This window comes from Stegodyphus dumicola, chromosome 11 (assembly GCF_044657685.1).
Source record: "Stegodyphus dumicola isolate Sdum_Otavi_A_Nest chromosome 11, ASM4465768v1".
NCBI lineage: Eukaryota > Metazoa > Arthropoda > Arachnida > Araneae > Eresidae > Stegodyphus > Stegodyphus dumicola.
The window spans coordinates 168,057,877-168,174,604 of NC_140778.1; the positions used below are offsets into that span (position 1 = coordinate 168,057,877).

The 116,728-nt window shown below is 48.2% G+C and overlaps 1 protein-coding gene, 4 non-coding genes and 20 pseudogenes across 5 annotated transcripts; all 25 read left to right on the forward strand.

The window, feature by feature from the left end:
* Positions 1 to 11,230: 11,230 nt before the first annotated feature.
* Positions 11,231 to 11,411, forward strand: LOC146994812 (U2 spliceosomal RNA; annotated as a pseudogene).
* Positions 11,412 to 13,323: 1,912 nt separating this feature from the next.
* On the forward strand, positions 13,324 to 13,516 carry LOC146994813 (U2 spliceosomal RNA). The gene has a single exon (XR_015044234.1). It is a non-coding gene; the product is annotated as a U2 spliceosomal RNA (small nuclear RNA).
* Positions 13,517 to 15,424: 1,908 nt separating this feature from the next.
* On the forward strand, positions 15,425 to 15,574 carry LOC146994814 (U2 spliceosomal RNA; annotated as a pseudogene).
* Positions 15,575 to 21,369: 5,795 nt separating this feature from the next.
* On the forward strand, positions 21,370 to 21,571 carry LOC146994815 (U2 spliceosomal RNA; annotated as a pseudogene).
* Positions 21,572 to 23,477: 1,906 nt separating this feature from the next.
* LOC146994816 (U2 spliceosomal RNA) lies at positions 23,478 to 23,601 on the forward strand (annotated as a pseudogene).
* LOC146994817 (uncharacterized) lies at positions 23,484 to 29,084 on the forward strand. Its single transcript, XM_085826214.1, has one exon. It carries the CDS (start codon positions 24,182 to 24,184, stop codon positions 28,802 to 28,804), a length of 4,623 nt encoding a protein of 1,540 aa, XP_085682340.1. The 5' UTR covers positions 23,484 to 24,181; the 3' UTR covers positions 28,805 to 29,084.
* Positions 29,008 to 29,203, forward strand: LOC118204358 (U2 spliceosomal RNA). Its single transcript, XR_004760778.2, has one exon. It is a non-coding gene; the product is annotated as a U2 spliceosomal RNA (small nuclear RNA).
* A 1,906-nt stretch (positions 29,204 to 31,109) lies between these two features.
* On the forward strand, positions 31,110 to 31,259 carry LOC146994818 (U2 spliceosomal RNA; annotated as a pseudogene).
* A 5,823-nt stretch (positions 31,260 to 37,082) lies between these two features.
* Positions 37,083 to 37,256, forward strand: LOC146994819 (U2 spliceosomal RNA; annotated as a pseudogene).
* Positions 37,257 to 39,162: 1,906 nt separating this feature from the next.
* LOC146994820 (U2 spliceosomal RNA) lies at positions 39,163 to 39,355 on the forward strand. Its single transcript, XR_015044224.1, has one exon. It is a non-coding gene; the product is annotated as a U2 spliceosomal RNA (small nuclear RNA).
* Positions 39,356 to 41,252: 1,897 nt separating this feature from the next.
* LOC146994821 (U2 spliceosomal RNA) lies at positions 41,253 to 41,402 on the forward strand (annotated as a pseudogene).
* Positions 41,403 to 47,225: 5,823 nt separating this feature from the next.
* Positions 47,226 to 47,399, forward strand: LOC146994822 (U2 spliceosomal RNA; annotated as a pseudogene).
* Positions 47,400 to 49,299: 1,900 nt separating this feature from the next.
* Positions 49,300 to 49,449, forward strand: LOC146994823 (U2 spliceosomal RNA; annotated as a pseudogene).
* Positions 49,450 to 55,244: 5,795 nt separating this feature from the next.
* On the forward strand, positions 55,245 to 55,446 carry LOC146994824 (U2 spliceosomal RNA; annotated as a pseudogene).
* A 1,906-nt stretch (positions 55,447 to 57,352) lies between these two features.
* Positions 57,353 to 57,545, forward strand: LOC146994825 (U2 spliceosomal RNA). The gene has a single exon (XR_015044231.1). It is a non-coding gene; the product is annotated as a U2 spliceosomal RNA (small nuclear RNA).
* A 3,550-nt stretch (positions 57,546 to 61,095) lies between these two features.
* On the forward strand, positions 61,096 to 61,297 carry LOC146994826 (U2 spliceosomal RNA; annotated as a pseudogene).
* A 3,550-nt stretch (positions 61,298 to 64,847) lies between these two features.
* On the forward strand, positions 64,848 to 65,049 carry LOC146994827 (U2 spliceosomal RNA; annotated as a pseudogene).
* A 3,550-nt stretch (positions 65,050 to 68,599) lies between these two features.
* Positions 68,600 to 68,801, forward strand: LOC146994828 (U2 spliceosomal RNA; annotated as a pseudogene).
* Positions 68,802 to 72,351: 3,550 nt separating this feature from the next.
* Positions 72,352 to 72,553, forward strand: LOC146994829 (U2 spliceosomal RNA; annotated as a pseudogene).
* Positions 72,554 to 79,282: 6,729 nt separating this feature from the next.
* On the forward strand, positions 79,283 to 79,456 carry LOC146994830 (U2 spliceosomal RNA; annotated as a pseudogene).
* A 9,238-nt stretch (positions 79,457 to 88,694) lies between these two features.
* LOC118203633 (U2 spliceosomal RNA) lies at positions 88,695 to 88,875 on the forward strand (annotated as a pseudogene).
* A 1,912-nt stretch (positions 88,876 to 90,787) lies between these two features.
* LOC146994831 (U2 spliceosomal RNA) lies at positions 90,788 to 90,882 on the forward strand (annotated as a pseudogene).
* A 5,572-nt stretch (positions 90,883 to 96,454) lies between these two features.
* On the forward strand, positions 96,455 to 96,635 carry LOC118201924 (U2 spliceosomal RNA; annotated as a pseudogene).
* A 13,331-nt stretch (positions 96,636 to 109,966) lies between these two features.
* On the forward strand, positions 109,967 to 110,147 carry LOC146994832 (U2 spliceosomal RNA; annotated as a pseudogene).
* A 5,928-nt stretch (positions 110,148 to 116,075) lies between these two features.
* Positions 116,076 to 116,249, forward strand: LOC146994833 (U2 spliceosomal RNA; annotated as a pseudogene).
* The last annotated feature ends 479 nt before the right edge of the window (positions 116,250 to 116,728 follow it).

Genomic DNA, 116,728 nt, shown 5'->3' on the forward strand with positions numbered 1-116,728 from the left:
TCCCGCTGGAGCTATCCCTGGATCCAATGGAGTCGTCCCTGTTGCTCCGGGATCAGCCGCTGATGCTTCCCAAGCCATCCCTGGATCTATTGGAGCCTCTCCTGGTGCGCCTGATGCAGAAGCTGAGGCCCCCGGATTGTCTGAGGCCATTCCTGCCTACCCTGGAGCTTCTGAAGACATCCCTGTGACGGCCGGAGCCTTCCCGGTTGCATCTGTCCCTGGATTGATCCAATCCGTTCCGGCTACTTCCCAAGTCGCCGCTGCAGACCATGGATCCTCCGATGGAAACTCTTGTGTCGTCGCTGGATCTGCCGGAGCTATTCCTGCCCTTGGAGCGAGTGCCTCTCCCGAAATTGCCACTGGAGGTTCCAGAGCTGTTCCTGCATCTTCTAGTGCCACTGCTCATCCTGGAGTCGCCGCTGTGGTCCCTAGTGCCACGCCTTGCCTGCCCGGAGCCGGCTCGTCTGCCAGGAGTGTGCCCACCTACTACTACGGGAGTATCGCCACTAGTGAAGCCACGCCCACCGGGTCGTCCTCCTTGCCCAGACACGTGCCAGCTTTCGTTACACCCTCTGGACCGCCCCTTTCCAAAGGTGGACACTTACGCCAACTGTTGGATAGAATTCAAGCCAAGACTTCTGGCTGCACACCGCTCCTACCTGTGGTCACTTGTCAACCTAGTGAACGAAGGACACCAGAGGGTTCATCACTCGCCAAGTCTGCTCACACGTCCTCCTCTGCCAAGGACACGCCCACCACACCCCAGTCTACATTCGCATGCTACGTCTGCGGATTGGAGTGTACGAGCAGAAGGGGCCTCAGAAGGCATACAAGGACGCACGTGCAGGAGAAAGACAGTCAGCTCCACCCACCTCCTGACAGAAGGGTAGCTGCGAGCATTCCTGGGTCATTGATCTCGCCCGTATGTCATCATACACGGGCTCGGACGGCGGCTGGTCATGCCTGCTCATCGAACACACTCACGATCTCACCCCCACGCACTTACGCTGAAGCTCTTTCTTCGCCATCCATGAGAGAGAGTTCTGCTCATCCTGCTTCAACCGGTCCTCTCTGCGCAGTGATCACCTCCACCGCGGGGACGGAGTCTCTGACGTCCAACGTACCTGCTAAATCCAAGGTGTTTCCTGCGGAGAACACAAGGAACTTGCTGCCACCTTCGGAGACGTCAATCCCGTCGACACCATACTTCACCCTCCCGGCCAGGAATTCTACTCCCACCGTCATACCTGGACCAAAGACTAATGCTTCCACACCTCAACTGGCGTCTGCCGTCACCTGCCCGGATTGTGGTCGCTCCTGCCTGAATAAGAAACAGCTGCGGTCCCATCGTCACCTCCGTCACAGACAGGCTCCGCCTCCCACCTCTCCTGGAGACGATGACTTTACCTCCTCAACTCCTGAGACACTGACTGACGCCGCTTCTTCACCGCCCGCTGCTCCTGCACCAGGCCCCGTCCACACGGACTGCACTGCCTCTGGCTCAACAGACGCTGCTCCTCAACCTGCTTTAACTGCCACTGTCCCGGTGACCACTTCGCCTAGTAAAGACCTACCTGGTGAATCCGATGTCGCACCTCAAGTACCCTGCCAGACACGCTTGGATACTACCTCCAGCGCTGGAGACACGACTGATGCGGACGTCCTCATCCTATGCCTCACTCCCTCAGAAAGGACTGATCTGCTCTCTACTGAATTGCCCGCACCAGACAGCAATGTAATACGCTCACATGCTGCTACGACTTCTACTGAGCAAATTGCACCTGGCCCACGTCCTAGCAGGCCATTGCAGAACCTGTCAGTGAGGGAGCCTTTGCCTATGCCCACTCATGTGGAGAATCATGAGTCCTGCCCAGAGACATCCTGCCGACGTGACTCTATTGTCCATCTACTCTTCCCGATGCAAGACACACTCCACTGCACCGAAAGGGACTGCCATAGGACATTCCATTCGAAACGCTGGACCCAACTCCGCCACTCGCTCTGCAGACACCTCTTGTACACACATGGCATAGATGTTGCTAGCACTCGGAACTGGTGTGCACACTGCCTATTGCCCATCGCCGTTAAGGTCTCGACCCATCAATGCTTTAGAGACCGGCCCGTAGTCGTCGAATCGGGCATTCAACATCGTTGGAGATGTACCCAGTGCGACTTCTCATGCCAAACACGGGGTGGATTCCTTAACCACCAAGCACGCCACCGACGTGAACGGCAGCGCTTACTCCAGCCACCTCTAGTGACGCCTCTCCTTCCCTCCACCTCGGCAAGACGACAGGCACGGACTGCACGATTCCGTACATCTCGCCAAGATGATGCTAGAACTGATGGACCTTCCACTGCCTACCAATCGACAAGTGCAACAGACCCTAATACCTTGCCCTATCAAGAGGATGCCGCACCTCCAGGAACAGACATGAGGACTACCCCACAGGTTGATGCGCCTTTGACTGACAATCTGGGAACCAACCCTTCCTTTGAAGAACACTCCCCGGAGCCGTCCTTCCCGGATTCGCCTTCACCTACCGGTCCTACAGTTACACCCGACTCACCGGTTCCAGAAGCCGTATCGGATGATGCCGAGAGATCTCCACTGGGTGGTGTAGAAATACAAGTCACGTCCCCCCTTGAACACTTCGTAGAACGACTGGAAGAGTTTTCCGACCCGATGACCACTGAGCAGTGGGATGCCTTTTCCACGTTACTTGACGAGATCTTGATGGCCGCCGCGAGTGCAGTTCGTCTTCCTCCCGCTAGCGAGGATGTAACTGGAAACAACAACAATTCCGCCAAGATACGTGATGACCCAAAGTTGCTCCAGAAACTCTACCGTCGTAACCGACGCAGAGCGGTCCGACTGATTTGCGGGGATGATTCACAGATGCCCAATTGGAAGACAGGATATACAAGATCACTTTGCTGCTGCCCTATGCAACAACCGAGTTGACACCTCAGTGTACACCTCACCATCCCCTCTCCCCAGAGAACTTGACCTCTCTCCATTTTCTCCTGCAGAGATCGCAAGGAAACTCTATTCAGCTGAAAACTCGGCACCCGGACACGATCGACTCTCATACAACCATTGGAAGGCCGTTGATCCGGACTGTACAGTACTCGCAGCCATCTTCAACATCTGCTTGAAAGCTAGGAAAGTCCCTGCAGCTTGGAAAGACTCTCGTACTATCCTGTTACCCAAAGGGGGTGACCCGTATAACATCAAAAACTGGCGTCCTATCTCGCTGAGTGTTACGATTGCCAAGCTGTTCTGTGGTTGCCTGGCACGACGGTTCACTTCTTGGCTCATCGACAACTGCATCCTCTCCCCGTCACAGAAGGGATTTCTACCCTTCGACGGGGTGTTTGAAAATAACTTCGTTGTTCAGCAGAGAATCCAGCTAGCACGGACCAGCCAATCTGACACCTGCCTGGCGTCATTGGACCTATCCAATGCCTTCGGATCCGTGCCCCACGATGCAATTTTTGCTGCGCTTCGAGCCTCTGGAGTTGGGAATCATTTCACCGAGCTGATACAGGAGCTGTACACGGATGCGTCCACACGCGTCTTCACAGAGGAAGGCCCCACGGATCCAATTCCAATTGACATCGGAGTACGTCAGGGTTGCCCCCTAAGTGGGCTGTTGTTCAACTTGACCATCAACCCGATACTTGTCGCAGTCCAAGGGCAAAGTCCTCTACACCGCATACTGGCGTATGCCGACGACCTACTGCTACTCGCGCCCTCCCCTGCGGAGCTGCAAACTCAACTCAATCTGACGCACAACCTGGTTGGAAAGCTTGGCCTCTACATCAACCCCAGAAAATGCTTCTCCCTACATATCTCCGGAGCTCGCCCAACGGGTGTCCGCCACTCTCAGTTCTCGATCGACGGCACTGCCATCAGGTGTCTTCGTGAGGGTGAAGGTGAGGAATTTTTGGGGAAACCAATTGGATTCAACCAACCACCGGACATCGAGGCACTCAATACTTACCTACAGAAATGCGAGATGATCCTGAATTCGCCACTTGCTCCCTGGCAGCGCATTGACGCGCTCAAATCCTTTGTGTTTCCATCAATGGATTTTGATATGAGGACGGCCCGGTTGAAGAAAACCGACTGGGCAAAGATTGACTCACATGTGCGCCCGCTACTAAAGAGGACTCTCAACCTACCTCCCGAGGCGGCAAATGAATATCTTTACGGCGCGAAGGAATCTGCATGCTTTGGTATCCCGCTGGCTGCCGAAAGCTCAGATATAGCAAGGATTGACAGCGCTTTCAAGTTGCTCACTTCATTGGACCCTGGGATACAACAGCTCGCTTGGGAGGACCTTACGCGACTTGTAAGTGGACGACTGAAAAGGGTTCCTTCCTTCTCTGAGATTGCAGCTTTCCTTTCGGGATGTGACGAAGACTTTCCCAGGAGCACCTCCAACCCAATTTCATCAGTTTGGTCCGCGGCCAGAAGCGCAGCCCGTCGCCTAAAAGTCACGTGGACAATTTCTGACGACCACACTGTGGAGATCTCTCATGACGGTACCACCATAACAGCCGGCAAGCGACGCCTTGTATTCCGCACCCTGCGGAATGCCATCAAGAAATCCCGCGCAGAGAAACTCATCACTTATCCCAACCAGGGCAAGGCGATGGAATGCGCAGCGGCTGCCAAAGCAAGCTCTCACTTTTTCCGGAACGGGGCATTTACACGATTCGCCGACTGGCGATTTATACATCGTGCAAGGCTAAACCTCGTCCCCCTGAACGGTGTTCGTCGCAATGTGAATGGCTCCCGTGGCTGCAGAAGATGCAAATTTGAGCTCGAGACCCTCCCGCATGTCCTCTGCCACTGCATGAGATACAGCCGTCTCTACCAAGCGAGGCACAATGCAGTGGTAGAGAGGATTAAAAAGGCAGCCAGTGGAAGGTGGCAGCTCCTCTCCGAGAACCGGCCAGTCAGAGGACTCCCGCTACGCCCGGACATCATCCTAACAAGAGACAACGCATGCCTCATCCTAGACATAACAGTTGCTTTTGACAACCGTCGGTCTTCATTTGATGCTGCTCGCCGAGAGAAGATGAACAAGTACCGTCCGCTAATCGAAGCACTGAAATCTACATACAACGATGTGCGCGTAGAAGCAATTGTAATCGGAGCACTAGGATCATGGGATCCAAACAACGATAAAGTTCTCAGCAGGATCTGCAGCAGGAAGTACGCATCACTTATGCGAAAGCTCATCGTAAGTGAAACAATAAGTAAATCAAGGGATATCTATGTGGAGCATCTCACGGACGTCAGACAGGAGAACTGGTAAATTTAACATGGACTCACTGAACTATCCGATTAAGTGTTCACAAAGTACAAACCCCCGAAATATGTAAGTAGAAAGAAAAACCTAGTATGTTGTACATAAGTGCTTGGTTCTGAAAATAGTTGTTGTACATATCTGCTTCGCTCTGTAAATAATTGTAAATAGAAAATTAATGTATAATAGAATTGTAAAATGATATTTCTGCCACGCAAATATCATTCTTCTGTAAAGTGGCAAAAAATATTGTTCAATAAAAAACATCTGTTCTTATCAGCTTAATTTGCCGGTTTGATTTATTTTTATAGGTTCACCGGTGGATATGCTGATAGAGTAGTTGCCTTGTCCGGAGGGCGGAGCCAAGGTGGATCTTTGGTAAGTTTTGCTTTATTTTGTCTCTTTTTCTCCTACTGATGCTTGATGGGTTGGTGACCTTTACTTGCGTCAGTAGGAACCTTTCCTTTCCCTGTGAGCGTGCAGGTGTCTTTTCCCGCTATCACCGAACTAGCCGTTTTCGGTTAATCCATGTGATGGGTGGGGTCTAACTTTTTCTACCTCTTTCCTGTCTATTCTTGCTCTTCTTTAGTATTTTTTCGCTATTTAGTGTTAAAATGCTTTCGTTGAGCCCTTATTTTTTCCTTTGCACAAACTCACTATTATGGTGGGCGTGGTCTTTCCTTTATTTCATCCCTATCTCTTTGCTCCTTCCGCTATCGTTTGTTTCGTTTTATTTATTTTTCCCATGTCCAGGTTAGTTTCGATCTAACTGGTTGGTTTTTATGCTTACTCGGATTAGTGTCCCGGAGTAGCCGTGAGCCCTTAGCCTGTGTTCTGCCACAGGTCAGGGATCGAGTAAGCTTCCGATTACCCATCCATGTGAAAAGGACACCCGGCTGGGTACGGCCTTTAGTGGGGCGTAATCTTCCAAGTCCTGGTCATCGTCTTTGCTCTCCTGTCAATGGTTTTTCCTTTCGAGTATTTAGTCTCGATAGGTGCCTCGACCCCCAGTTCGTCGTGGGTCCAGGGACTTACCTCCATTGGTGTCTTAGCAGACAGGCCACTCGGCTGAGTGAATCCTTAGCTCGACACCAATTTCCATCCAAATCGGCTAGTTGCACGCGCTAGTTTCTCCGCCTACCCTGGTTATGTTTTTTTTTTTTTTTTTTTTTCCTACCAGATCCACCCAAAGCTTCGACAGTTGCTCTTGCCCTCTGACTGTTTTATGTTTGATCTTGCCAAAAGTGCTTTGTTCTTGCTTTTTGTGCTGCTGTGTTTCTCTCCATTTTTTTTCAGCTATGCCTGGACCACCGAATGATGCCGGCTCCTCGAGTGACTACATTCCAGTTCCGGTTCGTCCGCCCAGAATCCCGTCGCCAACAACTCCTGGCCTACCTCGGATGTTGCCTACGGCTTCTACGATACCTGCTGTGGATATGCGCTCCTCTCTTGCTGTGTCGTCACCTCAGCCCTGCTCTGTCACCTGTCTGCCTGTTGAAAACCATGCTTCTGCTATGCGTTCCAGCTCAAGACCTCCTGTCCGACATGTTGCTGCGGCTGCCACGCCTTCCGGTCCTCCACTGCTACGAGGTGGTAATCTCAGGCAACTCCTAGCAAAGATCTACGAAAGGTCGCCTGACTCAGTTTACCGTCGCTCTTGTGGCTCACCTCCTGGACCCCGCTCTTCACAGTCTCCCACCTTGGATCTTCATCCCACTGGATCTTCGTCTGACTCGCCTGCCTCTTCTCTCTTTGATGTTTCCTCTGACTCGCCAGTGTGCCACCACACTCGTTCGCGTGCTGCTGTCAAACATACCTGCTCTGGACCGCCTCCTCCTGGATCTCCTTCCACGATGTCTCCTGATTGCACAGTTGTCCCTGCACCTAGCGGCGACATCTTGCCTCCTGTCTGCCCTGTGACGTCTGCCCCAGGTTCCTCATCTTGCGCCAGTGATCCGACTGCCGTGTCCTCCTGTCTGCCGGATGCCAGCACCTCCGTTTCCCCTTCTCCTCCTCCGCCTGCCTTGATCATCTGTGGTGACTGTGGAATGTCCTGTATCAACAAGAAACAGCTGCGCTTCCACTGGTACCGACGTCACAGATCCTCTCCCAGCTCTGACTCTCCTCGTGATTTCCGGCTTCCTGCTTCTGATTCTCCGACTGCCGCCCCCAGAACTTCGCCTCCTCCCAGTTCTCCTGGCCTTGACACCACCTACATCGGCCCTCAGGGTCCTGATTCCACTTGTCGGGTCGACTCTACGCTGCATCTCGTCTTTCCTGTCAACGACGTCTTCTCCTGCACGGAAGTAAACTGCAGCCTTCTATTTAGGTCCAACTCCTGGTCAAGGATGAAGAAGTCTCTCACACGCCACCTTCTCCAGGAGCATCAGCTTCCCATCTCTTCCTGCATGAAATGGTGCAGTCACTGTTGCATGCTCTTGGTGAACAAGGTGTCTTCCCATTCCTGCTTCCGTTCTTCTCCTACTGTCCTCTCGTCTGGTGCTTCGTTCCGGTGGAAATGTTCAGTGTGTCCCTTCTCCTGTCCTTCCAGAAAGGTCTCTTCAACCACTCTGCCTTCCATCAGCGAGCTGAACGTAATGCTACCTCTGATAATATTGCTCTCCCTCTTCCTGTCCCTCAAAGACAGAGAAGACCACGCCAACAACCTACCCAGGTTTCTCCTGCTGCTGCTTCCACGGTGCCTGCTCCTCCGCCTGCTGTACCCGCCGTTCCTATGAATGATGCTCTTGCCTCGACTGCCGCACCCTCGCCTCCTGTTCCTTCTGCTGCAGTCTCTCCAGAGCGTCCTCACTCATCTCCTACTTCTTCACCTGGTACTCCTGCTTCTCCTGCCAGAAGATCATCTCCTTCTGCTTCTCCAGTCTCTCCTGCACTTTCCTCGCCGGCTCTCTCGCTCTCTGCTCCAGCGGACGACTTTCTCAATTCAAGCTTCCTTGATGATGGATTCTCCGTTCCTTCCGGTAGCCTTCGTGACTCCGCGACTGTTCCCTCCATTGACACCCTGCTTCCGGATGATTCCCCACTGCTGCAGTTCAGCGAGACCCTCCAGCGCCTCTCCTCTGCTCCAGATGACAATAACACCTGGTCCGAATTCGAGACCTGCCTTGATGCCATCATCTCCTCTGCCTCTGATACTGTCAAGCTCCCTCCACCTGTGCCTCCTGAAGAGTCTGGGTTTCGCCGCACACCGGACGCCTCCAATCCCCGTGTCATACAGAGGATCTACCGGATGAATCGTCGGAGAGCCCTCCGACTCATCACCCAACGTGACTCCTCTTTCTGTGCGATTCCTGCGGAAGATCTTGCTGCCCACTTCTCTGAAAAGTACTCTCCACGGGATGCAGACACTTCCATCTTCTGCCAGCATGCTTCTGATCGTCCTCCTGTTGACATGTCGCCGTTCTCCCCTTCTGAAGTGCGTTCCAAGCTGATGGCTTGTGAAAATTCCGCGCCTGGCCCTGATCGGCTTTCTTACAGACACTGGAGAGATGTCGACCCCGAATGCAAGGCACTTTGTGCTATTTTTAACATCTGCTTGAAGCTGCGACGCATTCCGGCCTCTTGGAAGTCCTCTCGCACGTTTCTTATCTTCAAGGATGGGGACCCCTCCGTTATTGACAACTGGCGACCCATCGCCCTTAGCTCGTGCATATCAAGGCTCTTTGCTGGTTGCATGGCACGTCGTTTCTCCAGCTGGCTTTCTACACACGACGTTCTCAGCCCCTGCCAGAAAGGTTTCCTTGCTCATGATGGTGTCTTTGAACACAATTTCATCCTCCACAGTCAACTCCAATTAGCTCGTCGATCCAGGTCTGAATTGTGCTTAGCATCCTTAGACATTTCTAATGCCTTTGGATCCGTGCCACACTCAGCCATCTATGCTGCTCTCTCTGACTCCGGTGTTGGTGACGACTTCTCTTCCCTCATCAGGTCCTTCTACAGTGGCTCTACCACCTCCTTCTTGTCAAGTGATGGCACGTCCTGTCCTGTCGACATCCACGCTGGGGTTCGCCAAGGCTGCCCACTTAGCGGACTCCTATTCAACCTTGTCATCGACCCCGTCCTTCGCTGTGTTGAATCGATGTCTCCGGTTCCAAAGATTCTGGCCTATGCTGATGACCTCCTCCTGTTGGCGCCTTCTCCTGAAGCACTCCAGCATGACCTCCTCCGGGTCCAAGATGCATGTTCCAGGCTCAATCTCTTGCTGAACCCCAAGAAGTGCCGCTCCTTCCACTTCTCTGCTGTTCGCTCCTCCCGTGTTCTTCCGACTGCCTTCTACATCTCTGAAGTTCCAATTCCTGCACTTAAAGAGGGTGAATTCTTCAAGTTTCTTGGTAAGCCCATTGGCTTCAACCTCCCGCCTGCACGTGCCCAACTCCGCGACTTCTTGTCACTGGCCAAGTGTATTTCTGAATCTAAGCTGGCACCCTGGCAACGGATTGATGCTCTTAAGACCTTCTTCTTCCCGTCGCTCCTGTTTCACATGAGGACGTCTCAGTTCTCCAAAACTGACTGGAAAAAGATCGACGATCTCCTCAAGCCTGCCATTAAAAGGACCCTGAACCTCCCCCCAGAAGCCTCCAATAACTATCTCTACGGCCTCTCCGGGAAAGGTTCCTTCGGTGTCCCTCTTGCCGCCGAAGACTCCGACATTGCTGCTGTGGACGGTGCGTTTAAGCTCCTAACATCTAGGGACCCACTCGTTCGCAAGCTTGCTTGGGATGATCTTTGTGGATACATTCGCGCTCGGATCCAGCTGTCTCCATCTCCTTCTATCGTCAGCCAGTTCCTTTCTGCATCGGATGAGGGACCATTCGCCGCCACCAGCAACCCCACCTCTTCACTATGGTCTGCTGCCCGCGCTGCCTCTCGCCGCCTTAACATCTCCTGGAGCTTTGACAACGACGGCTGCCCTTCCATCTCCTGTGGGAATTCTACCATCTTTCCTAGCAACAGGAACTCTATTTTCAAATCCTTTCGTCACCTTAGAAGATCTTGCAGGCTCCAAGATTTGGTGAATCTCCCAAGTCAAGGAAAATCCATGGAATGCGTTTCGGCTGCACGTGCAAGCTCACACTTCTTCCATGAGGGATCGTTCATTCGCTTTGCCGACTGGCGCTTTATCCACCGCGCCCGCCTCAACCTCGTGCCACTGAACGCCTCCAAACCATGGGATCGCACTCGCCGTGCATGTCGTCGCTGCCCCTTTCCAGAGGAGACTCTGCCTCATGTAATCTGTCATTGCATGAAGTATTCGCGGCTCTACCAGAACAGGCACAATTCCATCGTCAAGAGGTTAAAGGATGCTGCTTCTGGTCGCTGGAACGTCCTTTCTGAGAATCTGGCTATTGAAGGATCTTCCCTGAGACCCGATCTTGTCCTTTCCAAAGACGACTCTTGCCTCATTATTGATGTGACCGTCGCCTTTGAGAATCGACTCGCCTCTTTTCAACATGCAAGAACTGAGAAGGAGACCAAATATCGTCCTGTTGCCGACCTTCTAAGAAGAAAGTTTAGAAATGTTCGTACCGAGGCCATTGTTGTTGGTGCTCTAGGATCATGGGATCCGGCAAATGACAGAGTTGTGAGACGTCTCTGCACAAATAAGTATGCAAACTTAATGCGCAAACTTATTGTTAGCGAAACCATCCGGGCATCGAGAGACATTTATATCGAACATTTAACAGGCACACGCCAAAACAATCAAAACAACCAGTGATGTACATAATGCTAAATATTTTATTGTAAATAACGTTAAAGAAATTATATTGTTACGTCTTCATTGTTTTATCTTTTTGTCGAAATTCTTTATATTATTTATTAATAACGAAAATCGCACTGCGTGCGTCATTGTCTGACACGCCATGATCAGATCAATGCTGTGTAAAATGGCATGGAATATTTTAAATAAAGAATCTGTTCTTATCAGCTTAATATCTGATACGACGTCGACATGACGTCAAGATATTAAACTAATTTTTGCAGATAGGCTTGTGGTTAGGAATTTATTCCGCCCTCGCCACGGGTTGGCCTGCTATGGCACTACTTGCAGGATACGGCCCACAATATATCCAAAAAGCAGAAACTTCACTCACCCACTGCATCCTCAGGAAAACGTCCTTTTAAAATGGCCCCTTCAAATTTCAGAAAACCGAAGGTCTGACAACATCATACCTTTGTACGAGTGTGCGGCGACCTGCCTTTTTTTTAACTTGCTATTGCTCGGGCCCCTCGTTCTTTTCCTCGGAATGGGAACATTCTGGAGCCTCGGGTTTAACCCTCGTTCTTTTCAGTGTCAAGTTCTGGTTTCTGTAAATACGAAGTTTTATTCGTATTTACAGAAATCCCATAAAATCCACATTTTTTTCCCCGTACTGTTAACAACTTACTCATTCTGTCTGACTGATTGAAGGAAGATCGGCCTCGAAATATCACTCAAATTTCATTTGCAGTAACATTTTTGTCTCATTTCATGTAAGTTTGAGAGAATTCCTATTCACATTTGCCAGATCTTTCCCACTACAGCGCGCGTATACACATTGCTTCTTTCAACACACGAGCCTTTTTATTGTAAATAACTCTCAAAAGGATGTAAAATGTTTGTAGGCACACTGCAGCAACAAAGATTTTTCTGTCTGTTTCCTAATGTTTTGTTTGTCTCTGTATGATTTCTAAACGCCAGCTAATTGTAATGGTCTACAATTATTGTTAAGGATTGTTGTATTTATGTTTTTATTCATTCATTCATTTATTTTGTTGGCACATTAATATTAACAAACGGGAAAATGCCAATAGATGGCTGCACTATGCAGGAAGCAGTTTATTCTGAGTTTTGAGATGGCTTGCCCGCCACTAGTGTGGAAGTGTAGAATACAAAGTAATCATTAATTGTAAATTAAAAAGTACTGTTTTATTGTACATATTACAAATGAATTTGTAAAGTGTTTTTTGTAATTTTTCTGTTTGTTTAATTGTTTTAAGTTTCTAATATTTCACTCTGTGTTTTCAAGTGCAACGTTTGAACTGAAGAGAGAGAGAGAGAGAGTATCTCTGAGTTGGAAACCATGTGCTGGACTGTGCATGTCGAGTTTGTGTCAATCAAACTCTGGCATTATGTAATGCAGTTTTGGCTGATAAATTTTACTGTCTCAATATTTGTTTAATCACAAAAAATAATTTCTTCCCAAGCATGGGCATTCGATAACTCCAGGAATATTTATTTATTTATTTTTGGTTTTGCTATTTTTATTGCCTTTGTAATTACATTTGTTTTATATTCACCTGCAGTGAAGAATGAGATTTTTCGGAGGAGGAAGCTACTCCAGAGAAATGAACACTTTCATGAATATTTCATTGTCCTCTTTTCCCATCTGAAAAAAAATTGAGAAAATACGAGAATATTATGTTGCATGGTGCATAAGCTTATAAAAGCTGGAGGAAAACACCGGAATTCAGTTGTTTACTTACTGCTGTTATTGACTGTAGCGATTTCGCGTTGAGATCGGATTAACTTTTTCTACTTTGAATTTTGTTCCGGCCAACGTTTCCGTAAAACGTCCAATATAACTACTGTAAGTTATTGCGATATTGTAGAAATATCTGTGAGGATATTTCAGCATTGTGGTTCATTTGCTGTAGTAAGAATAAAATTTGCAATTGAATCTTGAATGAAATGAACTTTTGACGTCCTTGGCTTTTTAAAACTAGCCCCGCCCAAGGAGGAGGGGACTGACGCCTCCAGAATGGGAACATTAGAAAGGACCGCAAAATGATCCACTTGACTAGACAGAAATTGGTCATCCTTGTACACCTCTTTTTTTGTAACACAGGAGGAGGATGAAATAACGACATATCATAAAAAACCCCCAAGCAGCACTCGCTAACCTGAGTCTTCTGCACCCCCTTCTCCCCCTGCACGAATGCTCAGGACTTTTGAAATATGAAAAATTGAAAGTGAATTCATCACGCCAGAGAATTCTGCATCGCTTCTCGGCCTCTTGGCTAAGATTAAAGTGTAGTATCTGTTCTTATCAGCTTAATATCTGGTACGACGTCGACATGACGTCAAGATATTAAACTAATTTTTGCAGATAGGCTTGTGGTTAGGAATTTATTCCGCCCTCGCCACGGGTTGGCCTGCTATGGCACTACTTGCAGGATACGGCCCACAATATATCCAAAAAGCAGAAACTTCACTCACCCACTGCATCCTCAGGAAAACGTCCTTTTAAAATGGCCCCTTCAAATTTCAGAAAACCGAAGGTCTGACAACATCATACCTTTGTACGAGTGTGCGGCGACCTGCCTTTTTTTTAACTCGGGCCCCTCGTTCTTTTCCTCGGAATGGGAACATTCTGGAGCCTCGGGTTTAACCCTCGTTCTTTTCAGTGTCAAGTTCTGGTTTCTGTAAATACGAAGTTTTATTCGTATTTACAGAAATCCCATAAAATCCACATTTCTTTCCCCGTACTGTTAACAACTTACTCATTCTGTCTGACTGATTGAAGGAAGATCGGCCTCGAAATATCACTCAAATTTCATTTGCAGTAACATTTTTGTCTCATTTCATGTAAGTTTGAGAGAATTCCTATTCACATTTGCCAGATCTTTCCCACTACAGCGCGCGTATACACATTGCTTCTTTCAACACACGAGCCTTTTTATTGTAAATAACTCTCAAAAGGGTGTAAAATGTTTGTAGGCACACTGCAGCAACAAAGATTTTTCTGTCTGTTTCCTAATGTTTTGTTTGTCTCTGTATGATTTCTAAACGCCAGCTAATTGTAATGGTCTACAATTATTGTTAAGGATTGTTGTATTTATGTTTTTATTCATTCATTCATTTATTTTGTTGGCACATTAATATTAACAAACGGGAAAATGCCAATAGATGGCTGCACTATGCAGGAAGCAGTTTATTCTGAGTTTTGAGATGGCTTGCCCGCCACTAGTGTGGAAGTGTAGAATACAAAGTAATCATTAATTGTAAATTAAAAAGTACTGTTTTATTGTACATATTACAAATGAATTTGTAAAGTGTTTTTTGTAATTTTTCTGTTTGTTTAATTGTTTTAAGTTCCTAATATTTCACTCTGTGTTTTCAAGTGCAACGTTTGAACTGAAGAGAGAGAGAGAGAGAGAGTATCTCTGAGTTGGAAACCATGTGCTGGACTGTGCATGTCGAGTTTGTGTCAATCAAACTCTGGCATTATGTAATGCAGTTTTGGCTGATAAATTTTACTGTCTCAATATTTGTTTAATCACAAAAAATAATTTCTTCCCAAGCATGGGCATTCGATAACTCCAGGAATATTTATTTATTTATTTTTGGTTTTGCTATTTTTATTGCCTTTGTAATTACATTTGTTTTATATTCACCTGCAGTGAAGAATGAGATTTTTCGGAGGAGGAAGCTACTCCAGAGAAATGAACACTTTCATGAATATTTATTTCATTGTCCTCTTTTCCCATCTGAAAAAAAATTGAGAAAATACGAGAATATTATGTTGCATGGTGCATAAGCTTATAAAAGCTGGAGGAAAACACCGGAATTCAGTTGTTTACTTACTGCTGTTATTGACTGTAGCGATTTCGCGTTGAGATCGGATTAACTTTTTCTACTTTGAATTTTGTTCCGGCCAACGTTTCCGTAAAACGTCCAATATAACTACTGTAAGTTATTGCGATATTGTAGAAATATCTGTGAGGATATTTCAGCATTGTGGTTCATTTGCTGTAGTAAGAATAAAATTTGCAATTGAATCTTGAATGAAATGAACTTTTGACGTCCTTGGCTTTTTAAAACTAGCCCCGCCCAAGGAGGAGGGGACTGACGCCTCCAGAATGGGAACATTAGAAAGGACCGCAAAATGATCCACTTGACTAGACAGAAATTGGTCATCCTTGTACACCTCTTTTTTTGTAACACAGGAGGAGGATGAAATAACGACATATCATAAAAAACCCCCAAGCAGCACTCGCTAACCTGAGTCTTCTGCACCCCCTTCTCCCCCTGCACGAATGCTCAGGACTTTTGAAATATGAAAAATTGAAAGTGAATTCATCACGCCAGAGAATTCTGCATCGCTTCTCGGCCTTTTGGCTAAGATCAAAGTGTAGTAAATCGGTCGAGTTGCCGATACTTTTTCATCTTTTTTGGTCACTTCTTACTGTTTTTACAGGTAGACTGGTGGCTAAAGATGTTTCCTGTTTCTAGGCCTCGCCCACCGCCGAGGCCCCGCCCACCGCCTGGAGTTCGGAGCCCTGGAAGACGCTCACCGCCTCCTGAAGCCAGTTTTGGAGTCCTGGATGCCGGAGCAGGTTCCCATACGGTGCATGGAGTCCCTGGAGACGTTCCTGTTGTAGCTGTTGACCGTGGAGTGCCTGCCGTTCCCGCTGGAGGTCCTGTTGCTGGATCCATTGGAACCTGTTCCCGTGCTGTTCATGGAGTCCCTGGAGCAGCTGTTGACCATGGAGTGCCCGCCGTTCCCGCTGGAGCTATCCCTGGATCCAATGGAGTCGTCCCTCTTGCTCCGGGATCAGCCGCTGATGCTTCCCAAGCCATCCCTGGATCTATTGGAGCCTCTCCTGGTGCGCCTGATGCAGAAGCTGAGGCCCCCGGATTGTCTGAGGCCATTCCTTCCTACCCTGGAGCTTCTGAAGACATCCCTGTGACGGCCGGAGCCTTCCCGGTTGCATCTGTCCCTGGATTGATCCAATCCGTTCCGGCTACTTCCCAAGTCGCCGCTGCAGACCATGGATCCTCCGATGGAAACTCTTGTGTCGTCGCTGGATCTGCCGGAGCTATTCTTGCCCTTGGAGCGAGTGCCTCTCCCGAAATTGCCACTGGAGGTTCCAGAGCTGTTCCTGCATCTTCTAGTGCCACTGCTCATCCTGGAGTCGCCGCTGTGGTCCCTAGTGCCACGCCTTGCCTGCCCGGAGCCGGCTCGTCTGCCAGGAGTGTGCCCACCTACTACTACGGGAGTATCGCCACTAGTGAAGCCACGCCCACCGGGTCGTCCTCCTTGCCCAGACACGTGCCAGCTTTCGTTACACCCTCTGGACCGCCCCTTTCCAAAGGTGGACACTTACGCCAACTGTTGGATAGAATTCAAGCCAAGACTTCTGGCTGCACACCGCTCCTACCTGTGGTCACTTGTCAACCTAGTGAACGAAGGACACCAGAGGGTTCATCACTCGCCAAGTCTGCTCACACGTCCTCCTCTGCCAAGGACACGCCCACCACACCCCAGTCTACATTCGCATGCTACGTCTGCGGATTGGAGTGTACGAGCAGAAGGGGCCTCAGAAGGCATACAAGGACGCACGTGCAGGAGAAAGACAGTCAGCTCCACCCACCTCCTGACAGAAGGGTAGCTGCGAGCATTCCTGGGTCATTGATCTCGCCCGTATGTCATCATACACGGGCTCGGACGGCGGCTGGTCATGCCTGCTCATCGAACACACTCACGAGCTCACCCCCACGCACTTACGCTGAAGCTCTTTCTTCGCCATCCATGAGAGAGAGTTCTGCTCATCCTGCTTCAACCGGTCCTCTCTGCGCAGTGATCACCTCCACCGCGGGGACGGAGTCTCTGACGTCCAACGTACCTGCTAAATCCAAGGTGTTTCCTGCGGAGAACACAAGGAACTTGCTGCCACCTTCGGAGACGTCAATCCCGTCGATACCATACTTCACCCTCCCGGCCAGGAATTCTACTCCCACCGTCATACCTGGACCAAAGACTAATGCTTCCACACCTCAACTGGCGTCTGCCGTCACCTGCCCGGATTGTGGTCGCTCCTGCCTGAATAAGAAACAGCTGCGGTCCCATTGTCACCTCCGTCACAGACAGGCTCCGCCTCCCACCTCTCCTGGAGACGATGACTTTACCTCCTCAACTCCTGAGACACTGACTGACGCCGCTTCTTCACCGCCCGCTGCTCCTGCACCAGGCCCCGTCCACACGGACTGCACTGCCTCTGGCTCAACAGACGCTGCTCCTCAACCTGCTTTAACTGCCACTGTCCCGGTGACCACTTCGCCTAGTAAAGACCTACCTGGTGAATCCGATGTCGCACCTCAAGTACCCTGCCAGACACGCTTGGATACTACCTCCAGCGCTGGAGACACGACTGATGCGGACGTCCTCATCCTATGCCTCACTCCCTCAGAAAGGACTGATCTGCTCTCTACTGAATTGCCCGCACCAGACAGCAATGTAATACGCTCACATGCTGCTACGACTTCTACTGAGCAAATTGCACCTGGCCCACGTCCTAGCAGGCCATTGCAGAACCTGTCAGTGAGGGAGCCTTTGCCTATGCCCACTCATGTGGAGAATCATGAGTCCTGCCCAGAGACATCCTGCCGACGTGACTCTATTGTCCATCTACTCTTCCCGATGCAAGACACACTCCACTGCACCGAAAGGGACTGCCATAGGACATTCCATTCGAAACGCTGGACCCAACTCCGCCACTCGCTCTGCAGACACCTCTTGTACACACATGGCATAGATGTTGCTAGCACTCGGAACTGGTGTGCACACTGCCTATTGCCCATCGCCGTTAAGGTCTCGACCCATCAATGCTTTAGAGACCGGCCCGTAGTCGTCGAATCGGGCATTCAACATCGTTGGAGATGTACCCAGTGCGACTTCTCATGCCAAACACGGGGTGGATTCCTTAACCACCAAGCACGCCACCGACGTGAACGGCAGCGCTTACTCCAGCCACCTCTAGTGACGCCTCTCCTTCCCTCCACCTCGGCAAGACGACAGGCACGGACTGCACGATTCCGTACATCTCGCCAAGATGATGCTAGAACTGATGGACCTTCCACTGCCTACCAATCGACAAGTGCAACAGACCCTAATACCTTGCCCTATCAAGAGGATGCCGCACCTCCAGGAACAGACACGAGGACTACCCCACAGGTTGATGCGCCTTTGACTGACAATCTGGGAACCAACCCTTCCTTTGAAGAACACTCCCCGGAGCCGTCCTTCCCGGATTCGCCTTCACCTACCGGTCCTACAGTTACACCCGACTCACCGGTTCCAGAAGCCGTATCGGATGATGCCGAGAGATCTCCACTGGGTGGTGTAGAAATACAAGTCACGTCCCCCCTTGAACACTTCGTAGAACGACTGGAAGAGTTTTCCGACCCGATGACCACTGAGCAGTGGGATGCCTTTTCCACGTTACTTGACGAGATCTTGATGGCCGCCGCGAGTGCAGTTCGTCTTCCTCCCGCTAGCGAGGATGTAAGTGGAAACAACAACAATTCCGCCAAGATACGTGATGACCCAAAGTTGCTCCAGAAACTCTACCGTCGTAACCGACGCAGAGCGGTCCGACTGATTTGCGGGGATGATTCACAGAGATGCCCAATTGGAAGACAGGATATACAAGATCACTTTGCTGCTGCCCTATGCAACAACCGAGTTGACACCTCAGTGTACACCTCACCATCCCCTCTCCCCAGAGAACTTGACCTCTCTCCATTTTCTCCTGCAGAGATCGCAAGGAAACTCTATTCAGCTGAAAACTCGGCACCCGGACACGATCGACTCTCATACAACCATTGGAAGGCCGTTGATCCGGACTGTACAGTACTCGCAGCCATCTTCAACATCTGCTTGAAAGCTAGGAAAGTCCCTGCAGCTTGAAAAGACTCTCGTACTATCCTGTTACCCAAAGGGGGTGACCCGCATAACATCAAAAACTGGCGTCCTATCTCGCTGAGTGTTACGATTGCCAAGCTGTTCTGTGGTTGCCTGGCACGACGGTTCACTTCTTGGCTCATCGACAACTGCATCCTTTCCCCGTCACAGAAGGGATTTCTGCCCTTCGACGGGGTGTTTGAAAATAACTTCGTTGTTCAGCAGAGAATCCAGCTAGCACGGACCAGCCAATCTGACACCTGCCTGGCGTCATTGGACCTATCCAATGCCTTCGGATCCGTGCCCCACGATGCAATTTTTGCTGCGCTTCGAGCCTCTGGAGTTGGGAATCATTTCACCGAGCTGATACAGGAGCTGTACACGGATGCGTCCACACGCGTCTTCACAGAGGAAGGCCCCACGGATCCAATTCCAATTGACATCGGAGTACGTCAGGGTTGTCCCCTAAGTGGGCTGTTGTTCAACTTGACCATCAACCCGATACTTGTCGCAGTCCAAGGGCAAAGTCCTCTACACCGCATACTGGCGTATGCCGACGACCTACTGCTACTCGCGCCCTCCCCTGCGGAGCTGCAAACTCAACTCAATCTGACGCACAACCTGGTTGGAAAGCTTGGCCTCTACATCAACCCCAGAAAATGCTTCTCCCTACATATCTCCGAAGCTCGCCCAACGGGTGTCCGCCACTCTCAGTTCTCGATCGACGGCACTGCCATCAGGTGTCTTCGTGAGGGTGAAGATGAGGAATTTTTGGGGAAACCAATTGGATTCAACCAACCACCGGACATCGAGGCACTCAATACTTACCTACAGAAATGCGAGATGATCCTGAATTCGCCACTTGCTCCCTGGCAGCGCATTGACGCGCTCAAATCCTTTGTGTTTCCATCAATGGATTTTGATATGAGGACGGCCCGGTTGAAGAAAACCGACTGGGCAAAGATTGACTCACATGTGCGCCCGCTACTAAAGAGGACTCTCAACCTACCTCCCGAGGCGGCAAATGAATATCTTTACGGCGCGAAGGAATCTGCATGCTTTGGTATCCCGCTGGCTGCCGAAAGCTCAGATATAGCAAGGATTGACAGCGCTTTCAAGTTGCTCACTTCATTGGACCCTGGGATACAACAGCTCGCTTGGGAGGACCTTACGCGACTTGTAAGTGGACGACTGAAAAGGGTTCCTTCCTTCTCTGAGATTGCAGCTTTCCTTTCGGGATGTGACGAAGACTTTCCCAGGAGCACCTCCAACCCAATTTCATCAGTTTGGTCCGCGGCCAGAAGCGCAGCCCGTCGCCTAAAAGTCACGTGGACAATTTCTGACGACCACACTGTGGAAATCTCTCATGACGGTACCACCATAACAGCCGGCAAGCGACGCCTTGTATTCCGCACCCTGCGGAATGCCATCAAGAAATCCCGCGCAGAGAAACTCATCACTTATCCCAACCAGGGCAAGGCGATGGAATGCGCAGCGGCTGCCAAAGCAAGCTCTCACTTTTTCCGGAACGGGGCATTTACACGATTCGCCGACTGGCGATTTATACATCGTGCAAGGCTAAACCTCGTCCCCCTGAACGGTGTTCGTCGCAATGTGAATGGCTCCCGTGGCTGCAGAAGATGCAACTTTGAGCTCGAGACCCTCCCGCATGTCCTCTGCCACTGCATGAGATACAGCCGTCTCTACCAAGCGAGGCACAATGCAGTGGTAGAGAGGATTAAAAAGGCAGCCAGTGGAAGGTGGCAGCTCCTCTCCGAGAACCGGCCAGTCAGAGGACTCCCGCTACGCCCGGACATCATCCTAACAAGAGACAACGCATGCCTCATCCTAGACATAACAGTTGCTTTTGACAACCGTCGGTCTTCATTTGATGCTGCTCGCCGAGAGAAGATGAACAAGTACCGTCCGCTAATCGAAGCACTGAAATCTACATACAACGATGTGCGCGTAGAAGCAATTGTAATCGGAGCACTAGGATCATGGGATCCAAACAACGATAAAGTTCTCAGCAGGATCTGCAGCAGGAAGTACGCATCACTTATGCGAAAGCTCATCGTAAGTGAAACAATAAGTAAATCAAGGGATATCTATGTGGAGCATCTCACGGACGTCAGACAGGAGAACTGGTAAATTTAACATGGACTCACTGAACTATCCGATTAAGTGTTCACAAAGTACAAACCCCCGAAATATGTAAGTAGAAAGAAAAACCTAGTATGTTGTACATAAGTGCTTGGTTCTGAAAATAGTTGTTGTACATATCTGCTTCGCTCTGTAAATAATTGTAAATAGAAAATTAATGTATAATAGAATTGTAAAATGATATTTCTGCCACGCAAATATCATTCTTCTGTAAAGTGGCCAAAAGTATTGTTCAATAAAAAACATCTGTTCTTATCAGCTTAATATCTGATACGACGTCGACATGACGTCAAGATATTAAACTAATTTTTGCAGATAGGCTTGTGGTTAGGAATTTATTCCGCCCTCGCCACGGGTTGGCCTGCTATGGCACTACTTGCAGGATACGGCCCACAATATATCCAAAAAGCAGAAACTTCACTCACCCACTGCATCCTCAGGAAAACGTCCTTTTAAAATGGCCCCTTCAAATTTCAGAAAACCGAAGGTCTGACAACATCATACCTTTGTACGAGTGTGCGGCGACCTGCCTTTTTTTTAACTCGGGCCCCTCGTTCTTTTCCTCGGAATGGGAACATTCTGGAGCCTCGGGTTTAACCCTCGTTCTTTTCAGTGTCAAGTTCTGGTTTCTGTAAATACGAAGTTTTATTCGTATTTACAGAAATCCCATAAAATCCACATTTCTTTCCCCGTACTGTTAACAACTTACTCATTCTGTCTGACTGATTGAAGGAAGATCGGCCTCGAAATATCACTCAAATTTCATTTGCAGTAACATTTTTGTCTCATTTCATGTAAGTTTGAGAGAATTCCTATTCACATTTGCCAGATCTTTCCCACTACAGCGCGCGTATACACATTGCTTCTTTCAACACACGAGCCTTTTTATTGTAAATAACTCTCAAAAGGGTGTAAAATGTTTGTAGGCACACTGCAGCAACAAAGATTTTTCTGTCTGTTTCCTAATGTTTTGTTTGTCTCTGTATGATTTCTAAACGCCAGCTAATTGTAATGGTCTACAATTATTGTTAAGGATTGTTGTATTTATGTTTTTATTCATTCATTCATTTATTTTGTTGGCACATTAATATTAACAAACGGGAAAATGCCAATAGATGGCTGCACTATGCAGGAAGCAGTTTATTCTGAGTTTTGAGATGGCTTGCCCGCCACTAGTGTGGAAGTGTAGAATACAAAGTAATCATTAATTGTAAATTAAAAAGTACTGTTTTATTGTACATATTACAAATGAATTTGTAAAGTGTTTTTTGTAATTTTTCTGTTTGTTTAATTGTTTTAAGTTCCTAATATTTCACTCTGTGTTTTCAAGTGCAACGTTTGAACTGAAGAGAGAGAGAGAGAGAGTATCTCTGAGTTGGAAACCATGTGCTGGACTGTGCATGTCGAGTTTGTGTCAATCAAACTCTGGCATTATGTAATGCAGTTTTGGCTGATAAATTTTACTGTCTCAATATTTGTTTAATCACAAAAAATAATTTCTTCCCAAGCATGGGCATTCGATAACTCCAGGAATATTTATTTATTTATTTTTGGTTTTGCTATTTTTATTGCCTTTGTAATTACATTTGTTTTATATTCACCTGCAGTGAAGAATGAGATTTTTCGGAGGAGGAAGCTACTCCAGAGAAATGAACACTTTCATGAATATTTATTTCATTGTCCTCTTTTCCCATCTGAAAAAAAATTGAGAAAATACGAGAATATTATGTTGCATGGTGCATAAGCTTATAAAAGCTGGAGGAAAACACCGGAATTCAGTTGTTTACTTACTGCTGTTATTGACTGTAGCGATTTCGCGTTGAGATCGGATTAACTTTTTCTACTTTGAATTTTGTTCCGGCCAACGTTTCCGTAAAACGTCCAATATAACTACTGTAAGTTATTGCGATATTGTAGAAATATCTGTGAGGATATTTCAGCATTGTGGTTCATTTGCTGTAGTAAGAATAAAATTTGCAATTGAATCTTGAATGAAATGAACTTTTGACGTCCTTGGCTTTTTAAAACTAGCCCCGCCCAAGGAGGAGGGGACTGACGCCTCCAGAATGGGAACATTAGAAAGGACCGCAAAATGATCCACTTGACTAGACAGAAATTGGTCATCCTTGTACACCTCTTTTTTTGTAACACAGGAGGAGGATGAAATAACGACATATCATAAAAAACCCCCAAGCAGCACTCGCTAACCTGAGTCTTCTGCACCCCCTTCTCCCCCTGCACGAATGCTCAGGACTTTTGAAATATGAAAAATTGAAAGTGAATTCATCACGCCAGAGAATTCTGCATCGCTTCTCGGCCTTTTGGCTAAGATCAAAGTGTAGTATCTGTTCTTATCAGCTTAATTTGTGCACTTATTTTATTTTTACTTTTACAGTGGTGACTATGCTGATGGACTAACTTCACTCTTCTGGAGGGCGGAGCTAAGGCGGAGCCAACGCGGTCTGTAAGTATGTTTTTTGCTTTATTTCCCTCTTTTCCCATTGACGCTTGATGGTTCGAATACGTTCTTTACTTGCGTTCAATGGGGCCCTTTCCTGTCCCGTGCGAGCGAGCAGGTTGCCTGTGAGTGAGCGGTTCTTTCCCGTCTCCACTGAATAAGCTGCGTGCAGCTTACTTTGGTGTTTGTACGGGTCTCTCCTTTCCCTCCCCTTTTCTTTCTGTCTCGGCTGTTTTACAGTTCTTTCAGTAAGGAAGTGGTCTCTTTTCTATTACTTCTCGCTTTTCAAGCACTGCTTGCAGTGTCTTTCTCGTTGTGATTAGCTCTTTTCTTCCTCTCCGCTACCCTACCCTTTGTGGTGGGCGTGGATACTCCTTCGTTTCTTCCTCTTCGCTCTGTCTTCTTATCCTCCTCGACCCGTCTCTCTCTTCTCCCTTCCTATTTTTTTTTAAGGTCGACCCTTGGTTCCGTCGAACGCTCTTGCTCTCTGGTGCCGCTTTGATCTTGCCAGTTCTACTTGTCTGTGCCCTGTCTGTGACTCCCATGCAGATATGTCTTCACAAGACCTTCCAGTGCCTGAGAGGCCTCCTCGGATTCGCTCTCCGACTGCTCCTGGATTACCGCCGATGCCTACGACGCCACTTCTGGTGCCGGTTGATGACTATGCTTCGTGGAAGTCCCCTGCGCGACCTTCATCTTCCAGTGTTGTTCACACGCCTGCAACTGATGCCACGCCCCCTGCTGGTACTTCATGCTCTGTGCCTAGTCGACATGTGGCTGCTTCCGTCACACCGTCTGGACCACCCCTGCTGCGAAGTGGTCACCTGCGCCAGCTGCTTGCGAGAATCACTGCTAAGACTCCCTCACCGGTCCTTTCCCACGCTGAAACCTTGCTACCGGGCCCTTCATCCAGTGCTGTGACTGACACATCGCCTCGCTTGGCTTCCTCACATGCTTGCCTGGATGATGACCGTGTTCCTGTCGGGACTCCTGACTGCCATTCGGAGTTTTCTTGCTACGTTTGCGGTATGATCTTCTCGAATGCGAAACGCCTGCAGACTCACATGCTGACGCATGACTCCGCCCACTCTGGGACTGTTCAGACGACTGTTGACACTGTTTCTGACCTGCCTGCTCACTCTCCTGTTTGCCATCATACGCGTGCTCGTGCAGCCGCCGGCCATGCATGCTCCTCCCTCACTTCGCCGCCTGCCATGGTTCTTTCCGCTGCTGCCTCGTCGTCCACAGATACGCCCTGCTTGCATCAGGAATCTGCGCCTGCCGGTCAGCCTACTTCTGGGACTCCTGCTTCCATGACTCTGCCTCACCTGGTTTCCTGCACCCCTGAAGATGCTTCGGTTCCTACATCTCCGACTTTTCCGTGTCCTGAATGTGGTAGACCCTGCCTGAACAAGAAGCAGTTACGTTTCCACAGATATCGTCGTCATGGACTGACCAGGCTCTCTGCCTCTCCGGGAGAGAATGACTTTACCGATGTTGGTACTTCTTCGCTACCTGCTTCTAATGCACTTCGCGTCACCAGCACATCACCGTCCACCTCGTTGGAGCCTCCTCCTATTGGACCGCAGGGCCCGCCGTCTACATGCCGTATCGACTCCTTTCTTCATCTGGTCTTCCCCGTCAAAGATGTCTTCGATTGCCCGGAGGTGAACTGCCGTCTTCAGTTCAAGTGTGCTTCTTGGTCCCGGATGAAGAAGTCTCTTGTACGTCACCTTCTTCAAGAGCATCAGCTTCCCATTCTGACGACCATGAAATGGTGTGGTCTCTGCTCATCGTTGCTCGTTAACAAGGTTTCCACGCACTCCTGTTTTAGAGACTCTCCCACTGTGATCCCGTCCGGTGCCTCCTTTAGCTGGAAATGTTCGGAATGCTCGTTTTCCTGCCCATCCAAGAAGGGACTCTTCAATCACGTCTCGTTTCATCAACGGGCTTCCCGAAATGCTGAGTCGAATGCCATTCCCCTTCCTCGGCCTGTGTCTCAAAGATCAAGGACTACGCGTCGGCCTCCACTGACCACCTCCATGTCACGCGCTCCTGCCGCTACCACGCCTGTCGTCAGTGACTCCAGCACGACTCCTCCGCCTGTCGTTGATGTTCCCCCTGCTCTTTCTTCAGCTTCTGTGCCGTTTCCGACTTGTTCTGGCCCCATCCCGCCTCCATGCCCGTCTGGAGTGTCCGACCTGTTTGCTGTGCCTGCCCACACTTCGCCAGCCCAGACGCTCACTACTGGCTCCACCTCTCCTCCTGCTCAGGACTTCGTCGCTCCTGCCCGGATCATTGGGACTCCCTCTCTGCAGACCTCGCCTTCAGGCTCTTCGCCTGCTCTCTCTCTTTCCGCTCCCATGGATGACACTTTGTTGGATTTCCAGCCTGATTCTGACTCTGTCCCGCCTCCTGGGACTGCAGAAGATTCACCTCCGATCTCGTCCACTGATGTCTTGCTGCCACCCGAGTCGCCGCTTCTACAATTTAATGACACTCTCACCCGCCTTCTGACTTCGCCTGTGAATGATGAGTCTTGGTCTGAGTTCGTGGTCTGCCTCGACTACATCATCTCTTCTTCTGCAGAGTTTGTGAAGCTCCCGCCTCCTGTGCCTTTCTCGGGCTCTGTTGCCAGACGCCCTCCTGATGCTTCCAATCCTCGAGTTATCCAGCGGATTTATCGTACTAACAGAAGAAGAGCTCTTCGATTGATCACTTCTAACTCTTCCTCCTTCTGCTCCATCCCTGCTGAAGTACTTGCTTCCTACTTCACTGACAAGTACTCCCATCGTGATGCCGATGTTACAATCTTCACTCAGTGCCCTGCGGATCGCCCTCCTCTGGACTGGTCACCGTTTTCTCCAATGGAAGTTCGTTCTAAACTCCTTGCCTGTGAGAATTCTGCGCCCGGCCCTGACCGGCTCTCTTTTCTGCATTGGAAGGAAGTTGATCCTGATTGTAAAGCTCTATGTGCCATCTTCAACATCTGCATGAAGTTCAAGAAGATTCTTCCTGCCTGGAAGTTATCTCGCACCTTCATGATCCACAAGCATGGTGACGCAGATAATATTGACAACTGGAGACCCATCGCCCTGAGTTCTTCTATATCCAGACTCTTTGCCGGCTGCTTGGCTCGTCGCCTGTCGAACTGGTTGTCATCCAATGATGTGCTTAGTCCGTGCCAGAAGGGCTTTATGGCTCATGATGGAGTATTCGAGCACAACTTCATTGTCAGCAGTCAGCTACAGCTTACCCGACGTTCCAGATCCAGTCTCTGCCTCGCTTCCTTAGATATTTCGAATGCCTTCGGTTCCGTCTCTCACTTGGCCATCTTCTCTGCTCTCGCCTCCTCTGGAGTTGGTGAGGACTTTGTCTCTCTGATCAAGTCTTTTTACAGTGGATCGAGCACTACCTTTCTCTCCAGTGATGGTACGTCTGGCCCTGTGGACATCAATGCCGGTGTACGCCAAGGATGCCCCCTTAGTGGTCTCTTGTTCAATCTTGTTATTGACCCTGTCCTGCGCAGTATTGACACTTCGTCATCTGTTCCGCCCATCCTGGCATACGCTGACGATATCCTTCTGCTGGCCCCATCTCCTGACATCTTGCAAGAAAATCTCCACAGAGTTCATGCTGCCTGCACAAGACTTGGTCTCGCCCTTAACCCCAGGAAGTGTTGCTCCTTACACTTCTCTGCTGTCCGCAGATCAAGGGTTCTTCCGACCACCTTTTGCATTGACAGTACTCCCATCCCTGTCCTTAAGGAATGCGACTTCTTCAGGTTTCTGGGAAAGCCAATTGGGTTCCATCTCCCCCCCGCTCGTGCTCAGCTCCGGGACTTCCTCTCTCTGGCCCAAGACATTGTGAATTCCAAGCTTGCTCCGTGGCAACGGATCAACGCCCTAAAGACCTTCTTCTTTCCTTCGCTCCTCTTTCACATGAGAACATCTCAGCTCTCGAAGGGGGACTGGAAGAAGATAGATGACTTCCTGAAGCCTGCCATCAAGCGTACCCTTAATCTTCCTCCGGAAGCCTCCAACAATTATCTTTATGGTCTTTCCGGACAGGGTGCTTTTGGGATTCCAATCGCTGCCGAGGATGCTGACATTGCCGCTGTGGATGGAGCTTTCAAGTTACTCTGCTCCAAGGACCCCCTGGTTTGCCAACTTGCCTGGGACGATCTGCGAAACTACATCAAGGCACGGATTCATCTTGAGCCCTCCCCAGCACTTGTCAGTCAGTTCCTTTCCGCCTCGGACGAAGCTCCGTTCACGGCCACCAGCAACCCCATCTCTTCTCTTTGGTCCGCCGCACGTGCTGCCTCGCGCCATCTTCACGTTTCCTGGACACTGGATGCTGATGGCTCTCCTTCCATCTCCTGTGGGACGTCCACCATCTTCCCCAGTGGCAGAAATACCATCTTCAGCTCCTTTCGGCACCTCAGAAGGTCATCCAGGCTCCAGGATCTTATTCAGCTTCCAAATCAAGGAAAGGCCATGGAGTGTGTCTCCGCTGCGCGGGCTAGTTCACACTTTTTCCAAGATGGTTCCTTTCTGCGCTTCGCCGACTGGAGGTTTGTTCATCGTGCCAGGCTTAACCTGGTACCTTTGAATGCTGCCAAGCCCTGGGATCGTTCACGCAGGGGATGTCGCCGCTGCCGTTGCCCCGATGAGACCCTTCCACATGTTCTTGGGCATTGCATGAGGAACTCCAGAATCTACCAGCAACGTCATAACGCTATCGTCAAAAGGATAAAAGACGCCGCTTCCGGAAGATGGCACGTACTACATGAAAACCAGACCGTTGCCGGGACTTCCCTCAAGCCTGACCTTGTGTTGTCCAAGGATGACTGCTGCATTATTATTGACGTCACAGTCCCCTTTGAAAACCGGAGGCAAGCTTTTCGGGACGCTAGGAAGGCCAAGGAGGACAAATATCTTCCCCTCGTCGACCTCTTTCGCCGTTCCTACCGAAGTGTTCGCGTCGAAGCTATCATTGTTGGTATGCTCGGATCATGGGACCCAGAAAACGACAAGATCATCAGGAGACTATGCTCAAATAAATATGCAAACCTGATGAGAAAACTCATCGTCAGCGAGACGATAAGACATTCCAGGGATATATACATCGAACATCTTACCGGAATTCGCCAGACCCAGCAGACAAATTAAAGATGGACACTCCTGAAAAAGTTATACTACATGTATATACTGTGTGGAACTGTACACATCACATCTGTAAATATTCTTTGTTTAATGTAAATATCTAATCTAAATTTTGACAATTTTTTTATAATTTCTCTTTATCTTACTCATGCTATTATTATCAAAATCGCACTGCGTGCGTTATTGTCTGATGTGCCATGATCAGAACAATAGCTTTGTAAAATGGCATGAAATATTGAAAATATAAAAAATCTGTTCTTATCAGCTTAATATCTGATACGACGTCGACATGACGTCAAGATATTAAACTAATTTTTGCAGATAGGCTTGTGGTTAGGAATTTATTCCGCCCTCGCCACGGGTTGGCCTGCTATGGCACTACTTGCAGGATACGGCCCACAATATATCCAAAAAGCAGAAACTTCACTCACCCACTGCATCCTCAGGAAAACGTCCTTTTAAAATGGCCCCTTCAAATTTCAGAAAACCGAAGGTCTGACAACATCATACCTTTGTACGAGTGTGCGGCGACCTGCCTTTTTTTTAACTCGGGCCCCTCGTTCTTTTCCTCGGAATGGGAACATTCTGGAGCCTCGGGTTTAACCCTCGTTCTTTTCAGTGTCAAGTTCTGGTTTCTGTAAATACGAAGTTTTATTCGTATTTACAGAAATCCCATAAAATCCACATTTCTTTCCCCGTACTGTTAACAACTTACTCATTCTGTCTGACTGATTGAAGGAAGATCGGCCTCGAAATATCACTCAAATTTCATTTGCAGTAACATTTTTGTCTCATTTCATGTAAGTTTGAGAGAATTCCTATTCACATTTGCCAGATCTTTCCCACTACAGCGCGCGTATACACATTGCTTCTTTCAACACACGAGCCTTTTTATTGTAAATAACTCTCAAAAGGGTGTAAAATGTTTGTAGGCACACTGCAGCAACAAAGATTTTTCTGTCTGTTTCCTAATGTTTTGTTTGTCTCTGTATGATTTCTAAACGCCAGCTAATTGTAATGGTCTACAATTATTGTTAAGGATTGTTGTATTTATGTTTTTATTCATTCATTCATTTATTTTGTTGGCACATTAATATTAACAAACGGGAAAATGCCAATAGATGGCTGCACTATGCAGGAAGCAGTTTATTCTGAGTTTTGAGATGGCTTGCCCGCCACTAGTGTGGAAGTGTAGAATACAAAGTAATCATTAATTGTAAATTAAAAAGTACTGTTTTATTGTACATATTACAAATGAATTTGTAAAGTGTTTTTTGTAATTTTTCTGTTTGTTTAATTGTTTTAAGTTCCTAATATTTCACTCTGTGTTTTCAAGTGCAACGTTTGAACTGAAGAGAGAGAGAGAGAGAGTATCTCTGAGTTGGAAACCATGTGCTGGACTGTGCATGTCGAGTTTGTGTCAATCAAACTCTGGCATTATGTAATGCAGTTTTGGCTGATAAATTTTACTGTCTCAATATTTGTTTAATCACAAAAAATAATTTCTTCCCAAGCATGGGCATTCGATAACTCCAGGAATATTTATTTATTTATTTTTGGTTTTGCTATTTTTATTGCCTTTGTAATTACATTTGTTTTATATTCACCTGCAGTGAAGAATGAGATTTTTCGGTGGAGGAAGCTACTCCAGAGAAATGAACACTTTCATGAATATTTATTTCATTGTCCTCTTTTCCCATCTGAAAAAAAATTGAGAAAATACGAGAATATTATGTTGCATGGTGCATAAGCTTATAAAAGCTGGAGGAAAACACCGGAATTCAGTTGTTTACTTACTGCTGTTATTGACTGTAGCGATTTCGCGTTGAGATCGGATTAACTTTTTCTACTTTGAATTTTGTTCCGGCCAACGTTTCCGTAAAACGTCCAATATAACTACTGTAAGTTATTGCGATATTGTAGAAATATCTGTGAGGATATTTCAGCATTGTGGTTCATTTGCTGTAGTAAGAATAAAATTTGCAATTGAATCTTGAATGAAATGAACTTTTGACGTCCTTGGCTTTTTAAAACTAGCCCCGCCCAAGGAGGAGGGGACTGACGCCTCCAGAATGGGAACATTAGAAAGGACCGCAAAATGATCCACTTGACTAGACAGAAATTGGTCATCCTTGTACACCTCTTTTTTTGTAACACAGGAGGAGGATGAAATAACGACATATCATAAAAAACCCCCAAGCAGCACTCGCTAACCTGAGTCTTCTGCACCCCCTTCTCCCCCTGCACGAATGCTCAGGACTTTTGAAATATGAAAAATTGAAAGTGAATTCATCACGCCAGAGAATTCTGCATCGCTTCTCGGCCTTTTGGCTAAGATCAAAGTGTAGTAAATCGGTCGAGTTGCCGATACTTTTTCATCTTTTTTGGTCACTTCTTACTGTTTTTACAGGTAGACTGGTGGCTAAAGATGTTTCCTGTTTCTAGGCCTCGCCCACCGCCGAGGCCCCGCCCACCGCCTGGAGTTAGGAGCCCTGGAAGACGCTCACCGCCTCCTGAAGCCAGTTTTGGAGTCCTGGATGCCGGAGCAGGTTCCCATACGGTGCATGGAGTCCCTGGAGACGTTCCTGTTGTAGCTGTTGACCGTGGAGTGCCTGCCGTTCCCGCTGGAGGTCCTGTTGCTGGATCCATTGGAACCTGTTCCCGTGCTGTTCATGGAGTCCCTGGAGCAGCTGTTGACCATGGAGTGCCCGCCGTTCCCGCTGGAGCTATCCCTGGATCCAATGGAGTCGTCCCTCTTGCTCCGGGATCAGCCGCTGATGCTTCCCAAGCCATCCCTGGATCTATTGGAGCCTCTCCTGGTGCGCCTGATGCAGAAGCTGAGGCCCCCGGATTGTCTGAGGCCATTCCTGCCTACCCTGGAGCTTCTGAAGACATCCCTGTGACGGCCGGAGCCTTCCCGGTTGCATCTGTCCCTGGATTGACCCAATCCGTTCCGGCTACTTCCCAAGTCGCCGCTGCAGACCATGGATCCTCCGATGGAAACTCTTGTGTCGTCGCTGGATCTGCCGGAGCTATTCTTGCCCTTGGAGCGAGTGCCTCTCCCGAAATTGCCACTGGAGGTTCCAGAGCTGTTCCTGCATCTTCTAGTGCCACTGCTCATCCTGGAGTCGCCGCTGTGGTCCCTAGTGCCACGCCTTGCCTGCCCGGAGCCGGCTCGTCTGCCAGGAGTGTGCCCACCTACTACTACGGGAGTATCGCCACTATTGAAGCCACGCCCACCGGGTCGTCCTCCTTGCCCAGACACGTGCCAGCTTTCGTTACACCCTCTGGACCGCCCCTTTCCAAAGGTGGACACTTACGCCAACTGTTGGATAGAATTCAAGCCAAGACTTCTGGCTGCACACCGCTCCTACCTGTGGTCACTTGTCAACCTAGTGAACGAAGGACACCAGAGGGTTCATCACTCGCCAAGTCTGCTCACACGTCCTCCTCTGCCAAGGACACGCCCACCACACCCCAGTCTACATTCGCATGCTACGTCTGCGGATTGGAGTGTACGAGCAGAAGGGGCCTCAGAAGGCATACAAGGACGCACGTGCAGGAGAAAGACAGTCCGCTCCACCCACCTCCTGACAGAAGGGTAGCTGCGAGCATTCCTGGGTCATTGATCTCGCCCGTATGTCATCATACACGGGCTCGGACGGCGGCTGGTCATGCCTGCTCATCGAACACACTCACGAGCTCACCCCCACGCACTTACGCTGAAGCTCTTTCTTCGCCATCCATGAGAGAGAGTTCTGCTCATCCTGCTTCAACCGGTCCTCTCTGCGCAGTGATCACCTCCACCGCGGGGACGGAGTCTCTGACGTCCAACGTACCTGCTAAATCCAAGGTGTTTCCTGCGGAGAACACAAGGAACTTGCTGCCACCTTCGGAGACGTCAATCCCGTCGACACCATACTTCACCCTCCCGGCCAGGAATTCTACTCCCACCGTCATACCTGGACCAAAGACTAATGCTTCCACACCTCAACTGGCGTCTGCCGTCACCTGCCCGGATTGTGGTCGCTCCTGCCTGAATAAGAAACAGCTGCGGTCCCATCGTCACCTCCGTCACAGACAGGCTCCGCCTCCCACCTCTCCTGGAGACGATGACTTTACCTCCTCAACTCCTGAGACACTGACTGACGCCGCTTCTTCACCGCCCGCTGCTCCTGCACCAGGCCCCGTCCACACGGACTGCACTGCCTCTGGCTCAACAGACGCTGCTCCTCAACCTGCTTTAACTGCCACTGTCCCGGTGACCACTTCGCCTAGTAAAGACCTACCTGGTGAATCCGATGTCGCACCTCAAGTACCCTGCCAGACACGCTTGGATACTACCTCCAGCGCTGGAGACACGACTGATGCGGACGTCCTCATCCTATGCCTCACTCCCTCAGAAAGGACTGATCTGCTCTCTACTGAATTGCCCGCACCAGACAGCAATGTAATACGCTCACATGCTGCTACGACTTCTACTGAGCAAATTGCACCTGGCCCACGTCCTAGCAGGCCATTGCAGAACCTGTCAGTGAGGGAGCCTTTGCCTATGCCCACTCATGTGGAGAATCATGAGTCCTGCCCAGAGACATCCTGCCGACGTGACTCTATTGTCCATCTACTCTTCCCGATGCAAGACACACTCCACTGCACCGAAAGGGACTGCCATAGGACATTCCATTCGAAACGCTGGACCCAACTCCGCCACTCGCTCTGCAGACACCTCTTGTACACACATGGCATAGATGTTGCTAGCACTCGGAACTGGTGTGCACACTGCCTATTGCCCATCGCCGTTAAGGTCTCGACCCATCAATGCTTTAGAGACCGGCCCGTAGTCGTCGAATCGGGCATTCAACATCGTTGGAGATGTACCCAGTGCGACTTCTCATGCCAAACACGGGGTGGATTCCTTAACCACCAAGCACGCCACCGACGTGAACGGCAGCGCTTACTCCAGCCACCTCTAGTGACGCCTCTCCTTCCCTCCACCTCGGCAAGACGACAGGCACGGACTGCACGATTCCGTACATCTCGCCAAGATGATGCTAGAACTGATGGACCTTCCACTGCCTACCAATCGACAAGTGCAACAGACCCTAATACCTTGCCCTATCAAGAGGATGCCGCACCTCCAGGAACAGACATGAGGACTACCCCACAGGTTGATGCGCCTTTGACTGACAATCTGGGAACCAACCCTTCCTTTGAAGAACACTCCCCGGAGCCGTCCTTCCCGGATTCGCCTTCACCTACCGGTCCTACAGTTACACCCGACTCACCGGTTCCAGAAGCCGTATCGGATGATGCCGAGAGATCTCCACTGGGTGGTGTAGAAATACAAGTCACGTCCCCCCTTGAACACTTCGTAGAACGACTGGAAGAGTTTTCCGACCCGATGACCACTGAGCAGTGGGATGCCTTTTCCACGTTACTTGACGAGATCTTGATGGCCGCCGCGAGTGCAGTTCGTCTTCCTCCCGCTAGCGAGGATGTAAGTGGAAACAACAACAATTCCGCCAAGATACGTGATGACCCAAAGTTGCTCCAGAAACTCTACCGTCGTAACCGACGCAGAGCGGTCCGACTGATTTGCGGGGATGATTCACAGAGATGCCCAATTGGAAGACAGGATATACAAGATCACTTTGCTGCTGCCCTATGCAACAACCGAGTTGACACCTCAGTGTACACCTCACCATCCCCTCTCCCCAGAGAACTTGACCTCTCTCCATTTTCTCCTGCAGAGATCGCAAGGAAACTCTATTCAGCTGAAAACTCGGCACCCGGACACGATCGACTCTCATACAACCATTGGAAGGCCGTTGATCCGGACTGTACAGTACTCGCAGCCATCTTCAACATCTGCTTGAAAGCTAGGAAAGTCCCTGCAGCTTGGAAAGACTCTCGTACTATCCTGTTACCCAAAGGGGTTGACCCGCATAACATCAAAAACTGGCGTCCTATCTCGCTGAGTGTTACGATTGCCAAGCTGTTCTGTGGTTGCCTGGCACGACGGTTCACTTCTTGGCTCATCGACAACTGCATCCTCTCCCCGTCACAGAAGGGATTTCTACCCTTCGACGGGGTGTTTGAAAATAACTTCGTTGTTCAGCAGAGAATCCAGCTAGCACGGACCAGCCAATCTGACACCTGCCTGGCGTCATTGGACCTATCCAATGCCTTCGGATCCGTGCCCCACGATGCAATTTTTGCTGCGCTTCGAGCCTCTGGAGTTGGGAATCATTTCACCGAGCTGATACAGGAGCTGTACACGGATGCGTCCACACGCGTCTTCACAGAGGAAGGCCCCACGGATCCAATTCCAATTGACATCGGAGTACGTCAGGGTTGCCCCCTAAGTGGGCTGTTGTTCAACTTGACCATCAACCCGATACTTGTCGCAGTCCAAGGGCAAAGTCCTCTACACCGCATACTGGCGTATGCCGACGACCTACTGCTACTCGCGCCCTCCCCTGCGGAGCTGCAAACTCAACTCAATCTGACGCACAACCTGGTTGGAAAGCTTGGCCTCTACATCAACCCCAGAAAATGCTTCTCCCTACATATCTCCGGAGCTCGCCCAACGGGTGTCCGCCACTCTCAGTTCTCGATCGACGGCACTGCCATCAGGTGTCTTCGTGAGGGTGAAGGTGAGGAATTTTTGGGGAAACCAATTGGATTCAACCAACCACCGGACATCGAGGCACTCAATACTTACCTACAGAAATGCGAGATGATCCTGAATTCGCCACTTGCTCCCTGGCAGCGCATTGACGCGCTCAAATCCTTTGTGTTTCCATCAATGGATTTTGATATGAGGACGGCCCGGTTGAAGAAAACCGACTGGGCAAAGATTGACTCACATGTGCGCCCGCTACTAAAGAGGACTCTCAACCTACCTCCCGAGGCGGCAAATGAATATCTTTACGGCGCGAAGGAATCTGCATGCTTTGGTATCCCGCTGGCTGCCGAAAGCTCAGATATAGCAAGGATTGACAGCGCTTTCAAGTTGCTCACTTCATTGGACCCTGGGATACAACAGCTCGCTTGGGAGGACCTTACGCGACTTGTAAGTGGACGACTGAAAAGGGTTCCTTCCTTCTCTGAGATTGCAGCTTTCCTTTCGGGATGTGACGAAGACTTTCCCAGGAGCACCTCCAACCCAATTTCATCAGTTTGGTCCGCGGCCAGAAGCGCAGCCCGTCGCCTAAAAGTCACGTGGACAATTTCTGACGACCACACTGTGGAGATCTCTCATGACGGTACCACCATAACAGCCGGCAAGCGACGCCTTGTATTCCGCACCCTGCGGAATGCCATCAAGAAATCCCGCGCAGAGAAACTCATCACTTATCCCAACCAGGGCAAGGCGATGGAATGCGCAGCGGCTGCCAAAGCAAGCTCTCACTTTTTCCGGAACGGGGCATTTACACGATTCGCCGACTGGCGATTTATACATCGTGCAAGGCTAAACCTCGTCCCCCTGAACGGTGTTCGTCGCAATGTGAATGGCTCCCGTGGCTGCAGAAGATGCAACTTTGAGCTCGAGACCCTCCCGCATGTCCTCTGCCACTGCATGAGATACAGCCGTCTCTACCAAGCGAGGCACAATGCAGTGGTAGAGAGGATTAAAAAGGCAGCCAGTGGAAGGTGGCAGCTCCTCTCCGAGAACCGGCCAGTCAGAGGACTCCCGCTACGCCCGGACATCATCCTAACAAGAGACAACGCATGCCTCATCCTAGACATAACAGTTGCTTTTGACAACCGTCGGTCTTCATTTGATGCTGCTCGCCGAGAGAAGATGAACAAGTACCGTCCGCTAATCGAAGCACTGAAATCTACATACAACGATGTGCGCGTAGAAGCAATTGTAATCGGAGCACTAGGATCATGGGATCCAAACAACGATAAAGTTCTCAGCAGGATCTGCAGCAGGAAGTACGCATCACTTATGCGAAAGCTCATCGTAAGTGAAACAATAAGTAAATCAAGGGATATCTATGTGGAGCATCTCACGGACGTCAGACAGGAGAACTGGTAAATTTAACATGGACTCACTGAACTATCCGATTAAGTGTTCACAAAGTACAAACCCCCGAAATATGTAAGTAGAAAGAAAAACCTAGTATGTTGTACATAAGTGCTTGGTTCTGAAAATAGTTGTTGTACATATCTGCTTCGCTCTGTAAATAATTGTAAATAGAAAATTAATGTATAATAGAATTGTAAAATGATATTTCTGCCACGCAAATATCATTCTTCTGTAAAGTGGCCAAAAATATTGTTCAATAAAAAACATCTGTTCTTATCAGCTTAATATCTGATACGACGTCGACATGACGTCAAGATATTAAACTAATTTTTGCAGATAGGCTTGTGGTTAGGAATTTATTCCGCCCTCGCCACGGGTTGGCCTGCTATGGCACTACTTGCAGGATACGGCCCACAATATATCCAAAAAGCAGAAACTTCACTCACCCACTGCATCCTCAGGAAAACGTCCTTTTAAAATGGCCCCTTCAAATTTCAGAAAACCGAAGGTCTGACAACATCATACCTTTGTACGAGTGTGCGGCGACCTGCCTTTTTTTTAACTCGGGCCCCTCGTTCTTTTCCTCGGAATGGGAACATTCTGGAGCCTCGGGTTTAACCCTCGTTCTTTTCAGTGTCAAGTTCTGGTTTCTGTAAATACGAAGTTTTATTCGTATTTACAGAAATCCCATAAAATCCACATTTCTTTCCCCGTACTGTTAACAACTTACTCATTCTGTCTGACTGATTGAAGGAAGATCGGCCTCGAAATATCACTCAAATTTCATTTGCAGTAACATTTTTGTCTCATTTCATGTAAGTTTGAGAGAATTCCTATTCACATTTGCCAGATCTTTCCCACTACAGCGCGCGTATACACATTGCTTCTTTCAACACACGAGCCTTTTTATTGTAAATAACTCTCAAAAGGGTGTAAAATGTTTGTAGGCACACTGCAGCAACAAAGATTTTTCTGTCTGTTTCCTAATGTTTTGTTTGTCTCTGTATGATTTCTAAACGCCAGCTAATTGTAATGGTCTACAATTATTGTTAAGGATTGTTGTATTTATGTTTTTATTCATTCATTCATTTATTTTGTTGGCACATTAATATTAACAAACGGGAAAATGCCAATAGATGGCTGCACTATGCAGGAAGCAGTTTATTCTGAGTTTTGAGATGGCTTGCCCGCCACTAGTGTGGAAGTGTAGAATACAAAGTAATCATTAATTGTAAATTAAAAAGTACTGTTTTATTGTACATATTACAAATGAATTTGTAAAGTGTTTTTTGTAATTTTTCTGTTTGTTTAATTGTTTTAAGTTCCTAATATTTCACTCTGTGTTTTCAAGTGCAACGTTTGAACTGAAGAGAGAGAGAGAGAGAGTATCTCTGAGTTGGAAACCATGTGCTGGACTGTGCATGTCGAGTTTGTGTCAATCAAACTCTGGCATTATGTAATGCAGTTTTGGCTGATAAATTTTACTGTCTCAATATTTGTTTAATCACAAAAAATAATTTCTTCCCAAGCATGGGCATTCGATAACTCCAGGAATATTTATTTATTTATTTTTGGTTTTGCTATTTTTATTGCCTTTGTAATTACATTTGTTTTATATTCACCTGCAGTGAAGAATGAGATTTTTCGGAGGAGGAAGCTACTCCAGAGAAATGAACACTTTCATGAATATTTATTTCATTGTCCTCTTTTCCCATCTGAAAAAAAATTGAGAAAATACGAGAATATTATGTTGCATGGTGCATAAGCTTATAAAAGCTGGAGGAAAACACCGGAATTCAGTTGTTTACTTACTGCTGTTATTGACTGTAGCGATTTCGCGTTGAGATCGGATTAACTTTTTCTACTTTGAATTTTGTTCCGGCCAACGTTTCCGTAAAACGTCCAATATAACTACTGTAAGTTATTGCGATATTGTAGAAATATCTGTGAGGATATTTCAGCATTGTGGTTCATTTGCTGTAGTAAGAATAAAATTTGCAATTGAATCTTGAATGAAATGAACTTTTGACGTCCTTGGCTTTTTAAAACTAGCCCCGCCCAAGGAGGAGGGGACTGACGCCTCCAGAATGGGAACATTAGAAAGGACCGCAAAATGATCCACTTGACTAGACAGAAATTGGTCATCCTTGTACACCTCTTTTTTTGTAACACACGAGGAGGATGAAATAACGACATATCATAAAAAACCCCCAAGCAGCACTCGCTAACCTGAGTCTTCTGCACCCCCTTCTCCCCCTGCACGAATGCTCAGGACTTTTGAAATATGAAAAATTGAAAGTGAATTCATCACGCCAGAGAATTCTGCATCGCTTCTCGGCCTTTTGGCTAAGATCAAAGTGTAGTATCTGTTCTTATCAGCTTAATATCTGATACGACGTCGACATGACGTCAAGATATTAAACTAATTTTTGCAGATAGGCTTGTGGTTAGGAATTTATTCCGCCCTCGCCACGGGTTGGCCTGCTATGGCACTACTTGCAGGATACGGCCCACAATATATCCAAAAAGCAGAAACTTCACTCACCCACTGCATCCTCAGGAAAACGTCCTTTTAAAATGGCCCCTTCAAATTTCAGAAAACCGAAGGTCTGACAACATCATACCTTTGTACGAGTGTGCGGCGACCTGCCTTTTTTTTAACTCGGGCCCCTCGTTCTTTTCCTCGGAATGGGAACATTCTGGAGCCTCGGGTTTAACCCTCGTTCTTTTCAGTGTCAAGTTCTGGTTTCTGTAAATACGAAGTTTTATTCGTATTTACAGAAATCCCATAAAATCCACATTTCTTTCCCCGTACTGTTAACAACTTACTCATTCTGTCTGACTGATTGAAGGAAGATCGGCCTCGAAATATCACTCAAATTTCATTTGCAGTAACATTTTTGTCTCATTTCATGTAAGTTTGAGAGAATTCCTATTCACATTTGCCAGATCTTTCCCACTACAGCGCGCGTATACACATTGCTTCTTTCAACACACGAGCCTTTTTATTGTAAATAACTCTCAAAAGGGTGTAAAATGTTTGTAGGCACACTGCAGCAACAAAGATTTTTCTGTCTGTTTCCTAATGTTTTGTTTGTCTCTGTATGATTTCTAAACGCCAGCTAATTGTAATGGTCTACAATTATTGTTAAGGATTGTTGTATTTATGTTTTTATTCATTCATTCATTTATTTTGTTGGCACATTAATATTAACAAACGGGAAAATGCCAATAGATGGCTGCACTATGCAGGAAGCAGTTTATTCTGAGTTTTGAGATGGCTTGCCCGCCACTAGTGTGGAAGTGTAGAATACAAAGTAATCATTAATTGTAAATTAAAAAGTACTGTTTTATTGTACATATTACAAATGAATTTGTAAAGTGTTTTTTGTAATTTTTCTGTTTGTTTAATTGTTTTAAGTTCCTAATATTTCACTCTGTGTTTTCAAGTGCAACGTTTGAACTGAAGAGAGAGAGAGTATCTCTGAGTTGGAAACCATGTGCTGGACTGTGCATGTCGAGTTTGTGTCAATCAAACTCTGGCATTATGTAATGCAGTTTTGGCTGATAAATTTTACTGTCTCAATATTTGTTTAATCACAAAAAATAATTTCTTCCCAAGCATGGGCATTCGATAACTCCAGGAATATTTATTTATTTATTTTTGGTTTTGCTATTTTTATTGCCTTTGTAATTACATTTGTTTTATATTCACCTGCAGTGAAGAATGAGATTTTTCGGAGGAGGAAGCTACTCCAGAGAAATGAACACTTTCATGAATATTTCATTGTCCTCTTTTCCCATCTGAAAAAAAAATTGAGAAAATACGAGAATATTATGTTGCATGGTGCATAAGCTTATAAAAGCTGGAGGAAAACACCGGAATTCAGTTGTTTACTTACTGCTGTTATTGACTGTAGCGATTTCGCGTTGAGATCGGATTAACTTTTTCTACTTTGAATTTTGTTCCGGCCAACGTTTCCGTAAAACGTCCAATATAACTACTGTAAGTTATTGCGATATTGTAGAAATATCTGTGAGGATATTTCAGCATTGTGGTTCATTTGCTGTAGTAAGAATAAAATTTGCAATTGAATCTTGAATGAAATGAACTTTTGACGTCCTTGGCTTTTTAAAACTAGCCCCGCCCAAGGAGGAGGGGACTGACGCCTCCAGAATGGGAACATTAGAAAGGACCGCAAAATGATCCACTTGACTAGACAGAAATTGGTCATCCTTGTACACCTCTTTTTTTGTAACACAGGAGGAGGATGAAATAACGACATATCATAAAAAACCCCCAAGCAGCACTCGCTAACCTGAGTCTTCTGCACCCCCTTCTCCCCCTGCACGAATGCTCAGGACTTTTGAAATATGAAAAATTGAAAGTGAATTCATCACGCCAGAGAATTCTGCATCGCTTCTCGGCCTTTTGGCTAAGATCAAAGTGTAGTAAATCGGTCGAGTTGCCGATACTTTTTCATCTTTTTTGGTCACTTCTTACTGTTTTTACAGGTAGACTGGTGGCTAAAGATGTTTCCTGTTTCTAGGCCTCGCCCACCGCCGAGGCCCCGCCCACCGCCTGGAGTTCGGAGCCCTGGAAGACGCTCACCGCCTCCTGAAGCCAGTTTTGGAGTCCTGGATGCCGGAGCAGGTTCCCATACGGTGCATGGAGTCCCTGGAGACGTTCCTGTTGTAGCTGTTGACCGTGGAGTGCCTGCCGTTCCCGCTGGAGGTCCTGTTGCTGGATCCATTGGAACCTGTTCCCGTGCTGTTCATGGAGTCCCTGGAGCAGCTGTTGACCATGGAGTGCCCGCCGTTCCCGCTGGAGCTATCCCTGGATCCAATGGAGTCGTCCCTCTTGCTCCGGGATCAGCCGCTGATGCTTCCCAAGCCATCCCTGGATCTATTGGAGCCTCTCCTGGTGCGCCTGATGCAGAAGCTGAGGCCCCCGGATTGTCTGAGGCCATTCCTGCCTACCCTGGAGCTTCTGAAGACATCCCTGTGACGGCCGGAGCCTTCCCGGTTGCATCTGTCCCTGGATTGACCCAATCCGTTCCGGCTACTTCCCAAGTCGCCGCTGCAGACCATGGATCCTCCGATGGAAACTCTTGTGTCGTCGCTGGATCTGCCGGAGCTATTCTTGCCCTTGGAGCGAGTGCCTCTCCCGAAATTGCCACTGGAGGTTCCAGAGCTGTTCCTGCATCTTCTAGTGCCACTGCTCATCCTGGAGTCGCCGCTGTGGTCCCTAGTGCCACGCCTTGCCTGCCCGGAGCCGGCTCGTCTGCCAGGAGTGTGCCCACCTACTACTACGGGAGTATCGCCACTAGTGAAGCCACGCCCACCGGGTCGTCCTCCTTGCCCAGACACGTGCCAGCTTTCGTTACACCCTCTGGACCGCCCCTTTCCAAAGGTGGACACTTACGCCAACTGTTGGATAGAATTCAAGCCAAGACTTCTGGCTGCACACCGCTCCTACCTGTGGTCACTTGTCAACCTAGTGAACGAAGGACACCAGAGGGTTCATCACTCGCCAAGTCTGCTCACACGTCCTCCTCTGCCAAGGACACGCCCACCACACCCCAGTCTACATTCGCATGCTACGTCTGCGGATTGGAGTGTACGAGCAGAAGGGGCCTCAGAAGGCATACAAGGACGCACGTGCAGGAGAAAGACAGTCAGCTCCACCCACCTCCTGACAGAAGGGTAGCTGCGAGCATTCCTGGGTCATTGATCTCGCCCGTATGTCATCATACACGGGCTCGGACGGCGGCTGGTCATGCCTGCTCATCGAACACACTCACGAGCTCACCCCCACGCACTTACGCTGAAGCTCTTTCTTCGCCATCCATGAGAGAGAGTTCTGCTCATCCTGCTTCAACCGGTCCTCTCTGCGCAGTGATCACCTCCACCGCGGGGACGGAGTCTCTGACGTCCAACGTACCTGCTAAATCCAAGGTGTTTCCTGCGGAGAACACAAGGAACTTGCTGCCACCTTCGGAGACGTCAATCCCGTCGACACCATACTTCACCCTCCCGGCCAGGAATTCTACTCCCACCGTCATACCTGGACCAAAGACTAATGCTTCCACACCTCAACTGGCGTCTGCCGTCACCTGCCCGGATTGTGGTCGCTCCTGCCTGAATAAGAAACAGCTGCGGTCCCATCGTCACCTCCGTCACAGACAGGCTCCGCCTCCCACCTCTCCTGGAGACGATGACTTTACCTCCTCAACTCCTGAGACACTGACTGACGCCGCTTCTTCACCGCCCGCTGCTCCTGCACCAGGCCCCGTCCACACGGACTGCACTGCCTCTGGCTCAACAGACGCTGCTCCTCAACCTGCTTTAACTGCCACTGTCCCGGTGACCACTTCGCCTAGTAAAGACCTACCTGGTGAATCCGATGTCGCACCTCAAGTACCCTGCCAGACACGCTTGGATACTACCTCCAGCGCTGGAGACACGACTGATGCGGACGTCCTCATCCTATGCCTCACTCCCTCAGAAAGGACTGATCTGCTCTCTACTGAATTGCCCGCACCAGACAGCAATGTAATACGCTCACATGCTGCTACGACTTCTACTGAGCAAATTGCACCTGGCCCACGTCCTAGCAGGCCATTGCAGAACCTGTCAGTGAGGGAGCCTTTGCCTATGCCCACTCATGTGGAGAATCATGAGTCCTGCCCAGAGACATCCTGCCGACGTGACTCTATTGTCCATCTACTCTTCCCGATGCAAGACACACTCCACTGCACCGAAAGGGACTGCCATAGGACATTCCATTCGAAACGCTGGACCCAACTCCGCCACTCGCTCTGCAGACACCTCTTGTACACACATGGCATAGATGTTGCTAGCACTCGGAACTGGTGTGCACACTGCCTATTGCCCATCGCCGTTAAGGTCTCGACCCATCAATGCTTTAGAGACCGGCCCGTAGTCGTCGAATCGGGCATTCAACATCGTTGGAGATGTACCCAGTGCGACTTCTCATGCCAAACACGGGGTGGATTCCTTAACCACCAAGCACGCCACCGACGTGAACGGCAGCGCTTACTCCAGCCACCTCTAGTGACGCCTCTCCTTCCCTCCACCTCGGCAAGACGACAGGCACGGACTGCACGATTCCGTACATCTCGCCAAGATGATGCTAGAACTGATGGACCTTCCACTGCCTACCAATCGACAAGTGCAACAGACCCTAATACCTTGCCCTATCAAGAGGATGCCGCACCTCCAGGAACAGACATGAGGACTACCCCACAGGTTGATGCGCCTTTGACTGACAATCTGGGAACCAACCCTTCCTTTGAAGAACACTCCCCGGAGCCGTCCTTCCCGGATTCGCCTTCACCTACCGGTCCTACAGTTACACCCGACTCACCGGTTCCAGAAGCCGTATCGGATGATGCCGAGAGATCTCCACTGGGTGGTGTAGAAATACAAGTCACGTCCCCCCTTGAACACTTCGTAGAACGACTGGAAGAGTTTTCCGACCCGATGACCACTGAGCAGTGGGATGCCTTTTCCACGTTACTTGACGAGATCTTGATGGCCGCCGCGAGTGCAGTTCGTCTTCCTCCCGCTAGCGAGGATGTAACTGGAAACAACAACAATTCCGCCAAGATACGTGATGACCCAAAGTTGCTCCAGAAACTCTACCGTCGTAACCGACGCAGAGCGGTCCGACTGATTTGCGGGGATGATTCACAGAGATGCCCAATTGGAAGACAGGATATACAAGATCACTTTGCTGCTGCCCTATGCAACAACCGAGTTGACACCTCAGTGTACACCTCACCATCCCCTCTCCCCAGAGAACTTGACCTCTCTCCATTTTCTCCTGCAGAGATCGCAAGGAAACTCTATTCAGCTGAAAACTCGGCACCCGGACACGATCGACTCTCATACAACCATTGGAAGGCCGTTGATCCGGACTGTACAGTACTCGCAGCCATCTTCAACATCTGCTTGAAAGCTAGGAAAGTCCCTGCAGCTTGGAAAGACTCTCGTACTATCCTGTTACCCAAAGGGGTTGACCCGCATAACATCAAAAACTGGCGTCCTATCTCGCTGAGTGTTACGATTGCCAAGCTGTTCTGTGGTTGCCTGGCACGACGGTTCACTTCTTGGCTCATCGACAACTGCATCCTTTCCCCGTCACAGAAGGGATTTCTACCCTTCGACGGGGTGTTTGAAAATAACTTCGTTGTTCAGCAGAGAATCCAGCTAGCACGGACCAGCCAATCTGACACCTGCCTGGCGTCATTGGACCTATCCAATGCCTTCGGATCCGTGCCCCACGATGCAATTTTTGCTGCGCTTCGAGCCTCTGGAGTTGGGAATCATTTCACCGAGCTGATACAGGAGCTGTACACGGATGCGTCCACACGCGTCTTCACAGAGGAAGGCCCCACGGATCCAATTCCAATTGACATCGGAGTACGTCAGGGTTGCCCCCTAAGTGGGCTGTTGTTCAACTTGACCATCAACCCGATACTTGTCGCAGTCCAAGGGCAAAGTCCTCTACACCGCATACTGGCGTATGCCGACGACCTACTGCTACTCGCGCCCTCCCCTGCGGAGCTGCAAACTCAACTCAATCTGACGCACAACCTGGTTGGAAAGCTTGGCCTCTACATCAACCCCAGAAAATGCTTCTCCCTACATATCTCCGGAGCTCGCCCAACGGGTGTCCGCCACTCTCAGTTCTCGATCGACGGCACTGCCATCAGGTGTCTTCGTGAGGGTGAAGGTGAGGAATTTTTGGGGAAACCAATTGGATTCAACCAACCACCGGACATCGAGGCACTCAATACTTACCTACAGAAATGCGAGATGATCCTGAATTCGCCACTTGCTCCCTGGCAGCGCATTGACGCGCTCAAATCCTTTGTGTTTCCATCAATGGATTTTGATATGAGGACGGCCCGGTTGAAGAAAACCGACTGGGCAAAGATTGACTCACATGTGCGCCCGCTACTAAAGAGGACTCTCAACCTACCTCCCGAGGCGGCAAATGAATATCTTTACGGCGCGAAGGAATCTGCATGCTTTGGTATCCCGCTGGCTGCCGAAAGCTCAGATATAGCAAGGATTGACAGCGCTTTCAAGTTGCTCACTTCATTGGACCCTGGGATACAACAGCTCGCTTGGGAGGACCTTACGCGACTTGTAAGTGGACGACTGAAAAGGGTTCCTTCCTTCTCTGAGATTGCAGCTTTCCTTTCGGGATGTGACGAAGACTTTCCCAGGAGCACCTCCAACCCAATTTCATCAGTTTGGTCCGCGGCCAGAAGCGCAGCCCGTCGCCTAAAAGTCACGTGGACAATTTCTGACGACCACACTGTGGAGATCTCTCATGACGGTACCACCATAACAGCCGGCAAGCGACGCCTTGTATTCCGCACCCTGCGGAATGCCATCAAGAAATCCCGCGCAGAGAAACTCATCACTTATCCCAACCAGGGCAAGGCGATGGAATGCGCAGCGGCTGCCAAAGCAAGCTCTCACTTTTTCCGGAACGGGGCATTTACACGATTCGCCGACTGGCGATTTATACATCGTGCAAGGCTAAACCTCGTCCCCCTGAACGGTGTTCGTCGCAATGTGAATGGCTCCCGTGGCTGCAGAAGATGCAACTTTGAGCTCGAGACCCTCCCGCATGTCCTCTGCCACTGCATGAGATACAGCCGTCTCTACCAAGCGAGGCACAATGCAGTGGTAGAGAGGATTAAAAAGGCAGCCAGTGGAAGGTGGCAGCTCCTCTCCGAGAACCGGCCAGTCAGAGGACTCCCGCTACGCCCGGACATCATCCTAACAAGAGACAACGCATGCCTCATCCTAGACATAACAGTTGCTTTTGACAACCGTCGGTCTTCATTTGATGCTGCTCGCCGAGAGAAGATGAACAAGTACCGTCCGCTAATCGAAGCACTGAAATCTACATACAACGATGTGCGCGTAGAAGCAATTGTAATCGGAGCACTAGGATCATGGGATCCAAACAACGATAAAGTTCTCAGCAGGATCTGCAGCAGGAAGTACGCATCACTTATGCGAAAGCTCATCGTAAGTGAAACAATAAGTAAATCAAGGGATATCTATGTGGAGCATCTCACGGACGTCAGACAGGAGAACTGGTAAATTTAACATGGACTCACTGAACTATCCGATTAAGTGTTCACAAAGTACAAACCCCCGAAATATGTAAGTAGAAAGAAAAACCTAGTATGTTGTACATAAGTGCTTGGTTCTGAAAATAGTTGTTGTACATATCTGCTTCGCTCTGTAAATAATTGTAAATAGAAAATTAATGTATAATAGAATTGTAAAATGATATTTCTGCCACGCAAATATCATTCTTCTGTAAAGTGGCCAAAAATATTGTTCAATAAAAAACATCTGTTCTTATCAGCTTAATATCTGATACGACGTCGACATGACGTCAAGATATTAAACTAATTTTTGCAGATAGGCTTGTGGTTAGGAATTTATTCCGCCCTCGCCACGGGTTGGCCTGCTATGGCACTACTTGCAGGATACGGCCCACAATATATCCAAAAAGCAGAAACTTCACTCACCCACTGCATCCTCAGGAAAACGTCCTTTTAAAATGGCCCCTTCAAATTTCAGAAAACCGAAGGTCTGACAACATCATACCTTTGTACGAGTGTGCGGCGACCTGCCTTTTTTTTAACTCGGGCCCCTCGTTCTTTTCCTCGGAATGGGAACATTCTGGAGCCTCGGGTTTAACCCTCGTTCTTTTCAGTGTCAAGTTCTGGTTTCTGTAAATACGAAGTTTTATTCGTATTTACAGAAATCCCATAAAATCCACATTTCTTTCCCCGTACTGTTAACAACTTACTCATTCTGTCTGACTGATTGAAGGAAGATCGGCCTCGAAATATCACTCAAATTTCATTTGCAGTAACATTTTTGTCTCATTTCATGTAAGTTTGAGAGAATTCCTATTCACATTTGCCAGATCTTTCCCACTACAGCGCGCGTATACACATTGCTTCTTTCAACACACGAGCCTTTTTATTGTAAATAACTCTCAAAAGGGTGTAAAATGTTTGTAGGCACACTGCAGCAACAAAGATTTTTCTGTCTGTTTCCTAATGTTTTGTTTGTCTCTGTATGATTTCTAAACGCCAGCTAATTGTAATGGTCTACAATTATTGTTAAGGATTGTTGTATTTATGTTTTTATTCATTCATTCATTTATTTTGTTGGCACATTAATATTAACAAACGGGAAAATGCCAATAGATGGCTGCACTATGCAGGAAGCAGTTTATTCTGAGTTTTGAGATGGCTTGCCCGCCACTAGTGTGGAAGTGTAGAATACAAAGTAATCATTAATTGTAAATTAAAAAGTACTGTTTTATTGTACATATTACAAATGAATTTGTAAAGTGTTTTTTGTAATTTTTCTGTTTGTTTAATTGTTTTAAGTTCCTAATATTTCACTCTGTGTTTTCAAGTGCAACGTTTGAACTGAAGAGAGAGAGAGTATCTCTGAGTTGGAAACCATGTGCTGGACTGTGCATGTCGAGTTTGTGTCAATCAAACTCTGGCATTATGTAATGCAGTTTTGGCTGATAAATTTTACTGTCTCAATATTTGTTTAATCACAAAAAATAATTTCTTCCCAAGCATGGGCATTCGATAACTCCAGGAATATTTATTTATTTATTTTTGGTTTTGCTATTTTTATTGCCTTTGTAATTACATTTGTTTTATATTCACCTGCAGTGAAGAATGAGATTTTTCGGAGGAGGAAGCTACTCCAGAGAAATGAACACTTTCATGAATATTTATTTCATTGTCCTCTTTTCCCATCTGAAAAAAAATTGAGAAAATACGAGAATATTATGTTGCATGGTGCATAAGCTTATAAAAGCTGGAGGAAAACACCGGAATTCAGTTGTTTACTTACTGCTGTTATTGACTGTAGCGATTTCGCGTTGAGATCGGATTAACTTTTTCTACTTTGAATTTTGTTCCGGCCAACGTTTCCGTAAAACGTCCAATATAACTACTGTAAGTTATTGCGATATTGTAGAAATATCTGTGAGGATATTTCAGCATTGTGGTTCATTTGCTGTAGTAAGAATAAAATTTGCAATTGAATCTTGAATGAAATGAACTTTTGACGTCCTTGGCTTTTTAAAACTAGCCCCGCCCAAGGAGGAGGGGACTGACGCCTCCAGAATGGGAACATTAGAAAGGACCGCAAAATGATCCACTTGACTAGACAGAAATTGGTCATCCTTGTACACCTCTTTTTTTGTAACACAGGAGGAGGATGAAATAACGACATATCATAAAAAACCCCCAAGCAGCACTCGCTAACCTGAGTCTTCTGCACCCCCTTCTCCCCCTGCACGAATGCTCAGGACTTTTGAAATATGAAAAATTGAAAGTGAATTCATCACGCCAGAGAATTCTGCATCGCTTCTCGGCCTTTTGGCTAAGATCAAAGTGTAGTAAATTGGTCGAGTTGCCGATACTTTTTCATCTTTTTTGGTCACTTCTTACTGTTTTTACAGGTAGACTGGTGGCTAAAGATGTTTCCTGTTTCTAGGCCTCGCCCACCGCCGAGGCCCCGCCCACCGCCTGGAGTTCGGAGCCCTGGAAGACGCTCACCGCCTCCTGAAGCCAGTTTTGGAGTCCTGGATGCCGGAGCAGGTTCCCATACGGTGCATGGAGTCCCTGGAGACGTTCCTGTTGTAGCTGTTGACCGTGGAGTGCCTGCCGTTCCCGCTGGAGGTCCTGTTGCTGGATCCATTGGAACCTGTTCCCGTGCTGTTCATGGAGTCCCTGGAGCAGCTGTTGACCATGGAGTGCCCGCCGTTCCCGCTGGAGCTATCCCTGGATCCAATGGAGTCGTCCCTCTTGCTCCGGGATCAGCCGCTGATGCTTCCCAAGCCATCCCTGGATCTATTGGAGCCTCTCCTGGTGCGCCTGATGCAGAAGCTGAGGCCCCCGGATTGTCTGAGGCCATTCCTGCCTACCCTGGAGCTTCTGAAGACATCCCTGTGACGGCCGGAGCCTTCCCGGTTGCATCTGTCCCTGGATTGACCCAATCCGTTCCGGCTACTTCCCAAGTCGCCGCTGCAGACCATGGATCCTCCGATGGAAACTCTTGTGTCGTCGCTGGATCTGCCGGAGCTATTCTTGCCCTTGGAGCGAGTGCCTCTCCCGAAATTGCCACTGGAGGTTCCAGAGCTGTTCCTGCATCTTCTAGTGCCACTGCTCATCCTGGAGTCGCCGCTGTGGTCCCTAGTGCCACGCCTTGCCTGCCCGGAGCCGGCTCGTCTGCCAGGAGTGTGCCCACCTACTACTACGGGAGTATCGCCACTAGTGAAGCCACGCCCACCGGGTCGTCCTCCTTGCCCAGACACGTGCCAGCTTTCGTTACACCCTCTGGACCGCCCCTTTCCAAAGGTGGACACTTACGCCAACTGTTGGATAGAATTCAAGCCAAGACTTCTGGCTGCACACCGCTCCTACCTGTGGTCACTTGTCAACCTAGTGAACGAAGGACACCAGAGTGTTCATCACTCGCCAAGTCTGCTCACACGTCCTCCTCTGCCAAGGACACGCCCACCACACCCCAGTCTACATTCGCATGCTACGTCTGCGGATTGGAGTGTACGAGCAGAAGGGGCCTCAGAAGGCATACAAGGACGCACGTGCAGGAGAAAGACAGTCAGCTCCACCCACCTCCTGACAGAAGGGTAGCTGCGAGCATTCCTGGGTCATTGATCTCGCCCGTATGTCATCATACACGGGCTCGGACGGCGGCTGGTCATGCCTGCTCATCGAACACACTCACGAGCTCACCCCCACGCACTTACGCTGAAGCTCTTTCTTCGCCATCCATGAGAGAGAGTTCTGCTCATCCTGCTTCAACCGGTCCTCTCTGCGCAGTGATCACCTCCACCGCGGGGACGGAGTCTCTGACGTCCAACGTACCTGCTAAATCCAAGGTGTTTCCTGCGGAGAACACAAGGAACTTGCTGCCACCTTCGGAGACGTCAATCCCGTCGACACCATACTTCACCCTCCCGGCCAGGAATTCTACTCCCACCGTCATACCTGGACCAAAGACTAATGCTTCCACACCTCAACTGGCGTCTGCCGTCACCTGCCCGGATTGTGGTCGCTCCTGCCTGAATAAGAAACAGCTGCGGTCCCATCGTCACCTCCGTCACAGACAGGCTCCGCCTCCCACCTCTCCTGGAGACGATGACTTTACCTCCTCAACTCCTGAGACACTGACTGACGCCGCTTCTTCACCGCCCGCTGCTCCTGCACCAGGCCCCGTCCACACGGACTGCACTGCCTCTGGCTCAACAGACGCTGCTCCTCAACCTGCTTTAACTGCCACTGTCCCGGTGACCACTTCGCCTAGTAAAGACCTACCTGGTGAATCCGATGTCGCACCTCAAGTACCCTGCCAGACACGCTTGGATACTACCTCCAGCGCTGGAGACACGACTGATGCGGACGTCCTCATCCTATGCCTCACTCCCTCAGAAAGGACTGATCTGCTCTCTACTGAATTGCCCGCACCAGACAGCAATGTAATACGCTCACATGCTGCTACGACTTCTACTGAGCAAATTGCACCTGGCCCACGTCCTAGCAGGCCATTGCAGAACCTGTCAGTGAGGGAGCCTTTGCCTATGCCCACTCATGTGGAGAATCATGAGTCCTGCCCAGAGACATCCTGCCGACGTGACTCTATTGTCCATCTACTCTTCCCGATGCAAGACACACTCCACTGCACCGAAAGGGACTGCCATAGGACATTCCATTCGAAACGCTGGACCCAACTCCGCCACTCGCTCTGCAGACACCTCTTGTACACACATGGCATAGATGTTGCTAGCACTCGGAACTGGTGTGCACACTGCCTATTGCCCATCGCCGTTAAGGTCTCGACCCATCAATGCTTTAGAGACCGGCCCGTAGTCGTCGAATCGGGCATTCAACATCGTTGGAGATGTACCCAGTGCGACTTCTCATGCCAAACACGGGGTGGATTCCTTAACCACCAAGCACGCCACCGACGTGAACGGCAGCGCTTACTCCAGCCACCTCTAGTGACGCCTCTCCTTCCCTCCACCTCGGCAAGACGACAGGCACGGACTGCACGATTCCGTACATCTCGCCAAGATGATGCTAGAACTGATGGACCTTCCACTGCCTACCAATCGACAAGTGCAACAGACCCTAATACCTTGCCCTATCAAGAGGATGCCGCACCTCCAGGAACAGACATGAGGACTACCCCACAGGTTGATGCGCCTTTGACTGACAATCTGGGAACCAACCCTTCCTTTGAAGAACACTCCCCGGAGCCGTCCTTCCCGGATTCGCCTTCACCTACCGGTCCTACAGTTACACCCGACTCACCGGTTCCAGAAGCCGTATCGGATGATGCCGAGAGATCTCCACTGGGTGGTGTAGAAATACAAGTCACGTCCCCCCTTGAACACTTCGTAGAACGACTGGAAGAGTTTTCCGACCCGATGACCACTGAGCAGTGGGATGCCTTTTCCACGTTACTTGACGAGATCTTGATGGCCGCCGCGAGTGCAGTTCGCCTTCCTCCCGCTAGCGAGGATGTAAGTGGAAACAACAACAATTCCGCCAAGATACGTGATGACCCAAAGTTGCTCCAGAAACTCTACCGTCGTAACCGACGCAGAGCGGTCCGACTGATTTGCGGGGATGATTCACAGAGATGCCCAATTGGAAGACAGGATATACAAGATCACTTTGCTGCTGCCCTATGCAACAACCGAGTTGACACCTCAGTGTACACCTCACCATCCCCTCTCCCCAGAGAACTTGACCTCTCTCCATTTTCTCCTGCAGAGATCGCAAGGAAACTCTATTCAACTGAAAACTCGGCACCCGGACACGATCGACTCTCATACAACCATTGGAAGGCCGTTGATCCGGACTGTACAGTACTCGCAGCCATCTTCAACATCTGCTTGAAAGCTAGGAAAGTCCCTGCAGCTTGGAAAGACTCTCGTACTATTCTGTTACCCAAAGGGGGTGACCCGCATAACATCAAAAACTGGCGTCCTATCTCGCTGAGTGTTACGATTGCCAAGCTGTTCTGTGGTTGCCTGGCACGACGGTTCACTTCTTGGCTCATCGACAACTGCATCCTTTCCCCGTCACAGAAGGGATTTCTACCCTTCGACGGGGTGTTTGAAAATAACTTCGTTGTTCAGCAGAGAATCCAGCTAGCACGGACCAGCCAATCTGACACCTGCCTGGCGTCATTGGACCTATCCAATGCCTTCGGATCCGTGCTCCACGATGCAATTTTTGCTGCGCTTCGAGCCTCTGGAGTTGGGAATCATTTCAGCGAGCTGATACAGGAGCTGTACACGGATGCGTCCACACGCGTCTTCACAGAGGAAGGCCCCACGGATCCAATTCCAATTGACATCGGAGTACGTCAGGATTGCCCCCTAAGTGGGCTGTTGTTCAACTTCACCATCAACCCGATACTTGTCGCAGTCCAAGGGCAAAGTCCTCTACACCGCATACTGGCTTATGCCGACAACCTACTGCTACTCGCGCCCTCCCCTGCGGAGCTGCAAACTCAACTCAATCTGACGCACAACCTGGTTGGAAAGCTTGGCCTCTACATCAACCCCAGAAAATGCTTCTCCCTACATATCTCCGGAGCTCGCCCAACGGGTGTCCGCCACTCTCAGTTCTCGATCGACGGCACTGCCATCAGGTGTCTTCGTGAGGGTGAAGGTGAGGAATTTTTGGGGAAACCAATTGGATTCAACCAACCACCGGACATCGAGGCACTCAATACTTACCTACAGAAATGCGAGATGATCCTGAATTCGCCACTTGCTCCCTGGCAGCGCATTGACGCGCTCAAATCCTTTGTGTTTCCATCAATGGATTTTGATATGAGGACGGCCCGGTTGAAGAAAACCGACTGGGCAAAGATTGACTCACATGTGCGCCCGCTACTAAAGAGGACTCTCAACCTACCTCCCGAGGCGGCAAATGAATATCTTTACGGCGCGAAGGAATCTGCATGCTTTGGTATCCCGCTGGCTGCCGAAAGCTCAGATATAGCAAGGATTGACAGCGCTTTCAAGTTGCTCACTTCATTGGACCCTGGGATACAACAGCTCGCTTGGGAGGACCTTACGCGACTTGTAAGTGGACGACTGAAAAGGGTTCCTTCCTTCTCTGAGATTGCAGCTTTCCTTTCGGGATGTGACGAAGACTTTCCCAGGAGCACCTCCAACCCAATTTCATCAGTTTGGTCCGCGGCCAGAAGCGCAGCCCGTCGCCTAAAAGTCACGTGGACAATTTCTGACGACCACACTGTGGAGATCTCTCATGACGGTACCACCATAACAGCCGGCAAGCGACGCCTTGTATTCCGCACCCTGCGGAATGCCATCAAGAAATCCCGCGCAGAGAAACTCATCACTTATCCCAACCAGGGCAAGGCGATGGAATGCGCAGCGGCTGCCAAAGCAAGCTCTCACTTTTTCCGGAACGGGGCATTTACACGATTCGCCGACTGGCGATTTATACATCGTGCAAGGCTAAACCTCGTCCCCCTGAACGGTGTTCGTCGCAATGTGAATGGCTCCCGTGGCTGCAGAAGATGCAACTTTGAGCTCGAGACCCTCCCGCATGTCCTCTGCCACTGCATGAGATACAGCCGTCTCTACCAAGCGAGGCACAATGCAGTGGTAGAGAGGATTAAAAAGGCAGCCAGTGGAAGGTGGCAGCTCCTCTCCGAGAACCGGCCAGTCAGAGGACTCCCGCTACGCCCGGACATCATCCTAACAAGAGACAACGCATGCCTCATCCTAGACATAACAGTTGCTTTTGACAACCGTCGGTCTTCATTTGATGCTGCTCGCCGAGAGAAGATGAACAAGTACCGTCCGCTAATCGAAGCACTGAAATCTACATACAACGATGTGCGCGTAGAAGCAATTGTAATCGGAGCACTAGGATCATGGGATTCAAACAACGATAAAGTTCTCAGCAGGATCTGCAGCAGGAAGTACGCATCACTTATGCGAAAGCTCATCGTAAGTGAAACAATAAGTAAATCAAGGGATATCTATGTGGAGCATCTCACGGACGTCAGACAGGAGAACTGGTAAATTTAACATGCACTCACTGAACTATCCGATTAAGTGTTCACAAAGTACAAACCCCCGAAATATGTAAGTAGAAAGAAAAACCTAGTATGTTGTACATAAGTGCTTGGTTCTGAAAATAGTTGTTGTACATATCAACTTCGCTCTGTAAATAATTGTAAATAGAAAATTAATGTATAATAGAATTGTAAAATGATATTTCTGCCACGCAAATATCATTCTTCTGTAAAGTGGCCAAAAGTATTGTTCAATAAAAAACATCTGTTCTTATCAGCTTAATATCTGATACGACGTCGACATGACGTCAAGATATTAAACTAATTTTTGCAGATAGGCTTGTGGTTAGGAATTTATTCCGCCCTCGCCACGGGTTGGCCTGCTATGGCACTACTTGCAGGATACGGCCCACAATATATCCAAAAAGCAGAAACTTCACTCACCCACTGCATCCTCAGGAAAACGTCCTTTTAAAATGGCCCCTTCAAATTTCAGAAAACCGAAGGTCTGACAACATCATACCTTTGTACGAGTGTGCGGCGACCTGCCTTTTTTTTAACTCGGGCCCCTCGTTCTTTTCCTCGGAATGGGAACATTCTGGAGCCTCGGGTTTAACCCTCGTTCTTTTCAGTGTCAAGTTCTGGTTTCTGTAAATACGAAGTTTTATTCGTATTTACAGAAATCCCATAAAATCCACATTTCTTTCCCCGTACTGTTAACAACTTACTCATTCTGTCTGACTGATTGAAGGAAGATCGGCCTCGAAATATCACTCAAATTTCATTTGCAGTAACATTTTTGTCTCATTTCATGTAAGTTTGAGAGAATTCCTATTCACATTTGCCAGATCTTTCCCACTACAGCGCGCGTATACACATTGCTTCTTTCAACACACGAGCCTTTTTATTGTAAATAACTCTCAAAAGGGTGTAAAATGTTTGTAGGCACACTGCAGCAACAAAGATTTTTCTGTCTGTTTCCTAATGTTTTGTTTGTCTCTGTATGATTTCTAAACGCCAGCTAATTGTAATGGTCTACAATTATTGTTAAGGATTGTTGTATTTATGTTTTTATTCATTCATTCATTTATTTTGTTGGCACATTAATATTAACAAACGGGAAAATGCCAATAGATGGCTGCACTATGCAGGAAGCAGTTTATTCTGAGTTTTGAGATGGCTTGCCCGCCACTAGTGTGGAAGTGTAGAATACAAAGTAATCATTAATTGTAAATTAAAAAGTACTGTTTTATTGTACATATTACAAATGAATTTGTAAAGTGTTTTTTGTAATTTTTCTGTTTGTTTAATTGTTTTAAGTTCCTAATATTTCACTCTGTGTTTTCAAGTGCAACGTTTGAACTGAAGAGAGAGAGAGAGAGAGTATCTCTGAGTTGGAAACCATGTGCTGGACTGTGCATGTCGAGTTTGTGTCAATCAAACTCTGGCATTATGTAATGCAGTTTTGGCTGATAAATTTTACTGTCTCAATATTTGTTTAATCACAAAAAATAATTTCTTCCCAAGCATGGGCATTCGATAACTCCAGGAATATTTATTTATTTATTTTTGGTTTTGCTATTTTTATTGCCTTTGTAATTACATTTGTTTTATATTCACCTGCAGTGAAGAATGAGATTTTTCGGAGGAGGAAGCTACTCCAGAGAAATGAACACTTTCATGAATATTTATTTCATTGTCCTCTTTTCCCATCTGAAAAAAAATTGAGAAAATACGAGAATATTATGTTGCATGGTGCATAAGCTTATAAAAGCTGGAGGAAAACACCGGAATTCAGTTGTTTACTTACTGCTGTTATTGACTGTAGCGATTTCGCGTTGAGATCGGATTAACTTTTTCTACTTTGAATTTTGTTCCGGCCAACGTTTCCGTAAAACGTCCAATATAACTACTGTAAGTTATTGCGATATTGTAGAAATATCTGTGAGGATATTTCAGCATTGTGGTTCATTTGCTGTAGTAAGAATAAAATTTGCAATTGAATCTTGAATGAAATGAACTTTTGACGTCCTTGGCTTTTTAAAACTAGCCCCGCCCAAGGAGGAGGGGACTGACGCCTCCAGAATGGGAACATTAGAAAGGACCGCAAAATGATCCACTTGACTAGACAGAAATTGGTCATCCTTGTACACCTCTTTTTTTGTAACACACGAGGAGGATGAAATAACGACATATCATAAAAAACCCCCAAGCAGCACTCGCTAACCTGAGTCTTCTGCACACCCTTCTCCCCCTGCACGAATGCTCAGGACTTTTGAAATATGAAAAATTGAAAGTGAATTCATCACGCCAGAGAATTCTGCATCGCTTCTCGGCCTTTTGGCTAAGATCAAAGTGTAGTATCTGTTCTTATCAGCTTAATATCTGATACGACGTCGACATGACGTCAAGATATTAAACTAATTTTTGCAGATAGGCTTGTGGTTAGGAATTTATTCCGCCCTCGCCACGGGTTGGCCTGCTATGGCACTACTTGCAGGATACGGTCCACAATATATCCAAAAAGCAGAAACTTCACTCACCCACTGCATCCTCAGGAAAACGTCCTTTTAAAATGGCCCCTTCAAATTTCAGAAAACCGAAGGTCTGACAACATCATACCTTTGTACGAGTGTGCGGCGACCTGCCTTTTTTTTAACTCGGGCCCCTCGTTCTTTTCCTCGGAATGGGAACATTCTGGAGCCTCGGGTTTAACCCTCGTTCTTTTCAGTGTCAAGTTCTGGTTTCTGTAAATACGAAGTTTTATTCGTATTTACAGAAATCCCATAAAATCCACATTTCTTTCCCCGTACTGTTAACAACTTACTCATTCTGTCTGACTGATTGAAGGAAGATCGGCCTCGAAATATCACTCAAATTTCATTTGCAGTAACATTTTTGTCTCATTTCATGTAAGTTTGAGAGAATTCCTATTCACATTTGCCAGATCTTTCCCACTACAGCGCGCGTATACACATTGCTTCTTTCAACACACGAGCCTTTTTATTGTAAATAACTCTCAAAAGGGTGTAAAATGTTTGTAGGCACACTGCAGCAACAAAGATTTTTCTGTTTGTTTCCTAATGTTTTGTTTGTCTCTGTATGATATCTAAACGCCAGCTAATTGTAATGGTCTACAATTATTGTTAAGGATTGTTGTATTTATGTTTTTATTCATTCATTCATTTATTTTGTTGGCACATTAATATTAACAAACGGGAAAATGCCAATAGATGGCTGCACTATGCAGGAAGCAGTTTATTCTGAGTTTTGAGATGGCTTGCCCGCCACTAGTGTGGAAGTGTAGAATACAAAGTAATCATTAATTGTAAATTAAAAAGTACTGTTTTATTGTACATATTACAAATGAATTTGTAAAGTGTTTTTTGTAATTTTTCTGTTTGTTTGCGGGGATGATTCACAGAGATGCCCAATTGGAAGACAGGATATACAAGATCACTTTGCTGCTGCCCTATGCAACAACCGAGTTGACACCTCAGTGTACACCTCACCATCCCCTCTCCCCAGAGAACTTGACCTCTCTCCATTTTCTCCTGCAGAGATCGCAAGGAAACTCTATTCAGCTGAAAACTCGGCACCCGGACACGATCGACTCTCATACAACCATTGGAAGGCCGTTGATCCGGACTGTACAGTACTCGCAGCCATCTTCAACATCTGCTTGAAAGCTAGGAAAGTCCCTGCAGCTTGGAAAGACTCTCGTACTATCCTGTTACCCAAAGGGGGTGACCCGCATAACATCAAAAACTGGCGTCCTATCTCGCTGAGTGTTACGATTGCCAAGCTGTTCTGTGGTTGCCTGGCACGACGGTTCACTTCTTGGCTCATCGACAACTGCATCCTCTCCCCGTCACAGAAGGGATTTCTACCCTTCGACGGGGTGTTTGAAAATAACTTCGTTGTTCAGCAGAGAATCCAGCTAGCACGGACCAGCAAATCTGACACCTGCCTGGCGTCATTGGACCTATCCAATGCCTTCGGATCCGTGCCCCACGATGCAATTTTTGCTGCGCTTCGAGCCTCTGGAGTTGGGAATCATTTCACCGAGCTGATACAGGAGCTGTACACGGATGCGTCCACACGCGTCTTCACAGAGGAAGGCCCCCACGGATCCAATTCCAATTGACATCGGAGTACGTCAGGGTTGCCCCCTAAGTGGGCTGTTGTTCAACTTGACCATCAACCCGATACTTGTCGCAGTCCAAGGGCAAAGTCCTCTACACCGCATACTGGCGTATGCCGACGACCTACTGCTACTCGCGCCCTCCCCTGCGGAGCTGCAAACTCAACTCAATCTGACGCACAACCTGGTTGGAAAGCTTGGCCTCTACATCAACCCCAGAAAATGCTTCTCCCTACATATCTCCGGAGCTCGCCCAACGGGTGTCCGCCACTCTCAGTTCTCGATCGACGGCACTGCCATCAGGTGTCTTCGTGAGGGTGAAGGTGAGGAATTTTTGGGGAAACCAATTGGATTCAACCAACCACCGGACATCGAGGCACTCAATACTTACCTACAGAAATGCGAGATGATCCTGAATTCGCCACTTGCTCCCTGGCAGCGCATTGACGCGCTCAAATCCTTTGTGTTTCCATCAATGGATTTTGATATGAGGACGGCCCGGTTGAAGAAAACCGACTGGGCAAAGATTGACTCACATGTGCGCCCGCTACTAAAGAGGACTCTCAACCTACCTCCCGAGGCGGCAAATGAATATCTTTACGGCGCGAAGGAATCTGCATGCTTTGGTATCCCGCTGGCTGCCGAAAGCTCAGATATAGCAAGGATTGACAGCGCTTTCAAGTTGCTCACTTCATTGGACCCTGGGATACAACAGCTCGCTTGGGAGGACCTTACGCGACTTGTAAGTGGACGACTGAAAAGGGTTCCTTCCTTCTCTGAGATTGCAGCTTTCCTTTCGGGATGTGACGAAGACTTTCCCAGGAGCACCTCCAACCCAATTTCATCAGTTTGGTCCGCGGCCAGAAGCGCAGCCCGTCGCCTAAAAGTCACGTGGACAATTTCTGACGACCACACTGTGGAGATCTCTCATGACGGTACCACCATAACAGCCGGCAAGCGACGCCTTGTATTCCGCACCCTGCGGAATGCCATCAAGAAATCCCGCGCAGAGAAACTCATCACTTATCCCAACCAGGGCAAGGCGATGGAATGCGCAGCGGCTGCCAAAGCAAGCTCTCACTTTTTCCGGAACGGGGCATTTACACGATTCGCCGACTGGCGATTTATACATCGTGCAAGGCTAAACCTCGTCCCCCTGAACGGTGTTCGTCGCAATGTGAATGGCTCCCGTGGCTGCAGAAGATGCAACTTTGAGCTCGAGACCCTCCCGCATGTCCTCTGCCACTGCATGAGATACAGCCGTCTCTACCAAGCGAGGCACAATGCAGTGGTAGAGAGGATTAAAAAGGCAGCCAGTGGAAGGTGGCAGCTCCTCTCCGAGAACCGGCCAGTCAGAGGACTCCCGCTACGCCCGGACATCATCCTAACAAGAGACAACGCATGCCTCATCCTAGACATAACAGTTGCTTTTGACAACCGTCGGTCTTCATTTGATGCTGCTCGCCGAGAGAAGATGAACAAGTACCGTCCGCTAATCGAAGCACTGAAATCTACATACAACGATGTGCGCGTAGAAGCAATTGTAATCGGAGCACTAGGATCATGGGATCCAAACAACGATAAAGTTCTCAGCAGGATCTGCAGCAGGAAGTACGCATCACTTATGCGAAAGCTCATCGTAAGTGAAACAATAAGTAAATCAAGGGATATCTATGTGGAGCATCTCACGGACGTCAGACAGGAGAACTGGTAAATTTAACATGGACTCACTGAACTATCCGATTAAGTGTTCACAAAGTACAAACCCCCGAAATATGTAAGTAGAAAGAAAAACCTAGTATGTTGTACATAAGTGCTTGGTTCTGAAAATAGTTGTTGTACATATCTGCTTCGCTCTGTAAATAATTGTAAATAGAAAATTAATGTATAATAGAATTGTAAAATGATATTTCTGCCACGCAAATATCATTCTTCTGTAAAGTGGCCAAAAGTATTGTTCAATAAAAAACATCTGTTCTTATCAGCTTAATATCTGATACGACGTCGACATGACGTCAAGATATTAAACTAATTTTTGCAGATAGGCTTGTGGTTAGGAATTTATTCCGCCCTCGCCACGGGTTGGCCTGCTATGGCACTACTTGCAGGATACGGCCCACAATATATCCAAAAAGCAGAAACTTCACTCACCCACTGCATCCTCAGGAAAACGTCCTTTTAAAATGGCCCCTTCAAATTTCAGAAAACCGAAGGTCTGACAACATCATACCTTTGTACGAGTGTGCGGCGACCTGCCTTTTTTTTAACTCGGGCCCCTCGTTCTTTTCCTCGGAATGGGAACATTCTGGAGCCTCGGGTTTAACCCTCGTTCTTTTCAGTGTCAAGTTCTGGTTTCTGTAAATACGAAGTTTTATTCGTATTTACAGAAATCCCATAAAATCCACATTTCTTTCCCCGTACTGTTAACAACTTACTCATTCTGTCTGACTGATTGAAGGAAGATCGGCCTCGAAATATCACTCAAATTTCATTTGCAGTAACATTTTTGTCTCATTTCATGTAAGTTTGAGAGAATTCCTATTCACATTTGCCAGATCTTTCCCACTACAGCGCGCGTATACACATTGCTTCTTTCAACACACGAGCCTTTTTATTGTAAATAACTCTCAAAAGGGTGTAAAATGTTTGTAGGCACACTGCAGCAACAAAGATTTTTCTGTCTGTTTCCTAATGTTTTGTTTGTCTCTGTATGATTTCTAAACGCCAGCTAATTGTAATGGTCTACAATTATTGTTAAGGATTGTTGTATTTATGTTTTTATTCATTCATTCATTTATTTTGTTGGCACATTAATATTAACAAACGGGAAAATGCCAATAGATGGCTGCACTATGCAGGAAGCAGTTTATTCTGAGTTTTGAGATGGCTTGCCCGCCACTAGTGTGGAAGTGTAGAATACAAAGTAATCATTAATTGTAAATTAAAAAGTACTGTTTTATTGTACATATTACAAATGAATTTGTAAAGTGTTTTTTGTAATTTTTCTGTTTGTTTGCGGGGATGATTCACAGAGATGCCCAATTGGAAGACAGGATATACAAGATCACTTTGCTGCTGCCCTATGCAACAACCGAGTTGACACCTCAGTGTACACCTCACCATCCCCTCTCCCCAGAGAACTTGACCTCTCTCCATTTTCTCCTGCAGAGATCGCAAGGAAACTCTATTCAGCTGAAAACTCGGCACCCGGACACGATCGACTCTCATACAACCATTGGAAGGCCGTTGATCCGGACTGTACAGTACTCGCAGCCATCTTCAACATCTGCTTGAAAGCTAGGAAAGTCCCTGCAGCTTGGAAAGACTCTCGTACTATCCTGTTACCCAAAGGGGGTGACCCGCATAACATCAAAAACTGGCGTCCTATCTCGCTGAGTGTTACGATTGCCAAGCTGTTCTGTGGTTGCCTGGCACGACGGTTCACTTCTTGGCTCATCGACAACTGCATCCTCTCCCCGTCACAGAAGGGATTTCTACCCTTCGACGGGGTGTTTGAAAATAACTTCGTTGTTCAGCAGAGAATCCAGCTAGCACGGACCAGCAAATCTGACACCTGCCTGGCGTCATTGGACCTATCCAATGCCTTCGGATCCGTGCCCCACGATGCAATTTTTGCTGCGCTTCGAGCCTCTGGAGTTGGGAATCATTTCACCGAGCTGATACAGGAGCTGTACACGGATGCGTCCACACGCGTCTTCACAGAGGAAGGCCCCCACGGATCCAATTCCAATTGACATCGGAGTACGTCAGGGTTGCCCCCTAAGTGGGCTGTTGTTCAACTTGACCATCAACCCGATACTTGTCGCAGTCCAAGGGCAAAGTCCTCTACACCGCATACTGGCGTATGCCGACGACCTACTGCTACTCGCGCCCTCCCCTGCGGAGCTGCAAACTCAACTCAATCTGACGCACAACCTGGTTGGAAAGCTTGGCCTCTACATCAACCCCAGAAAATGCTTCTCCCTACATATCTCCGGAGCTCGCCCAACGGGTGTCCGCCACTCTCAGTTCTCGATCGACGGCACTGCCATCAGGTGTCTTCGTGAGGGTGAAGGTGAGGAATTTTTGGGGAAACCAATTGGATTCAACCAACCACCGGACATCGAGGCACTCAATACTTACCTACAGAAATGCGAGATGATCCTGAATTCGCCACTTGCTCCCTGGCAGCGCATTGACGCGCTCAAATCCTTTGTGTTTCCATCAATGGATTTTGATATGAGGACGGCCCGGTTGAAGAAAACCGACTGGGCAAAGATTGACTCACATGTGCGCCCGCTACTAAAGAGGACTCTCAACCTACCTCCCGAGGCGGCAAATGAATATCTTTACGGCGCGAAGGAATCTGCATGCTTTGGTATCCCGCTGGCTGCCGAAAGCTCAGATATAGCAAGGATTGACAGCGCTTTCAAGTTGCTCACTTCATTGGACCCTGGGATACAACAGCTCGCTTGGGAGGACCTTACGCGACTTGTAAGTGGACGACTGAAAAGGGTTCCTTCCTTCTCTGAGATTGCAGCTTTCCTTTCGGGATGTGACGAAGACTTTCCCAGGAGCACCTCCAACCCAATTTCATCAGTTTGGTCCGCGGCCAGAAGCGCAGCCCGTCGCCTAAAAGTCACGTGGACAATTTCTGACGACCACACTGTGGAGATCTCTCATGACGGTACCACCATAACAGCCGGCAAGCGACGCCTTGTATTCCGCACCCTGCGGAATGCCATCAAGAAATCCCGCGCAGAGAAACTCATCACTTATCCCAACCAGGGCAAGGCGATGGAATGCGCAGCGGCTGCCAAAGCAAGCTCTCACTTTTTCCGGAACGGGGCATTTACACGATTCGCCGACTGGCGATTTATACATCGTGCAAGGCTAAACCTCGTCCCCCTGAACGGTGTTCGTCGCAATGTGAATGGCTCCCGTGGCTGCAGAAGATGCAACTTTGAGCTCGAGACCCTCCCGCATGTCCTCTGCCACTGCATGAGATACAGCCGTCTCTACCAAGCGAGGCACAATGCAGTGGTAGAGAGGATTAAAAAGGCAGCCAGTGGAAGGTGGCAGCTCCTCTCCGAGAACCGGCCAGTCAGAGGACTCCCGCTACGCCCGGACATCATCCTAACAAGAGACAACGCATGCCTCATCCTAGACATAACAGTTGCTTTTGACAACCGTCGGTCTTCATTTGATGCTGCTCGCCGAGAGAAGATGAACAAGTACCGTCCGCTAATCGAAGCACTGAAATCTACATACAACGATGTGCGCGTAGAAGCAATTGTAATCGGAGCACTAGGATCATGGGATCCAAACAACGATAAAGTTCTCAGCAGGATCTGCAGCAGGAAGTACGCATCACTTATGCGAAAGCTCATCGTAAGTGAAACAATAAGTAAATCAAGGGATATCTATGTGGAGCATCTCACGGACGTCAGACAGGAGAACTGGTAAATTTAACATGGACTCACTGAACTATCCGATTAAGTGTTCACAAAGTACAAACCCCCGAAATATGTAAGTAGAAAGAAAAACCTAGTATGTTGTACATAAGTGCTTGGTTCTGAAAATAGTTGTTGTACATATCTGCTTCGCTCTGTAAATAATTGTAAATAGAAAATTAATGTATAATAGAATTGTAAAATGATATTTCTGCCACGCAAATATCATTCTTCTGTAAAGTGGCCAAAAGTATTGTTCAATAAAAAACATCTGTTCTTATCAGCTTAATATCTGATACGACGTCGACATGACGTCAAGATATTAAACTAATTTTTGCAGATAGGCTTGTGGTTAGGAATTTATTCCGCCCTCGCCACGGGTTGGCCTGCTATGGCACTACTTGCAGGATACGGCCCACAATATATCCAAAAAGCAGAAACTTCACTCACCCACTGCATCCTCAGGAAAACGTCCTTTTAAAATGGCCCCTTCAAATTTCAGAAAACCGAAGGTCTGACAACATCATACCTTTGTACGAGTGTGCGGCGACCTGCCTTTTTTTTAACTCGGGCCCCTCGTTCTTTTCCTCGGAATGGGAACATTCTGGAGCCTCGGGTTTAACCCTCGTTCTTTTCAGTGTCAAGTTCTGGTTTCTGTAAATACGAAGTTTTATTCGTATTTACAGAAATCCCATAAAATCCACATTTCTTTCCCCGTACTGTTAACAACTTACTCATTCTGTCTGACTGATTGAAGGAAGATCGGCCTCGAAATATCACTCAAATTTCATTTGCAGTAACATTTTTGTCTCATTTCATGTAAGTTTGAGAGAATTCCTATTCACATTTGCCAGATCTTTCCCACTACAGCGCGCGTATACACATTGCTTCTTTCAACACACGAGCCTTTTTATTGTAAATAACTCTCAAAAGGGTGTAAAATGTTTGTAGGCACACTGCAGCAACAAAGATTTTTCTGTCTGTTTCCTAATGTTTTGTTTGTCTCTGTATGATTTCTAAACGCCAGCTAATTGTAATGGTCTACAATTATTGTTAAGGATTGTTGTATTTATGTTTTTATTCATTCATTCATTTATTTTGTTGGCACATTAATATTAACAAACGGGAAAATGCCAATAGATGGCTGCACTATGCAGGAAGCAGTTTATTCTGAGTTTTGAGATGGCTTGCCCGCCACTAGTGTGGAAGTGTAGAATACAAAGTAATCATTAATTGTAAATTAAAAAGTACTGTTTTATTGTACATATTACAAATGAATTTGTAAAGTGTTTTTTGTAATTTTTCTGTTTGTTTGCGGGGATGATTCACAGAGATGCCCAATTGGAAGACAGGATATACAAGATCACTTTGCTGCTGCCCTATGCAACAACCGAGTTGACACCTCAGTGTACACCTCACCATCCCCTCTCCCCAGAGAACTTGACCTCTCTCCATTTTCTCCTGCAGAGATCGCAAGGAAACTCTATTCAGCTGAAAACTCGGCACCCGGACACGATCGACTCTCATACAACCATTGGAAGGCCGTTGATCCGGACTGTACAGTACTCGCAGCCATCTTCAACATCTGCTTGAAAGCTAGGAAAGTCCCTGCAGCTTGGAAAGACTCTCGTACTATCCTGTTACCCAAAGGGGGTGACCCGCATAACATCAAAAACTGGCGTCCTATCTCGCTGAGTGTTACGATTGCCAAGCTGTTCTGTGGTTGCCTGGCACGACGGTTCACTTCTTGGCTCATCGACAACTGCATCCTCTCCCCGTCACAGAAGGGATTTCTACCCTTCGACGGGGTGTTTGAAAATAACTTCGTTGTTCAGCAGAGAATCCAGCTAGCACGGACCAGCAAATCTGACACCTGCCTGGCGTCATTGGACCTATCCAATGCCTTCGGATCCGTGCCCCACGATGCAATTTTTGCTGCGCTTCGAGCCTCTGGAGTTGGGAATCATTTCACCGAGCTGATACAGGAGCTGTACACGGATGCGTCCACACGCGTCTTCACAGAGGAAGGCCCCCACGGATCCAATTCCAATTGACATCGGAGTACGTCAGGGTTGCCCCCTAAGTGGGCTGTTGTTCAACTTGACCATCAACCCGATACTTGTCGCAGTCCAAGGGCAAAGTCCTCTACACCGCATACTGGCGTATGCCGACGACCTACTGCTACTCGCGCCCTCCCCTGCGGAGCTGCAAACTCAACTCAATCTGACGCACAACCTGGTTGGAAAGCTTGGCCTCTACATCAACCCCAGAAAATGCTTCTCCCTACATATCTCCGGAGCTCGCCCAACGGGTGTCCGCCACTCTCAGTTCTCGATCGACGGCACTGCCATCAGGTGTCTTCGTGAGGGTGAAGGTGAGGAATTTTTGGGGAAACCAATTGGATTCAACCAACCACCGGACATCGAGGCACTCAATACTTACCTACAGAAATGCGAGATGATCCTGAATTCGCCACTTGCTCCCTGGCAGCGCATTGACGCGCTCAAATCCTTTGTGTTTCCATCAATGGATTTTGATATGAGGACGGCCCGGTTGAAGAAAACCGACTGGGCAAAGATTGACTCACATGTGCGCCCGCTACTAAAGAGGACTCTCAACCTACCTCCCGAGGCGGCAAATGAATATCTTTACGGCGCGAAGGAATCTGCATGCTTTGGTATCCCGCTGGCTGCCGAAAGCTCAGATATAGCAAGGATTGACAGCGCTTTCAAGTTGCTCACTTCATTGGACCCTGGGATACAACAGCTCGCTTGGGAGGACCTTACGCGACTTGTAAGTGGACGACTGAAAAGGGTTCCTTCCTTCTCTGAGATTGCAGCTTTCCTTTCGGGATGTGACGAAGACTTTCCCAGGAGCACCTCCAACCCAATTTCATCAGTTTGGTCCGCGGCCAGAAGCGCAGCCCGTCGCCTAAAAGTCACGTGGACAATTTCTGACGACCACACTGTGGAGATCTCTCATGACGGTACCACCATAACAGCCGGCAAGCGACGCCTTGTATTCCGCACCCTGCGGAATGCCATCAAGAAATCCCGCGCAGAGAAACTCATCACTTATCCCAACCAGGGCAAGGCGATGGAATGCGCAGCGGCTGCCAAAGCAAGCTCTCACTTTTTCCGGAACGGGGCATTTACACGATTCGCCGACTGGCGATTTATACATCGTGCAAGGCTAAACCTCGTCCCCCTGAACGGTGTTCGTCGCAATGTGAATGGCTCCCGTGGCTGCAGAAGATGCAACTTTGAGCTCGAGACCCTCCCGCATGTCCTCTGCCACTGCATGAGATACAGCCGTCTCTACCAAGCGAGGCACAATGCAGTGGTAGAGAGGATTAAAAAGGCAGCCAGTGGAAGGTGGCAGCTCCTCTCCGAGAACCGGCCAGTCAGAGGACTCCCGCTACGCCCGGACATCATCCTAACAAGAGACAACGCATGCCTCATCCTAGACATAACAGTTGCTTTTGACAACCGTCGGTCTTCATTTGATGCTGCTCGCCGAGAGAAGATGAACAAGTACCGTCCGCTAATCGAAGCACTGAAATCTACATACAACGATGTGCGCGTAGAAGCAATTGTAATCGGAGCACTAGGATCATGGGATCCAAACAACGATAAAGTTCTCAGCAGGATCTGCAGCAGGAAGTACGCATCACTTATGCGAAAGCTCATCGTAAGTGAAACAATAAGTAAATCAAGGGATATCTATGTGGAGCATCTCACGGACGTCAGACAGGAGAACTGGTAAATTTAACATGGACTCACTGAACTATCCGATTAAGTGTTCACAAAGTACAAACCCCCGAAATATGTAAGTAGAAAGAAAAACCTAGTATGTTGTACATAAGTGCTTGGTTCTGAAAATAGTTGTTGTACATATCTGCTTCGCTCTGTAAATAATTGTAAATAGAAAATTAATGTATAATAGAATTGTAAAATGATATTTCTGCCACGCAAATATCATTCTTCTGTAAAGTGGCCAAAAGTATTGTTCAATAAAAAACATCTGTTCTTATCAGCTTAATATCTGATACGACGTCGACATGACGTCAAGATATTAAACTAATTTTTGCAGATAGGCTTGTGGTTAGGAATTTATTCCGCCCTCGCCACGGGTTGGCCTGCTATGGCACTACTTGCAGGATACGGCCCACAATATATCCAAAAAGCAGAAACTTCACTCACCCACTGCATCCTCAGGAAAACGTCCTTTTAAAATGGCCCCTTCAAATTTCAGAAAACCGAAGGTCTGACAACATCATACCTTTGTACGAGTGTGCGGCGACCTGCCTTTTTTTTAACTCGGGCCCCTCGTTCTTTTCCTCGGAATGGGAACATTCTGGAGCCTCGGGTTTAACCCTCGTTCTTTTCAGTGTCAAGTTCTGGTTTCTGTAAATACGAAGTTTTATTCGTATTTACAGAAATCCCATAAAATCCACATTTCTTTCCCCGTACTGTTAACAACTTACTCATTCTGTCTGACTGATTGAAGGAAGATCGGCCTCGAAATATCACTCAAATTTCATTTGCAGTAACATTTTTGTCTCATTTCATGTAAGTTTGAGAGAATTCCTATTCACATTTGCCAGATCTTTCCCACTACAGCGCGCGTATACACATTGCTTCTTTCAACACACGAGCCTTTTTATTGTAAATAACTCTCAAAAGGGTGTAAAATGTTTGTAGGCACACTGCAGCAACAAAGATTTTTCTGTCTGTTTCCTAATGTTTTGTTTGTCTCTGTATGATTTCTAAACGCCAGCTAATTGTAATGGTCTACAATTATTGTTAAGGATTGTTGTATTTATGTTTTTATTCATTCATTCATTTATTTTGTTGGCACATTAATATTAACAAACGGGAAAATGCCAATAGATGGCTGCACTATGCAGGAAGCAGTTTATTCTGAGTTTTGAGATGGCTTGCCCGCCACTAGTGTGGAAGTGTAGAATACAAAGTAATCATTAATTGTAAATTAAAAAGTACTGTTTTATTGTACATATTACAAATGAATTTGTAAAGTGTTTTTTGTAATTTTTCTGTTTGTTTGCGGGGATGATTCACAGAGATGCCCAATTGGAAGACAGGATATACAAGATCACTTTGCTGCTGCCCTATGCAACAACCGAGTTGACACCTCAGTGTACACCTCACCATCCCCTCTCCCCAGAGAACTTGACCTCTCTCCATTTTCTCCTGCAGAGATCGCAAGGAAACTCTATTCAGCTGAAAACTCGGCACCCGGACACGATCGACTCTCATACAACCATTGGAAGGCCGTTGATCCGGACTGTACAGTACTCGCAGCCATCTTCAACATCTGCTTGAAAGCTAGGAAAGTCCCTGCAGCTTGGAAAGACTCTCGTACTATCCTGTTACCCAAAGGGGGTGACCCGCATAACATCAAAAACTGGCGTCCTATCTCGCTGAGTGTTACGATTGCCAAGCTGTTCTGTGGTTGCCTGGCACGACGGTTCACTTCTTGGCTCATCGACAACTGCATCCTCTCCCCGTCACAGAAGGGATTTCTACCCTTCGACGGGGTGTTTGAAAATAACTTCGTTGTTCAGCAGAGAATCCAGCTAGCACGGACCAGCAAATCTGACACCTGCCTGGCGTCATTGGACCTATCCAATGCCTTCGGATCCGTGCCCCACGATGCAATTTTTGCTGCGCTTCGAGCCTCTGGAGTTGGGAATCATTTCACCGAGCTGATACAGGAGCTGTACACGGATGCGTCCACACGCGTCTTCACAGAGGAAGGCCCCCACGGATCCAATTCCAATTGACATCGGAGTACGTCAGGGTTGCCCCCTAAGTGGGCTGTTGTTCAACTTGACCATCAACCCGATACTTGTCGCAGTCCAAGGGCAAAGTCCTCTACACCGCATACTGGCGTATGCCGACGACCTACTGCTACTCGCGCCCTCCCCTGCGGAGCTGCAAACTCAACTCAATCTGACGCACAACCTGGTTGGAAAGCTTGGCCTCTACATCAACCCCAGAAAATGCTTCTCCCTACATATCTCCGGAGCTCGCCCAACGGGTGTCCGCCACTCTCAGTTCTCGATCGACGGTACTGCCATCAGGTGTCTTCGTGAGGGTGAAGGTGAGGAATTTTTGGGGAAACCAATTGGATTCAACCAACCACCGGACATCGAGGCACTCAATACTTACCTACAGAAATGCGAGATGATCCTGAATTCGCCACTTGCTCCCTGGCAGCGCATTGACGCGCTCAAATCCTTTGTGTTTCCATCAATGGATTTTGATATGAGGACGGCCCGGTTGAAGAAAACCGACTGGGCAAAGATTGACTCACATGTGCGCCCGCTACTAAAGAGGACTCTCAACCTACCTCCCGAGGCGGCAAATGAATATCTTTACGGCGCGAAGGAATCTGCATGCTTTGGTATCCCGCTGGCTGCCGAAAGCTCAGATATAGCAAGGATTGACAGCGCTTTCAAGTTGCTCACTTCATTGGACCCTGGGATACAACAGCTCGCTTGGGAGGACCTTACGCGACTTGTAAGTGGACGACTGAAAAGGGTTCCTTCCTTCTCTGAGATTGCAGCTTTCCTTTCGGGATGTGACGAAGACTTTCCCAGGAGCACCTCCAACCCAATTTCATCAGTTTGGTCCGCGGCCAGAAGCGCAGCCCGTCGCCTAAAAGTCACGTGGACAATTTCTGACGACCACACTGTGGAGATCTCTCATGACGGTACCACCATAACAGCCGGCAAGCGACGCCTTGTATTCCGCACCCTGCGGAATGCCATCAAGAAATCCCGCGCAGAGAAACTCATCACTTATCCCAACCAGGGCAAGGCGATGGAATGCGCAGCGGCTGCCAAAGCAAGCTCTCACTTTTTCCGGAACGGGGCATTTACACGATTCGCCGACTGGCGATTTATACATCGTGCAAGGCTAAACCTCGTCCCCCTGAACGGTGTTCGTCGCAATGTGAATGGCTCCCGTGGCTGCAGAAGATGCAACTTTGAGCTCGAGACCCTCCCGCATGTCCTCTGCCACTGCATGAGATACAGCCGTCTCTACCAAGCGAGGCACAATGCAGTGGTAGAGAGGATTAAAAAGGCAGCCAGTGGAAGGTGGCAGCTCCTCTCCGAGAACCGGCCAGTCAGAGGACTCCCGCTACGCCCGGACATCATCCTAACAAGAGACAACGCATGCCTCATCCTAGACATAACAGTTGCTTTTGACAACCGTCGGTCTTCATTTGATGCTGCTCGCCGAGAGAAGATGAACAAGTACCGTCCGCTAATCGAAGCACTGAAATCTACATACAACGATGTGCGCGTAGAAGCAATTGTAATCGGAGCACTAGGATCATGGGATCCAAACAACGATAAAGTTCTCAGCAGGATCTGCAGCAGGAAGTACGCATCACTTATGCGAAAGCTCATCGTAAGTGAAACAATAAGTAAATCAAGGGATATCTATGTGGAGCATCTCACGGACGTCAGACAGGAGAACTGGTAAATTTAACATGGACTCACTGAACTATCCGATTAAGTGTTCACAAAGTACAAACCCCCGAAATATGTAAGTAGAAAGAAAAACCTAGTATGTTGTACATAAGTGCTTGGTTCTGAAAATAGTTGTTGTACATATCTGCTTCGCTCTGTAAATAATTGTAAATAGAAAATTAATGTATAATAGAATTGTAAAATGATATTTCTGCCACGCAAATATCATTCTTCTGTAAAGTGGCCAAAAGTATTGTTCAATAAAAAACATCTGTTCTTATCAGCTTAATATCTGATACGACGTCGACATGACGTCAAGATATTAAACTAATTTTTGCAGATAGGCTTGTGGTTAGGAATTTATTCCGCCCTCGCCACGGGTTGGCCTGCTATGGCACTACTTGCAGGATACGGCCCACAATATATCCAAAAAGCAGAAACTTCACTCACCCACTGCATCCTCAGGAAAACGTCCTTTTAAAATGGCCCCTTCAAATTTCAGAAAACCGAAGGTCTGACAACATCATACCTTTGTACGAGTGTGCGGCGACCTGCCTTTTTTTTAACTCGGGCCCCTCGTTCTTTTCCTCGGAATGGGAACATTCTGGAGCCTCGGGTTTAACCCTCGTTCTTTTCAGTGTCAAGTTCTGGTTTCTGTAAATACGAAGTTTTATTCGTATTTACAGAAATCCCATAAAATCCACATTTCTTTCCCCGTACTGTTAACAACTTACTCATTCTGTCTGACTGATTGAAGGAAGATCGGCCTCGAAATATCACTCAAATTTCATTTGCAGTAACATTTTTGTCTCATTTTATGTAAGTTTGAGAGAATTCCTATTCACATTTGCCAGATCTTTCCCACTACAGCGCGCGTATACACATTGCTTCTTTCAACACACGAGCCTTTTTATTGTAAATAACTCTCAAAAGGGTGTAAAATGTTTGTAGGCACACTGCAGCAACAAAGATTTTTCTGTCTGTTTCCTAATGTTTTGTTTGTCTCTGTATGATTTCTAAACGCCAGCTAATTGTAATGGTCTACAATTATTGTTAAGGATTGTTGTATTTATGTTTTTATTCATTCATTCATTTATTTTGTTGGCACATTAATATTAACAAACGGGAAAATGCCAATAGATGGCTGCACTATGCAGGAAGCAGTTTATTCTGAGTTTTGAGATGGCTTGCCCGCCACTAGTGTGGAAGTGTAGAATACAAAGTAATCATTAATTGTAAATTAAAAAGTACTGTTTTATTGTACATATTACAAATGAATTTGTAAAGTGTTTTTTGTAATTTTTCTGTTTGTTTAATTGTTTTAAGTTCCTAATATTTCACTCTGTGTTTTCAAGTGCAACGTTTGAACTGAAGAGAGAGAGAGAGAGAGTATCTCTGAGTTGGAAACCATGTGCTGGACTGTGCATGTCGAGTTTGTGTCAATCAAACTCTGGCATTATGTAATGCAGTTTTGGCTGATAAATTTTACTGTCTCAATATTTGTTTAATCACAAAAAATAATTTCTTCCCAAGCATGGGCATTCGATAACTCCAGGAATATTTATTTATTTATTTTTGGTTTTGCTATTTTTATTGCCTTTGTAATTACATTTGTTTTATATTCACCTGCAGTGAAGAATGAGATTTTTCGGAGGAGGAAGCTACTCCAGAGAAATGAACACTTTCATGAATATTTATTTCATTGTCCTCTTTTCCCATCTGAAAAAAAATTGAGAAAATACGAGAATATTATGTTGCATGGTGCATAAGCTTATAAAAGCTGGAGGAAAACACCGGAATTCAGTTGTTTACTTACTGCTGTTATTGACTGTAGCGATTTCGCGTTGAGATCGGATTAACTTTTTCTACTTTGAATTTTGTTCCGGCCAACGTTTCCGTAAAACGTCCAATATAACTACTGTAAGTTATTGCGATATTGTAGAAATATCTGTGAGGATATTTCAGCATTGTGGTTCATTTGCTGTAGTAAGAATAAAATTTGCAATTGAATCTTGAATGAAATGAACTTTTGACGTCCTTGGCTTTTTAAAACTAGCCCCGCCCAAGGAGGAGGGGACTGACGCCTCCAGAATGGGAACATTAGAAAGGACCGCAAAATGATCCACTTGACTAGACAGAAATTGGTCATCCTTGTACACCTCTTTTTTTGTAACACAGGAGGAGGATGAAATAACGACATATCATAAAAAACCCCCAAGCAGCACTCGCTAACCTGAGTCTTCTGCACACCCTTCTCCCCCTGCACGAATGCTCAGGACTTTTGAAATATGAAAAATTGAAAGTGAATTCATCACGCCAGAGAATTCTGCATCGCTTCTCGGCCTTTTGGCTAAGATCAAAGTGTAGTATCTGCGGATTGGAGTGTACGAGCAGAAGGGGCCTCAGAAGGCATACAAGGACGCACGTGCAGGAGAAAGACAGTCAGCTCCACCCACCTCCTGACAGAAGGGTAGCTGCGAGCATTCCTGGGTCATTGATCTCGCCCGTATGTCATCATACACGGGCTCGGACGGCGGCTGGTCATGCCTGCTCATCGAACACACTCACGATCTCACCCCCACGCACTTACGCTGAAGCTCTTTCTTCGCCATCCATGAGAGAGAGTTCTGCTCATCCTGCTTCAACCGGTCCTCTCTGCGCAGTGATCACCTCCACCGCGGGGACGGAGTCTCTGACGTCCAACGTACCTGCTAAATCCAAGGTGTTTCCTGCGGAGAACACAAGGAACTTGCTGCCACCTTCGGAGACGTCAATCCCGTCGACACCATACTTCACCCTCCCGGCCAGGAATTCTACTCCCACCGTCATACCTGGACCAAAGACTAATGCTTCCACACCTCAACTGGCGTCTGCCGTCACCTGCCCGGATTGTGGTCGCTCCTGCCTGAATAAGAAACAGCTGCGGTCCCATCGTCACCTCCGTCACAGACAGGCTCCGCCTCCCACCTCTCCTGGAGACGATGACTTTACCTCCTCAACTCCTGAGACACTGACTGACACCGCTTCTTCACCGCCCGCTGCTCCTGCACCAGGCCCCGTCCACACGGACTGCACTGCCTCTGGCTCAACAGACGCTGCTCCTCAACCTGCTTTAACTGCCACTGTCCCGGTGACCACTTCGCCTAGTAAAGACCTACCTGGTGAATCCGATGTCGCACCGCAAGTACCCTGCCAGACACGCTTGGATACTACCTCCAGCGCTGGAGACACGACTGATGCGGACGTCCTCATCCTATGCCTCACTCCCTCAGAAAGGACTGATCTGCTCTCTACTGAATTGCCCGCACCAGACAGCAATGTAATACGCTCACATGCTGCTACGACTTCTACTGAGCAAATTGCACCTGGCCCACGTCCTAGCAGGCCATTGCAGAACCTGTCAGTGAGGGAGCCTTTGCCTATGCCCACTCATGTGGAGAATCATGAGTCCTGCCCAGAGACATCCTGCCGACGTGACTCTATTGTCCATCTACTCTTCCCGATGCAAGACACACTCCACTGCACCGAAAGGGACTGCCATAGGACATTCCATTCGAAACGCTGGACCCAACTCCGCCACTCGCTCTGCAGACACCTCTTGTACACACATGGCATAGATGTTGCTAGCACTCGGAACTGGTGTGCACACTGCCTATTGCCCATCGCCGTTAAGGTCTCGACCCATCAATGCTTTAGAGACCGGCCCGTAGTCGTCGAATCGGGCATTCAACATCGTTGGAGATGTACCCAGTGCGACTTCTCATGCCAAACACGGGGTGGATTCCTTAACCACCAAGCACGCCACCGACGTGAACGGCAGCGCTTACTCCAGCCACCTCTAGTGACGCCTCTCCTTCCCTCCACCTCGGCAAGACGACAGGCACGGACTGCACGATTCCGTACATCTCGCCAAGATGATGCTAGAACTGATGGACCTTCCACTGCCTACCAATCGACAAGTGCAACAGACCCTAATACCTTGCCCTATCAAGAGGATGCCGCACCTCCAGGAACAGACATGAGGACTACCCCACAGGTTGATGCGCCTTTGACTGACAATCTGGGAACCAACCCTTCCTTTGAAGAACACTCCCCGGAGCCGTCCTTCCCGGATTCGCCTTCACCTACCGGTCCTACAGTTACACCCGACTCACCGGTTCCAGAAGCCGTATCGGATGATGCCGAGAGATCTCCACTGGGTGGTGTAGAAATACAAGTCACGTCCCCCCTTGAACACTTCGTAGAACGACTGGAAGAGTTTTCCGACCCGATGACCACTGAGGAGTGGGATGCCTTTTCCACGTTACTTGACGAGATCTTGATGGCCGCCGCGAGTGCAGTTCGTCTTCCTCCCGCTAGCGAGGATGTAAGTGGAAACAACAACAATTCCGCCAAGATACGTGATGACCCAAAGTTGCTCCAGAAACTCTACCGTCGTAACCGACGCAGAGCGGTCCGACTGATTTGCGGGGATGATTCACAGAGATGCCCAATTGGAAGACAGGATATACAAGATCACTTTGCTGCTGCCCTATGCAACAACCGAGTTGACACCTCAGTGTACACCTCACCATCCCCTCTCCCCAGAGAACTTGACCTCTCTCCATTTTCTCCTGCAGAGATCGCAAGGAAACTCTATTCAGCTGAAAACTCGGCACCCGGACACGATCGACTCTCATACAACCATTGGAAGGCCGTTGATCCGGACTGTACAGTACTCGCAGCCATCTTCAACATCTGCTTGAAAGCTAGGAAAGTCCCTGCAGCTTGGAAAGACTCTCGTACTATCCTGTTACCCAAAGGGGGTGACCCGCATAACATCAAAAACTGGCGTCCTATCTCGCTGAGTGTTACGATTGCCAAGCTGTTCTGTGGTTGCCTGGCACGACGGTTCACTTCTTGGCTCATCGACAACTGCATCCTCTCCCCGTCACAGAAAGGATTTCTACCCTTCGACGGGGTGTTTGAAAATAACTTCGTTGTTCAGCAGAGAATCCAGCTAGCACGGACCAGCCAATCTGACACCTGCCTGGCGTCATTGGACCTATCCAATGCCTTCGGATCCGTGCCCCACGATGCAATTTTTGCTGCGCTTCGAGCCTCTGGAGTTGGGAATCATTTCACCGAGCTGATACAGGAGCTGTACACGGATGCGTCCACACGCGTCTTCACAGAGGAAGGCCCCACGGATCCAATTCCAATTGACATCGGAGTACGTCAGGGTTGCCCCCTAAGTGGGCTGTTGTTCAACTTGACCATCAACCCGATACTTGTCGCAGTCCAAGGGCAAAGTCCTCTACACCGCATACTGGCGTATGCCGACGACCTACTGCTACTCGCGCCCTCCCCTGCGGAGCTGCAAACTCAACTCAATCTGACGCACAACCTGGTTGGAAAGCTTGGCCTCTACATCAACCCCAGAAAATGCTTCTCCCTACATATCTCCGGAGCTCGCCCAACGGGTGTCCGCCACTCTCAGTTCTCGATCGACGGCACTGCCATCAGGTGTCTTCGTGAGGGTGAAGGTGAGGAATTTTTGGGGAAACCAATTGGATTCAACCAACCACCGGACATCGAGGCACTCAATACTTACCTACAGAAATGCGAGATGATCCTGAATTCGCCACTTGCTCCCTGGCAGCGCATTGACGCGCTCAAATCCTTTGTGTTTCCATCAATGGATTTTGATATGAGGACGGCCCGGTTGAAGAAAACCGACTGGGCAAAGATTAACTCACATGTGCGCCCGCTACTAAAGAGGACTCTCAACCTACCTCCCGAGGCGGCAAATGAATATCTTTACGGCGCGAAGGAATCTGCATGCTTTGGTATCCCGCTGGCTGCCGAAAGCTCAGATATAGCAAGGATTGACAGCGCTTTCAAGTTGCTCACTTCATTGGACCCTGGGATACAACAGCTCGCTTGGGAGGACCTTACGCGACTTGTAAGTGGACGACTGAAAAGGGTTCCTTCCTTCTCTGAGATTGCAGCTTTCCTTTCGGGATGTGACGAAGACTTTCCCAGGAGCACCTCCAACCCAATTTCATCAGTTTGGTCCGCGGCCAGAAGCGCAGCCCGTCGCCTAAAAGTCACGTGGACAATTTCTGACGACCACACTGTGGAGATCTCTCATGACGGTACCACCATAACAGCCGGCAAGCGACGCCTTGTATTCCGCACCCTGCGGAATGCCATCAAGAAATCCCGCGCAGAGAAACTCATCACTTATCCCAACCAGGGCAAGGCGATGGAATGCGCAGCGGCTGCCAAAGCAAGCTCTCACTTTTTCCGGAACGGGGCATTTACACGATTCGCCGACTGGCGATTTATACATCGTGCAAGGCTAAACCTCGTCCCCCTGAACGGTGTTCGTCGCAATGTGAATGGCTCCCGTGGCTGCAGAAGATGCAACTTTGAGCTCGAGACCCTCCCGCATGTCCTCTGCCACTGCATGAGATACAGCCGTCTCTACCAAGCGAGGCACAATGCAGTGGTAGAGAGGATTAAAAAGGCAGCCAGTGGAAGGTGGCAACTCCTCTCCGAGAACCGGCCAGTCAGAGGACTCCCGCTACGCCCGGACATCATCCTAACAAGAGACAACGCATGCCTCATCCTAGACATAACAGTTGCTTTTGACAACCGTCGGTCTTCATTTGATGCTGCTCGCCGAGAGAAGATGAACAAGTACCGTCCGCTAATCGAAGCACTGAAATCTACATACAACGATGTGCGCGTAGAAGCAATTGTAATCGGAGCACTAGGATCATGGGATCCAAACAACGATAAAGTTCTCAGCAGGATCTGCAGCAGGAAGTACGCATCACTTATGCGAAAGCTCATCGTAAGTGAAACAATAAGTAAATCAAGGGATATCTATGTGGAGCATCTCACGGACGTCAGACAGGAGAACTGGTAAATTTAACATGGACTCACTGAACTATCCGATTAAGTGTTCACAAAGTACAAACCCCCGAAATATGTAAGTAGAAAGAAAAACCTAGTATGTTGTACATAAGTGCTTGGTTCTGAAAATAGTTGTTGTACATATCTGCTTCGCTCTGTAAATAATTGTAAATAGAAAATTAATGTATAATAGAATTGTAAAATGATATTTCTGCCACGCAAATATCATTCTTCTGTAAAGTGGCCAAAAATATTGTTCAATAAAAAACATCTGTTCTTATCAGCTTAATATCTGATACGACGTCGACATGACGTCAAGATATTAAACTAATTTTTGCAGATAGGCTTGTGGTTAGGAATTTATTCCGCCCTCGCCACGGGTTGGCCTGCTATGGCACTACTTGAAGGATACGGTCCACAATATATCCAAAAAGCAGAAACTTCACTCACCCACTGCATCCTCAGGAAAACGTCCTTTTAAAATGGCCCCTTCAAATTTCAGAAAACCGAAGGTCTGACAACATCATACCTTTGTACGAGTGTGCGGCGACCTGCCTTTTTTTTAACTCGGGCCCCTCGTTCTTTTCCTCGGAATGGGAACATTCTGGAGCCTCGGGTTTAACCCTCGTTCTTTTCAGTGTCAAGTTCTGGTTTCTGTAAATACGAAGTTTTATTCGTATTTACAGAAATCCCATAAAATCCACATTTCTTTCCCCGTACTGTTAACAACTTACTCATTCTGTCTGACTGATTGAAGGAAGATCGGCCTCGAAATATCACTCAAATTTCATTTGCAGTAACATTTTTGTCTCATTTCATGTAAGTTTGAGAGAATTCCTATTCACATTTGCCAGATCTTTCCCACTACAGCGCGCGTATACACATTGCTTCTTTCAACACACGAGCCTTTTTATTGTAAATAACTCTCAAAAGGGTGTAAAATGTTTGTAGGCACACTGCAGCAACAAAGATTTTTCTGTTTGTTTCCTAATGTTTTGTTTGTCTCTGTATGATTTCTAAACGCCAGCTAATTGTAATGGTCTACAATTATTGTTAAGGATTGTTGTATTTATGTTTTTATTCATTCATTCATTTATTTTGTTGGCACATTAATATTAACAAACGGGAAAATGCCAATAGATGGCTGCACTATGCAGGAAGCAGTTTATTCTGAGTTTTGAGATGGCTTGCCCGCCACTAGTGTGGAAGTGTAGAATACAAAGTAATCATTAATTGTAAATTAGAAAGTACTGTTTTATTGTACATATTACAAATGAATTTGTAAAGTGTTTTTTGTAATTTTTCTGTTTGTTTGCGGGGATGATTCACAGAGATGCCCAATTGGAAGACAGGATATACAAGATCACTTTGCTGCTGCCCTATGCAACAACCGAGTTGACACCTCAGTGTACACCTCACCATCCCCTCTCCCCAGAGAACTTGACCTCTCTCCATTTTCTCCTGCAGAGATCGCAAGGAAACTCTATTCAGCTGAAAACTCGGCACCCGGACACGATCGACTCTCATACAACCATTGGAAGGCCGTTGATCCGGACTGTACAGTACTCGCAGCCATCTTCAACATCTGCTTGAAAGCTAGGAAAGTCCCTGCAGCTTGGAAAGACTCTCGTACTATCCTGTTACCCAAAGGGGGTGACCCGCATAACATCAAAAACTGGCGTCCTATCTCGCTGAGTGTTACGATTGCCAAGCTGTTCTGTGGTTGCCTGGCACGACGGTTCACTTCTTGGCTCATCGACAACTGCATCCTCTCCCCGTCACAGAAGGGATTTCTACCCTTCGACGGGGTGTTTGAAAATAACTTCGTTGTTCAGCAGAGAATCCAGCTAGCACGGACCAGCCAATCTGACACCTGCCTGGCGTCATTGGACCTATCCAATGCCTTCGGATCCGTGCCCCACGATGCAATTTTTGCTGCGCTTCGAGCCTCTGGAGTTGGGATTCATTTCACCGAGCTGATACAGGAGCTGTACACGGATGCGTCCACACGCGTCTTCACAGAGGAAGGCCCCACGGATCCAATTCCAATTGACATCGGAGTACGTCAGGGTTGCCCCCTAAGTGGGCTGTTGTTCAACTTGACCATCAACCCGATACTTGTCGCAGTCCAAGGGCAAAGTCCTCTACACCGCATACTGGCGTATGCCGACGACCTACTGCTACTCGCGCCCTCCCCTGCGGAGCTGCAAACTCAACTCAATCTGACGCACAACCTGGTTGGAAAGCTTGGCCTCTACATCAACCCCAGAAAATGCTTCTCCCTACATATCTCCGGAGCTCGCCCAACGGGTGTCCGCCACTCTCAGTTCTCGATCGACGGCACTGCCATCAGGTGTCTTCGTGAGGGTGAAGGTGAGGAATTTTTGGGGAAACCAATTGGATTCAACCAACCACCGGACATCGAGGCACTCAATACTTACCTACAGAAATGCGAGATGATCCTGAATTCGCCACTTGCTCCCTGGCAGCGCATTGACGCGCTCAAATCCTTTGTGTTTCCATCAATGGATTTTGATATGAGGACGGCCCGGTTGAAGAAAACCGACTGGGCAAAGATTGACTCACATGTGCGCCCGCTACTAAAGAGGACTCTCAACCTACCTCCCGAGGCGGCAAATGAATATCTTTACGGCGCGAAGGAATCTGCATGCTTTGGTATCCCGCTGGCTGCCGAAAGCTCAGATATAGCAAGAATTGACAGCGCTTTCAAGTTGCTCACTTCATTGGACCCTGGGATACAACAGCTCGCTTGGGAGGACCTTACGCGACTTGTAAGTGGACGACTGAAAAGGGTTCCTTCCTTCTCTGAGATTGCAGCTTTCCTTTCGGGATGTGACGAAGACTTTCCCAGGAGCACCTCCAACCCAATTTCATCAGTTTGGTCCGCGGCCAGAAGCGCAGCCCGTCGCCTAAAAGTCACGTGGACAATTTCTGACGACCACACTGTGGAGATCTCTCATGACGGTACCACCATAACAGCCGGCAAGCGACGCCTTGTATTCCGCACCCTGCGGAATGCCATCAAGAAATCCCGCGCAGAGAAACTCATCACTTATCCCAACCAGGGCAAGGCGATGGAATGCGCAGCGGCTGCCAAAGCAAGCTCTCACTTTTTCCGGAACGGGGCATTTACACGATTCGCCGACTGGCGATTTATACATCGTGCAAGGCTAAACCTCGTCCCCTTGAACGGTGTTCGTCGCAATGTGAATGGCTCCCGTGGCTGAAGAAGATGCAACTTTGAGCTCGAGACCCTCCCGCATGTCCTCTGCCACTGCATGAGATACAGCCGTCTCTACCAAGCGAGGCACAATGCAGTGGTAGAGAGGATTATAAAGGCAGCCAGTGGAAGGTGGCAGCTCCTCTCCGAGAACCGGCCAGTCAGAGGACTCCCGCTACGCCCGGACATCATCCTAACAAGAGACAACGCATGCCTCATCCTAGACATAACAGTTGCTTTTGACAACCGTCGGTCTGCATTTGATGCTGCTCGCCGAGAGAAGATGAACAAGTACCGTCCGCTAATCGAAGCACTGAAATCTACATACAACGATGTGCGAGTAGAAGCAATTGTAATCGGAGCACTAGGATCATGGGATCCAAACAACGATAAAGTTCTCAGCAGGATCTGCAGCAGGAAGTACGCATCACTTATGCGAAAGCTCATCGTAAGTGAAACAATAAGTAAATCAAGGGATATCTATGTGGAGCATCTCACGGACGTCAGACAGGAGAACTGGTAAATTTAACATGGACTCACTGAACTATCCGATTAAGTGTTCACAAAGTACAAACCCCCGAAATATGTAAGTAGAAAGAAAAACCTAGTATGTTGTACATAAGTGCTTGGTTCTGAAAATAGTTGTTGTACATATCTGCTTCGCTCTGTAAATAATTGTAAATAGAAAATTAATGTATAATAGAATTGTAAAATGATATTTCTGCCACGCAAATATCATTCTTCTGTAAAGTGGCCAAAAATATTGTTCAATAAAAAACATCTGTTCTTATCAGCTTAATTTGCCGGTTTGATTTATTTTTATAGGTTCACCGGTGGATATGCTGATAGAGTAGTTGCCTCGTCCGGAGGGCGGAGCCAAGGTGGATCTTTGGTAAGTTTTGCTTTATTTTGTCTCTTTTTCTCCTACTGATGCTTGATGGGTTGGTGACCTTTACTTGCGTCAGTAGGAACCTTTCCTTTCCCTGTGAGCGTGCAGGTGTCTTTTCCCGCTATCACCGAACTAGCCGTTTTCGGTTAATCCATGTGATGGGTGGGGTCTAACTTTTTCTACCTCTTTCCTGTCTATTCTTGCTCTTCTTTAGTATTTTTTCGCTATTTAGTGTTAAAATGCTTTCGTTGAGCCCTTATTTTTTCCTTTGCACAAACTCACTATTATGGTGGGCGTGGTCTTTCCTTTATTTCATCCCTATCTCTTTGCTCCTTCCGCTATCGTTTGTTTCGTTTTATTTATTTTTCCCATGTCCAGGTTAGTTTCGATCTAACTGGTTGGTTTTTATGCTTACTCGAATTAGTGTCCCGGAGTAGCCGTGAGCCCTTAGCCTGTGTTCTGCCACAGGTCAGGGATCGAGTAAGCTTCCGATTACCCATCCATGTGAAAAGGACACCCGGCTGGGTACGGCCTTTAGTGGGGCGTAATCTTCCAAGTCCTGGTCATCGTCTTTGCTCTCCTGTCAATGGTTTTTCCTTTCGAGTATTTAGTCTCGATAGGTGCCTCGACCCCCAGTTCGTCGTGGGTCCAGGGACTTACCTCCATTGGTGTCTTAGCAGACAGGCCACTCGGCTGAGTGAATCCTTAGCTCGACACCAATTTCCATCCAAATCGGCTAGTTGCACGCGCTAGTTTCTCCGCCTACCCTGGTTATGTTTTTTTTTTTTTTTTTTCCTACCAGATCCACCCAAAGCTTCGACAGTTGCTCTTGCCCTCTGACTGTTTTATGTTTGATCTTGCCAAAAGTGCTTTGTTCTTGCTTTTTGTGCTGCTGTGTTTCTCTCCATTTTTTTTCAGCTATGCCTGGACCACCGAATGATGCCGGCTCCTCGAGTGACTACATTCCAGTTCCGGTTCGTCCGCCCAGAATCCCGTCGCCAACAACTCCTGGCCTACCTCGGATGTTGCCTACGGCTTCTACGATACCTGCTGTGGATATGCGCTCCTCTCTTGCTGTGTCGTCACCTCAGCCCTGCTCTGTCACCTGTCTGCCTGTTGAAAACCATGCTTCTGCTATGCGTTCCAGCTCAAGACCTCCTGTCCGACATGTTGCTGCGGCTGCCACGCCTTCCGGTCCTCCACTGCTACGAGGTGGTAATCTCAGGCAACTCCTAGCAAAGATCTACGAAAGGTCGCCTGACTCAGTTTACCGTCGCTCTTGTGGCTCACCTCCTGGACCCCGCTCTTCACAGTCTCCCACCTTGGATCTTCATCCCACTGGATCTTCGTCTGACTCGCCTGCCTCTTCTCTCTTTGATGTTTCCTCTGACTCGCCAGTGTGCCACCACACTCGTTCGCGTGCTGCTGTCAAACATACCTGCTCTGGACCGCCTCCTCCTGGATCTCCTTCCACGATGTCTCCTGATTGCACAGTTGTCCCTGCACCTAGCGGCGACATCTTGCCTCCTGTCTGCCCTGTGACGTCTGCCCCAGGTTCCTCATCTTGCGCCAGTGATCCGACTGCCGTGTCCTCCTGTCTGCCGGATGCCAGCACCTCCGTTTCCCCTTCTCCTCCTCCGCCTGCCTTGATCATCTGTGGTGACTGTGGAATGTCCTGTATCAACAAGAAACAGCTGCGCTTCCACTGGTACCGACGTCACAGATCCTCTCCCAGCTCTGACTCTCCTCGTGATTTCCGGCTTCCTGCTTCTGATTCTCCGACTGCCGCCCCCAGAACTTCGCCTCCTCCCAGTTCTCCTGGCCTTGACACCACCTACATCGGCCCTCAGGGTCCTGATTCCACTTGTCGGGTCGACTCTACGCTGCATCTCGTCTTTCCTGTCAACGACGTCTTCTCCTGCACGGAAGTAAACTGCAGCCTTCTATTTAGGTCCAACTCCTGGTCAAGGATGAAGAAGTCTCTCACACGCCACCTTCTCCAGGAGCATCAGCTTCCCATCTCTTCCTGCATGAAATGGTGCAGTCACTGTTGCATGCTCTTGGTGAACAAGGTGTCTTCCCATTCCTGCTTCCGTTCTTCTCCTACTGTCCTCTCGTCTGGTGCTTCGTTCCGGTGGAAATGTTCAGTGTGTCCCTTCTCCTGTCCTTCCAGAAAAGGTCTCTTCAACCACTCTGCCTTCCATCAGCGAGCTGAACGTAATGCTACCTCTGATAATATTGCTCTCCCTCTTCCTGTCCCTCAAAGACCGAGAAGACCACGCCAACAACCTACCCAGGTTTCTCCTGCTGCTGCTTCCACGGTGCCTGCTCCTCCGCCTGCTGTACCCGCCGTTCCTATGAATGATGCTCTTGCCTCGACTGCCGCACCCTCGCCTCCTGTTCCTTCTGCTGCAGTCTCTCCAGAGCGTCCTCACTCATCTCCTACTTCTTCACCTGGTACTCCTGCTTCTCCTGCCAGAAGATCATCTCCTTCTGCTTCTCCAGTCTCTCCTGCACTTTCCTCGCCGGCTCTCTCGCTCTCTGCTCCAGCGGACGACTTTCTCAATTCAAGCTTCCTTGATGATGGATTCTCCGTTCCTTCCGGTAGCCTTCGTGACTCCGCGACTGTTCCCTCCATTGACACCCTGCTTCCGGATGATTCCCCACTGCTGCAGTTCAGCGAGACCCTCCAGCGCCTCTCCTCTGCTCCAGATGACAATAACACCTGGTCCGAATTCGAGACCTGCCTTGATGCCATCATCTCCTCTGCCTCTGATACTGTCAAGCTCCCTCCACCTGTGCCTCCTGAAGAGTCTGGGTTTCGCCGCACACCGGACGCCTCCAATCCCCGTGTCATACAGAGGATCTACCGGATGAATCGTCGGAGAGCCCTCCGACTCATCACCCAACGTGACTCCTCTTTCTGTGCGATTCCTGCGGAAGATCTTGCTGCCCACTTCTCTGAAAAGTACTCTCCACGGGATGCAGACACTTCCATCTTCTGCCAGCATGCTTCTGATCGTCCTCCTGTTGACATGTCGCCGTTCTCCCCTTCTGAAGTGCGTTCCAAGCTGATGGCTTGTGAAAATTCCGCGCCTGGCCCTGATCGGCTTTCTTACAGACACTGGAGAGATGTCGACCCCGAATGCAAGGCACTTTGTGCTATTTTTAACATCTGCTTGAAGCTGCGACGCATTCCGGCCTCTTGGAAGTCCTCTCGCACGTTTCTTATCTTCAAGGATGGGGACCCCTCCGTTATTGACAACTGGCGACCCATCGCCCTTAGCTCGTGCATATCAAGGCTCTTTGCTGGTTGCATGGCACGTCGTTTCTCCAGCTGGCTTTCTACACACGACGTTCTCAGCCCCTGCCAGAAAGGTTTCCTTGCTCATGATGGTGTCTTTGAACACAATTTCATCCTCCACAGTCAACTCCAATTAGCTCGTCGATCCAGGTCTGAATTGTGCTTAGCATCCTTAGACATTTCTAATGCCTTTGGATCCGTGCCACACTCAGCCATCTATGCTGCTCTCTCTGACTCCGGTGTTGGTGACGACTTCTCTTCCCTCATCAGGTCCTTCTACAGTGGCTCTACCACCTCCTTCTTGTCAAGTGATGGCACGTCCTGTCCTGTCGACATCCACGCTGGGGTTCGCCAAGGCTGCCCACTTAGCGGACTCCTATTCAACCTTGTCATCGACCCCGTCCTTCGCTGTGTTGAATCGATGTCTCCGGTTCCAAAGATTCTGGCCTATGCTGATGACCTCCTCCTGTTGGCGCCTTCTCCTGAAGCACTCCAGCATGACCTCCTCCGGGTCCAAGATGCATGTTCCAGGCTCAATCTCTTGCTGAACCCCAAGAAGTGCCGCTCCTTCCACTTCTCTGCTGTTCGCTCCTCCCGTGTTCTTCCGACTGCCTTCTACATCTCTGAAGTTCCAATTCCTGCACTTAAAGAGGGTGAATTCTTCAAGTTTCTTGGTAAGCCCATTGGCTTCAACCTCCCGCCTGCACGTGCCCAACTCCGCGACTTCTTGTCACTGGCCAAGTGTATTTCTGAATCTAAGCTGGCACCCTGGCAACGGATTGATGCTCTTAAGACCTTCTTCTTCCCGTCGCTCCTGTTTCACATGAGGACGTCTCAGTTCTCCAAAACTGACTGGAAAAAGATCGACGATCTCCTCAAGCCTGCCATTAAAAGGACCCTGAACCTCCCCCCAGAAGCCTCCAATAACTATCTCTACGGCCTCTCCGGGAAAGGTTCCTTCGGTGTCCCTCTTGCCGCCGAAGACTCCGACATTGCTGCTGTGGACGGTGCGTTTAAGCTCCTAACATCTAGGGACCCACTCGTTCGCAAGCTTGCTTGGGATGATCTTTGTGGATACATTCGCGCTCGGATCCAGCTGTCTCCATCTCCTTCTATCGTCAGCCAGTTCCTTTCTGCATCGGATGAGGGACCATTCGCCGCCACCAGCAACACCACCTCTTCACTATGGTCTGCTGCCCGCGCTGCCTCTCGCCGCCTTAACATCTCCTGGAGCTTTGACAACGACGGCTGCCCTTCCATCTCCTGTGGGAATTCTACCATCTTTCCTAGCAACAGGAACTCTATTTTCAAATCCTTTCGTCACCTTAGAAGATCTTGCAGGCTCCAAGATTTGGTGAATCTCCCAAGTCAAGGAAAATCCATGGAATGCGTTTCGGCTGCACGTGCAAGCTCACACTTCTTCCATGAGGGATCGTTCATTCGCTTTGCCGACTGGCGCTTTATCCACCGCGCCCGCCTCAACCTCGTGCCACTGAACGCCTCCAAACCATGGGATCGCACTCGCCGTGCATGTCGTCGCTGCCCCTTTCCAGAGGAGACTCTGCCTCATGTAATCTGTCATTGCATGAAGTATTCGCGGCTCTACCAGAACAGGCACAATTCCATCGTCAAGAGGTTAAAGGATGCTGCTTCTGGTCGCTGGAACGTCCTTTCTGAGAATCTGGCTATTGAAGGATCTTCCCTGAGACCCGATCTTGTCCTTTCCAAAGACGACTCTTGCCTCATTATTGATGTGACCGTCGCCTTTGAGAATCGACTCGCCTCTTTTCAACATGCAAGAACTGAGAAGGAGACCAAATATCGTCCTGTTGCCGACCTTCTAAGAAGAAAGTTTAGAAATGTTCGTACCGAGGCCATTGTTGTTGGTGCTCTAGGATCATGGGATCCGGCAAATGACAGAGTTGTGAGACGTCTCTGCACAAATAAGTATGCAAACTTAATGCGCAAACTTATTGTTAGCGAAACCATCCGGGCATCGAGAGACATTTATATCGAACATTTAACAGGCACACGCCAAAACAATCAAAACAACCAGTGATGTACATAATGCTAAATATTTTATTGTAAATAACGTTAAAGAAATTATATTGTTACGTCTTCATTGTTTTATCTTTTTGTCGAAATTCTTTATATTATTTATTAATAATGAAAATCGCACTGCGTGCGTCATTGTCTGACACGCCATGATCAGATCAATGCTGTGTAAAATGGCATGGAATATTTTAAATAAAGAATCTGTTCTTATCAGCTTAATATCTGATACGACGTCGACATGACGTCAAGATATTAAACTAATTTTTGCAGATAGGCTTGTGGTTAGGAATTTATTCCGCCCTCGCCACGGGTTGGCCTGCTATGGCACTACTTGCAGGATACGGCCCACAATATATCCAAAAAGCAGAAACTTCACTCACCCACTGCATCCTCAGGAAAACGTCCTTTTAAAATGGCCCCTTCAAATTTCAGAAAACCGAAGGTCTGACAACATCATACCTTTGTACGAGTGTGCGGCGACCTGCCTTTTTTTTAACTTGCTATTGCTCGGGCCCCTCGTTCTTTTCCTCGGAATGGGAACATTCTGGAGCCTCGGGTTTAACCCTCGTTCTTTTCAGTGTCAAGTTCTGGTTTCTGTAAATACGAAGTTTTATTCGTATTTACAGAAATCCCATAAAATCCACATTTTTTTCCCCGTACTGTTAACAACTTACTCATTCTGTCTGACTGATTGAAGGAAGATCGGCCTCGAAATATCACTCAAATTTCATTTGCAGTAACATTTTTGTCTCATTTCATGTAAGTTTGAGAGAATTCCTATTCACATTTGCCAGATCTTTCCCACTACAGCGCGCGTATACACATTGCTTCTTTCAACACACGAGCCTTTTTATTGTAAATAACTCTCAAAAGGGTGTAAAATGTTTGTAGGCACACTGCAGCAACAAAGATTTTTCTGTCTGTTTCCTAATGTTTTGTTTGTCTCTGTATGATTTCTAAACGCCAGCTAATTGTAATGGTCTACAATTATTGTTAAGGATTGTTGTATTTATGTTTTTATTCATTCATTCATTTATTTTGTTGGCACATTAATATTAACAAACGGGAAAATGCCAATAGATGGCTGCACTATGCAGGAAGCAGTTTATTCTGAGTTTTGAGATGGCTTGCCCGCCACTAGTGTGGAAGTGTAGAATACAAAGTAATCATTAATTGTAAATTAAAAAGTACTGTTTTATTGTACATATTACAAATGAATTTGTAAAGTGTTTTTTGTAATTTTTCTGTTTGTTTAATTGTTTTAAGTTCCTAATATTTCACTCTGTGTTTTCAAGTGCAACGTTTGAACTGAAGAGACAGAGAGAGAGAGTATCTCTGAGTTGGAAACCATGTGCTGGACTGTGCATGTCGAGTTTGTGTCAATCAAACTCTGGCATTATGTAATGCAGTTTTGGCTGATAAATTTTACTGTCTCAATATTTGTTTAATCACAAAAAATAATTTCTTCCCAAGCATGGGCATTCGATAACTCCAGGAATATTTATTTATTTATTTTTGGTTTTGCTATTTTTATTGCCTTTGTAATTACATTTGTTTTATATTCACCTGCAGTGAAGAATGAGATTTTTCGGAGGAGGAAGCTACTCCAGAGAAATGAACACTTTCATGAATATTTCATTGTCCTCTTTTCCCATCTGAAAAAAAATTGAGAAAATACGAGAATATTATGTTGCATGGTGCATAAGCTTATAAAAGCTGGAGGAAAACACCGGAATTCAGTTGTTTACTTACTGCTGTTATTGACTGTAGCGATTTCGCGTTGAGATCGGATTAACTTTTTCTACTTTGAATTTTGTTCCGGCCAACGTTTCCGTAAAACGTCCAATATAACTACTGTAAGTTATTGCGATATTGTAGAAATATCTGTGAGGATATTTCAGCATTGTGGTTCATTTGCTGTAGTAAGAATAAAATTTGCAATTGAATCTTGAATGAAATGAACTTTTGACGTCCTTGGCTTTTTAAAACTAGCCCCGCCCAAGGAGGAGGGGACTGACGCCTCCAGAATGGGAACATTAGAAAGGACCGCAAAATGATCCACTTGACTAGACAGAAATTGGTCATCCTTGTACACCTCTTTTTTTGTAACACAGGAGGAGGATGAAATAACGACATATCATAAAAAACCCCCAAGCAGCACTCGCTTACCTGAGTCTTCTGCACTCCCTTCTCCCCCTGCACGAATGCTCAGGACTTTTGAAATATGAAAAATTGAAAGTGAATTCATCACGCCAGAGAATTGTGCATCGCTTCTCGGCCTCTTGGCTAAGATCAAAGTGTAGTATCTGTTCTTATCAGCTTAATTTGCCGGTTTGATTTATTTTTATAGGTTCACCGGTGGATATGCTGCTAGAGTAGTTGCCTCGTCCGGAGGGCGGAGCCAAGGTGGATCTTTGGTAAGTTTTGCTTTATTTTGTCTCTTTTTCTCCTACTGATGCTTGATGGGTTGGTGACCTTTACTTGCGTCAGTAGGAACCTTTCCTTTCCCTGTGAGCGTGCAGGTGTCTTTTCCCGCTATCACCGAACTAGCCGTTTTCGGTTAATCCATGTGATGGGTGGGGTCTAACTTTTTCTACCTCTTTCCTGTCTATTCTTGCTCTTCTTTAGTATTTTTTCGCTATTTAGTGTTAAAATGCTTTCGTTGAGCCCTTATTTTTTCCTTTGCACAAACTCACTATTATGGTGGGCGTGGTCTTTCCTTTATTTCATCCCTATCTCTTTGCTCCTTCCGCTATCGTTTGTTTCGTTTTATTTATTTTTCCCATGTCCAGGTTAGTTTCGATCTAACTGGTTGGTTTTTATGCTTACTCGGATTAGTGTCCTGGAGTAGCCGTGAGCCCTTAGCCTGTGTTCTGCCACAGGTCAGGGATCGAGTAAGCTTCCGATTACCCATCCATGTGAAAAGGACACCCGGCTGGGTACGGCCTTTAGTGGGGCGTAATCTTCCAAGTCCTGGTCATCGTCTTTGCTCTCCTGTCAATGGTTTTTCCTTTCGAGTATTTAGTCTCGATAGGTGCCTCGACCCCCAGTTCGTCGTGGGTCCAGGGACTTACCTCCATTGGTGTCTTAGCAGACAGGCCACTCGGCTGAGTGAATCCTTAGCTCGACACCAATTTCCATCCAAGTCGGCTAGTTTCTCCGCCTACCCTGGTTATGTTTTTTTTTTTTTTTTTTCCCTACCAGATCCACCCAAAGCTTCGACAGTTGCTCTTGCCCTCTGACTGTTTTATGTTTGATCTTGCCAAAAGTGCTTTGTTCTTGCTTTTTGTGCTGCTGTGTTTCTCTCCATTTTTTTCAGCTATGCCTGGACCACCGAATGATGCCGGCTCCTCGAGTGACTACATTCCAGTTCCGGTTCGTCCGCCCAGAATCCCGTCGCCAACAACTCCTGGCCTACCTCGGATGTTGCCTACGGCTTCTACGATACCTGCTGTGGATATGCGCTCCTCTCTTGCTGTGTCGTCACCTCAGCCCTGCTCTGTCACCTGTCTGCCTGTTGAAAACCATGCTTCTGCTATGCGTTCCAGCTCAAGACCTCCTGTCCGACATGTTGCTGCGGCTGCCACGCCTTCCGGTCCTCCACTGCTACGAGGTGGTAATCTCAGGCAACTCCTAGCAAAGATCTACGAAAGGTCGCCTGACTCAGTTTACCGTCGCTCTTGTGGCTCACCTCCTGGACCCCGCTCTTCACAGTCTCCCACCTTGGATCTTCATCCCACTGGATCTTCGTCTGACTCGCCTGCCTCTTCTCTCTTTGATGTTTCCTCTGACTCGCCAGTGTGCCACCACACTCGTTCGCGTGCTGCTGTCAAACATACCTGCTCTGGACCGCCTCCTCCTGGATCTCCTTCCACGATGTCTCCTGATTGCACAGTTGTCCCTGCACCTAGCGGCGACATCTTGCCTCCTGTCTGCCCTGTGACGACTGCCCCAGGTTCCTCATCTTGCGCCAGTGATCCGACTGCCGTGTCCTCCTGTCTGCCGGATGCCAGCACCTCCGTTTCCCCTTCTCCTCCTCCGCCTGCCTTGATCATCTGTGGTGACTGTGGAATGTCCTGTATCAACAAGAAACAGCTGCGCTTCCACTGGTACCGACGTCACAGATCCTCTCCCAGCTCTGACTCTCCTCGTGATTTCCGGCTTCCTGCTTCTGATTCTCCGACTGCCGCCCCCAGAACTTCGCCTCCTCCCAGTTCTCCTGGCCTTGACACCACCTACATCGGCCCTCAGGGTCCTGATTCCACTTGTCGGGTCGACTCTACGCTGCATCTCGTCTTTCCTGTCAACGACGTCTTCTCCTGCACGGAAGTAAACTGCAGCCTTCTATTTAGGTCCAACTCCTGGTCAAGGATGAAGAAGTCTCTCACACGCCACCTTCTCCAGGAGCATCAGCTTCCCATCTCTTCCTGCATGAAATGGTGCAGTCACTGTTGCATGCTCTTGGTGAACAAGGTGTCTTCCCATTCCTGCTTCCGTTCTTCTCCTACTGTCCTCTCGTCTGGTGCTTCGTTCCGGTGGAAATGTTCAGTGTGTCCCTTCTCCTGTCCTTCCAGAAAAGGTCTCTTCAACCACTCTGCCTTCCATCAGCGAGCTGAACGTAATGCTACCTCTGATAATATTGCTCTCCCTCTTCCTGTCCCTCAAAGACCGAGAAGACCACGCCAACAACCTACCCAGGTTTCTCCTGCTGCTGCTTCCACGGTGCCTGCTCCTCCGCCTGCTGTACCCGCCGTTCCTATGAATGATGCTCTTGCCTCGACTGCCGCACCCTCGCCTCCTGTTCCTTCTGCTGCAGTCTCTCCAGAGCGTCCTCACTCATCTCCTACTTCTTCACCTGGTACTCCTGCTTCTCCTGCCAGAAGATCATCTCCTTCTGCTTCTCCAGTCTCTCCTGCACTTTCCTCGCCGGCTCTCTCGCTCTCTGCTCCAGCGGACGACTTTCTCAATTCAAGCTTCCTTGATGATGGATTCTCCGTTCCTTCCGGTAGCCTTCGTGACTCCGCGACTGTTCCCTCCATTGACACCCTGCTTCCGGATGATTCCCCACTGCTGCAGTTCAGCGAGACCCTCCAGCGCCTCTCCTCTGCTCCAGATGACAATAACACCTGGTCCGAATTCGAGACCTGCCTTGATGCCATCATCTCCTCTGCCTCTGATACTGTCAAGCTCCCTCCACCTGTGCCTCCTGAAGAGTCTGGGTTTCGCCGCACACCGGACGCCTCCAATCCCCGTGTCATACAGAGGATCTACCGGATGAATCGTCGGAGAGCCCTCCGACTCATCACCCAACGTGACTCCTCTTTCTGTGCGATTCCTGCGGAAGATCTTGCTGCCCACTTCTCTGAAAAGTACTCTCCACGGGATGCAGACACTTCCATCTTCTGCCAGCATGCTTCTGATCGTCCTCCTGTTGACATGTCGCCGTTCTCCCCTTCTGAAGTGCGTTCCAAGCTGATGGCTTGTGAAAATTCCGCGCCTGGCCCTGATCGGCTTTCTTACAGACACTGGAGAGATGTCGACCCCGAATGCAAGGCACTTTGTGCTATTTTTAACATCTGCTTGAAGCTGCGACGCATTCCGGCCTCTTGGAAGTCCTCTCGCACGTTTCTTATCTTCAAGGATGGGGACCCCTCCGTTATTGACAACTGGCGACCCATCGCCCTTAGCTCGTGCATATCAAGGCTCTTTGCTGGTTGCATGGCACGTCGTTTCTCCAGCTGGCTTTCTACACACGACGTTCTCAGCCCCTGCCAGAAAGGTTTCCTTGCTCATGATGGTGTCTTTGAACACAATTTCATCCTCCACAGTCAACTCCAATTAGCTCGTCGATCCAGGTCTGAATTGTGCTTAGCATCCTTAGACATTTCTAATGCCTTTGGATCCGTGCCACACTCAGCCATCTATGCTGCTCTCTCTGACTCCGGTGTTGGTGACGACTTCTCTTCCCTCATCAGGTCCTTCTACAGTGGCTCTACCACCTCCTTCTTGTCAAGTGATGGCACGTCCTGTCCTGTCCACATCCACGCTGGGGTTCGCCAAGGCTGCCCACTTAGCGGACTCCTATTCAACCTGGTCATCGACCCCGTCCTTCGCTGTGTTGAATCGATGTCTCCGGTTCCAAAGATTCTGGCCTATGCTGATGACCTCCTCCTGTTGGCGCCTTCTCCTGAAGCACTCCAGCATGACCTCCTCCGGGTCCAAGATGCATGTTCCAGGCTCAATCTCTTGCTGAACCCCAAGAAGTGCCGCTCCTTCCACTTCTCTGCTGTTCGCTCCTCCCGTGTTCTTCCGACTGCCTTCTACATCTCTGAAGTTCCAATTCCTGCACTTAAAGAGGGTGAATTCTTCAAGTTTCTTGGTAAGCCCATTGGCTTCAACCTCCCGCCTGCACGTGCCCAACTCCGCGACTTCTTGTCACTGGCCAAGTGTATTTCTGAATCTAAGCTGGCACCCTGGCAACGGATTGATGCTCTTAAGACCTTCTTCTTCCCGTCGCTCCTGTTTCACATGAGGACGTCTCAGTTCTCCAAAACTGACTGGAAAAAGATCGACGATCTCCTCAAGCCTGCCATTAAAAGGACCCTGAACCTCCCCCCAGAAGCCTCCAATAACTATCTCTACGGCCTCTCCGGGAAAGGTTCCTTCGGTGTCCCTCTTGCCGCCGAAGACTCTGACATTGCTGCTGTGGACGGTGCGTTTAAGCTCCTAACATCTAGGGACCCACTCGTTCGCAAGCTTGCTTGGGATGATCTTTGTGGATACATTCGCGCTCGGATCCAGCTGTCTCCATCTCCTTCTATCGTCAGCCAGTTCCTTTCTGCATCGGATGAGGGACCATTCGCCGCCACCAGCAACCCCACCTCTTCACTATGGTCTGCTGCCCGCGCTGCCTCTCGCCGCCTTAACATCTCCTGGAGCTTTGACAACGACGGCTGCCCTTCCATCTCCTGTGGGAATTCTACCATCTTTCCTAGCAACAGGAACTCTATTTTCAAATCCTTTCGTCACCTTAGAAGATCTTGCAGGCTCCAAGATTTGGTGAATCTCCCAAGTCAAGGAAAATCCATGGAATGCGTTTCGGCTGCACGTGCAAGCTCACACTTCTTCCATGAGGGATCGTTCATTCGCTTTGCCGACTGGCGCTTTATCCACCGCGCCCGCCTCAACCTCGTGCCACTGAACGCCTCCAAACCATGGGATCGCACTCGCCGTGCATGTCGTCGCTGCCCCTTTCCAGAGGAGACTCTGCCTCATGTAATCTGTCATTGCATGAAGTATTCGCGGCTCTACCAGAACAGGCACAATTCCATCGTCAAGAGGTTAAAGGATGCTGCTTCTGGTCGCTGGAACGTCCTTTCTGAGAATCTGGCTATTGAAGGATCTTCCCTGAGACCCGATCTTGTCCTTTCCAAAGACGACTCTTGCCTCATTATTGATGTGACCGTCGCCTTTGAGAATCGACTCGCCTCTTTTCAACATGCAAGAACTGAGAAGGAGACCAAATATCGTCCTGTTGCCGACCTTCTAAGAAGAAAGTTTAGAAATGTTCGTACCGAGGCCATTGTTGTTGGTGCTCTAGGATCATGGGATCCGGCAAATGACAGAGTTGTGAGACGTCTCTGCACAAATAAGTATGCAAACTTAATGCGCAAACTTATTGTTAGCGAAACCATCCGGGCATCGAGAGACATTTATATCGAACATTTAACAGGCACACGCCAAAACAATCAAAACAACCAGTGATGTACATAATGCTAAATATTTTATTGTAAATAACGTTAAAGAAATTATATTGTTACGTCTTCATTGTTTTATCTTTTTGTCGAAATTCTTTATATTATTTATTAATAACGAAAATCGCACTGCGTGCGTCATTGTCTGACACGCCATGATCAGATCAATGCTGTGTAAAATGGCATGGAATATTTTAAATAAAGAATCTGTTCTTATCAGCTTAATATCTGATACGACGTCGACATGACGTCAAGATATTAAACTAATTTTTGCAGATAGGCTTGTGGTTAGGAATTTATTCCGCCCTCGCCACGGGTTGGCCTGCTATGGCACTACTTGCAGGATACGGCCCACAATATATCCAAAAAGCAGAAACTTCACTCACCCACTGCATCCTCAGGAAAACGTCCTTTTAAAATGGCCCCTTCAAATTTCAGAAAACCGAAGGTCTGACAACATCATACCTTTGTACGAGTGTGCGGCGACCTGCCTTTTTTTTAACTTGCTATTGCTCGGGCCCCTCGTTCTTTTCCTCGGAATGGGAACATTCTGGAGCCTCGGGTTTAACCCTCGTTCTTTTCAGTGTCAAGTTCTGGTTTCTGTAAATACGAAGTTTTATTCGTATTTACAGAAATCCCATAAAATCCACATTTTTTTCCCCGTACTGTTAACAACTTACTCATTCTGTCTGACTGATTGAAGGAAGATCGGCCTCGAAATATCACTCAAATTTCATTTGCAGTAACATTTTTGTCTCATTTCATGTAAGTTTGAGAGAATTCCTATTCACATTTGCCAGATCTTTCCCACTACAGCGCGCGTATACACATTGCTTCTTTCAACACACGAGCCTTTTTATTGTAAATAACTCTCAAAAGGATGTAAAATGTTTGTAGGCACACTGCAGCAACAAAGATTTTTCTGTCTGTTTCCTAATGTTTTGTTTGTCTCTGTATGATTTCTAAACGCCAGCTAATTGTAATGGTCTACAATTATTGTTAAGGATTGTTGTATTTATGTTTTTATTCATTCATTCATTTATTTTGTTGGCACATTAATATTAACAAACGGGAAAATGCCAATAGATGGCTGCACTATGCAGGAAGCAGTTTATTCTGAGTTTTGAGATGGCTTGCCCGCCACTAGTGTGGAAGTGTAGAATACAAAGTAATCATTAATTGTAAATTAAAAAGTACTGTTTTATTGTACATATTACAAATGAATTTGTAAAGTGTTTTTTGTAATTTTTCTGTTTGTTTAATTGTTTTAAGTTTCTAATATTTCACTCTGTGTTTTCAAGTGCAACGTTTGAACTGAAGAGAGAGAGAGAGAGAGTATCTCTGAGTTGGAAACCATGTGCTGGACTGTGCATGTCGAGTTTGTGTCAATCAAACTCTGGCATTATGTAATGCAGTTTTGGCTGATAAATTTTACTGTCTCAATATTTGTTTAATCACAAAAAATAATTTCTTCCCAAGCATGGGCATTCGATAACTCCAGGAATATTTATTTATTTATTTTTGGTTTTGCTATTTTTATTGCCTTTGTAATTACATTTGTTTTATATTCACCTGCAGTGAAGAATGAGATTTTTCGGAGGAGGAAGCTACTCCAGAGAAATGAACACTTTCATGAATATTTCATTGTCCTCTTTTCCCATCTGAAAAAAAATTGAGAAAATACGAGAATATTATGTTGCATGGTGCATAAGCTTATAAAAGCTGGAGGAAAACACCGGAATTCAGTTGTTTACTTACTGCTGTTATTGACTGTAGCGATTTCGCGTTGAGATCGGATTAACTTTTTCTACTTTGAATTTTGTTCTGGCCAACGTTTCCGTAAAACGTCCAATATAACTACTGTAAGTTATTGCGATATTGTAGAAATATCTGTGAGGATATTTCAGCATTGTGGTTCATTTGCTGTAGTAAGAATAAAATTTGCAATTGAATCTTGAATGAAATGAACTTTTGACGTCCTTGGCTTTTTAAAACTAGCCCCGCCCAAGGAGGAGGGGACTGACGCCTCCAGAATGGGAACATTAGAAAGGACCGCAAAATGATCCACTTGACTAGACAGAAATTGGTCATCCTTGTACACCTCTTTTTTTGTAACACAGGAGGAGGATGAAATAACGATATATCATAAAAAACCCCCAAGCAGCACTCGCTAACCTGAGTCTTCTGCACCCCCTTCTCCCCCTGCACGAATGCTCAGGACTTTTGAAATATGAAAAATTGAAAGTGAATTCATCACGCCAGAGATTTCTGCATCGCTTCTCGGCCTTTTGGCTAAGATCAAAGTGTAGTAACGGTGCATGGAGTCCCTGGAGACGTTCCTGTTGTAGCTGTTGACCGTGGAGTGCCTGCCGTTCCCGCTGGAGGTCCTGTTGCTGGATCCATTGGAACCTGTTCCCGTGCTGTTCATGGAGTCCCTGGAGCAGCTGTTGACCATGGAGTGCCCGCCGTTCCCGCTGGAGCTATCCCTGGATCCAATGGAGTCGTCCCTCTTGCTCCGGGATCAGCCGCTGATGCTTCCCAAGCCATCCCTGGATCTATTGGAGCCTCTCCTGGTGCGCCTGATGCAGAAGCTGAGGCCCCCGGATTGTCTGAGGCCATTCCTGCCTACCCTGGAGCTTCTGAAGACATCCCTGTGACGGCCGGAGCCTTCCCGGTTGCATCTGTCCCTGGATTGATCCAATCCGTTCCGGCTACTTCCCAAGTCGCCGCTGCAGACCATGGATCCTCCGATGGAAACTCTTGTGTCGTCGCTGGATCTGCCGGAGCTATTCCTGCCCTTGGAGCGAGTGCCTCTCCCGAAATTGCCACTGGAGGTTCCAGAGCTGTTCCTGCATCTTCTAGTGCCACTGCTCATCCTGGAGTCGCCGCTGTGGTCCCTAGTGCCACGCCTTGCCTGCCCGGAGCCGGCTCGTCTGCCAGGAGTGTGCCCACCTACTACTACGGGAGTATCGCCACTAGTGAAGCCACGCCCACCGGGTCGTCCTCCTTGCCCAGACACGTGCCAGCTTTCGTTACACCCTCTGGACCGCCCCTTTCCAAAGGTGGACACTTACGCCAACTGTTGGATAGAATTCAAGCCAAGACTTCTGGCTGCACACCGCTCCTACCTGTGGTCACTTGTCAACCTAGTGAACGAAGGACACCAGAGGGTTCATCACTCGCCAAGTCTGCTCACACGTCCTCCTCTGCCAAGGACACGCCCACCACACCCCAGTCTACATTCGCATGCTACGTCTGCGGATTGGAGTGTACGAGCAGAAGGGGCCTCAGAAGGCATACAAGGACGCACGTGCAGGAGAAAGACAGTCAGCTCCACCCACCTCCTGACAGAAGGGTAGCTGCGAGCATTCCTGGGTCATTGATCTCGCCCGTATGTCATCATACACGGGCTCGGACGGCGGCTGGTCATGCCTGCTCATCGAACACACTCACGATCTCACCCCCACGCACTTACGCTGAAGCTCTTTCTTCGCCATCCATGAGAGAGAGTTCTGCTCATCCTGCTTCAACCGGTCCTCTCTGCGCAGTGATCACCTCCACCGCGGGGACGGAGTCTCTGACGTCCAACGTACCTGCTAAATCCAAGGTGTTTCCCGCGGAGAACACAAGGAACTTGCTGCCACCTTCGGAGACGTCAATCCCGTCGACACCATACTTCACCCTCCCGGCCAGGAATTCTACTCCCACCGTCATACCTGGACCAAAGACTAATGCTTCCACACCTCAACTGGCGTCTGCCGTCACCTGCCCGGATTGTGGTCGCTCCTGCCTGAATAAGAAACAGCTGCGGTCCCATCGTCACCTCCGTCACAGACAGGCTCCGCCTCCCACCTCTCCTGGAGACGATGACTTTACCTCCTCAACTCCTGAGACACTGACTGACGCCGCTTCTTCACCGCCCGCTGCTCCTGCACCAGGCCCCGTCCACACGGACTGCACTGCCTCTGGCTCAACAGACGCTGCTCCTCAACCTGCTTTAACTGCCACTGTCCCGGTGACCACTTCGCCTAGTAAAGACCTACCTGGTGAATCCGATGTCGCACCTCAAGTACCCTGCCAGACACGCTTGGATACTACCTCCAGCGCTGGAGACACGACTGATGCGGACGTCCTCATCCTATGCCTCACTCCCTCAGAAAGGACTGATCTGCTCTCTACTGAATTGCCCGCACCAGACAGCAATGTAATACGCTCACATGCTGCTACGACTTCTACTGAGCAAATTGCACCTGGCCCACGTCCTAGCAGGCCATTGCAGAACCTGTCAGTGAGGGAGCCTTTGCCTATGCCCACTCATGTGGAGAATCATGAGTCCTGCCCAGAGACATCCTGCCGACGTGACTCTATTGTCCATCTACTCTTCCCGATGCAAGACACACTCCACTGCACCGAAAGGGACTGCCATAGGACATTCCATTCGAAACGCTGGACCCAACTCCGCCACTCGCTCTGCAGACACCTCTTGTACACACATGGCATAGATGTTGCTAGCACTCGGAACTGGTGTGCACACTGCCTATTGCCCATCGCCGTTAAGGTCTCGACCCATCAATGCTTTAGAGACCGGCCCGTAGTCGTCGAATCGGGCATTCAACATCGTTGGAGATGTACCCAGTGCGACTTCTCATGCCAAACACGGGGTGGATTCCTTAACCACCAAGCACGCCACCGACGTGAACGGCAGCGCTTACTCCAGCCACCTCTAGTGACGCCTCTCCTTCCCTCCACCTCGGCAAGACGACAGGCACGGACTGCACGATTCCGTACATCTCGCCAAGATGATGCTAGAACTGATGGACCTTCCACTGCCTACCAATCGACAAGTGCAACAGACCCTAATACCTTGCCCTATCAAGAGGATGCCGCACCTCCAGGAACAGACATGAGGACTACCCCACAGGTTGATGCGCCTTTGACTGACAATCTGGGAACCAACCCTTCCTTTGAAGAACACTCCCCGGAGCCGTCCTTCCCGGATTCGCCTTCACCTACCGGTCCTACAGTTACACCCGACTCACCGGTTCCAGAAGCCGTATCGGATGATGCCGAGAGATCTCCACTGGGTGGTGTAGAAATACAAGTCACGTCCCCCCTTGAACACTTCGTAGAACGACTGGAAGAGTTTTCCGACCCGATGACCACTGAGCAGTGGGATGCCTTTTCCACGTTACTTGACGAGATCTTGATGGCCGCCGCGAGTGCAGTTCGTCTTCCTCCCGCTAGCGAGGATGTAACTGGAAACAACAACAATTCCGCCAAGATACGTGATGACCCAAAGTTGCTCCAGAAACTCTACCGTCGTAACCGACGCAGAGCGGTCCGACTGATTTGCGGGGATGATTCACAGAGATGCCCAATTGGAAGACAGGATATACAAGATCACTTTGCTGCTGCCCTATGCAACAACCGAGTTGACACCTCAGTGTACACCTCACCATCCCCTCTCCCCAGAGAACTTGACCTCTCTCCATTTTCTCCTGCAGAGATCGCAAGGAAACTCTATTCAGCTGAAAACTCGGCACCCGGACACGATCGACTCTCATACAACCATTGGAAGGCCGTTGATCCGGACTGTACAGTACTCGCAGCCATCTTCAACATCTGCTTGAAAGCTAGGAAAGTCCCTGCAGCTTGGAAAGACTCTCGTACTATCCTGTTACCCAAAGGGGGTGACCCGTATAACATCAAAAACTGGCGTCCTATCTCGCTGAGTGTTACGATTGCCAAGCTGTTCTGTGGTTGCCTGGCACGACGGTTCACTTCTTGGCTCATCGACAACTGCATCCTCTCCCCGTCACAGAAGGGATTTCTACCCTTCGACGGGGTGTTTGAAAATAACTTCGTTGTTCAGCAGAGAATCCAGCTAGCACGGACCAGCCAATCTGACACCTGCCTGGCGTCATTGGACCTATCCAATGCCTTCGGATCCGTGCCCCACGATGCAATTTTTGCTGCGCTTCGAGCCTCTGGAGTTGGGAATCATTTCACCGAGCTGATACAGGAGCTGTACACGGATGCGTCCACACGCGTCTTCACAGAGGAAGGCCCCACGGATCCAATTCCAATTGACATCGGAGTACGTCAGGGTTGCCCCCTAAGTGGGCTGTTGTTCAACTTGACCATCAACCCGATACTTGTCGCAGTCCAAGGGCAAAGTCCTCTACACCGCATACTGGCGTATGCCGACGACCTACTGCTACTCGCGCCCTCCCCTGCGGAGCTGCAAACTCAACTCAATCTGACGCACAACCTGGTTGGAAAGATTGGCCTCTACATCAACCCCAGAAAATGCTTCTCCCTACATATCTCCGGAGCTCGCCCAACGGGTGTCCGCCACTCTCAGTTCTCGATCGACGGCACTGCCATCAGGTGTCTTCGTGAGGGTGAAGGTGAGGAATTTTTGGGGAAACCAATTGGATTCAACCAACCACCGGACATCGAGGCACTCAATACTTACCTACAGAAATGCGAGATGATCCTGAATTCCTCACTTGCTCCCTGGCAGCGCATTGACGCGCTCAAATCCTTTGTGTTTCCATCAATGGATTTTGATATGAGGACGGCCCGGTTGAAGAAAACCGACTGGGCAAAGATTGACTCACATGTGCGCCCGCTACTAAAGAGGACTCTCAACCTACCTCCCGAGGCGGCAAATGAATATCTTTACGGCGCGAAGGAATCTGCATGCTTTGGTATCCCGCTGGCTGCCGAAAGCTCAGATATAGCAAGGATTGACAGCGCTTTCAAGTTGCTCACTTCATTGGACCCTGGGATACAACAGCTCGCTTGGGAGGACCTTACGCGACTTGTAAGTGGACGACTGAAAAGGGTTCCTTCCTTCTCTGAGATTGCAGCTTTCCTTTCGGGATGTGACGAAGACTTTCCCAGGAGCACCTCCAACCCAATTTCATCAGTTTGGTCCGCGGCCAGAAGCGCAGCCCGTCGCCTAAAAGTCACGTGGACAATTTCTGACGACCACACTGTGGAGATCTCTCATGACGGTACCACCATAACAGCCGGCAAGCGACGCCTTGTATTCCGCACCCTGCGGAATGCCATCAAGAAATCCCGCGCAGAGAAACTCATCACTTATCCCAACCAGGGCAAGGCGATGGAATGCGCAGCGGCTGCCAAAGCAAGCTCTCACTTTTTCCGGAACGGGGCATTTACACGATTCGCCGACTGGCGATTTATACATCGTGCAAGGCTAAACCTCGTCCCCCTGAACGGTGTTCGTCGCAATGTGAATGGCTCCCGTGGCTGCAGAAGATGCAACTTTGAGCTCGAGACCCTCCCGCATGTCCTCTGCCACTGCATGAGATACAGCCGTCTCTACCAAGCGAGGCACAATGCAGTGGTAGAGAGGATTAAAAAGGCAGCCAGTGGAAGGTGGCAGCTCCTCTCCGAGAACCGGCCAGTCAGAGGACTCCCGCTACGCCCGGACATCATCCTAACAAGAGACAACGCATGCCTCATCCTAGACATAACAGTTGCTTTTGACAACCGTCGGTCTTCATTTGATGCTGCTCGCCGAGAGAAGATGAACAAGTACCGTCCGCTAATCGAAGCACTGAAATCTACATACAACGATGTGCGCGTAGAAGCAATTGTAATCGGAGCACTAGGATCATGGGATCCAAACAACGATAAAGTTCTCAGCAGGATCTGCAGCAGGAAGTACGCATCACTTATGCGAAAGCTCATCGTAAGTGAAACAATAAGTAAATCAAGGGATATCTATGTGGAGCATCTCACGGACGTCAGACAGGAGAACTGGTAAATTTAACATGGACTCACTGAACTATCCGATTAAGTGTTCACAAAGTACAAACCCCCGAAATATGTAAGTAGAAAGAAAAACCTAGTATGTTGTACATAAGTGCTTGGTTCTGAAAATAGTTGTTGTACATATCTGCTTCGCTCTGTAAATAATTGTAAATAGAAAATTAATGTATAATAGAATTGTAAAATGATATTTCTGCCACGCAAATATCATTCTTCTGTAAAGTGGCCAAAAATATTGTTCAATAAAAAACATCTGTTCTTATCAGCTTAATTTGCCGGTTTGATTTATTTTTATAGGTTCACCGGTGGATATGCTGCTAGAGTAGTTGCCTCGTCCGGAGGGCGGAGCCAAGGTGGATCTTTGGTAAGTTTTGCTTTATTTTGTCTCTTTTTCTCCTACTGATGCTTGATGGGTTGGTGACCTTTACTTGCGTCAGTAGGAACCTTTCCTTTCCCTGTGAGCGTGCAGGTGTCTTTTCCCGCTATCACCGAACTAGCCGTTTTCGGTTAATCCATGTGATGGGTGGGGTCTAACTTTTTCTACCTCTTTCCTGTCTATTCTTGCTCTTCTTTAGTATTTTTTCGCTATTTAGTGTTAAAATGCTTTCGTTGAGCCCTTATTTTTTCCTTTGCACAAACTCACTATTATGGTGGGCGTGGTCTTTCCTTTATTTCATCCCTATCTCTTTGCTCCTTCCGCTATCGTTTGTTTCGTTTTATTTATTTTTCCCATGTCCAGGTTAGTTTCGATCTAACTGGTTGGTTTTTATGCTTACTCGGATTAGTGTCCTGGAGTAGCCGTGAGCCCTTAGCCTGTGTTCTGCCACAGGTCAGGGATCGAGTAAGCTTCCGATTACCCATCCATGTGAAAAGGACACCCGGCTGGGTACGGCCTTTAGTGGGGCGTAATCTTCCAAGTCCTGGTCATCGTCTTTGCTCTCCTGTCAATGGTTTTTCCTTTCGAGTATTTAGTCTCGATAGGTGCCTCGACCCCCAGTTCGTCGTGGGTCCAGGGACTTACCTCCATTGGTGTCTTAGCAGACAGGCCACTCGGCTGAGTGAATCCTTAGCTCGACACCAATTTCCATCCAAATCGGCTAGTTGCACGCGCTAGTTTCTCCGCCTACCCTGGTTATGTTTTTTTTTTTTCCCTACCAGATCCACCCAAAGCTTCGACAGTTGCTCTTGCCCTCTGACTGTTTTATGTTTGATCTTGCCAAAAGTGCTTTGTTCTTGCTTTTTGTGCTGCTGTGTTTCTCTCCATTTTTTTTCAGCTATGCCTGGACCACCGAATGATGCCGGCTCCTCGAGTGACTACATTCCAGTTCCGGTTCGTCCGCCCAGAATCCCGTCGCCAACAACTCCTGGCCTACCTCGGATGTTGCCTACGGCTTCTACGATACCTGCTGTGGATATGCGCTCCTCTCTTGCTGTGTCGTCACCTCAGCCCTGCTCTGTCACCTGTCTGCCTGTTGAAAACCATGCTTCTGCTATGCGTTCCAGCTCAAGACCTCCTGTCCGACATGTTGCTGCGGCTGCCACGCCTTCCGGTCCTCCACTGCTACGAGGTGGTAATCTCAGGCAACTCCTAGCAAAGATCTACGAAAGGTCGCCTGACTCAGTTTACCGTCGCTCTTGTGGCTCACCTCCTGGACCCCGCTCTTCACAGTCTCCCACCTTGGATCTCCATCCCACTGGATCTTCGTCTGACTCGCCTGCCTCTTCTCTCTTTGATGTTTCCTCTGACTCGCCAGTGTGCCACCACACTCGTTCGCGTGCTGCTGTCAAACATACCTGCTCTGGACCGCCTCCTCCTGGATCTCCTTCCACGATGTCTCCTGATTGCACAGTTGTCCCTGCACCTAGCGGCGACATCTTGCCTCCTGTCTGCCCTGTGACGTCTGCCCCAGGTTCCTCATCTTGCGCCAGTGATCCGACTGCCGTGTCCTCCTGTCTGCCGGATGCCAGCACCTCCGTTTCCCCTTCTCCTCCGCCTGCCTTGATCATCTGTGGTGACTGTGGAATGTCCTGTATCAACAAGAAACAGCTGCGCTTCCACTGGTACCGACGTCACAGATCCTCTCCCAGCTCTGACTCTCCTCATGATTTCCGGCTTCCTGCTTCTGATTCTCCGACTGCCGCCCCCAGAACTTCGCCTCCTCCCAGTTCTCCTGGCCTTGACACCACCTACATCGGCCCTCAGGGTCCTGATTCCACTTGTCGGGTCGACTCTACGCTGCATCTCGTCTTTCCTGTCAACGACGTCTTCTCCTGCACGGAAGTAAACTGCAGCCTTCTATTTAGGTCCAACTCCTGGTCAAGGATGAAGAAGTCTCTCACACGCCACCTTCTCCAGGAGCATCAGCTTCCCATCTCTTCCTGCATGAAATGGTGCAGTCACTGTTGCATGCTCTTGGTGAACAAGGTGTCTTCCCATTCCTGCTTCCGTTCTTCTCCTACTGTCCTCTCGTCTGGTGCTTCGTTCCGGTGGAAATGTTCAGTGTGTCCCTTCTCCTGTCCTTCCAGAAAAGGTCTCTTCAACCACTCTGCCTTCCATCAGCGAGCTGAACGTAATGCTACCTCTGATAATATTGCTCTCCCTCTTCCTGTCCCTCAAAGACCGAGAAGACCACGCCAACAACCTACCCAGGTTTCTCCTGCTGCTGCTTCCACGGTGCCTGCTCCTCCGCCTGCTGTACCCGCCGTTCCTATGAATGATGCTCTTGCCTCGACTGCCGCACCCTCGCCTCCTGTTCCTTCTGCTGCAGTCTCTCCAGAGCGTCCTCACTCATCTCCTACTTCTTCACCTGGTACTCCTGCTTCTCCTGCCAGAAGATCATCTCCTTCTGCTTCTCCAGTCTCTCCTGCACTTTCCTCGCCGGCTCTCTCGCTCTCTGCTCCAGCGGACGACTTTCTCAATTCAAGCTTCCTTGATGATGGATTCTCCGTTCCTTCCGGTAGCCTTCGTGACTCCGCGACTGTTCCCTCCATTGACACCCTGCTTCCGGATGATTCCCCACTGCTGCAGTTCAGCGAGACCCTCCAGCGCCTCTCCTCTGCTCCAGATGACAATAACACCTGGTCCGAATTCGAGACCTGCCTTGATGCCATCATCTCCTCTGCCTCTGATACTGTCAAGCTCCCTCCACCTGTGCCTCCTGAAGAGTCTGGGTTTCGCCGCACACCGGACGCCTCCAATCCCCGTGTCATACAGAGGATCTACCGGATGAATCGTCGGAGAGCCCTCCGACTCATCACCCAACGTGACTCCTCTTTCTGTGCGATTCCTGCGGAAGATCTTGCTGCCCACTTCTCTGAAAAGTACTCTCCACGGGATGCAGACACTTCCATCTTCTGCCAGCATGCTTCTGATCGTCCTCCTGTTGACATGTCGCCGTTCTCCCCTTCTGAAGTGCGTTCCAAGCTGATGGCTTGTGAAAATTCCGCGCCTGGCCCTGATCGGCTTTCTTACAGACACTGGAGAGATGTCGACCCCGAATGCAAGGCACTTTGTGCTATTTTTAACATCTGCTTGAAGCTGCGACGCATTCCGGCCTCTTGGAAGTCCTCTCGCACGTTTCTTATCTTCAAGGATGGGGACCCCTCCGTTATTGACAACTGGCGACCCATCGCCCTTAGCTCGTGCATATCAAGGCTCTTTGCTGGTTGCATGGCACGTCGTTTCTCCAGCTGGCTTTCTACACACGACGTTCTCAGCCCCTGCCAGAAAGGTTTCCTTGCTCATGATGGTGTCTTTGAACACAATTTCATCCTCCACAGTCAACTCCAATTAGCTCGTCGATCCAGGTCTGAATTGTGCTTAGCATCCTTAGACATTTCTAATGCCTTTGGATCCGTGCCACACTCAGCCATCTATGCTGCTCTCTCTGACTCCGGTGTTGGTGACGACTTCTCTTCCCTCATCAGGTCCTTCTACAGTGGCTCTACCACCTCCTTCTTGTCAAGTGATGGCACGTCCTGTCCTGTCGACATCCACGCTGGGGTTCGCCAAGGCTGCCCACTTAGCGGACTCCTATTCAACCTTGTCATCGACCCCGTCCTTCGCTGTGTTGAATCGATGTCTCCGGTTCCAAAGATTCTGGCCTATGCTGATGACCTCCTCCTGTTGGCGCCTTCTCCTGAAGCACTCCAGCATGACCTCCTCCGGGTCCAAGATGCATGTTCCAGGCTCAATCTCTTGCTGAACCCCAAGAAGTGCCGCTCCTTCCACTTCTCTGCTGTTCGCTCCTCCCGTGTTCTTCCGACTGCCTTCTACATCTCTGAAGTTCCAATTCCTGCACTTAAAGAGGGTGAATTCTTCAAGTTTCTTGGTAAGCCCATTGGCTTCAACCTCCCGCCTGCACGTGCCCAACTCCGCGACTTCTTGTCACTGGCCAAGTGTATTTCTGAATCTAAGCTGGCACCCTGGCAACGGATTGATGCTCTTAAGACCTTCTTCTTCCCGTCGCTCCTGTTTCACATGAGGACGTCTCAGTTCTCCAAAACTGACTGGAAAAAGATCGACGATCTCCTCAAGCCTGCCATTAAAAGGACCCTGAACCTCCCCCCAGAAGCCTCCAATAACTATCTCTACGGCCTCTCCGGGAAAGGTTCCTTCGGTGTCCCTCTTGCCGCCGAAGACTCCGACATTGCTGCTGTGGACGGTGCGTTTAAGCTCCTAACATCTAGGGACCCACTCGTTCGCAAGCTTGCTTGGGATGATCTTTGTGGATACATTCGCGCTCGGATCCAGCTGTCTCCATCTCCTTCTATCGTCAGCCAGTTCCTTTCTGCATCGGATGAGGGACCATTCGCCGCCACCAGCAACCCCACCTCTTCACTATGGTCTGCTGCCCGCGCTGCCTCTCGCCGCCTTAACATCTCCTGGAGCTTTGACAACGACGGCTGCCCTTCCATCTCCTGTGGGAATTCTACCATCTTTCCTAGCAACAGGAACTCTATTTTCAAATCCTTTCGTCACCTTAGAAGATCTTGCAGGCTCCAAGATTTGGTGAATCTCCCAAGTCAAGGAAAATCCATGGAATGCGTTTCGGCTGCACGTGCAAGCTCACACTTCTTCCATGAGGGATCGTTCATTCGCTTTGCCGACTGGCGCTTTATCCACCGCGCCCGCCTCAACCTCGTGCCACTGAACGCCTCCAAACCATGGGATCGCACTCGCCGTGCATGTCGTCGCTGCCCCTTTCCAGAGGAGACTCTGCCTCATGTAATCTGTCATTGCATGAAGTATTCGCGGCTCTACCAGAACAGGCACAATTCCATCGTCAAGAGGTTAAAGGATGCTGCTTCTGGTCGCTGGAACGTCCTTTCTGAGAATCTGGCTATTGAAGGATCTTCCCTGAGACCCGATCTTGTCCTTTCCAAAGACGACTCTTGCCTCATTATTGATGTGACCGTCGCCTTTGAGAATCGACTCGCCTCTTTTCAACATGCAAGAACTGAGAAGGAGACCAAATATCGTCCTGTTGCCGACCTTCTAAGAAGAAAGTTTAGAAATGTTCGTACCGAGGCCATTGTTGTTGGTGCTCTAGGATCATGGGATCCGGCAAATGACAGAGTTGTGAGACGTCTCTGCACAAATAAGTATGCAAACTTAATGCGCAAACTTATTGTTAGCGAAACCATCCGGGCATCGAGAGACATTTATATCGAACATTTAACAGGCACACGCCAAAACAATCAAAACAACCAGTGATGTACATAATGCTAAATATTTTATTGTAAATAACGTTAAAGAAATTATATTGTTACGTCTTCATTGTTTTATCTTTTTGTCGAAATTCTTTATATTATTTATTAATAACGAAAATCGCACTGCGTGCGTCATTGTCTGACACGCCATGATCAGATCAATGCTGTGTAAAATGGCATGGAATATTTTAAATAAAGAATCTGTTCTTATCAGCTTAATATCTGATACGACGTCGACATGACGTCAAGATATTAAACTAATTTTTGCAGATAGGCTTGTGGTTAGGAATTTATTCCGCCCTCGCCACGGGTTGGCCTGCTATGGCACTACTTGCAGGATACGGCCCACAATATATCCAAAAAGCAGAAACTTCACTCACCCACTGCATCCTCAGGAAAACGTCCTTTTAAAATGGCCCCTTCAAATTTCAGAAAACCGAAGGTCTGACAACATCATACCTTTGTACGAGTGTGCGGCGACCTGCCTTTTTTTTAACTTGTTATTGCTCGGGCCCCTCGTTCTTTTCCTCGGAATGGGAACATTCTGGAGCCTCGGGTTTAACCCTCGTTCTTTTCAGTGTCAAGTTCTGGTTTCTGTAAATACGAAGTTTTATTCGTATTTACAGAAATCCCATAAAATCCACATTTTTTTCCCCGTACTGTTAACAACTTACTCATTCTGTCTGACTGATTGAAGGAAGATCGGCCTCGAAATATCACTCAAATTTCATTTGCAGTAACATTTTTGTCTCATTTCATGTAAGTTTGAGAGAATTCCTATTCACATTTGCCAGATCTTTCCCACTACAGCGCGCGTATACACATTGCTTCTTTCAACACACGAGCCTTTTTATTGTAAATAACTCTCAAAAGGGTGTAAAATGTTTGTAGGCACACTGCAGCAACAAAGATTTTTCTGTCTGTTTCCTAATGTTTTGTTTGTCTCTGTATGATTTCTAAACGCCAGCTAATTGTAATGGTCTACAATTATTGTTAAGGATTGTTGTATTTATGTTTTTATTCATTCATTCATTTATTTTGTTGGCACATTAATATTAACAAACGGGAAAATGCCAATCGATGGCTGCACTATGCAGGAAGCAGTTTATTCTGAGTTTTGAGATGGCTTGCCCGCCACTAGTGTGGAAGTGTAGAATACAAAGTAATCATTAATTGTAAATTAAAAAGTACTGTTTTATTGTACATATTACAAATGAATTTGTAAAGTGTTTTTTGTAATTTTTCTGTTTGTTTAATTGTTTTAAGTTCCTAATATTTCACTCTGTGTTTTCAAGTGCAACGTTTGAACTGAAGAGAGAGAGAGAGAGAGTATCTCTGAGTTGGAAACCATGTGCTGGACTGTGCATGTCGAGTTTGTGTCAATCAAACTCTGGCATTATGTAATGCAGTTTTGGCTGATAAATTTTACTGTCTCAATATTTGTTTAATCACAAAAAATAATTTCTTCCCAAGCATGGGCATTCGATAACTCCAGGAATATTTATTTATTTATTTTTGGTTTTGCTATTTTTATTGCCTTTGTAATTACATTTGTTTTATATTCACCTGCAGTGAAGAATGAGATTTTTCGGAGGAGGAAGCTACTCCAGAGAAATGAACACTTTCATGAATATTTCATTGTCCTCTTTTCCCATCTGAAAAAAAATTGAGAAAATACGAGAATATTATGTTGCATGGTGCATAAGCTTATAAAAGCTGGAGGAAAACACCGGAATTCAGTTGTTTACTTACTGCTGTTATTGACTGTAGCGATTTCGCGTTGAGATCGGATTAACTTTTTCTACTTTGAATTTTGTTCCGGCCAACGTTTCCGTAAAACGTCCAATATAACTACTGTAAGTTATTGCGATATTGTAAAAATATCTGTGAGGATATTTCAGCATTGTGGTTCATTTGCTGTAGTAAGAATAAAATTTGCAATTGAATCTTGAATGAAATGAACTTTTGACGTCCTTGGCTTTTTAAAACTAGCCCCGCCCAAGGAGGAGGGGACTGACGCCTCCAGAATGGGAACATTAGAAAGGACCGCAAAATGATCCACTTGACTAGACAGAAATTGGTCATCCTTGTACACCTCTTTTTTTGTAACACAGGAGGAGGATGAAATAACGATATATCATAAAAAACCCCCAAGCAGCACTCGCTAACCTGAGTCTTCTGCACCCCCTTCTCCCCCTGCACGAATGCTCAGGACTTTTGAAATATGAAAAATTGAAAGTGAATTCATCACGCCAGAGATTTCTGCATCGCTTCTCGGCCTTTTGGCTAAGATCAAAGTGTAGTACACCTCAAGTACCCTGCCAGACACGCTTGGATACTACCTCCAGCGCTGGAGACACGACTGATGCGGACGTCCTCATCCTATGCCTCACTCCCTCAGAAAGGACTGATCTGCTCTCTACTGAATTGCCCGCACCAGACAGCAATGTAATACGCTCACATGCTGCTACGACTTCTACTGAGCAAATTGCACCTGGCCCACGTCCTAGCAGGCCATTGCAGAACCTGTCAGTGAGGGAGCCTTTGCCTATGCCCACTCATGTGGAGAATCATGAGTCCTGCCCAGAGACATCCTGCCGACTTGACTCTATTGTCCATCTACTCTTCCCGATGCAAGACACACTCCACTGCACCGAAAGGGACTGCCATAGGACATTCCATTCGAAACGCTGGACCCAACTCCGCCACTCGCTCTGCAGACACCTCTTGTACACACATGGCATAGATGTTGCTAGCACTCGGAACTGGTGTGCACACTGCCTATTGCCCATCGCCGTTAAGGTCTCGACCCATCAATGCTTTAGAGACCGGCCCGTAGTCGTCGAATCGGGCATTCAACATCGTTGGAGATGTACCCAGTGCGACTTCTCATGCCAAACACGGGGTGGATTCCTTAACCACCAAGCACGCCACCGACGTGAACGGCAGCGCTTACTCCAGCCACCTCTAGTGACGCCTCTCCTTCCCTCCACCTCGGCAAGACGACAGGCACGGACTGCACGATTCCGTACATCTCGCCAAGATGATGCTAGAACTGATGGACCTTCCACTGCCTACCAATCGACAAGTGCAACAGACCCTAATACCTTGCCCTATCAAGAGGATGCCGCACCTCCAGGAACAGACATGAGGACTACCCCACAGGTTGATGCGCCTTTGACTGCCAATCTGGGAACCAACCCTTCCTTTGAAGAACACTCCCCGGAGCCGTCCTTCCCGGATTCGCCTTCACCTACCGGTCCTACAGTTACACCCGACTCACCGGTTCCAGAAGCCGTATCGGATGATGCCGAGAGATCTCCACTGGGTGGTGTAGAAATACAAGTCACGTCCCCCCTTGAACACTTCGTAGAACGACTGGAAGAGTTTTCCGACCCGATGACCACTGAGGAGTGGGATGCCTTTTCCACGTTACTTGACGAGATCTTGATGGCCGCCGCGAGTGCAGTTCGTCTTCCTCCCGCTAGCGAGGATGTAACTGGAAACAACAACAATTCCGCCAAGATACGTGATGACCCAAAGTTGCTCCAGAAACTCTACCGTCGTAACCGACGCAGAGCGGTCCGACTGATTTGCGGGGATGATTCACAGAGATGCCCAATTGGAAGACAGGATATACAAGATCACTTTGCTGCTGCCCTATGCAACAACCGAGTTGACACCTCAGTGTACACCTCACCATCCCCTCTCCCCAGAGAACTTGACCTCTCTCCATTTTCTCCTGCAGAGATCGCAAGGAAACTCTATTCAGCTGAAAACTCGGCACCCGGACACGATCGACTCTCATACAACCATTGGAAGGCCGTTGATCCGGACTGTACAGTACTCGCAGCCATCTTCAACATCTGCTTGAAAGCTAGGAAAGTCCCTGCAGCTTGGAAAGACTCTCGTACTATCCTGTTACCCAAAGGGGGTGACCCGCATAACATCAAAAACTGGCGTCCTATCTCGCTGAGTGTTACGATTGCCAAGCTGTTCTGTGGTTGCCTGGCACGACGGTTCACTTCTTGGCTCATCGACAACTGCATCCTCTCCCCGTCACAGAAGGGATTTCTACCCTTCGACGGGGTGTTTGAAAATAACTTCGTTGTTCAGCAGAGAATCCAGCTAGCACGGACCAGCCAATCTGACACCTGCCTGGCGTCATTGGACCTATCCAATGCCTTCGGATCCGTGCCCCACGATGCAATTTTTGCTGCGCTTCGAGCCTCTGGAGTTGGGAATCATTTCACCGAGCTGATACAGGAGCTGTACACGGATGCGTCCACACGCGTCTTCACAGAGGAAGGCCCCACGGATCCAATTCCAATTGACATCGGAGTACGTCAGGGTTGCCCCCTAAGTGGGCTGTTGTTCAACTTGACCATCAACCCGATACTTGTCGCAGTCCAAGGGCAAAGTCCTCTACACCGCATACTGGCGTATGCCGACGACCTACTGCTACTCGCGCCCTCCCCTGCGGAGCTGCAAACTCAACTCAATCTGACGCACAACCTGGTTGGAAAGCTTGGCCTCTACATCAACCCCAGAAAATGCTTCTCCCTACATATCTCCGGAGCTCGCCCAACGGGTGTCCGCCACTCTCAGTTCTCGATCGACGGCACTGCCATCAGGTGTCTTCGTGAGGGTGAAGGTGAGGAATTTTTGGGGAAACCAATTGGATTCAACCAACCACCGGACATCGAGGCACTCAATACTTACCTACAGAAATGCGAGATGATCCTGAATTCGCCACTTGCTCCCTGGCAGCGCATTGACGCGCTCAAATCCTTTGTGTTTCCATCAATGGATTTTGATATGAGGACGGCCCGGTTGAAGAAAACCGACTGGGCAAAGATTGACTCACATGTGCGCCCGCTACTAAAGAGGACTCTCAACCTACCTCCCGAGGCGGCAAATGAATATCTTTACGGCGCGAAGGAATCTGCATGCTTTGGTATCCCGCTGGCTGCCGAAAGCTCAGATATAGCAAGGATTGACAGCGCTTTCAAGTTGCTCACTTCATTGGACCCTGGGATACAACAGCTCGCTTGGGAGGACCTTACGCGACTTGTAAGTGGACGACTGAAAAGGGTTCCTTCCTTCTCTGAGATTGCAGCTTTCCTTTCGGGATGTGACGAAGACTTTCCCAGGAGCACCTCCAACCCAATTTCATCAGTTTGGTCCGCGGCCAGAAGCGCAGCCCGTCGCCTAAAAGTCACGTGGACAATTTCTGACGACCACACTGTGGAGATCTCTCATGACGGTACCACCATAACAGCCGGCAAGCGACGCCTTGTATTCCGCACCCTGCGGAATGCCATCAAGAAATCCCGCGCAGAGAAACTCATCACTTATCCCAACCAGGGCAAGGCGATGGAATGCGCAGCGGCTGCCAAAGCAAGCTCTCACTTTTTCCGGAACGGGGCATTTACACGATTCGCCGACTGGCGATTTATACATCGTGCAAGGCTAAACCTCGTCCCCCTGAACGGTGTTCGTCGCAATGTGAATGGCTCCCGTGGCTGCAGAAGATGCAACTTTGAGCTCGAGACCCTCCCGCATGTCCTCTGCCACTGCATGAGATACAGCCGTCTCTACCAAGCGAGGCACAATGCAGTGGTAGAGAGGATTAAAAAGGCAGCCAGTGGAAGGTGGCAGCTCCTCTCCGAGAACCGGCCAGTCAGAGGACTCCCGCTACGCCCGGACATCATCCTAACAAGAGACAACGCATGCCTCATCCTAGACATAACAGTTGCTTTTGACAACCGTCGGTCTTCATTTGATGCTGCTCGCCGAGAGAAGATGAACAAGTACCGTCCGCTAATCGAAGCACTGAAATCTACATACAACGATGTGCGCGTAGAAGCAATTGTAATCGGAGCACTAGGATCATGGGATCCAAACAACGATAAAGTTCTCAGCAGGATCTGCAGCAGGAAGTACGCATCACTTATGCGAAAGCTCATCGTAAGTGAAACAATAAGTAAATCAAGGGATATCTATGTGGAGCATCTCACGGACGTCAGACAGGAGAACTGGTAAATTTAACATGGACTCACTGAACTATCCGATTAAGTGTTCACAAAGTACAAACCCCCGAAATATGTAAGTAGAAAGAAAAACCTAGTATGTTGTACATAAGTGCTTGGTTCTGAAAATAGTTGTTGTACATATCTGCTTCGCTCTGTAAATAATTGTAAATAGAAAATTAATGTATAATAGAATTGTAAAATGATATTTCTGCCACGCAAATATCATTCTTCTGTAAAGTGGCCAAAAATATTGTTCAATAAAAAACATCTGTTCTTATCAGCTTAATATCTGATACGACGTCGACATGACGTCAAGATATTAAACTAATTTTTGCAGATAGGCTTGTGGTTAGGAATTTATTCCGCCCTCGCCACGGGTTGGCCTGCTATGGCACTACTTGCAGGATACGGCCCACAATATATCCAAAAAGCAGAAACTTCACTCACCCACTGCATCCTCAGGAAAACGTCCTTTTAAAATGGCCCCTTCAAATTTCAGAAAACCGAAGGTCTGACAACATCATACCTTTGTACGAGTGTGCGGCGACCTGCTTTTTTTTTAACTCGGGCCCCTCGTTCTTTTCCTCGGAATGGGAACATTCTGGAGCCTCGGGTTTAACCCTCGTTCTTTTCAGTGTCAAGTTCTGGTTTCTGTAAATACGAAGTTTTATTCGTATTTACAGAAATCCCATAAAATCCACATTTCTTTCCCCGTACTGTTAACAACTTACTCATTCTGTCTGACTGATTGAAGGAAGATCGGCCTCGAAATATCACTCAAATTTCATTTGCAGTAACATTTTTGTCTCATTTCATGTAAGTTTGAGAGAATTCCTATTCACATTTGCCAGATCTTTCCCACTACAGCGCGCGTATACACATTGCTTCTTTCAACACACG

Bases quoted from the DNA above. Each gene is read 5' to 3' on its own strand.
- LOC146994817 (XM_085826214.1), top strand. From the start codon at position 24,182: ATGTCTTCACAAGACCTTCCAGTGCCTGAGAGGCCTCCTCGGATTCGC.